The 144,179-nt window shown below is 46.7% G+C and overlaps 1 protein-coding gene across 1 annotated transcript; it reads left to right on the forward strand.

Annotated features, from left to right (window-relative positions):
* The first annotated feature begins 368 nt into the window (after window positions 1–368).
* MBD1 (methyl-CpG binding domain protein 1) lies at window positions 369–107,564 on the forward strand. The gene is made up of 22 exons (XM_060252233.1): window positions 369–393; window positions 44,739–44,889; window positions 46,748–46,862; window positions 47,814–47,855; window positions 53,118–53,422; window positions 62,093–62,178; window positions 64,863–64,903; window positions 66,614–66,757; window positions 66,914–67,048; window positions 71,992–72,042; window positions 72,459–72,527; window positions 73,355–73,438; window positions 76,071–76,136; window positions 78,147–78,203; window positions 81,254–81,337; window positions 86,409–86,573; window positions 94,499–94,696; window positions 98,946–99,110; window positions 99,198–99,248; window positions 101,713–101,823; window positions 103,324–103,443; window positions 105,936–107,564. The coding sequence occupies exons 2-22, from the start codon at window positions 44,780–44,782 to the stop codon at window positions 106,395–106,397; spliced, it is 2,661 nt and encodes an 886-aa protein (XP_060108216.1). The 5' UTR covers window positions 369–393; window positions 44,739–44,779; the 3' UTR covers window positions 106,398–107,564.
* The last annotated feature ends 36,615 nt before the right edge of the window (window positions 107,565–144,179 follow it).

Below are 144,179 nucleotides of genomic sequence, written 5' to 3' on the forward strand. Positions count from 1 at the left end.
CCACCTGGCAACCCTGTTGCCAAGCCATAGAACCGCGTGGCCAGCAGCTTCCCCTTTCCCCTCCCCCTTCTCGCCGGAAGTTCCTGCTGCAGGGCGGGGGAAGCTCTCTCTTCTCCCTCCGTCCCCTTGGCCTGCATCTCGGAGGCCCCGCCCCTTTCCCTCCGTCGCCGTTCCAATCTCCGCTCACGTGCCCGCGAGAGGCGGGCGGCCTTCCCGGACGTCGTTTCCGCTTCCGGTTTCCTGCGAGGCCAGTCGTTCGTGCTCGGGGGGTGGTTCCCCCGGACCTTCTGTGGACCCCGAGGCGGAGAAGGGGGCGCGGCGGCGGCTGCTGAGGATCGGATGGGTAGCCTCTAGGCGGCGGCCTAGATCCGAATTCCGCTCCGTTGGAGGAAGGTAAAGCGGTTCGGGGTGGGAGGGGGGCGTCTTCGGTGGGGGGGGCGGGGAGGAAGGCTGTGGCAACGGGGAATTCGCCTGGCCGGGGTTGGAGGTGGGGGGAGAGACCAGGGTAGGGATGGTGTCCCTGTCAATGGAGAGAGAACGCCGCGGGTCAGTCCTTCTGCCGACTCCCTGCAATACGAGAGAGAATCACGGACAAAGCAAACGAAGAAACCCGTGAACAATTACTAATGAATGCACTTGTTGTAATTGATATTACAAAAAGATAACCCATTTAAAAAAAATTGATATTGCACAAATGTGATTCGTAAGCAGTTTCAAACGGATTCAATAAATATGAAAGGTATTTCTTCACAATTGCGTCAAAATTGAGGAGAACAGAGACGAAGTGCTGGAAAGACTGCAAAAGCCCCTTTTCAGCGAGGACCCGAAAAAAAGGGCTTTTGCATTCTTTCTAGCACTTCGTTTCTGTTCTCATCGATTTATAGCTTTGACATAATTGTGAAGAAATACTTTTTACAAAGCTCTAGAAGGAGTGCAAAAGTCCTTTTTCAGCGAGGACCTGAAAAAGGACTTTTTGCATTCTTTCTAGATCTCTGTTTCTCTTCTAATCAATTTATAGCTTTAACGCAATTGTGAAGAAATGCTTTTCATATTTATTGAATCTGGATGAAATTGTTTATAAATTACTTGTTTATCTTTTTGTAATATCGATTATAACAAGTGCATTTATTAGTAATTGTTCACGGGTTTCTTATTTTGCTTGACTGGGGTGCCTTGGCAACTGCCCCTTTCCCCGGTGAGGTTCCCTGCTGCATCTCTGCATGAGTCCCTGTTGCGGCCCGGCCTTTTCTTTCCAGAGGGCTGCACCGTCGAGAGTGGGTGGCCATGCCCGCTCTCTGCCTGGGGTGACATGGGAGGCCGCTGGAGGGGATGCAGCGGAATGAGTGAATCCTCTAAGAAGGTGTTGCCCCGCCCCTTGCAGTCGTGTCTTTATGGCGTCAAGTCGCAGCTTCTTACCAATAGGATGCGTGTAGTGTTCCCTCTAAGCTGAGTTAGCATGAGCTATCTCACAGATTTTTAGCCTCCAGCTCACACGTTTTTGTCTTAGCTCAGGAAGGATGACCCCAGAGCACAATAATTTGCACAGAAGCTCATAACTTTAATGCCAGTAGCTCACAAAGTAGAATTTTTGCTCACAAGATTCCACAGCTTAGAGGGAACATTGGATGTGTGTGCAAGAATGGAGCGTTCCTTGGGCGTTGGAGGTGGGAATGGTGTTGGCTTTTGTGGCACATTGCTCGAGTTGGAGGGTTATCGGTTTTTATAGCAGAATAAAAAAGCCTTTCTACTTTATTGGCATGTTAGGTGTATTGAAAATTGTCCAGGCTGGGACTAAAAAATGAGCAAAATACAATGGCAAAGCTAGTGGCGATCCTTTCGTTGGGAAAGTTAGAGCTGTTGGGGGGTGCCTTCCACTTTATTTACATGGTGTTGTGTGCAGGGGTTGTTTTGTAGAAAAACAGGTGGTGGAGCTCATCCAGAGATTGTTAGTGGACAAGGAAGTGGAACTCTCAGAAAGGTTCAGTGATCTCCCACTGAATCCGAGGCCTGGTCGTGTGTATCGAAAATTGTCTAGGCTGTACTTAAAAACGAGCAAAACAATGGTAAAGCTGGTGGCAGTCCTCTGGTTAGAAAAGGAACGACTGTTGGGGGTGTTTCTTTTACAGTTGAGGCTGATCACGTGGGCACTTTGTATTATGCATGAAACAAAATAGGAGTCAATTGCACCTTTAAGACCAACGTAGTTTTATTCAGAACGGAAGCTTTCCTGTGCATGCACACGAAAGCTTACGTTCTGAATGAAACTACGTTGGTCTTAAAGGTGCATGCACACGAAAGCTTACGTTCTGAATAAAACTACGTTGGTCTTAAAGGTGAAATTGACTCCTATTTTGTTCTACTACTTCAGACCAACACGGCTGCCTGTTTGGATCTATATGCATGAAGCAATCACTTGGCATGTGTCTATCTGCCATTACATGTTTAGCTTTATTTTGTATGTTTTCAGTTTGGCCTTCCTCCAAAGAATTTCAGACTTCCGTTGTTTTTTGTTTTAGTTTGCATATTCAGCTACAACTTGCCAAGTAAACTGTATTCTAGCGTAGAGAAGGAAAAGTACTGTTTCATGCAAGTGGGAATGAAGCATTCCGTGTCTGGCATTTGCGTAACTACATTGACAAACCCTGCATTTGAAAAGGTGAAAATTCTGCCTCTGGTGTTATATTGCGGATTGCCACATTCTCATGCAGTGTGTCTTTTAGAAGTTACCAAGCAATAAACATTCATGTGTGAATTAGACATTGGTTTCTTAGAAGGGGAAAAAACATACCCCTTCTTTCTGTGACTGAAGGAGAGTGGTTTAATTCTCCAAGCTGCTGATTAAGGGATTCTCAAATAAGAGTGTTTCTGCCAGAAATAATGGTGCTGGAGCTATTTGTTACTCTTGTTTCTGAAGCCTGCCAACTATACTATCACACTTAAACACACCATTGGGATTCCTTGGAGTGCCCTGGAAGTGACATCACAGGAAAAGGTGGAGTTTTGGTTCAGTGTGCCCCGTAAGTGACATTACTTGGTCCTTGCCACCACAGGAAATGACATAATTCCTGTCTCCTGGCTCCACCCCAAATTTTAGTAGGCCACGAAGGAGAAGTGTAAAAATAACTGGACCATGGGAAAGAAAAGTTTGGGAAACCCTGCTCTAGAGACCACCGCTTCAGTCAGTTTGGTGTATTAGTTAAGTGTGCAGACTCTTAACTAATACACCAAACTGGGTTTGGGAGAACTGGGTTTGATTCCCCACTCCTCCACTTGCAGCTGCTTGGAATGGCCTTGGGTCAGCCATAGCTCTGGCAGAGGTTGTCCTTGAAAGGGCAGCTGCTGTGAGAGTCCTCTCAGCCCCACCCACCTCACAGTGTGTGGGGTAAGGAAGATAAAGGAGATTGTGAGCCACTCTGAAATTTGGAGGGCAGGATATAAATCCAATGTTGTCGTCTTCACAGGATTTTTTTTCTTGTCACACAACTTCTCACCTACTCCATTGCATTAAGTTCCCAAGCTGGAATTTAAAAAAGGGTGAAGAAGATGATTTTGGATTTACCGTATATGCTGCTTTTCACTCTGAATCTCAGAGGCTCAGAGTTGCTTACAATTCCCTTTGCTTTCCCCCACACACAACAGACACCCTGTGAGGTGGGTGAGGCTGAGAGAGCTCTTCCAGAAGCTGCCCTTTCAAGGACAGCTCTGCAAGAGCTATGGGTAACCCAAGGCCATTTCAGCAGCTGCAAGTAGAGGAGTGGGGAATCAAACATGGAGAGCCAGTTTGGTGTAATGGTTAAGTGCGTAGACTCTTATCTGGGAGAACCGGGTTTGATTCCCCACTCCTCTGCTTGCACCTGCTGGAATGGCCTTGTTAGCCGTAGCTCTGGCAGAGGTTGTCCTTGAAAGGGCAGCTGCTGTGATAGGCCTCTCAGCCCCACCCACCTCACCGGGTGTCTGTTGTGGGGGGAGAAGATGTAGGAGATTATAAGCCACTCGGAGTCTCTTATTCAGAGAGAAAAGTGGGGTATAAATATGCAATTCTTCTTCTTCTCCTCCTCCTCCCAGTTAAGAGTCTGTGCACTTAACTGCTGCACCAAACTGGGCATAGAATCCATATAAACCCACTGACGCCGGATAACTGAGCGATAATAGGGAATCTGAACAGGATCAAAGGTTATTCAGAAAGAAACGTACCACTGAGGTATCCATTAGCAATCGGTTAGGAGTTGTAGGATGTTAGGGTTTGTCGGTACTTGTATCCATTGCTGGGAATAGACTTCTTGAGGTTATGATTATTTATCTGTGCTTTGTCTATGTTGAAATTTATTCTTAGTTATTGAAGATCCATTTTGTTTAAAATTCTTTGCTTGAACTGGCTGCTGTTAGATTTCACTCATATTACCTAATATCCATACCCTCTCTGCTGTCTCTAGGAAGGGATGATAGGGGGTATCTGAGATGTACAGTACAAGTTTAAGGGAATGTAAAGCCGTCTGCTGCTTCCACTAACACTACAGTCCTAAACAAGAGAACAAAGATGGAGTCCAGTAGTACCTTTAAGACCAACAAAGTTTTATTCACAATGGAAGCTTTCATGTGCATGCACACTTCGTCAGATAGTGAAACAGGGGTACAGTGGCGGTGCTACATATACCTGGTGGGCAGTGGTTAGGCAAAATAGTGGGAAATTAGAATTCAGTGGCAAAATAGTGAAATTAACAAATTGGAAGTATAGCAGGTTTGGTTTGGAATAGCAGCAGTTGTGTGGGAAAACAACAAAGGCAGTAAATATGTCAGAATTGGAGGCTGATGGTGAGAGTCCACTGTCCTGAGGTAACAAATGTAGAGTCTGTTAATTGCTCTATTTCTTCTCAAGCATGGGTTAAGCTGAAAACATCTTTTTCTTACAGGTTAAACCTGAGTTCACTGAAGTCAGCGTGCATAGTGGGACGTAACTGTTTACGAGCAAATTGTTAGAGAGCAATTCCAAGCAAGCCTATTTCGACTCCTACTTTGGTTTATATCACGAGTGGCCAGACTTGCTTAACATAAGAGCCACGTAGAATAAACATCAGATGCTTGAGAACGGCAAGACCCGTGGGTGTGTCAGATGTTTGAGAGCCGCGAGACAGGAAGGAAGGAGGCAAGCAAATAGATGAGGGAGAGAGAGGTGTGGAAAGAAAGAAACTTTAACTTTGAATGCATCCTGCAAGCCGCTAACTGGGAGAACTGATATAAAGAAACAAATGCCTTCTCCAAGCTGATTGTTTGGGGGAGGGGGGGTGGCTTTGAGAGCCATACAATATGTGTAAAAAGAGCCACATGTGGCTCTTGAGCCACAGCTTGGCCACCCCTGGTCTATATAATAGGGCTTACTCCCAGGAAGTTGTTTTTAGGATTGCACTGTAAATTACCTAGGCCTAGTAATCCCGACTGGCATACTGTAGGACCTCAATTGTCCAGAAAAGAAAACTTCACGGAAGAAATTATATCTCTGAAGATCTTTAATTTGCACTCTTGAAGTGGGTGATCTTTCTCCAGCTTTTAACTCAAATTTTGACCAGACCCTCTCTCTTTCCCAGTGCACAACTCCTTTAGGTTAATTCAGAGCACTATTCTTATTAGCTTCTCCGTTGTTGGGCTACATTCCTGTGTTCTACCTGTCACAGGTCCCATGCCATACGATCCCTACTGGCTTTTGACCATGTTGATAAAACAGTGAAGGTTTCAAAGATTCTGATCAGCACCCTGGCATTGGGGGCGGGGTCAGTATGGGCATCACACCAACAAACTTGTGGTTGGTATTGAAGTGTTGTAAGAGGGGGAAGCAGGACGGGGCTGGATGAGATTAGGCTTTCGAGGATTAGAGAGTGAGACAGTGGGGTTTCTTGGGCATTATCTGGGTTTAAGGCTTGGATACTTTAGCGCATAACCAGTAGGCCGGTACACAGAAACGGCCCACTGCAAGATATGCCTATAAGAGATAACAGAACACCCAGAGGTTTTTTTGAGCAGGAATGCACAGGAACACAGTTCCGGTTGGCTTGTTGTCGGGGGTGTGGCCTAATATACAAATGAGTCCCTGTGTGGAACAATGGTGACATCAGGGTGTGTGACTTAATATGAAATGATTCCCTGCTGAGCTTTTTCCTCTACAAAACAAGCCCTGAGAATAACCAATAGTCACTTATTGGCATGGGGGGGGGGGGCGGTCAGTATGGGCATCACACCGACAGACTTGTTGGTGTTGGAGTGCTGCAAGAGGGGGGAGCAGGATGTGGCTTCCCCTTCAAGGGTTAGTGGAAATGGTAAGGGGGCGGTCCATCCGGCAGGTGTTACTAATTGGTCTCTTGGCCCACACTGCCCTTCTCATCTTCAAGGCCAGAGATGGTGGTAGTAATCAGGTTCTCATGGAAAAACTGCAGTCCATTTGATGGGAGGAGGAGAAACAAGGATGACGAGGTAATCTTCTAGAGGCTTCTCCTAAGAACATGTCCTGATTGGATATCACCCTCACCTGACATTGCTGCCCCCCAAAACTATAACTGAGCTAAGGCACTTAAGAAGAGATTAAGCTTTGGAGAATTAGAGAGTGAGATAGTGAGGCTTCTTGAGCATTATCTGGGTTTAAGGTTTGGATACTTAGCACATTCCCGGTAGGCTGGTACACAGAAATGGCCTACTGCAAGATACGCCTATAAGAGGTTGGGGGGGGCACAGTGGGAGGGCTTCTAGCCCCACTGGTGGACCTCCTGATGGCACTTGGTGATTTTGGCCACTATGTGACACAGAATGTTGGACTGGATGGGCCATTGGCCTGATCCAACATGGCTTCTCTTATGTTCTTAGAGATAACAGAACATCCAGGGCTTTTTTTAAAAAATAGGAACGCACAGGAACACAGTTCCAGCTGGCTTGGTGTCGAGGGTGTGGCCTCATATGCAAATGAGTCCCTGCTGGGCTTTTCCCTCTACAAAGCAAGCCCTGTGTGGAACAATGGTGACAGCAGGAGGTGTGGCCTAATATGCAAATAGGTTCCTGCTGGGCTTTTCTTACCAAAAAGAGCCCTGAGAACAACCAGTAGTTGTCACTTATCAGCTCCTGGCTCAAAATTGTGAATTATAGCACCAGTGAGCTGCAGCATATCCCAGCTAATGCTCTTTCACCTAGTCCTTTCTTTGCTTGCAGATATCTCTTCAATCTAAAACAACTTCCTGGTAACAGTGGGCTGCCTATCATTGCGGAGAGATGTGCTCTTGACTGTCCACTGTCAAGGAGTCAATGACTGAACCCCATGGTTCCCTCTAAGCTGCAGAGTCTTGTGAGCAAATATTCTACTTTGTGAGCTACTGGCATTAAAGTTGGGAGCTACTGGCAATAATGTTCTGACCTGTTGCATAAATTATTGTGCTCTGGGGTCAGCGTTCCTGAGCTAAGATAAAAATCTGAGAGCTGGAGGCTAAAAACCTGTGAGCTAGTTCACACTAACTGTCAAGCGCTGATATTTCTCAATCACCATGTCCTTTGTTTTAAATCAAAAGTAGGTTTATTGTTAGAAACTCAGGAGCTGTACCAAGGACACAAGCCTTGGGAGTAATGGGGTACAAACAGTTACACAGTTGCTATATAGGATATCATCAAAGGTTACATTACAGATGCATACTTGAGTCACGGGTTCAAAGGTTACTAAGCAACTATCTATTTTATTACTAAGGGATTTTAATGTATTGGAAACATCAAACCTTCTCACACTTCTTTGTAGAGAGATAAGGACTGTCTGTGTGAAACCGTGGGAGAGGCGACATGAAGGTACTAACGGCCAGTCTGTATCATAAACATTTCAGGATCAGATGGTTTATTACTTGCCTGCTGGCTGTAAATAAGGTGGGGGAGAGATGGAGAGCTGATGACCTGCTCTCTACCTAGAAAAATGCAGTCCGGAAATGAGCGCGCTTGACACTGACTCAGCTTAGAGGGAAGACTGGTCCCTAAAATGGTTGTACACAAGTAACCAGACTTTCGTTTAATATTTAAAAAAAAATGTACAAAGTTTATTCCAATTTCTGTCAAAATAAAGATTTATTCTGTGGACAACACATTACTCTACAATCACATTACTCTCAAAAACACTTTACTCTAAAATACAATTCATTGCTAGTTGACTTTATTCTTTTAATGGGTCGTTTTTATTAATTAATCATTGTGATATATTATTGTTATTGCTGACATGTTGTACTCCACCCCGAGCCTGTTCACGGAAAGGGCGGAATAGAAATCAGTTAAATAAAACAAACAAACAAACAAAATCATGTAGGAAGTAGAATTTTTGCTCACAAGAATCATGCAGCTTAGCTATCTGACACTTTCCAAAGCTTGCATGAGATGGCACAAGCCTTAATTTCCCAAGCAGAGGGTTATAGCTCAGGCATTCTCTATGTTACTAGCAATTGCATTTCACACATATCATAGTTCAGACCTTTAGTCCATCAGAATCCAGCGTAGTCTCTCTTCTTAAGTGCCTTAGCTCAGTTATAGTTTTGGGGGCCGGCAATGTCAGGTGAGGGTGATATCCAATCAGGACATGTTCTTAGGAGAAGCCTCTAGAAGATTACCTCGTCATCCCTGTTTCTCCCCCTCCCATCAAATGGACTGCAGTTTTTCCATGAAAACCTGATCACTACCACCATCTCTGGCCTTGAAGATGAGAAGAGCAGTGTGGGCCAAGAGACCAATTAGTAACACCTGCCGGATGGACCGCCCCCTTACCGTTACCATTAACCCTTGACGGAGAAGCCTCATACCCACCAACTAGAGTTTCTTGCCTGAGAAAGGGCTTTTTCTGCGGCAGCCCCACAATCGTAGAACAACCTGCCCAGGGAGGTGCGGCTGGCTCCCTCATTGTTGGTCTTCAGGAGGCATTGTCGATCTCCAGGAGTTTTATTTACGGCTGCATTTCGATTGATTTAGTTTTTATTATAGCCCATACTATTTGGAGTTCTTAAACTGCTGACTTTTATAGGTTTTATACATATTATTGTTTTATTTATATAGTATGCCCCTTCGAGTTCTGCAAGGGAGAAAGGTGGGAAATAAATGTTTTAAATAAGCATATAACAGACCCAAACCAGACTGCAACAAACCAAGGTGCTAGCTTTGTCCTCAATATGTGTGCTGCAGCATTGCAATTGAGGGATTTCACATTGCACCCCCAAATGCCCATTTTGCATTTTTGAATTATTTCAAAAAAAGAAATACCCTAAAATTCAGAGGATGTTTAGCCTTTCTTGGTAAGTATGCATATTTAAGAACTGAATTGAGTTTAGCATATGTAATGAGATAAGAAACCAGTATCTCTGTTATGTCCTGGGCGTGTGTGTATTGTTCCTCTGTATTTTATTTATTTATTTATCTGGGATTTATATCTCGCCCTTCCCACTGAGTGGCTCAGGGCGGCTTACAACATATATAAAACTAACATAAAAATATAAAATTACACTTTAAAATTAACATTTCATAATATATAATTAAAATCAACATTTGTTATAACTAGGGTATTTTAGGGTATTTCTTTTTTGAAATAGTAGATTGGAATAGTGAATGTAATGTAATGAATATTGTAATATGTTCCTCTGACATAGCACAGCACCCCCCCCTCAAAGGAAAGGATGCTGTCAGCTAATTCCGTGCATTAGAGGAGACGAATGGTGCATAACAGCTGAGTCTCAATTGCTCTTAACAATTAAGAAAGATACTTTTACACATTTATCTCATATTTTGGCACATTTATTGCTCCACTGTTTCCCTCCCTAATAAATTCAAACGTATTTTGATCTTTAACATTAGCTTCTCATTGCTTTTAGTCTTTGCATATGTCAAAATATCTTCATTAAGTTTCATGCTGATTTGCTGTTCACCTACGTAGAGGCACCTACCTATATATATGAGATGTTAGCTTCCATTTCTATGTGTCTGAAGAAGTGTGCCTGCACACAAAAACTCAAAACGCTGCAGCCAGGTCACTAATGGGGCTTCCCGGGCAGGAGCACATTCAGCCTGTGCTGAGAGCGCTGCACTGGCTGCGTGTTGTGTACCGAATCCATTTCAAGGTCCTGGTATTAACCTTCAATACCCTATATTGCCTAGGACGTACCTATCTGCGGGACCGCCTTGCCCCATATGTTCCCCAGAGAGCACTTCAATCAAGTTCTTAGAATCTTTTAGCTGTCCCTGGGCTAAAGAAGGCTAGGCTTAATTCCACCAGAGCAAGAGCCTTCTCAGTTGCAGCCCCAATATTTTGGAACACCCTCCCAGAAGCCATCAGGGCCCTGCAGGACTCATCAGAGTTCCGCAGGGCCTGCAAGACTGAAATGTTTCGGATGGCATACAACGTCTAGCGAGAGAGGGCTGCCACCGCATCTGGATCTATCGTGCTTCAGTACTTAACTGCCTAGGATCTGTACGCATTGAGAAAGGAAAATATTATATGATCCGCCTGAATAGATGAGGTAGCGCCATTGCAATTTTATTTGATTGTTGATTGTTTTAATATTGCTTATGGCTTATTGTGTATTGTATGTTGAGTCTGCATAGAGTGGGTGGGATGTAAATATAACTTAAATAAATAAATACCTTAAATAAACTTTGGTTGGTCTTAAAAGGTGCTACTGGACTCAAAATCTGTTCTAGCTCTCCGCTAGTTTAGTGTCATGAATGCATTTTTAATTAGGCTTGACTTTAACGTAACTGCACTTCACCAGTGTAAGGTTTTGCCCAAGGTCAATCACGAGGATCCTTAGGTTGGATCAAAAGAAGTTTTTAATGATGAGGCTTGAAGCAAACATTAATGGCATGCATAGCAAGACCAAGTCTTGCCAGACGGAAGTGAATTGGCAGACCCCTAGCAATTACACGTTACAAAATAACAGCTCCCCTCTTTCCCATGCCCGCCAAAAGTCTTTTGAATTAGTTTAAAGTCCATTCTCAGGCCTCAGTGTTATTTCCTGTCAAGGTCACATTCCAAGTATTCTCTTTTCAGTTGATCCATATCAGTGTTGCCTATGGAGACCAGATTAGAGCTGTCTCCCCATGGCCCACCTGAAGGCCTAGAACATCCCACTGCACATAAAATGCTAAATGCCTAAAAAGACAGTGGGTTTAGTACTTGTGGCTCAAGTTATAGTAGGCAGTTAGTAAATCGCGAAGGCTAAGATACAGTGAAATAGTAACAGACCATTAATGAGCAAAGATAATAACACCAGTGATGCAAGTAGCAGTGATACACCGAAGTCATAACTTTCAGTTGTTCCTGACAGCTTTCCTGTATTTAATGACCTCTTTTTTAAAATGTAAATTTTCTTTTTAATTAATTTAATTTAAAAGAAAAAATATTTAGAACTAGAAGGATGAAGAAAGCGGATGTCACTATAACTTAAACAATATAATTCAACTAATACATACATCTTTAGACTGAGTTTTCACCCCTATACTTGCTGAATTTCATAAAGATCAGATGGGTTTATTAACAAGTGTATTCGAAGTTCGAGTCTTTTGTATCCAGTCATATAAAATAGTCCATTTGTTCAATGCTTTCTGGTTAGATTCTTCTTTCAATAAGTTCATTAAGATGTCCATTTCTGCAGTAATGTGGCAGCAGGCCAAAGATAAGCAATAAAATACAATAGATTGATAAGCTATAATCAATATGTGAAGCAGAAACGCGGGATTTAACAAGGCAAGCACAGATGGCTTTATGTGTTAGGCAATTGGCTTTAGCTGTAGGAAAAGAGGAACTAACCCTAGCAGGCTACGGATAATTTGCAACATATCTAACCACATTGTTTACTGCAAAGGAAGCAGGCCCGTGAAGAGTCCGTGATCGGCCCGTGGAAAGTCCCTGCTCACGGGAAGTCCCTATATGGTCAGGGCGGGGGGAGTCTGAAATACATCTGAAGTAGCTTCTGAAATACACTTGAAGTACATCTGAAGTAACTTACTCCCCGTTGAAATGAATGGGAAAATCCGGTTCAAACCGGGTTGAACAGAATTAAACTATATTGAAGACATATCTGAACCAGTTATGTATCAGGTTGAAGACACCAGTGAAATCAGGAAATATAGCTATATATGGGCAAGTGGATGGGCAAAAGCAAGATCTCATGTCCAAATATGGGTGTGTCAAATGATATAAAAGCTGTGAATTTCTTGTATCTGGTGCTCAGTCTCTCACCTTTGTGGCAGATGCCAAGAGAGCCTGAGACCCTACATACGTTTGTAATAAAAGAAAGCTGTTTTCCTGACTACGCCTCACACTGCCTCTGTTATTGATCCGACTGAAATGGGTAACGTATGATTTTCCTGCTACAGTATCTAGTATCTTCTCTAATAATTCATCCATGGTAGGAAGTTCTCTTTTTCCCCAATATTTGGCAAAAATAATTCTTGCGGCAGTAACCATGTGTAATATCAAGTGTCTCATTTTTGCCAGTTTGGTGTAGTGGTTAAGTGTGCAGACTCTTATCTGGGAGAACCAGGTTTGATTCCTCACTCCTCCACTTGCATCTGCTGGAATGGCCTTGGGTCAGCCATAGCTATTGCGGGAGTTGTCCTTGTGTGGGGGAGAAGATCAAGGAGAATTGTAGATAGAATTGTAGAGAATTGTATATAGAAGATATAGGAGATTGTAAGCCACTCTGAGTCTCTCTGAGATTCAGAGAGAAGGGTGGGTATAAATCGGCAGGTGTCGTCGTCTTCTTTCAAGGCATCAAATTTAATAAAAACAATTCTAGTTTGAAAAGTCCAAAAGGGTCCATTTAATAAACTTTTATTAGAGGCGGATGATAAACTTATCAAAAAATGTACACCTACTTCAGTTGAAAATGGAAGATGAAGTAAAAGAAGTAATGGCAAAATGGGCTAAAAACATAGGCTACAGTATCGAGTTAGAGCATTGGTGCCAATTATGGAAAACTAACAGAATTACAAGGTCTGTAGTGTTCAAAGAAAACCTATATAAAATGTTCTATCACCGGCACATGGCACCAAACCAGACTAGCAAAGAAATATCCAGGTTTGCTTAAGGCGTGCTGGAAATGTGAAAAGCAAATAGATACTTAAGAACATAAGAGAAGCCATGTTGGATGGCAAATGGCCCACCCAGTCCAACACTCTGTGTCACATAAGAACATAAGAGAAGCCCTGTTGGATCAGGCCAATGGCCCATCCAGTCCAACACTCTGTGTCACATAAGAACATAAGAGAAGCCCTGTTGGATCAGGCAATGGCCCATCCAGTCCAACACTCTGTGTCACACAGTGGCCAAAAAAAACAAACCGAAGTGCCATCTAGAGGTCCACCAGTGGGGCTAGAAGCAAAAAAATATTAAATGAACTCTTGACCCTGGTTGCCCCACTCCCCATGCCTTCTGTGTCAAGGAAGCACCCACTCACTGCATCTGAACAGGGCTCTACCGAAGCTTATTTTGGAATAACGTTTTGTTAGTCTTTTTGCTGCACTTAAATATGGTGAAGCCATGACCGTTAAATGGTTTTGTTTGTTGCATGCCTGCTTATTCCCAGGGGTCAGCTGATAAAATTGACAGGTAACGACTGCTGACCCAGAATCTAATTTTGGTTCCCCGTGGAGGATAAAGAAGAAGAATTGCAGATTTCTACCCTGCCTTTCTCTCTGAATCAGAGACTCAGAGCGGCTTACAATCTCCTCTGTCTTCTCCCCCCACAACAGACACCCTGTGAGATGGGTGGGGCTGAGAGGGCTCTCACAGCAGCTGCCCTTTCAAGGACAACCATGCCATTTTAAAAGAGACACTCTCTCACTTCCTGCACTGTCAACATCTTCAGATATTTTGCTGCAGAGTAACTGGAAGGGCCAGTTTGGTGTAGTGGTTAAGTGCACAGACTCTTATCTGGGAGAACTGGGTTTGATTCCCCATTCCTCCACTTGCAGCTTCTGGAATGGCCTTGGGTCAGGCATAGCTCTCACAGAGCTGTCCTTGAAAGGGAAGCTGCTGTAAGAGCTCTCTCAGCCCCATCTACTTCACAGGGTGTCTGTTGCATGGTGGGCGGGAAGGGAAAATAAAGGAGATTGTTATGACCGCTCTGAGATTCAAAGTATAGGGCGGGATATAAATCCAGTTTCTTCTTCATCTTCATCTCAGGCGAAAGGTTGTGACTCAGTGGAAGATCCCTGCTTTGCATGCTGAAAGTCCCAGGTTCCATCACTGGCATTTCTAGTTCAAAGAATCTGGCAGGTGAAACAAAAGACCGGATGCGTGTGCATGATGAGTGAGCAGAGGAGGTGTTAAATCTTTTTCTCTCCTTAACGTCTTGGCCAGCTTTTGCTTCCCTCCCTCTTTAGAATCTCGGCTACTGACACTGCAGATGACTGGAACGTTTTGCCGTCTGCAGTCCAGCGAGCAGTATTTCATTCGTGGCTTAAATGGAAGGATGCCTGTGGGCAGAGGGCAAGGTTTGTGGCTGTCTGCCTTTTGGTCCCAGTTGAGGCCAACTCAGCCATGGGCAATTGAGGTGTGTGTGTGTGGGGGGGGAGGGGGGTGTTCAGTCAAGCAGGGTTGTTTTGTTGTCATCTGCCGCCTGTGTGTCAAGCGGAGGTGGTGTAATTCACACCCTGTCCTCCAATCTGTTACGGTGACTGCTCCAGGGGAACAAACGGCCCCATGTTCTCTTGCTGTCTCTCTTTGGATTCACTGTTGGAGCCATCAGCTGGGAAAGGACACAAGACGTTTGCTTCCCTTCGCCTCCTTTGGCAAACTGAGAGCCAGTTTGGTGTAGTGGTTAAGTGCATGGACTCTTATCTGGGAGAACCGGGTTTGATTCCCCACTCCTCCACTTGTACCTGCTGAAATGGCCTTGGCTTAGCCATAGCTATCTCAGTAGCTTGAAAGGGCAGCTGCTGTGAGAGCCCTCTCAGCCCCACCCACCTCACAGGGTGTCTGTTGTGGGGGGAGAAGATATGGGAGATTGCAAGCCACTTTGAATCTGATTCAGAGAGAAGGGCGGGATAGAAATCTGCAGTCTTCTTCCTCCTCCTCCTTTGTTTAGCTGGCTGTATCGTAGTCGCTTAACCACTCTTCTGGCTGTCTGCGCCCTCCTAGGCTAACTTTTCAAAAAGGCCTTCTTGCTTGGTCTGTAGCTTTCGCAGCTGCATATGCTGCTACGTAAAAACTTGACCTAGTCACATGTATTTTTTGCCTGTTTGGGTTTCTTAATGTCTGGATTGTGACGGTGACAGTCTAGCACTTTGGTAACAACTGCGAACTTGGGACAGGAAATTTCTTGGCTCGCTGACCGAAGGAGCAACTAGAATTGGGTGCCGTAGTGAAGTGGAGACTAATTTCGCACCAACCTTGCTCCGTGGCGGGCTTCCCCTTTTCTCCGGAGCAAGCTTAACGATTTCGCACAAGCTGCTCCGTGCTGCCATTTTTCTTTGCTGCAGCCCCCCCCAGTTTGACACGCGGCAGTGTAAACCTGGAAGAACAGGCGAAATTGCTAAGCTTGCCCTGGAGAAAAGTGGAAGCCTGCTGCGGAGCAAGGTTAGTGCGAAATCAGTCGAAGTGATAGTGTCAGAAGAACAGGACCTCTTTTAGACCTCTGGAGTGGCATTTTACATCAAACGAAAGTGTCTGTGGGACTGCATTTATTCGAATGGTTAACAAAAGAGGTTATATGCAAAAGCAGATGACCTGGAATTTAAAACAGCTCTTCCCTTAAAAAAAAAGGTAACAGTATAAACAAAGGTGATTTTAAAATTTTGGAGTGTGTGTCTGCACTTGGAAGTCACGACGACCTTGGATGACTAACTCATACTGGGGGTCTGGAGGATATTCAGGGAGGTGGCTGAATAAATAGCCTGCCTTTGCCTCCCAACTCCTGGTATTCCATGGAGGTCTCCCATCCAAGTACTTGCCAGAGTCAACCCTGAATGGCCTGTTCAGGTCATGACAACATTTTTTTTTAATTGCTTGGTAATAAATATACAATATAGACTAAAGGGGAAAAAATTGCTTACCCTTTTTACACCTTTGTGTTGTAACTCTTCAGAACTGGCATTGGATCAAATTGTTTGGTTTTTTTTAAAAAAGGCAAAATGATTAGCTTTGTTAGCCCCCTCCCCAAGAGGCAAAGCTACTCTTGCCAAAGCCTGGGATAATGACTGAATGCAGGCAGTACAGTCCTAAACTGAATTATGCCCTTCTAAATCCACTGAAATCAGTGAGTTTAAAATAATGTGATTCTGCTTGGCACTGGGCACTGTTAAGCTGCTCTTCCCACCCCACCATGCTGTCTGTAAGCTAAGAAATCGAACTGTCTGTCGCCCCCCTGTTCACTCAATAAACAGCGCATTTGTTGCAAAGGTTCCGTTTATTCATAGGCTTCAGGTGAGTAACATTTCTCAGACCGTGTCTGAGTTAGAACTGAAGTAATGCCAAAATAAAGGCAAAGGTAGTCCCCTGTGCAAGCACCAGTTGTTTTTGACTCTGGGGCGACGTCGCTATTGATCGGTAAAAGATTGAGCTCCAAACTGATTAGGTCAAGAGAGGCAGATAGGGTTTCTTGCAGGGCAGTGTAGAAGCTACTGCAGTAGTGTGAAGTATGGCTATTGTGTTGCGTAAGGTTGACCTTGCTTGCAAAGTCCCAAAGAGACCCAGGAAATGAGACTGTGGTTAGCTAGCTAGCAAACTGATGTTGCAGCATGCAGCTTGATGACATAGGAGTATATGTATCGCACCCTGGGAGAAGATCCCTGGAGAATCCCAAAATGCTGTTTGCTGAACCGGAAAGCTGTGGTTTAGCTTGTCTTGTGACTGCAAATAATGCTGCCATGTAATGCCATGTATGGAAGGTACCTAAAGGGACCAATTGTGTCCCACCTGTGTCTTGACGTGTTTCCAGTTTAGTTGATTCTGCTGATGTATAACTTTAAGCAGTATAAAACCTTGTGTTCCTTTAATCAGGGTCAGACTCATTTCTCCTGGCATGAGCCGTATGGGTCTGATCCATGCACATGTTATTTCAATAAAAAAGCTGTTTTCCTGATCCTGCCTCAGGCCTTATCTATCACTGAACCAACCATCAATTGCCTACTGCAGGGGTCTTTCCTGCTACACTTTCACAACGTTTTCACGGCAGATTTTTTACGGGGTGGTTTGCCATTGCCTTCCCCAGTCACCTACACTTCCCCCCCAGCAAGCTGGGTCCTCATTTTACCGACCTCGGAAGGATGGAAGGCTGAGTCAACCTGAGTCGGCTACCTGAACCAGCTTCCGCTGGGATCGAACTCAGGTCGTGAGGAGAGGACTCCGACTGCAGTACTGCAGCTTTACTACTCCTCGCCACGGGGCCAAAATACAAATAGTAATATACCTTTGCAGTGAACAGCGATGAGCAAGAAGACAACGATGACATTGGATTTATATTCCGCCCTCCACTCAGAGTACTCTGTCTCAGAGCAGCTCACAATCTTCTTTATCTTCCTCCCCCACAACAGACACCCTGTGAGGTGGGTGGAGCTGAGAGGGCTCTCAGAGCAACTGCCCTTTTCAAGGACAACCTCTGCCAGAGCTATAACTGACCCAAGGCCATTCCAGCAGGTGAAAGTGGAGGAGTGGGGAATCAAGCCCGGTTCTCCCAGATAAGAGTCTACTGACTTAACCACTACACCAAACTGGCTCTCAAAACTGGCAAGCAAGCCCCCTCCCCCCCTTTTCCCCACAGCTACTACTCTTTGGTAAATTTTCCAAGGCAGCAATCTTGATAGGGTTTGTTACAAGGAAGCCCTGAGCATTAGACATAACAACAGGTGTGCTTGGGGTGGAAGCTTGAGAGAGGGATATATTCTTAGCATTGGGTAGAAAGTACATTCACAGCATCAGAATTAGTTTCAGCATTAACCCTATAATGGCAAGGCACTTGACACAAACTTTTCCATATCACCAATCTTGGAGGGGCGTCTTTATCCTTCCCTATCTGAAATGCCCAGAAATTCATAACGGCTATGGTTAATGTTTAGCTAGATTGCTAAAAAACCTGTGGACTTCCTGGAGGTTCTCTCTACTATATAAAAGCTGTATTGCTAGGCAAGTCCTGCCTGAAGCACAAGGGAAGAAGAAAAAGTATAAAGCTTTGCTAGGTAACACTCAGACTTCCGCTATGCAAACATAGGTGAAGCTTTATTGATATGTTAAAGTTCAGACCTTTCCCTTACGGAGGCTTTGCCAGAAGTGAAAGTAAGAATACCTGATCCCCTCGTCTGATGAAGTGTGCTTAGAGAACACACGAAAGCTTATGTTCTGAATAAAACTTGGTTGGTCTTAAAGGTACAGCTTGACTCCTGCTTTGTTCAACTGCTTCAGACCAACACGGCTGTCCTCTTGGATCTGTAAGACTTACAGACATCGTTAAGCAATTTGGAGAAGAACGGACTTTCCTGCCCCCCCCCCCCAATCTTCTTCTGAGAGCGAGTTTGGTGTAGTGGTTAATTGCGCGGACTCTTATCTCGGAGAACCAGGTTTGATTCTCCACTCCTCCACTTGCAGCTGCTGGAAGGGCCTTGGGTCAGCCATAGCTTTCGCAGAGCTCTTGCAGGGTGTCTATTGTGGGGGAGGAAGGAAAAGGAGATTGTAAGCCTCTCTGAGACTCAGATTCAGAGTGAAGGGTGGGGTATAAATCCAATATCATCATCTTCCTCCTCCTCTTCCTCTATGCCCCGCCCCCCAATCCTGGTAGCTGGGGACTGCACAATCTCTGCAACTAACTGGCTTAGTTCTTTAAGTATCAGTCAAAATATGGACGCTTAACTTTTAACTAATGTAGAACGACGCTTAGTGTTCTCCCAGGCCTCGCTTGTGGTTATTTACTTGCTTGAGATGGGAGTGAGCCAGGACACTTATAGCAGAGGGGTAGGAACAGACTGAAACATAAAGGGACAACTGAATACGTACAGATGAAACTGCCCTATGCTGAGTCGGCCCATTGATCTGTGAAGGTCAGTCTTGTATGTTTTGACCAGCTACAGCTCTCCAGGGTCTTGGGAAGAGATCTTTTATGTCACTGGTTTTTGGATTCTTTTTAAACTGCAGGTGCAAGGGATGGAAACCTAAAACCTTCTGCGTGCCAAGCACATGCTCTTCTAACAGAGATCTACTGCCCTACCTCATGGATTTTTCTTTGTCACATAACTTCCTCCCCACCTGCCCCGCAAAAACTCAAAAGTAGAGAAGGGGTTAACTTCTTTGATGTTCACTCTAGTAACCTTGGGGTTCACACTTCTAGTATCCTTTTGGGCTATAAAGAAAACAATTAGAATAATGTGGGGTTTTTTTTGGGGGGGGGCGATTTCTACCGTAATAAATATCCGTCGTTGGGGTGCATCATGACTTCAATGCAAGTTAGTTGGCAGCGGGTGTTACTGTTCTACTGTAGCAGGAAGACCCCTGCCCAATTTGTTAAAGCTGGTTCAATGACAGAGGAGGCCTGAGGCGTAATCAGGAAAACAGCTTTCGTTTATTAATATACGTACGTACGGGCCCTGACTCCCATGGCTCCTGCCACAAAGGTGAGAGTCTGAGCGCCAAATACAGGAAAAGCACAAGCTTTTATATCATTCAGAAGTCATAGATCTTCTTCGTAGTCTCTGTGCATCACACTGATGGGAGAATGTGCCGGCGCCGATCACGATCGGTAACTTCAAAGCCGCGGATTTCCGCGCCCCCGCCCTGGCACGCATGCGCAGGCACTCCCCTTCCCTGCGCATGCCCACCGGGGCAGGAGCGGACATCCCGCCAGTTCTCTTCTGACCGCCGCTGAGATCAGTCGATCTTCGCTATGGTCGGTGGATTTCTTCATAGCATTCGTTTGGATTTCCAGAGAGAATTTTCTAGAGACTTTGACTTGTGCTTTCATTGTCCGTGAGTGGGGAGAAAGGGCGTTTGTTATTTTTCCTAACTTCCCAGTTTCCCTCCCTTTCCCCCCCCCCTCCTCTCCCCCTCACCCCCGCGCCTTCCGCGTATGGAAAAGCGCTGGGGATTTTTCAAGAGGTGCAGGAAGTGTGGCAGCAAAATTGCCCCTCCGGACGGCCACACCCTGTGCCTGCTGTGCTTGGGAGAGACGCACAAGCCAGACTCGTGCGCCCATTGCGCAAAGTTTTCCAGGCAAACGAGAAAAAATCGAGCGGCTCCTCTTGCTGCAGCCTTGATGGAACAAGTGCTGTCTCCCCGCAAAATGGCGGTGTCATCAGAAAGCGCGCCAAAGTCTTCGGCATCAGTGATCGATACCGACAAGGCCTCCTCCGATGCCGATCGCCCCCTAAAGAGAGCGGGCTCAGCTTCGATGTCGGATACCTCTACACCGGCAAAGAGGTCCAAGGAGGATAAAGGAGTTTCTTCGGAACCGAAGAAGAAGAAGGCGGATAAGCTGAAACATGGCAAGCCCGCCTCTCGCTCCTCACCGAAAACTCCACCGGACCCGGCAGCGCTAATTGTTCCACCACTGAAGCTGTTTGCCTCTCCGTGCCATCGCCAAAGTCCACCGATGCTGCAGTCGATGTCGACGCAAATTGCGATCTCATTGGACTCCGACCGCGACTTAGACCCAGCACAACGGTCGGCAAGGGAGGATAGTCCTTCGGACCTGATACAACTAGAGAAGCCCGAATCTCGGGATCGGTCCGACGGAGTTCGGCTGGTACGATCTCGAAGCCCTTATAGAGTCTCCCCCCTCACTCTGAGGCACGAGCCAGTGCGATGTGATCGCTCAAAGAGCTCACAGTGGGACAGATCCTGGAGTCCTCGACATCGGCGTGACTTCCGAGTGTCGAGAGAAAGATCCCCAGATGACCGCTCTCCCAGGAGATGCCGGGACGACTCCCCAAGGGAAAGGGCACCACCGCCACTGCCATGGGACCAACGCCAATGGCAATATTTACATGGTTCCTGCCCGATGCCATCGATGTTTCCTTGGTTTCCCCCACGACAGACCGAGTGGGACCAACGCTCGGAAGCGTCCTATCGATCCAGGACATCATATCGACCACAAATGCGTACCCCGTCGGCATCGATATCGAAGCTGCCGATAGAGGAGCCCCCCAAGAAAAAGAAGGCACCTCGACCTCCACCCCAGGAGATCGCAGTTCCGGACCCGGGTCGGGATAGAGCATCACAATCCTCCGAACAATCAGAATCCCCTGATGGTTCGCCGAGGTCCTCAGGAGAATCGGTACTGGAAGAGCAAGCGCCATCCTCTCCAGAAGAGCGCTCACCCCCTAGCAAACTTGGGGAAGACCAACCCATCTCCCCCTCGGAGGATTTAAAATCCTATGGGGAATTGATAAAGAGAATGGCACAGTCTCTTTCCCTCCCGACAGTTCAACCCCAGCCCGTCATCACGGACAGTGTGTTCGACATCGTACAGAGGGATACGTCGACAGCGGTCGCCCTTCCCTTAACGACGGTGCTACTGCATACGGCCAAGGCATTATGGGACAAGCCTGCCTCCACAAATACGCCTTATGGGACCAACTTTCCACGCCGTTGCCGGGACTTCCACAGCAGACCAGAAACGCTGTTAGGAAGATTCAGAATGAAGGCATGGCACTGGCCAAGCAGCAGTTAAACTTGGCAAAACATGCTGGCGACATTGGCGCAAAAACCCTCACCACGGCCGTCACACTGCGGAGTCACTCGTGGCTTAGATCCACAGCCTTACAAGCTGACACCCAGGCATATGTCGAGGATTTGCCATTCGATGGGAAAGGACTGTTTAGTGCTACTACTGATACAGTACTGCGGGAGATGGATAAAAGTATCCGCACCTCCAGAAATTTGGGAGTTCCAGCCTCGTCCAGGCAGCAAGGCAAGTGACCCTGGTCAAGACCGTGGAGCAAAAAGCCATTCACGAAGCAGTCAAGGGAGCAACAGTGGAGGCCTAAGACCTCAGCCCCCTTCACCAAAACACAGTACAGCACCAAGTCCAAATACTCCCCAACTTCGACACAGTCATCTCGCCAGAAAGGAAACAGGCAGCCCAAGCAGGGCCTTTGACTATCCTTCCCCATATTCCCCCCACCCGTCCTGTTTTTCGGACCGCACCCGACTATGGCCTTTTTACCAGGCATGGTCCACGATAACAACGGACCAGTGGGTATTATCGATAGTCCGGCTGGGCTACCTAATAGAATTTCAACAGGAACCAGAGGTTCCGAATTTCGTCTACACCGCCCCGTCACCGACGCTCCAAGAGGAGGTGAGCGCCTTTCTCCAGAAAGAGGCCATAGAACTGGTTCCGTCAGATCAACTGTGGCTGGGGTACTACTCCCGCTACTTTGCGATCCCGAAGCGGGATGGGGGACTGCGTCCCATTATGAATCTTCGGGGTCTCAATTTCTACATACCACATCAAAAGTTCCGGATGACCTCCTTGCCAAACATACTTCCGTTGTTGAACCCGGGAGAATGGATGGCCACACTAGACCTGCAGGATGCTTATTTTCATATAAGCATCCATCCATCCCACAGGAGATTCCTCCGGTTCGCCATCGGGACTATGCACTACCAGTACAGAGCTCTACCATTCGGCCTGTCAACCGCCCCCAGGGTATTTACAAAGACAATGGTAGTGGTGGCGGCTCATCTAAGACTGCAAGGTATAGCAATATACCCATACATCGACGACTGGCTACTGGTGGCCGAATCGAAGAACAAGCTCCTACAGCACATTTCCACCACCCTGACTCTATTGCAGACGCTAGGGTTGAAGGTGAACACAAAGAAATCTTGCCTCCAGCCCTCCCAGAGAGTACAATTTATCGGGGCAATTCTGGACATGCGGTCGTGCAAAGCGTTTCTGCCAGAAAAGAGGGCGAAGGACATTATGGACCTGATACGGACATTTCAGAACAGCCAGTCGGTCACAGCTCTCCAGATACAGCGGTTGCTAGGCTTGATGGCATCCACAACAGCAGTGTTGGTCTTTGCCAGGTTCCACATGAGAAGTCTCCAGTTGTGGTTCCTGAAGCGCTTCAGGTGCGGCGAAGATTCTCCTCTGCGCAGATTCTCCGTTCCAGGGAAGGTCCTGTTGACACTAAGCTGGTGGCAGCACAAGCACAACCTGCTAGCGGGAGCACCGTTCTACAGACCACGTCCAACAGTAACCTTAACCTCAGACGCGTCCCTGTGGGGATGGGGCGCACATGTAAATGGACTATGTGTGGGCGACAGATGGCCTAAGGACCACTTGCAGTATCACATCAACTTCCTGGAGCTTCTGGCGATTCACCATGCTATCCTTTCCTTCAGGCCGTTGCTGGCAAATCAGCAAGTGGCGATTCTGACGGACAACACCACGGCGTTGGCCTATATAAACAGGCAGGTGGGCAGGGTGTCTCGGAAGCTATGTATGCTGGCCGTGCGCATTTGGGAAGTCTGCAGAGAGATGAACACGGGTCTGACGGCGGCTCATCTCCCAGGCGAACAGAACGGGTGTGCGGACTTTCTCAGTCGGGGGGGAGCCTCCCTACACGAATGGGAACTCAACTGGCTTTTCCTCCAACCTGTCTTTCAGAAGTGGGGGACGCTGGAGGTAGACGTCTTCGCCACCCGCAACAACAGGAAGTGCAGAAGGTTCTGTTGCTGAGGGGGAAGGGATCCGCTGTCATTGGGAGACGGACTCCTACTCCAATGGGACAGTTACCACGTATACCTGTTTCCCCCAATTCCTCTGATCATGCGGGTAGTACAGAAACTATACAGAGAGCGCCCGAGAGGAATTCTGATCACCCCATGGTGGCCCAGACAGCACTGGTTTGCCCCAATTTTATTACTGTTGGAAGGAGTCTTTCACCACTTTCCCGCAGTGCCGGACTTATTGGTGTCCCAGCAGGGTCTTATAGTCCACCACGATGTCCCGCACCTAAAACTGACGGCGTGGAGGCTCGGGTGAACGAGTTATCGGCAAGGGCTCAGCAGGTGATCCTTAACTTTAGAAAGGAGTCTACGAGGAAGTCATACGCCTATAAGTGGACACAGTTCGTACAGTTCACCTCTAGAACCGGGGGTGACCCAGAGAAGGCAGGTCTTCCCTGCATTCTCGATTTCTTGCTTACCCTGTTGGACAAAGGGTTGGCAGTATCCTCCGTAAGGGTGTACTTGGTGGCCATCTTGGCCAATCATGAGCATATCGAAGGCCGATCAGTGTTTGCACACCCTACCACAAAGAACTTTCTGCGGGGGTTGACGCGCTTATACCCTTCTGTTAGGAACCCCACTCCTTCGTGGGATTTGCCTGGAGTACTGGAGGCCCTCATGGGGAAACCCTTCGAACCTATGGCCACGTGTTCATTGCAACTATTGTCTTGGAAGACGGCATTCCTGGTGGCCATCACCTCAGCACGGAGGGTGGGAGAACTGGCAGCCCTAAGATGTGATGACCCCTACCTTCAGTTCTGGCCGGAAGGGGTGTGGTTGCGTCTGGATGTGACGTTCTTACCTAAAGTGGTGTCCTCTTTCCACTTGAATAGGGACATTTGCCTGCCCGTCTATTTCCCAAACCCGTCCACAGATGCAGAAAGACGATGTCATGCCCTGGACGTGAAGCGTGCGCTCTCCTTTTACCTACACAGAGTGCGGCCCTCGCATAAAGACCCTAGGCTTTTCGTCTCCTATGCCTCAGCCACATTGGGGCAGAAGATCTCGTCACAGAGGCTCTCGAAGTGGCTGACAGAGATGATCAGATTGTGCTACCTACTGCAGAAGCGGCCTCTCCCGGGGCCGATCAGAGCACACTCCACTAGGGCAATTGCAACTTCGGCGGCATTCATGAAGGGAGTGCCGTTGCGAGACATCTGCAAGGCAGCTACTTGGTCCTCCCCGCATACGTTTGTCAAGCATTATGCATTGGACCTTCAGTGGAGGCGTAATTCGTCCATGGGCCGTGCAGTTCTGCAGTCGTTGACCTGTTGACGGACCGCACAACCCTCCTCCAGGTAGGCTGTTAGCTTGCTATTCTCCCATCAGTGTGATGCACAGAGACCACGAAGAAGATAAACAGGTTTCCTACCTGTAACTGATGATCTTCGAGTGGTCATCTGTGCAGTCACACTACCCGCCCACCTTCCCCACTGCTGCTGGTCCGTCACAGGGGGTCATGCAGCGGTCAGAAGGAACTGGCAGGATGTCTGCTCCTGCCCCGGTGGGCATGCGCAGGGAAGGGGAGTGCCTGCGCATGCGCGCCGGGGCGGGGGCGCGGAAATCCGCGGCTTTGAAGTTACCGATCGTGATCGGTGCCAGCGCCTTCTCCCATCAGTGTGACTGCACAGATGACCACTCGAAGATCATCAGTTACAGGTAGGAAACCTGTTTTATCAAGCATCACATGATTACAAAACATAGATCACCTGGTTACATGTCACCGCTACACTGGAAATGATTCATGATCTTAAGATTACGTTACAGAATAAAACATCTAAAATAACAATATAGGACTGCTTGGGACTTTCCTTCATGACACGGGATATGGATGCAATACAGCTTCCCGTGCACCTAACTACTGATGATTTCAGGGGATTTTTGCAAGCTTCTTTCCTATGCAGTAAACACTCTGGCCAGAAGCCTGTTTCTATTCCGGTTATAATAATGTTGCAAGCCATCCGTAGCAAGCCACTCTTAGTTCCTCTTTTTATTAACTGCAAAATGCATAGAAGTCTTTTACAATACAAAGTACACAGAAGTCTTTCGCAATACATAGAAGCATTTCTGCCTGCCTTATTGATCCTTCTCTCATCAGCCCCCCTAGCCCCTCATATTTAACATACATATAGTTTCTAAACGCATCCTATTATCTACCTTAATCCTGCTGCCACACTACCTGCATACTCAGGGGCATGTCTCTTCCCCCCCTCCTCCCCCTGACTTCTTCTGACATCAGCCTTTAGTCTAATCAAGAAATATTAAACTGAGTTGTAGATACATATACTATTGAAGACTAGGGGCTATGGAAACAGCAACCAAATGTGGCATGGAAGGCTAGGGGCGATGGAAACAGCTTTGGGAGCGGATTAGATAAACACATGAAGCAGAGGTCCATCAGTGGCTATTAGCCACAGCATATTGTTGGAACTCTCTGTCTGGGTTAGTGCTGCTCTGTATGCTTGGTGCTTGGGGGGGGGGAGTAACAGTGGGAGGACTTCTAGTGTCCTGGCCCCACTGATGCACCTCTTGATGGCACATGTTTTTTTTTTTTTTGCCTCTGTGTCACACAGAGTGTTGGACTGGATGGGCCATTGGCCGGATCCAACAGGGCTTCTCTTATGTTCTTATGGAAGGGATATTTATTGCCTTGAAAAATTGTCATTGACACGTAAGTAGTTTCACTCAGCATGTGTCTTTTAAGCAAAACTGTTCTGAAGATTTTCAGTCGAGGCCTTGCCATTCCGCACAGGCTCCTTCAGAAGTAAAGGTGTGAATAATCTGGAGTGAGAATCATCGCTTTTGAATAAGGGGATGTCTTCATTGGCCTTTGGTTGGGAAGGTTGTTACTAATGGAGTGACCCAGCAACTTCGGCTTTGGCCAGCTGATCTGCAAAGGGATGTGAGGCAGGGAAGGCTGAGGCTCTATGGTAGAGTGAAGTAGAGTAGAGCATCTGCTAGGCACGTGCTAGGTCCTAGTTCAGTTTCCGACATCTTCAGTTCAAAGGATAAGGTAGTAAGGGATGGCGAAGACCTGTACCAGAGACCCTGGAGAGTTGCTGCCAGTCTGAACAGACAGGACTGAGCAGACAAGGGTGTTAGTCCTACCCCATTCCATTTGATTTCAAAATGGTCGCATTTATTAAGACATCAGTTAGAGTATAGACCAGGGGTGTCCAAACTCACTTAACTTAAGAACCACATAGAATAAACATCAGCTGTTTGAGAGCTGCAAGGAAGGAAGGCAAATAGATGGGGAGGAGGGAGAGGTGGAAATAAAGCAACTTTTAAATGCTGGCTGGCTTGGCTTGGAGAAGTGATTTAAAGAGACAAATGCCTTCTCCAAGTAAGTAAGTAAGTAAAGTAAAGTAAAATTTTATTTATATCCCGCCCTCCCCCGCCGAAGCAGGCTCAGGGCGGCTCAAGCAGGCTCAAGTCAGCCGATGGGGCAGTGGGGACTTTGAGAGCCACACCGTATGTGTGAAAGAGCCACATGTGGCTCCCGAGCCTCAGTATAGATTCAACTGGGAAATGAGACAAATCTAAAGAATTGTAGACTTTACTGCAAGCAAAAAGCTTGCGAGAGCTAGAGCATTCTCACACCCTGGTTCCCACAGTCTAGCATGTTCTCACCATCTCTCTCCAGTTTCGAGCATCTTTGATAACAGGGAGTCATAACATTCCCCTGCTCAAGGCTTCTCACTTAAAGTATTCAAAACAGTTACAATAAGCTGGCAAGCCTTCCATATCCCCTCCAATTCCTATGGAAAGTGAAACTGTAACATGTATAGTACAATGAGCCCATTGATGGCAAGGGATCTTGACAAAGGGTTGGATTCAGTATAAGGCAGCTTCCATGTAGGGGAGTGGCACTCTCTGTGACCCCCCCCCCCCCTTTGCCGCTGTCCCTCCCAGAGACAGAGTTGCTAATGCTCCCTGTCTGATTTTTCTCGAGCTTCCCTAAAAGCGGTTCGGCAAGTTGCACATGCTTCCTGGATTCTCACGTGTTTCCTTACTCTCCCATGTCTTCAGCCATCATCTTCGTCCAGAGAGATATGGAATCTTGCAAGAGTTTGGGAAGCCCTGTAGGGCAGGGGTGTCAAACATGCTGCCCAGAGGCCAAATCAGGCCCTCTGAGGGCTCCTTTCAGGCCCACAAGCAAGTCTGCTTCCTTCTCCCTCTCTCGTTTCCTTCAGTTATCAGCAGAGCTTTTTTTTTTTGAGCAGGAACGCAGTTCCGACTGGCTTGGTGTCAGGGGGTGTGGCTTAATAGGCAAATTAGTCCCTGCTGGTGATATCAGGGGGCGTGGCCTAACATGCAAATGCATCCCCGCTGGGCTTGTTCTGCAAACAAAGCCCTGGTTATCAGAGACTGTTAAATAAAATATTGTAAAAGTGCTAATTTTTTAAGCATGGTTTATTTAAAGCTTTTTTTTCTTTTAAAAAAAATATTTAATTGTGTTTGTGTCCTTTATAAAGTTTATGTCTCCACTACCTGGCATTACATTTTATGACACACAGATCCGGCTCTCATAACAGATCCAGCTCTCATAACAAATGAAGTTGATACCCCTAGCAGGGCATGTGTGGCCTGGGGTAGCAAAACATTAGGTGTTGGAGCTACCTCTGTGGGTCCTGTGACAGCAAGCTTTAGGATCAGTAGAGGGGGCGATGGGGAGAGAAGGTGCCAACATGTTCCCTCAAGTTACAAGACCGGTAGGTCTTTCAGGTGAGCAGAATGCACCACTTCAAAAGTATCAATGCGCATTTCCCAGTGGCATAACAACACTGCCATTTTTATGTTACCAGCGGTGCTGCTATCTTCTCTGGCATATGAAAAACCCCATTTCTTGTCCTTAGGGAGGCTTGAGCTTATCACGATCCTTGAAGATCATTTGCTTTTGTTGGGTTCAGCCTTGGTTTTATGCAGCTGCTTGGCTACCTTGAAAGGTCTAGGTGGAATTTTGGGCAGTCTCACTTATCCCTCAAGCCAGGCTTTGCACAGATCCCATGGTATTTATTTATTTGTCTTCACCTGTCAGCAGCCTTCATCCCCAGTGGGGTCCAGAGCAGTTCACATCATTCTCCTATCCTCCATGTTGTCCTTTCAGAAAGCCCGCGAAGGTAGGTTAGGCTGAGAGTGTGTGACTGACTCAGGGTCACCCAGTGAGCTTCCATGGCAGGAGTGGGGATTTAAACCTGCATCTCCCAGATAGTAGTCCGACACTCTTGACCACCACACCGCAGTGCCTCTGTATTTTTGACAAATGCAAACCCCTTGTCTCCTGACTTACCCGCCACTATTCCTGACAGCACTTGTCTTTTCCAACTGGAGTCAGAATAAAAAGGTAAAGGTAGTCCCCTTGTTCCCGACTCTGGGGTGATGTCGCATCACAATGTTTTCACGGCAGACTTTTTTACGGGGTGGTTTGCCACTGCCTTCCCCAGTCATCTACACTCCCCCCCCAGCAAGCTGGGTACTCATTTTACTGAACTCGGAAGGATGGAAGGCTGAGTCAGCCTTGAGCCGGCTACCTGAACCCAGCTTTCGCCAGGATTGAACTCAGGTCGTGAGCAGAGAGCTTGAACTGCAGTATTGCAGCTTTACCATTCTGCGCCACAGGGCTCCAGAGTCAGAATAGGGGACTAGTTTTGAAAGGCTTGGTGTAAACATCCATTTACCTTGGATCGTGTACAAAACTCGATTACTATTATTGGAGGCAAGGCCAACGTGTCATAGAACTTCCCAGTTGCTTTGTTCGGCACGCCTCATAGCAGCGTGGGTTGTCTTTTTGCAAGCCTTAGACACAGCTGCAGCTTCTGAGGGGCTGACAGATGTCTTTCAAAAGCAACATGCCAAAAAAAAAAAAAAAAGCTTACGAGGCCTTGAGCACACCCTGGGCTTAAGTTCTGCTGACTCCTGCGGGCTGTGAAAACCTTGCTGCTTCTGCTAATTGTTTGGCGTATTTTTTGTTCGTTGTTTGCCTGGGTCTCCTTTTTCTGGAGCCGATAGCCTTCTCCGTGGAGCCCAGCTGGGATACGCAGCGGGGAGGCACTTTCTGCCCCAAAGAGCTGACAGCTTAAATAAACCAAAACAACGGGATGAAGCTTTCTGTCTTGCTGAGCGTATCAGGATTCCCATCCTCCCACGGTTTTGTCTACTGCAGACAGTCTTTCAAATCCTAAGGAAGAAAGGTTATACAAACGTTAAGGACATTCACTAATAGAAAAGGAGACGATTCTGTAATTGGTATATGCTCACGATGCGCCTTCCTGCTGCCCTCTTCCACAGTGCTTCCACCCTCCTGTCCTTTTCAGAGTGATGTATTGTTAGCATTCCATGTAGATGCTAAATCTGGCGACCTTAAAATGAAAATTTGTAAACCGCCATTAGCATCCAGGGCTCGCTCATGTGGGGTAATGGTTCTGTAAAGCGGCAGATCGCTTTAGCCACGGTTAGAAGATTGGACAGTGTTTGTATGAGCTGGGAGAGACATTTTGCTGCAAAACTGCGTGCTCATAATTGCATTATGCGTCAGAATATTATATCTGTGGTTATGCATGTGGGGTTGTCGTTGCAAACTGCTGTAACGAATTTTCTAATCTAATCCATTGTGAGTTATGGAAAAAAGAACTATAGAATCCCACCCACTTCCAAGCAGAAGCTGGTCCAGTAGCTCATTTCATTGTTAGTTGCTTCTAATGGCAATCAGTGTATGATTTTGCTCAGTCAGTACTGCTCAATTTACTAATGGATCTATATATCTAATAGTGGCCCCATGGCACAGAGTGGTAAAGCAGCAGTACTGCAGTACTGTGATCTGAACTCTCGACTCACGACCTGAGTTCGATTCTGGCGGAAGCTGGATTCAGGTAGCTGGCCCAAGGTTGACTCAGCCTTCCATCCTTCCGAGGTTGGTAAAATGAGTACCCAGCTTGCTGGGGGGAAAGTGTAGATGACTGGGGAAGGCAATGGCAAACCACCCTGTAAAAACTCTGCCATGAAAACGTGAAAGCAACGTCACCCCAGAGTTGGAAATGACTGGTGCTTGCACAGGGGACCTATCATTTTCCTATATATATCTAATAGCGATGTACAACCCATATCTTTGGATACCTAAATCTGTGGATTGGGGCCATACCGAAACTAAAAAGATACCCCTGCAAACTTGGGAAACCCCCCCTCCTTTTGCAGAAAAATCTGAAATCACAAATAAACTACATATTTTTTTAAAATAAAAAATTTCCCTCCAAATGCACAGAGAGTGCACTTACCGATAGAGCTGGCAGTGGTGGTGGATGCTGGGAGTTGTTTTGGGCCTGGCTGCTGTGGCCGGGCTCAAAGGGGAGTGGTTGAGCTAGCCAGATTTGGCATGGGGGGGGGAAGAAATTGAGATTTCCCTCCCCCCGAAGTTTCACATGCCCCCCCCCTTACTATCTTCAGATGTTCCGCCAAACTCCATCAGAGCCCTGTGGGATCTTGCGCAATTCCGCAGGGCCTGTAAGGCAGGTAAGTTCTGCCAGGCTTTCAACTGAGGACAGTTGACGGTTTCCATCTCAGACTGGCGCCCTGCTCGCTTCAGCTCACTTCTCGCTCTCCCACCACCCACAAAGTAGTCAGCAGTCTGCAATTCAAATAGAAATATCACTCAACATCTGTTTTCATAATGTTCTAATATGTTTTTAATTGTGTTTTTACTGTAATTGTTCTATTGTAACTTGTTTGAATATGTTGTACATTGCCCAGAGCCCTTCTATGGCAGGGATTGGGTGATCCAAAAATTTAATTAATCAATCCATCAATTGGGAGTGGCCTTTTTCCTTGAAAATATTTCCCATAAACTACTGCATGAAGAAAACAACTTGGGGCTCTTTCCTAGGCTAACATTTTTCCATTTAGCTCCATTAATCTAGAGACAGACTCCCCAAGCCAAAAATATCCAATGATTTGGATCCTACAAAGGATTACTGTCCATGCAGCCAGACTTTTTTTTTTTTTTAACTTCCCACTCTAACCTCAGATTGCCCCTGAAATATTGCTCCTGGGGGACAATCACACGACCCCCCCCCCCGAATAGCTGGAAGACTTCTGAAGGAGAGGGATATGATGGAAAATTGCCCCCTTTCACCTGTGGAAGTTTTCATGGAGTTCAACCCAGTATCCTTTAACAGGACTGAGGAAAGTATCACAGAAGGTTTCCTGAATCACCTGAAAGGAAATGTCATGATCAGCGAGGGCTTATCGATAACGAGGACTCCTCAGGAGAAGAAGAGCCCCGTGTAGCCAACCTTGAGTCAACAGAAGGAAAATGAGCTGCAGGCTTGTCAGGATTCACAGCCAATAGCTGATGCAAAGCCACTGACACCTTCCAGCCCTGGTTCTGTGGGTGAACCTCATTTGGCCATTCCCAGCCCACCATTATCACTTACGGCCTTAGAGTGCCACAGACGAAGGCTGAGAACAGAGCAAAGTGCACATCTCCTGACCTGACACCATCTGCTTGCTGGTTACAAAGATGAGTAGTTGCAGGATTGCTTCTGATCAGCTGGCTGCAAGGAGGTGTGTGATTGTAAAACCAGCCAAGGGAGGCTGTTAGGCATGGATGCAACGTGTATGCTAGATGTTAAGCCACTATGCAAGAAATACATTTTCTGGACACCATGGTGCAGATTCACGATGGATGCATAGACTCCACCTTATACCAGAAACCTACTGATTGACAAATATATTTACATGCATCCAGCTACCATCCTAAATATACCAAATAATCTATTGTCTGCAGCCAGGCTCTACAGCCGCCCTGAGACACTTCGGTGCGAAGGGCGGGGTATAAATCCCAATATAAATAAATAAATAAATACACTACAACTGCATCAGTTCCAACCTGTGCAGAGATTCTCATCTGAGGGCTCTACAACAAACCTTTTTGGAGCTAGAACCTGATGAAGTCAAGATACAGATAACAAAGCCAGAACGATACCCAGAGAAAGCCTTTCACAAGATAGGCCTAAAAGAGACAATAGCAGAATACCACTAAGTAGTCGCATACAGCTCTCAACTCAAAGCAGTTCAGCACATCAGTGACCTCCACTGAATAATGATGAGAGTTCTCTTTTACAAGCAGCTGGGGGCTGCACCTCACCTCCTCACCCATAATAATACAACATCTAACTTGAACATGGACACTGGTACTAGAGCTTGAAGGAAACCCAGCTGCCACATACACCCAAACAACGTGATCGCTGGATCTAACAGCTTCAACTATTTAGAATGGTAGAGAATGAGGTTTGCAAGATTATGCATGGGATAGAGAAGGTAGAGAAAGAAGTACTTTTCTACCTTTCTTGCAATACAAGAACTCATGGACACCATGAAATTACTGAGCAGTCAGGTTAGAACAGATAAAAGGAAGTACTTCTTCACCCAAAGGGTGATTAACACGCGGAATTCACTGTCATAGGAGGTTGTGGCAGCTACAAGCATAGACAGCTTCAAGAGGAGGTTGGATAAACATATGGAGCAGAGGTCTATCAGTGGCTATTAGCCACAGGGTATAAATGGAACTCTCTGTCTGGGGCAATGAAGCTCTGTATTCTTGGTTCTTGGTGGGAGGACCCCACTAATGGACCTCCTGATGGCACCTGATTTTTTTGGCCACTGTGTGACACAGAATATTGGACTGGATGGGCCATTGGCCTGATCCAACCTGGCTTATGTTCTTATGTTCTTGACTATGCATCTCAGACTCACTCACTTGCTCATCTTCTAATATTGTACATGTCATTAAATGCCAACAATGCCTTTCAGTTCTGTACATAGCGATGGATGAGTCAGCCCGTATGAACCTGAAGTTTGCACTATTGCCTTGGAAACGGATTAAGAGCCATACTTAGCCATGGTTTGCACAAAGAATCATACTTGGACATGGAGATATATTAAGACACGATGCATTTTATATTAAGATTTGCATTTTATATTAATATTCATATTTTATATTAAGACCTGCATTATGTATTAATATTGACCTGTATTTTATATCAGAGACCTCTAAGTTAGGGAAAAGCCAGGAGAAAGATTTTTGTTCCCAGAACATCAGAGCCGTTCTCTAAGAGGAGATTACTGAACAGACAAAAGGGAAGCTTCCTAGAAGGACTCACATTCTAGGAAGTTGGGGCTGGATCAGGGTGACAAAAGAAAAGCAAACAGTATCATTCCAGGAAAAAGCCTGGTCCATCCCAGAATGAGCTCCACGTTCCCATGATAACAAGCCCATATCAGTCCTTGAGCACTTCTAACGTTTACAAAAAAAATCATTTTTGTCCAGCCCCAGCAGGTGGTTTTGGAAAATTGCTAAGAAGAGACCTTTGCACCAGTTCATGTAACAAGGGGAGGGGGGAGGGAATAGCTCAGTGACGAGACAAGATTATGAGATCTAGATTAATGAACCGATTAAAGATAAATTGTACCACACTGAACATGCCATCAAAAATGTATATAGTCTATTGCAATGGAACTGATTATTTGAGAAATACTGATAAAACATTTTGGAACAGAGAGGTCTCTGTGTGTGTGCTTGTCCTAGCTTATTGGTAAGCTACTCCCTTGGTTCTAGATTCTAGGACTCTGCCGCCTGCACGGTTTCCTGATTGAATGGACTGGGGAAGCACAGTAGCCCACAAGTTGTGTGTGGAATGATAGGGCAAACAGATCAAAACCTACGCCAAAGGATAAATGGACACAAATCTGACATCAAGAACCACAAGACTGAGGAACCCATTGGAGAACACTTTGGCTTTCCAGGACATTCAATGGATGACCTCAAAGTAGCTGTTTTATTGCAAAGGAACTTTAGGGACAGGCTAGAAAGGGAAATTGCTGACTTACATGTTATTACAACACTCAGAACAATGGAACCCCCAGGACTTAACAGGAATAAATTAACAGGAATGTGCGTTTGCAATAAAAAAGGCCAATGCCATGCTGGGAATTATTAGGAAGGGAATTGAAAACAAATCAGCCAGTGTCATAATGCCCCTGTATAAATCGGTGGTGCGGTCTCATTTGGAGTACTGTGTGCAGTTCTGATTGCCGCACCTCAAAAAGGATATTATAGCATCGGAGAAAGTCCAGAAAAGAACAACTAGAATGATTAAAGGGCTGGAACACTTTCCCTATGAAGAAAGGTTGAAACGCTTCGGGCTCTTTAGCTTGGAGAAACGTCGCCTGCGGGGTGATATGATACAGGTTTACAAGATAATGCATAGGATGGAGAAAGCAGAGAAAGAAGTACTTTTCTCCCTTTCTCACAATACAAGAACTCATGGGCATTCGATGAAATTGCTGAGCAGACAGGTTAAAACGGATAAAAGGAAGTACTTCTTCACCCAAAGGGTGATTAACATGTGGAATTCACTGCCACAGGAGGTGGTGGCAGCCACAAGCATAGCCACCTTCAAGAGGGGGTTAGATAAAAATATGGAGCAGAGGTCCATCAGTGGCTATTAGCCACAATATGTATATGTGTGTGTGTGTGTATATATTGGCCACTGTGTGACACAGAGTGTTGGACTGGATGGGCCATTGGCCTGATCTAACATGGCTTCTCTTATGTTCTTATGTTCTTAATATTGGTTTATCTCATTACATATGCTGACCTCTTTCATTCCTTCTGTCCGAACAACAGAACCCCCAGGACTTAATAGGGATATTGGTTAAATGTTAGAAATAGCCACCTCTAAAACACAGTTCTGTGTCTAAGAACAGAAGCCATACAGTACCTTTTATTAAGACCAGTGTTCCCTCTAAGATGAGTTAGTGTGAGCTAATTCACATTTTTTTTGGCCTCCAGCTCACACAGTTTTGTCTTAGCTCAGGAAAAGTGGCTCCAGAGCAAACTAATTTATGCAGTAGCTTAAAACTTTAATGCCAGTAGCTCACAAAGTAGAATTTTGCTCACATGACTCCACAGCTTGGAGCATTGATTAAGACCAAGCAAAATAAAAGCTTTCAACTTCTCCAGAGTTTTTAATCTCCCTAAATGTTAAAAAGCAAGATAAAAGGTGGTGGTGAGGGGAGTTGTCTTGGGGAGCTTCCAGATCCTTCAGTTTCAGTAAGTACAGGGTTATGTTTAGCAGTGGCGGACTGGGTCTAAAAATATTGGTTGTCAGGAGACGAAGGGGGCCCACCCACAACTATAAGGCAGGGGTGGTCAATGGTAGCTCTTCAGATGTTTTTTGCCTACAACTCCCATCAGCCCCAGCCAGCATGGCCAATGGCTGGGGCTGATAGGAGTTGTAGGCAAAAAACATCTGGAGAGCTACCATTTGCCACCCCTGCAAAAGCTATCATTTAATTTTTATAAGAAATAAATAAAATTTTTCAAAAAATACGTAAGTGGAAAAAAGGTACAATTAAAACTTTTGTGAAATAAGTGTATATATAGATTTAGTAATTACAGTCTATATATATTGTACATTTACAGTATGCAGTAGATATTAAATGTAAATACAGACTGCGTTTTCTCCAGGGGAGCTGATCTCTGCCAGCTGAAGATCGGTTGTAAATGTGGGAGATCCCCAGGCCCCACTTGGAGGCTGGCAACCCTAAATACAATGGAAATCTTAGTTGCATTACAGTAATAATATTGGAACTTCTCTTATATTTTCAACCTACTAAAAAAACATTAACATTTTTATCATATTGTCTAATGTTTAAGGGGGCCCACTTCATGAGGGGCCCACTTGCCACCGGGCAAGCTGATGCCCTGGCCAGTCCGCCACTGATGTTTAACCTACCATTGATTTACATTTTCTGTCGGAGTCTGGAGATGGAGTAGCCTAGCACACACATTTCTGGAATTCCCCAGCCGCCTTGTGCTTTTTAAAGTGTGTTTCTGATTTATGCGTGAGAAAAGGCCAAGGCCATAGATCTAGGCAAAGTATAATTCACTTTATTCATCGTCTGAGATTCCTGAATGGGATCGGTTCTAAGTTGTCACACAGATGTATATACAAGGGGCGGTAAGCCGTCCGCAAAGGCAGTTTTGCTTAATTGCAAATTTGGATGCAACCTCCACTTACACTTCTGAGCAAGGTCTTCGGGGGCGGCGTGTGTCCTTGAGCCGAAGATTTTGTTCTGCAGTTTCTGCTGGCTGTACAGAGCCGAGTGTCTGCATACTGGGCTACTGGGATCCAGTATCTGCAGACTGGGCCAAGGGAAAAAACACATTATGCCGATGAAGCTGGGGGACGACTGAGTTGTTCACCGAATTCATCCACCGCTTGCCTACCAGGGTGCTTTGTGAAGGCAGAATAAAACGGTTTAAACTTGGGCTGTCACCCACTTAATTTCTTTCATTGGATTACACTTGAATTTTAATTGGTTAAAAAAGGTGAAGGTAGTTCCCCTGGGCAAGCACTAGTCGTTTCCGACTCTGTGGTGACGTCACATCATGACGTTTTCACGGCAGGTTTTTTTACGGGGTGGTTTGCCATTGCCTTCCCCAGTCATTTACGCTTTCCCCCCAGGAAGCTGGGTACTCATTTTACTGACCCCGGAAGTATGGAAGGCTGAGTCAACCTGGAGCCGGCTCCTGAACCCAGCTTCTGCCGGGATTGAACTCAGGTCGTGAGCAGAGAGCTCAGACTGCAGTACTGCAGCTTTACCACTCTGCACCACGGGGCTCGTTAAGGTAGGAGCCCGAATAGCACACCTTATTTTTATTTATTTATTTATTTTATTTATCTGGGATTTATATCCCGCCCTTCCCATCGAGTGGCTCAGGGCGGCTTACAACATATGTAAAACTAACATAAAAATAAATTACACTATAAAATTAACATTTCATTAAATAATTAAAATCCAACGTTTGTTATAAATGTACATGTCGTTAAAATCAGACAGCGGTCGTAAAGCTACACTCTATTCAAATTCAAATACTGATTCGGTATACCGTCTTCAACATTTCGATGTTCCATATTCGATATTCAGTAGTCGGTATACAGGTATACAAGGCCGGTTAGCCTGAGTGCATCAGTTCTCGGAAGCTAAGCGGGGTTGGCCGTAGTTAGTACTCGGATGGGAGATCACTGTGAGTGGGTCACAACTTCGCATCCCATTATTCAGTCTTTTAGGCGCCCTGAGACTTCTGTCATATTTTGCTACCCATTACTACCCTTCTTTCCCTGGGAGGGGTAGGATGCCCAGAGGGAGCCCACCCCCCCCACCCCCCCAGGGAAAGTGTATGCGCAATACATAGCCTCTCCTCTCCCGGTGTAGTGAATGCCGCGTGGTCACTGTCTGGCTATGCCTGGCAGATGGTCACTGCAATGGCCTCTCCTGCATTACTGCATCCGTAGCAACACCTTCTCGCTGGTCCCCCCCGTTTTTCACAGAGTTTGCTACGCCATGGTGCGACCGGATGGGCCCACCAACCTTGCCAGCCTAAGAGAAGGAAAACTCTAACATCAAACCCGGGCAGATAGAGCTCGTTAATGTAACACCTACCACCTGGAGGACTCGCTGCCGGTGTCCCGGCTTACTGGGCCATGGCAGATGACCCCCAGGTGAAAGGGTGGAGCCAGTACCGCGCACACTGGGCTTCACCTAAAAAATTCCTCTGCGCAGGCCTGAAGGGCATATCCACATACACAACCCACAACGCATCAAGTCCTGCAGCGATGGGCAAGGTGCGAAACGGCAGGTGGAAGGTGCCACTGGAAGCCGCAGTCCCGATCCTGCATGTAGGCGGTTCAGGGTATTGGTCGCCTGATGCTAATCTGGAGACGAAAGCATTTTTCGGCAGCACCCTGAACGACCAAGCAGCCTTATCTAGGGACAGCACTGCTTGCTCCACACGGAGAGGGGCCTCGAAAAGGTGGCCTAAACAAAGCTCGTCTCCTCCACCCCAGTTGGCTAGCCGCGGTCAACGGGCATCCTTACTTGCGGTCAAAAAATAACAACAAAGAAAAGGCATGCACCTGCCTCACAAAGTGTGCAAAGACTAAAGATTTCGTGTTGGAACATCAGAACCATGCTTGACACAGTAGACAGTGGTCGCCCTGAACGACGCTCTGCTCTAGTTGCCCACGAACTTCTCAGGTTGAATATCGACATAGCAGCTCTCAGTGAGGTCCGTTTCCCTGAGGAAGGTAGTCTTCAAGAACACGGTGCTGGCTATACCCTCTACTGGTCAGGTAAGTCAAAGGCTGAGAGCCGCCTTTCTGGCGTTGGCTTCATGGTCAGGAACTCCATTGCCTCCAAACTCGAAAACCTGCCAACAGGTCACTCAGATCGCATCATGTCCATGCGCCTCCCACTTCAAAACAAGCAGCATGCAACACTCTTCAGTGTGTATGCCCCAACCCTTCAAGCAGATCCTGCAGAAAAGAACAAGTTCTATGCTGACCTACACAACCTCGTACGGAAGACCCCTACAGAGGACAAGGTGATCATCCTTGGTGACTTCAATGCCAGAGTAGGTAAAGACTCGGAAGCCTGGAAAGGAGTACTTGGCAAACACGGCATTGGCAACTGCAATGACAACGGGCGCCTCCTGCTAGAATTCTGCATGGAGCACCAGCTCACCATCACCAACACTATCTTCCAGCAGAAGAACAGTCTGAAGACAACCTGGATGCACCCACGGTCCAAGCACTGGCACCTTATCGACTACATTCTGGTGCGCCAGAGAGACCTTCAAGATGTCTTACACACCCGAGTAATGCCCAGTGCAGAATGTCATACGGATCATCGTCTTGTACGCTGCAATCTCCGTCTTTACTTTAAACCCACACCCAGGAGAGGAGGTATCCCTCGGAGGAAGTTTCAGGTTGGCAGCCTCCAGTCAGCCGAAGTTAAAGCTGCCTTCCAGGCAAAACTCCAGTCAAGAATTGAGGACCCCAGTTGCCCCACAGACCCTTCTCCAGAAGCACTCTGGGAACACTTAAAAACTACCGTCCTGCAGATCTCTGAAGAAGTCCTCGGGTTCTCCACAAGGAAGAACAAGGACTGGTTTGATGAGAACAATCAAGAGATCCAAGATTTACTGACGAAAAAGAGATCTGCCTACCAAGCACATCTTGCTCAGCCCTCCTGTCCTGAGAAAAAAGCAACCTTTCGCGCTGTATGTAGCAACCTCCAGCGCAAGCTTCGAGACATTCAGAACGAGTGGTGGACCAAGCTTGCTGAGAGAACCCAGCTGTGTGCAGACACTGGTGATTTAAGAGGGTTTTACGAAGCCCTGAAGGCAGTATATGGTCCATCATATCAGACTCAGAGTCCCTTGCGTAGTGCAGATGGCCAAGTGCTCCTCACAGACAAGGCATCCATATTGAACCGGTGGTTGGAGTATTTTCAGGTTCTCTTCAGTGCCAACCGCGTAGTTCAAGATTCAGCAATTCACCTCACCCCACTTCAACCAGTGAAAACAGAGTTGGATGAGATCCCCACTCTAGAAGAGACTGTTAAAGCCATCAAGCAACTGAAAAGTGGCAAGGCAGCGGGAGTTGATAGAATTCCACCAGAGATCTGGAAGCATGGGGGCACAGTACTACATAGCTCACTTCACAAAGTACTTGTGACCTGCTGGGAACAAGGCAAATTACCACAGGACTTTCGCGATGCAATCATCATCACCCTATACAAGAACAAAGGGGAAAAGTCAGACTGCTCCAACTACCGGGGGATAACCCTGCTCTCCATCGCAGGCAAAATCCTTGCCAGAATACTCCTGAACAGACTGGTGCCCGCCATTGCAGAAGAACTCCTCCCAGAGAGCCAGTGCGGCTTCAGAGCTAACAGGAGCACCACCGACATGGTATTTGTTCTCAGGCAGCTCCAAGAGAAATGCAGGGAACAGAACAAGGCTCTGTATGTGACTTTTGTCGACCTTACCAAAGCTTTCGATACCGTTAGCAGGAAAAGCCTGTGGCAAATCTTGGAACGTTTAGGATGTCCCCCAAGGTTCCTCAGCATGATCATCCAGCTACACGAAGACCAGCGAGGCCAAGTCAGACACTGCAACGACCTCTCGGAGCCCTTCCCAATAGGCACAGGTGTAAAGCAAGGCTGCGTTCTCGCGCCAACTCTCTTTACGATCTTCTTTAGCATGATGCTTCAAAGAGCTGCAGTAGATCTAGATGATGACGATGGTGTCTACATCCGCTATTGCACCGATGGCAGCCTGTTCAACCTGAGGCGACTAAAGGCCCACTCCAAGACAATGGAAAAACTCATCCGAGAGCTACTGTTTGCTGATGATGCTGCACTCGTCTCCCACTCGGTATCAGCTCTGCAGCATATGAAGTCCTGCTTTGCAGAGGCTGCCAAGCTATTCGGCCTAGAAGTTAGTCTGAAGAAGACAGAAGTTCTCCACCAGCCTGCACCCCAGGAAGATTATCACCCTCCCTGCATCACTGTGGGTGAATCAATTCTGAAGACAGTCCAGCAGTTCAGCTACCTGGGGTGCATCATCTCCTCAGATGCTAAGATCGACAAGGAGATTGACAACAGGCTGGCAAAGGCAAACCGTGCCTTTGGCCGACTGCACAAAAGAGTGTGGAGCAACAAGCATCTGAAAAAAGGCACAAAGATCAATGTTTACAAAGCGGTTGTGATGACAACCCTCATCTACGGCTCCGAATCGTGGGTTTTATACCGTCATCACCTGCGACTCCTTGAGCGCTTTCATCAGCGCTGCCTTCGCACCATCCTCAACATCCACTGGAGTGACTTTGTGACCAACACTGAAGTTCTCAAGCGGGCGGAGGTTACCAGCATCGAGGCACTGCTGTTGAAGACGCAGCTGCGCTGGGCAGGGCATATTTCTAGGATGGAAAACCACCGCCTTCCCAAGATTGCCCTGTATGGCGAACTCTCCACCGGCCATCGAAATAGAGGGGCACCAAAGAAGAGGTACAAGGACTCCTTGAAGAAATCCCTTGGCACATGTCGCATCAACCATCACCAGTGGTCTGACCTAGCCTCAGATCGCAAAGCATGGAGGCACACCATCCACCAGGCTGTTTCTTCTTTTGAGAACGCACGTATAGCTGGTCTTGAGGACAAAAGGAGATTGAGGAAGAATCGCACTGCTACAGCACCAACCCTAAATCAGACTTTTCCCTGCAGCCACTGTGGCCGGACCTGCCTGTCCTGCATTGGTCTTGTCAGCCACCAGCGAGCCTGCAGCAGACGTGGACTATTGCACCCTTCTTAAATCTTCGTTGGCGAAGCCAAGCCGAGAGAGAGACTACCCTTCTGCAAGACAAAGAGAACCTCTCTCGCTGACCTGGGTGTATGGAAATGCAAGAGTGGCTGTGCTTATCTCCTTCTTGCATTCCTGCAGTGAGGGGGATGTCCTTTAAAAAGCAGGAGAGCCTCTCTTACAGTGAAAAGCTTGCCTGTCCTTGGCTTTGTTACTAGCGCGTGGGTTATCCTGCGCAGGCTATGAACGGCATGTAGACAACAGATGTTTCAGCCCTTTGTTCTGTTGCTGGAGTGGGCTGATAGTAACACTGCATATTTTGCACAGGTCTGGTCTCGGGGTTGCCTTTGCACCATGAGCCAGAGAGCTTGTAATTTTCTGTCAGAGTTCGGTTTAGTTCGTGGTTCGGCTACAACCGTGAGCCAGAGAGCTTGTAATTTTCTGTTTCGGTTCAGTTTAGTTCGTGGTTCAGCTACAGCCATGAGCCAGAGAGCTTATAATTTTCTGCAGGATGCAGGTGAAACTTTTGTTTCTGTGTATTTTTTTTCGTTTTGTGGTTCTGTCGACAGCTCCAGGACATGCAGGCTGCCGTGAGTTTCAGTTTGTCATAGGGTGTATGGTTGAACGGTTGAGGAGGCACTCCTTTCTGCTTAGCTGTTTAGGGCTGTCTTGCACAGGCCTGTTAAAACTCTTAAAGGGCGGGGGTGGAATTCTAGCGGGAAGTCCTCTGCATATTAGGTCACACACCCCAATGTAGCCAATCCTCTAAGAGCTTACAAAAAAGAGCCTTGTAAGCTCTTGGAGGATTGGCTGCATTGGGGCGTGTGGCCTAATATACAAAGGAGCTCCTGCTGGAATTCCACCCCTGCTTAAGGGAGTGCACAAGATAGCTCAGAACAACTGAGTGAGGGGGAGCAAGCTGCCCTTAGTCGCTCAGCTATTTTTTTAACTTTCTGCAAACCCCATTTAAAAGGACCGTGATCCCTTTCAACTCAGTTTGCGGGGCCGTCAACCAGTTTGGTTTGAGAATAAACGTCTCAGTTCAGTTCATGGTTCGGCTGCAAATGCATGCCTACCGGTAATGTCAGCCGTATGCAGTTCTGCTGTTTATCTAAACATCTGTTTCTGTGTGCGTGTCCTGAAAGCTTGAAAGCATAACTGAACATTCGTTATGATCTGTAAATACTAAGACTCTTGGGCCCATTTCCACCTTACGGAGGGGGAAGACAGTCCTCTTGCTTAAGTAACGGGCTCGAAATTTAGAGTTGCTTTTGCACAGTCTGTCTTCAATATGCAGGGCCACGTTCCCTGATCTAAGGAAGGCATATTACACAGAAATAAGCCGTAGTAAACAACTTACGCTGCAAGATCAAGACTTTGGAGAATCTGCAATATCTTTACACTATAGCGGGACCCCAGAGTAAATACTTTAATAATCTATAAATCATAATCAACATGTGTAAAAGCAGAAACGCAAAGCTTTGATAAAGGCAAACACAAAAGGCTTTGTTAGCAATACACAGGCAGAGCTTCAGCAAAGTAAGAAAGAGGAACTAACCCCAGCAGGATGTAAACTGATTGCTGAAATACAACCACAAACCTCAGTTGTTTACAACAAAGGAAGTAGGATCCATACCGTTTGGAAAGTCCCTACCCGTACTGATAGGAAGATACATACGGCTGTAAATACAGACCTGCTAATACCCCCCCGTACAGATCTGCTGGGTGTGATGCCTCATCCCACCCTACCCACCATCAAATATACCCAGGGATAATATCAAATGACGGGGCACAACTATTATAATGGGAAAGCCCATTGACTAGAACTGATGGGTAATAAGGGGTCAGCGCTGTGGGGACTGAACCAAGAGGTAAGGACATGTGTAATGTAAAATGTGGTGTAAAGAAGGAGAAGTAGGGAAAAGGGGAAGTGTGCCACTAGTATAAAAGGCATCAGTACTGTAAAAGTGCTATAAAAAGCGGTGAGTTTTCTATGCTCGTTGCTCAGTCTCTCCTGAGAGCCTGAGACCCTGCACGTGCTTGTAATAAACAAGAAGCTGTTTTCCTGACTTTGCCTCACGCTGCCTCTGTGATTGATCCAACTGAAATTGGTAACGTATAGCTCTCCCGCTACAACACGACGTGCGTAATGGGAGGAGGGGAATGTCGGAAGGCAGAGGAGCTGTACACTTTCTACTGGCAGCCCCAGCCTCCTCTAACTTCTTGGGCATTACTTTGCTTCACACCTTTGTGAAGAGCCAGTTTGGTGTAGTGGTTAAAGTGCGCAGACTCTTATCTGGGAGAATCGGGTTGGATTCCCCACTCCTCCACTTGCAGCTGCTGGAATGGCCTTGGGTCAGCCAGAGCTCTGGCAAAGGTTGTCCTTGAAAGGGCAGCTTCTGAGAGAGCCCTTCAGCCCCACCCACCTCACAGGGTGTTTGTTGTGGGGGGAGGAAGATAAAGGAGATTGTGAGCCGCTCTGAGACTCTTGAGTGGAGGGCAGAATATAAATCCAGTGTCGTCGTTGTCTTTCTCAAAAGGTTTTAACTTGTGGTTTTAAAGTTAGCAAATCAGTGCTAGGGGGTCCTCAAGCTGCTGAACTGTATGGCAGAGCTACCGTATTTGTTATGGAAGTGCAGGAAGTCATATAACACAAAACTCCAAAGATTTCCCGGCTTGAGAGCCCCCAAGAAGAAGCACTTCATGGCTTATTTTTGCATAATCTGTGCCACCTCGACCTCTGCGTATGCGTCTTTCCGATCGTTTGAGAATTAAATCATTATTGTTATGACTCTTCCCTTTCTCCTTTGCTTTTTTCAGCACTCGTCCTGCCGTGTTGTCATTTGTCCTGGCTGAACAATATGACCGATGGCTGGGTGGATTGCCCCTCGCTGGGGCCCGGCTGGCAGCGCCGTGAAGTCATGCGCAAAAACAGTCCGGTACCAGGGCGATCAGACACCTATTATGTAAGGTAATGCTGCTTAGATCACATTTGGAAAGGGGCGGGGTGGTGGTGGTGGTGGTTAGGAAGGGCTTATCCTTGGGGAAGGGAGTGCCCTAGAAGATGACAGACTAATCTCTTCCTGATGCGGGAAAGGTACCCTGGCTGTTCCAGATGCAAATAATACAGTTTATGGGAGAGTGCTGTGCGCAGAGAAAACCGGAGAAGAATTTCACACAGCCTAAGTATTCCAGTATGGCAGGTGGCCAGTTACCTAACTGTAATGGGTCTCTGCTGTCATTTCAGGCAGACCCGTTTCAGTAATTGGCTGTCACCGGAATATTTGTACCTGTTCTTACAGTCCCACAGCTGTCCTGGCACTGAGGCGTGCCTGAGTTGGTCCTGACAAAGAGCCACTTCCTCCAGTTTTCAACCCCGTCCTTCTGGGTTGAAATCGTTATTGCAGGCTGTCTGAAATGCTCTGTCGCACAGGGGTGGCCAAACTTGCTTAATGTCAGAGCCACATAGAATAAATGTCAGGTATCTGAGAGCTGCAAGACATAGTGTCAGATGTTTGAGAGCAGGAAGGCAGGCAGGCAAATAGATGGTGGGAGTGGGGAGGGAGAGGTGGAAAGAAAGCAACTTTAACTTTAAATGCATTCTCCAAGCCACTGGCTGGCTTTGCTTGGCGAAGTGATTTAAAGAGAGAAATGTCTTCTCCAAGCCGGTTGACAGAGCAGTGGCGGCTTCAAGAGCCACACAACATGCGTGAAAGAGCCACCGTTTGGCCACCCTTGGTCTAGCATGGGAATCGGTCTCCATAGGGAACAATGGAGTGCCCAGCAGACGTTTCCCTCCCCACCCCCGCTTTCTGATTACCCTGAAGTGGGGGAGGGGCTCCAAACCAGGGGATCCCTTGCTCCCCACTTGGGGATTGAGCACCCAAAACAGAGCAATGTGGATAGTGGAGCAGGGAATAAAGGTTACCACGAACCTCCACACAAAGCAGCCTCAAAATTAATGCACCTTAAATATCACTCATAACACTCAGTAATTATATAAATGATCAAAATTTGATTGAATCCGTCAAAAGGCGATAGAAGATATTAAGGAATAATTACTGAGTGTTATGAGTGATATTTAAGGTGCATTAATTTTGAGGCTGCTTTGTGTGGAGGTTCGTGGTAACCTTTATTCCCTGCCCCACCTGGGGATTGGCAGCCCTAGTTGATGGTCAGCCCAGATGGCAGCAGCCACATGCCAGGTAGTGCAGTCTCTTTACAGGAAAAATCGTGGTATTGCTTTTATGGACAAAAAAGAGCTCATACTTTCCTGCCCTAAACCTTCTTGTGTTAACTCAGCCATTCATTGCTCCTTTCGGACTGTCATTTTTTTTATAAAGACTTCCTCGGTGCTAACGTCTTGTTGATTTTTGGTCTGTTGCCCTTTTCTGTTCCGGCATTTGAAGTTGTTTCGGTTTCAGCTGGGTAGGTGTGGTGGCCTCTAATAGAATTTGACGAAGTGAGTTTTGACTCACGGAAGTGTGTGTACCCTGGCACATCTTGCTGGTCTCTAAAGGTGCTACTAGACTAAAAAAATTTCCTTCTTCATTCTGAGGCTCCACATTGGGAGCACTGGCATCCAGAGCAAAAATCTGGTCTCAGCCTACTCTGAGGAAGGTTGCCTTAGATGACGTTGGTATTGTGACTTTGTCAGCACTGCAAATTGCAATGCTTGGTCGGGAACTTACTGAGGCCAGGTGGGTTTTTTTTCTTTATTACGATCATCTTCAGATGAATCTGAAAGAGGAGTTGTAACCTTCACTTTAAAAAAAAAAATTCCAGATATTTTTAACCATCTCTTAACAGCTGTTTCTCTCTTTCCCTAGCCCCAGAGGAGAGAAGATTCGCAGCAGAGTGGAGCTGATGCGGTTGCTGGGATGTTCAAGGGACCTGACCGACTTTGATTTCAAGAAAGGGATTTTCATTGAGCCTGGTGCCGAGGTACTGATCCTTGATACGATTGGCTGAGGCAGCAGAGTTGGTTTCTATAAATGAACTGGCCACCTGCAGTTGCATTCATAGCAGAGGGGAGATGTCCAGCTGGCTTCTTGCAGTCACTTGGACCATATATTTAAGGGCATTGCTGGAAAGGGAGCTAAGCAGGTTCCCTTTGCTTGCTTGGGCAAGGTTTGCTCTTTATGTATCTGTGCAAACTTGTTGCACTGATGGTGCGTTCCAGCCTGCTATTCGTCAATTTTGTTCCGAAGTCTAGAATTACAGGCCAATTAGATTAAGGCAGAAGCCCCGTGGCGCAGAGTGGTAAAGCTGGAGTACTGCAGTCCGAGTTCTCTGCTCAAGCCTGAGTTCAATCCTGGCGGAAGCTGGGTTCAAATAGCCAGCTCAAAGTTGACTCAGCCTTCCATCCTTCCGTGGTCGGTAAAATGAGGACCCAGCTTGCTGGAGGGAAAGTGTAGATGACTGGGGAAGGCAATGGCAAAACCACCCTGCAAAAAGTCTGCCGTGAAAACATCATGATGTAAGAAATGACTGGTGCTTGCACAGGGGACTACCTTTACTGAGGGAGGGAAGGGATGGAGAGGTGGAAAGAAAGCAAACGCATTCTCCAAGCTGCCATCTGGCTTGGCTTGGAAGAGTGAGTGATTTAAAGAGAGAAATGCCTTCTCCAAGCCAGCTGACTTGTTGAAGCCAGGGGCTTCAAGAACCACACAGTATGTGTGAAAGAGCCACATGTGGCTCCCGAGCCACAGTTTGGCAACCCCTACATTAGTGCATAACATGGTTCCGTATCTTGTTTGGACCATGCTAGCTTCCTGAATTCAGAATTAACAGATGAGCTGCTAGGTATCAGCCTGAGCAGAATTAACTGAGGAGCAGCCAGATATCACAGCTTAAAACCTAACTGTTTGCTTTGCTTGTGTTCTCCTGATGCAGCCCGCTCCACCTGTTCCAGCCCCTGCAGAAAAACATCAGAAGGTAAATGTGTAGACTGGGGTTGAAACTGTGAATCATGGGTTAAACGACACCTGAGAAACAATACGGTGGGTGGGAGGGAAGAGAGATTGCCAGAAGTATAACCGTGTCAGAATCTAGGCTCAGTTCCCGTTGAATTCCAGGATCAGAGTCAAAGTTCAGTCCACAGGTCAGTTACCGAGAGGAGCAGTGTCCACTTCACAATGTCATGCAGGAAACCACGTCCAGCAGTCTGAGGTCAATCACAAGTGCAGAGAGGAAGATTCTGGCGCCAGAGTCAAGAGCAGTGTCCCCTCTAAGCTGAGTTAGCACGAGCTAGCTCACAGGTTTTTAGCCTCCAGCTCACACATTTTTGTCCTAGCTCAGGAAGGATGACGCTAGAGCACAATAATTTATGCAGTAGCTCACAACTTTAATGCCAGTAACTCACAACTTTAAGATCAGTAGCTCACAAAGTGACTTGCTTCCACAACACCCAGGCTCCCAGTGCTGGGTTTTATAGGCCCTAACAAACCCTTGGTAGTAATCAGCTGCTTGGGAGTACTGCCACAACTACTCCAGACTGTCATCAGCAAGCAGCTGGCAGTGGGCCAGGAAATGTGCACTCCATCACATAGTCTGCAGCTCTCTTTTAAGCTTCTGTCTCCCACACTCGAAAGGCAGAGGTGAGCCTGGTGGGACTGTTCTTAATCATCCTTGACTCACGTGCTGCATTGGACCTGGGTGGTGTCTCTGGCTCAGCTGTTGGCTGTGAGCCTTGAGTAGTCTGCAGCTCTCTGATTCTGCTGGGTTTGGGACTGGCTACCGAGGCTCCTCTTCACCTAGGGAATCCTTTTCTCCTGAGTAATCCTCAGTAGAGCTTGATCCCAGGCTGACCCACGACAGACCGCTTTTTGCGGTTGGAGTGGGCTTCTGTGTAGCTGAGTACAAAGAAATAAGGTCCCTGCGATGATATATTTTGGTAAGGAAACCCCTGGAGTACATTTTAAACTTCCACATTAGTCGTGTTTCAGAAGGCAGCTGCGTTGGTCTGCAGTAGAACAACAAGATTTTGCGGGTATAGGTTTTTGATAGCCCGTACTCCCTTTGAGTGCTCCCTTTGAGTGCTCATGCCCTCTCAAAAGCTCATGCTCCTTAAATCTTGGTCTCTGTGGTGCTGCTGGACTGTCAGTTCTACTCCTGATTCTCCAATAAACAGTCCATTTGAGTTCAAAATGTTTGCGTTTGTTAATGCATAAGGGGAGCAGGGGTCCCCAACCCCCAGGCCATGGACTGGTACCGGTCTGTGGCATGTTAGCAACCAGGCCGTGGGGCGAGGCAGAGGCGCCGCACCGCTCCTTTCGTCCGCCCAGGACCTGAGACTGCCTCGAAGCGAGACGGAGCATCCCCAATGCCTCTTTCACCCGCTTGGGACCTGGGCAGATGAGGCAACGTGGCCTCGCTCAGAAGCTGCCTCCCCTCGCAGGGGAGCAGAGATACAGAGCAACGCTTCCATGTATAAATTAGTCTCAGTTGTGCTGAAAGCTCACACAAATAAAGTTACTCCAACACAAAAAATATAACTGGCCTTATCAAAATGTATTTATAGCAAGCGAAACATCAGCAGGAGAAGAGCCAAACGCCTAATGATGTGTATATATATATTTTAAAAAGTCCACAGAGGTGGTTTCAGTTTTCTTAAGCCATTTTCATAGAAGGTGCAGGTTCAGTCTCCTGTGAAGCAAATAGAACGAAGGACCACCTTAAGAATGCCAAGGGGAATGGGCGAACATCGGCTGGTCAATGTATGAACATATGAAGCTGCCTTATACTGAATCAGACCCTCGGTCCATCAAAGTCAGTATCGTCTTCTCAGACTGGCAGCGGCTCTCCAGGGTCTCACGCTGAGGTTTTTCACACCTATTTGCCTGGCCCCCTTTTTGGAGATGCCAGGGATTGAACCTGGGACCTTCTGCTTCCCAAGCAGATGCTCTACCACTTAGCCACCGTCCCTCCCCCGGTGGGGAGACGTGCAGAAAATTTCTAGTTTTACTGCGTAAGAGCTAAACGAGGTATCCGGAGCTTCAGAACCCGTTTTCGCTTTCCAGGCTTTCTCTAAGCTCCAGTCATGGCAAGGCACTTCTCACTAAGATCCATAGCTTGGGTTTTTTACAGTTCCAGCGCAGCAATGACCTTCGCCTACCTAGCTGGGGGGGGCAGCAAAAGCAGTCCCACACCCCCCATTTAAAGACCCCTATGGAGAGACAGGGATGGGGTGCGAGCGGGGGCAAAAAACCCCTGCGCCACACACACACATCCCCGCTCCGTGGAAAAAATGTCTTCCACGAAACCAGTCCCTGGTGCCAAAAAGGTTGGGAACCACTGAGGTACAGTATAGATTCAACTAGGGGGTTTGTGTTTTAACAATTTATTAATAACACATGGTTACAATATTTAATTGTCTCTTTTCTATACTAACCCATATGATATTTCAACCCCCCCCTCCCTCCAGTATTTGACTTCCCCGAAGTTATAAATTTAAATTCAATTATAAAGGTACCGCTAACCAATCAAAGTTCAATATTTTTCTTCTCTCATTAATACTAAAAAATTGTCCAATGTCTTTTTACATTCCACTCTTTCTCCATATATCCTTAAAATTTCTTCCACTCCTTTTTGAATATGTCTAAATCATAGTCTCTTAAAGTTTTAGTTAATTTGTCCATCTCACTCCACGATAAAACTTTCACAATCCAATCCCATTTCTCTGGTATTTTTCTCTGTTTCCACAGCTGCGCATACAATGTCCTAGCAGCTGATACCAAATTAAAGTCCTGTCTTCCTTTGGAAATTTTTCTAATTGTAATCCAAGCAAAAAAGTCTCTGCAGTTTTCTTAAAGTCATAACCCAACATTTTGGAGATTTCTTGTTGTATCATCTTCCAAAATTCTTTCGCTTTTTCACAAGTCCACCACATGTGAAAAAGGAACCTTCGTGTTTTCTACATTTCCAACATCTATCCAACATCTTCTTACTCATCCTAGCCAGGTTTTTCGGAGTCATATACCACCTATACATCATCTTAAAACAGTTCTCTTTAATACTCTGACAAGTTGAGATCTTCATTGAGTTCTTCCAAAGGTGCTCCCACGTATCCATTTGTATTTCTCTATTCACATTGATTGCCCATTTGACCATTTGAGACTTTACTACTTCTTCTTCTGTAGACCATTTCAATAATAATGTATATACTTTCGATATTAATTTTTCATTATCTCCAAGCAGGACCCTTTCCAGTTCTGTTTGCTCACGTCTAATTCCATCCAATTTAATATCGTTTTCCATCAAGCTTTTGATTTGTTGCATTTGAAACCAGTCGTACTTATTGTTTAACTCTTCTGCAGATTTTAATTCAATTTTGCCTCCTTGAATCTTGAGCAGTTGATTATATGACATCGCTCTTCATCAGATTCAACTAGGGGTTTGAGTCAAATTCAGGGCTTTTTTTGTTAGCAGGAACTCCTTTGGATATTAGGCTGCACCCCCCTGATGTAGCCAATCCTCCTGGAGCTTACAGTAGGCCTTGTACTAAGAGCCCTGTAAGCTCTTGGAGGATTGGCTACATCAGGGGCGTGTGGCGCAATATGCAAAGGAGTTCCTGCTACAAAAGAAGCCCTGGCTGACCTCAGCAGAAAATGTATAGACTTTATAACAAGCTGAAGCATGTGTAAGCTAAGGCACTTTCCCACCAGTACCTTCCCAGGCCAGTACACACTTCCCCTCCAGGTGCAGGCATCTTTGATAACAGAGAGTCATAACAATAACATTCCTCTGTTCAAGGCTTCTCAGTTAAGCTAATCAAAGGGGTTAACAGCAAAGCCTCTCTCTCCCCTCTAGTTCCCATGCAAAGTGAAACCATAACATTTACATAGTACAATGAACAGAGTATTAACCCATGATGGCAAGGGATCTTGAGAACCAGTTTGGTGTAGTGGTTAAGTGTGCGGACTCTTATCTGAGAGAATCGGGTTCGATTCCCCACTCCTCCACTTGCACCTGCTGGAATGGCCTTGGGTCAGCCATGGCTCTGGCAGAGGTTGTTCTTGAAAGGGCAGCTTCTGAGAGAGCTCTCTCAGCCCCACCCACCTCACAGGGTGTCTGTTATAGGTTGGTGGGGGGAAGATAAAGGAGGTTGTGAGCTGCTCTGAGATTCGGAGTGAAGGGCGGGATAGAAATCCAATATCTTATTGACACGAACTCAAATTTAGCATATAAATTGTGTCGCTCATATGTTGCTGTGGTCGAACTTTCTGCCAAGTGAGGTTGAAGTGTAAGTTGAGCACACTTAGCATGTCTTCTGTCATAACCACACATTTGGCATAGTTAAAAGTGCCTCTAAGAAGGGGAGGATCCCCCCTCCCCATGCATAGCTAAGAACACAAGAGAAGCCATGTCGGATCAGACCAATGGCTCATCCAGTCCATCACTCTGTGTCACACAGTGGCCAAAAAACCAGGCACCATCAGGAGGCCCATCAGTGGGGCCAGGACACTAGAAGCCTTCCCATTGGTGCCCCCACCCCAAAGCACCAAGAATACAGAGCATCACTGCCCCAAACAGAGAGTTTTATCAATACCCTGTGGCTAATAGACCTCTGCTCCATATGTTTATCCAATCCCCTCTTGAAGCTTTAAATTATTGGCCAATTATTGAAGCTGTAGTTATTGGCTAAGGTAGCGTTCTAATTACAGCAATGATAATAGGTACACAGGTCATAGATTTTTCAGATTAATGCTAAGATCAAGGGTTTGTACACTTGTACACAAGAACAAGAACCTTGGGTTTGTAGGGTTGAGAGACCACAAAGGCAGCTGCCCTGTGTGTTAGTACTTCTTCTCTTAGCCTGCAGCAGAGGTAGGAAAGGAACGAGGTAGGAGAAACGCCCCATTGGCATGGCGAGCGGTTGGAAGGTCCTTGGGATTGGGACTGAAGGGAAGCCGAGAGAAAGGGGAGCGGAGCTTCTGGAAAGGAGAGTGTTCACTTATTGAATGTGTGGGCTCCGGCTTCCTCTGGCGACACATTGAGAGGTTGATGGAGGCTTCTATAAGATGGGCCTCCTGTGTGTTGGCCCCCTGCATTGCACCGGAGTCATGGAGAAGCTTGCGTCTCCTCTAGCTCCTGCCCCATTTTCTTCCTAGAGTAAGTTGACAGAAGCCTAAATGTTGCTTGGCACTGCCCTACGTGCATCGTGTGGTTGATGGCTTTGTTTGTTTCTCCTCCCCGTAGGTCAAAAAGCGTGGCAAGAAGCGGCTCCCTTCTCTGCCAAAAGCTGCCCCTCCGCTCAAGAAACCTCCTGAGCTGCAAGAATTTAAGCCGCCTCCGGATGAGAATCCTCCAAAGCTAGAGCTGCAGATGCCGATAGAGACGCCCGCCAGTATTCCAGCCCAGCAGCCGGAGCCTCTGGCTCCCACGGATCCGTTAACCCCCAAACCTCGCAAACGACGGCGTCGGAAACATCCTCCCGCCATCCTCGCCGAGGGCAAAGCGGGAGATGCGATGATGCTAGAAACCCCACTCGAGGAAACCATCGCGTGAGTCCTTTTGTCACCCTCTTCCTCCTCCTTGTTGCAATACCTAGCTTCCCTTCCTTGGTACCCTTGAATGCGAAGGCAGGAAGAGCCTTCCGCTGCTGGCAGTCTTTCACTCCTTCAGAGTAGAACTTCATTAATGCATTGTCTGTCCCACTGGCATTCTGCCAGAGCTTAAAATACGCAAAATGCTGATGTGCCATGCCTGAAAAAAGTATTGGAGAAGCGCAAAGATCGCTGGAGGGCTAAACCGCTGTCCTGTTCCCCGTAAGCTTCAAGAACCTGGTTGCTTTCCCCTACGTTCCCTCTTCAGGAGTATTCAGCGGCACATCTGAAAGGGTGTTAGCTGCTGCCGATCCACTCTGCACGGCTCTCTGCGGTTGAAAATAAAGCGAGTTGCACTGCGAATGGTTGAAATGTTATTCTTGGGCGTATGTGTGTCTATTTTAATGCTCGCTTAAATTGATTACGCAAAACCTTGACAGAAAGTGCCCCTACGCTGAGGAAGGTTGTCTTAGATGATGTTGGTATTATGACTTTGTTGGCACTGTGGATTGCAGTGTTTGGTCGGGAATGAAAAGGGTGAGCTCGAAACCTCATTCTCCACCCTCTCATATTCCATGTAATCTTTCCTTTCCTCAGTGTTTTCATTTATCCCACTGCATTCTGTACAACAAAAAGAATAAAAATAGGCTGGGATGAGTTGAGGGAGAACTCACCATTACCAGCCTTCTGCTATTGAGGTATACTGCTTGAGATCTTGAAGAGCCACTGACATGTGGAACCTTCCAACGTTTTGCGGCTCACCCCACAAGAGGTAGCATACTTTGGTGGTGGTGCTCGTATGTCTAAAGGCTGAACAACAGCGAGGACCCCTTGATCTGTAATCTGATCAGGGCTTTTTTTGTAGCAGGAACTCCTTTGCATATTAGGCCACACCCGTGATGTAGTCAATCCTCCAAGAGCTTACAGGGCTCTTAGTGCAGGGCCTATTGTAAGCTCCAGGAGGATTGGCTATATCAGGGTTGTGTGGCCTAATAAGCAAAGGAGTTTCTGAAACAAGAAATGCCCTGGGAAATCAATTGTTTCTTGCCTTGAAAACTCACGGCGTTGCCATAAGTTGACTGCCCCTTGATGGCACACTTTATACAAACTGCATACTTAAGAAACCTGTATCTTTAAGGAATATTTAAAAGCTATCACAACCAGAACACAGAAAAATCCTAAATCTAACAATAACAATGCAAGGTGTTTCCCAGGCAATTAAAAATATGGAAAAGGATGAAGCCCCAGACTTGGATGGCATAACAGCAGCGTATTGTAAATATTTTGAAGAAGTTTTAATGATACCATAATCACACCATTTAATGATTTCAGTTATGAATGAAATAAAACAAGGAAGGGCAATACCTCCAACATGGCAGGAGGCATATATAACGCTAATATACGAAGAGGGCAGTGATTCAGCATTACCATAGCCATAGTTCTCTACTGAAAGTAGATTATAAGCTTTTCACTATAATAGTGGCAGAAAGATTAAGAAAATGCAATTTAGTTACACACTGATCAAAACAGGCTTTGAACCAAAGAGGTACATGAAAAATCATAAATGATTTATAATTGATGTAACTGAATTTGTAAATAAGAAAAAAAAGTGATTTTTTTTTAATTTCTGGATGCGGAGAAAGCATTTAATAAGTTAACATGGCATTTTTTAAATTGAATGAACTCCGGAATATGGGCTGTGACCCGGAATTCCAGAACTGGATGCAAGCTGTATACTCGAGACAACACCCAAAGATTTTAATAAATGGAAAATGAACTGAAGCAATTTTGATCAAAAAAGGAACACGCCACTCATTCTCTCCGTTATTATTTATCCTAGCGATAGAGATTTTTTGACTACAAAGATTAGACAAGATACAAGGATTAAAGGAATAAAAAGTGGATGATATAGAATTTAAATGAAAAACTATTCAGATGATGTGATTCAAACAGTCTTGGATCCACTGAACTTAGCAGTGTGTAATGGAACATACTGAAGAATTTGGATCTCTTTCTGGATATAAAATTAATAGGAAGAAGACAAAATGATAAAACTTTTAATGCAACAAGAAGATGATATTATAAAGAGTCTAGAATGCACTCTAGCCACAGAGCCTATCTAGTATCTATGGATAAATGTGACTGGACAAAATTGTAATCTTTTAAAAAAACAACTGTCAGAAGATTTGGAAGTTAATATAAACAGAATTATCCAGATGGAAAAAATTAAAAAATTTCATGGCTGTGTAGAATTTCAGCAATCAAAATGAATTCATTACCAAATATATACACATAAAAAGGGAAAAAAATTACTGGCAATGACAAACAAATTTCTTTGGCATGGCAAGAAACCACAAATAAGTTTTAAAATATTACAAGATGAGAAAAAGAGAGGAGGGTTAGTAGTTCCAAATATAAAATACTACCATGCAGCAGGTCTGGTCTGGATCACAAATTGGATGGAAAAATCAAAAATAAAGAATGGTAAAACTTGAATCAGCAGAACTAGATGAGAGTTTACACAATTATCTGTGGTGTAAAAAAAAAAAATCAACTAAAACAATTATGGTCTAGGAAAAACACCATATAATTAGAGATGTGCTTTTGAGAATATCTTTACGTGTAGGCGAGTTTGGCAAACGTGGAAGTTCAACAGCAGGGCGAGGAAACCAGGGATATGGGCTGTCTCTCCACGTCCCTTATCAGGTTAGCAGATTTTCCACAAACAAATCCACATAAACAGGAATTTTAGATGTGTCCCACTCTGAGAATGGCAGCTGCTTGCTATCAGGGAGTGTGATTGTCAAGGGGAAATGACACCATGCTGTTAAAAGGGGTAGGGGAGAGTGCTCCCTCAGAAAGGACTTCTGCACTTGGTGAACGGGTGTTCTTTCGCTCCGAGGAACTATTCCTGACCAAGGAGGGCGGGGGGCGGCTTTTGGTAGTTGGTGATCCAATCATTAGGCATGTACATAAATAAACGGCAAGCGCTGATTAAATTAATTAAAGTATTAAAATCAGGGTGGATAAAAATAAATGATTTTTAATTTAAATCGGATTTTTAAAATAAAATGCTTTTTGAGGAAAATATATTATCATCCAAAAGTTATTCCATCATGAAATAAGGATTAGTTTTTAATTCTGAAGCATAAGGCTAAACATCCATGCAGTGTTTAAATTTTTTGGTAATAAATTCTATTAATCCATTCACAATGTCGTGCTCTGTAAGGTTTCTGTAAGATTACAGGGCAGTTTCTGTCTACAAGATATTATCACAGAACACAGATGCTTGGTTTTGCAGTTCTCAAAACTGTAATTTGTATCTGCAGAGATCACATGCCTCTTCTACACAGCAAAAATGTTATAAAATGAACAGAGTTGAGAAAAAGACCTTAATCTCATTGTTCTACAAATCTATGTACACAGAATCAACCCCTTAAATGCTAAGTTTCAAAAAGTTCAATGAATAGAAAAAGATTGCTTGGAGTGGAACAGATCTGCACAAGAAGAAACTTAAGTGTGAGGAGGGAGGGGCAAGCAGTAAAAATGAAAGTGAAACTTTTTGAGCAGAATACTCCACAAGACTTTGGCTCTTTTGTGTGTATAACCCGAGGTTTATCACATTATTCTTTCCCTGGAGGAGAAAACCTATAATGGCAGCAGGCCGTAAAAGAGAGTCTTTATGTAGAAAACTATGATTTAAATCAAGTCTTATTGACTAGTGATTTAAATCAAATCCACCCTGATTAAAATTAAATGTATTTTATTTATTTAATCAGATTTATATCCCGCCCTCCCCATATGGGCTCAGGGCGGCTAACAACAAATAAAAGCACCATAAAATATTTTAAAAAGCCATACAATAAAATAATTTCCATACATTTTAGAATCATTAAAAGTCCAAGATGCACACTGATGTTCTGGTTTTCTGATGTTTCTGGTTTCAATTATGTTAGTTCAGGGAGATGGTTGGTGCTGTGGAATATGAGGCGGTGCTAGTTGTTCTCGGCCCCAGACAGATGTCGGCTGCTGAAGCAAGAGCCAGGTTGAGTCACGCAGCCTCAGTGCTCAATGCCTCCCCTTCCTGCAGCCTTGTCCAGAAGCGCAGAACGGACCCAGCCCAACCCTTGCCATCCATGCCTCTCCAGATGTGAAAGGGCCAGCACTTTCCCCCTGCTAGATGCATTCCTAACTGCACGGTGACTTGCCTCCCCGGTGCGAAGGTAGTGGACATTATGTGTAGGGTTGCCAAGTCCAATTCAAGAAATATCTGGGGACTTTGGGGGTGGAGCCAGGAGACTTTGGGGGTGGAGCCAGGAGACATTAAGGGTGGAGCCAAGATCAAGGCTGTGACAAGCATAATTGAACTCCAAAGGGAGTTCTGGCCCTCACATTTAAAGGGACGGCACACCTTTTCAATGCCTTCCTTCCATAGGAAATAATGAAGGATACGGGCACCTTCTTTTGGGGCTCATAGAATTGGGCCCCCTGGTCCAGTCTTTTTGAAACTTTGGGGGTATTTTGGGGAGAGACACTAGATGCTATACTGAAAATTTGGTGCCTCTACCCCAAAAAACAGCCCCCCCAGAGCCCCAGATACCCGCAGATCAATTCTCCATGATTTTCTATGGGAATAAATCTCCATAGGGAATAATAGAGTTCCCAGCAGACATTTCCCTCCCCTCCCCCCGCTTTCTGACGACCCTGAAGCGGGGGGAGGGTCCCCAAACTGGGGGATCCCCTGCCCCCACCTGGGGATTGGCAACCCTAATTATGTGTAGGTGGGATAAGCTGGTAGACAGTGTGCTGGGGAGGAGCCAGCCGTTATGATACGTGTTGGCACCAACAATGTGAGGAAATGTAGCTGTGTCTTCCTGGAGGAGAAATTTAGGCTGCTAGAGAGCCAGTTTGGTGTAGTAGTTAAGTACGCGGACTCTTATCTGGGAGAACCAGATTTGATTCCACATTCCTCCACTTGCAGCTGCTGGAATGGCCTTGGGTCAGCTATAGCTCTCGTAGGAGTGGTCCTTGAAAGGGCAGCTGCTGTAAGAGCTCTCTCAGCCCTACCCACCTCATAGGGTGTCTGTTGTGTGTGTGTGGGAGGGAAGGTAAAGGAGATAGTGATCGCTCTGAGATTCAGGGTATAGGGTGGGATATAAATCCAATATCATTTTCTTAATATCTTCTTATAGGCAGGAGACCCAAGGTCAGGACCTACAAGGTAGCCTTCTCAGAAGTGCTGCCTGATCCAAGTGCAGGATCCAAGCTAGACAGGCACAAATTAGGAGTCTCAGTGTATGTAGGGAAGAAGGGTTTAAGTTTGTTAAGCACTGGGATGCTTTTGGAGCAAGCTAGGACCTATACAAAAGAGACAGCTTCCCGCTGTCCTGAGAAGGAGTCGGGGTGCTGACGCTTGGAATCAGAAAGCTGTCAGGACAGTTTTTAAAACTAAATCTTGGGGGAAAGCCAATAGGAGATGAAATGTCTCTGACTCGGAATGGCTCATCTCAAAGAGATGAAGGGGTAGGTGTTACCATTCTACAGGAAAATGGATTAGGGCTGGCTACTTAGAGGGTGACAAACAATATTGACTGCCTGGCAAGGTCTAGAGACCTGGGAAATTATAGATAATTGTATACAAATGCTAGAAGTATCTGAGTGTCGTAATGCCCTATATAAATCTATGGTGCACTCTCAGAAGGAATACCATGTACAATTCTGGCCACCGCACCTCAAAAAAGATACAGCGTTGTGAAAAGGGCAACTAAAGTGATTAAGGGGATGGAACGCTTTCCCTATAAAGAAAGGCTGAAGAGGTTGGGGCTCTTTAGCTTGGAGAAGCGAAGGCTGAGGGGTGACATGACTACAAAATAATGCATGAGATAGAGAAGGTAGAGAATGAAGCACTTCTCCCTTTTTCACAATCCAAGAATCTATGGGCACTCAATGAAATTAATGAGCAGTAGGTTTACAACAGATAAAGCGAAGTACTTTTTCACCCAAAGAGTTGATAACAGCTGGAATTCATTGCCACAGGAAGTGATGGTGGCTACAAGCATAAACAGCTTCAAGAGGGGACTGGATAGCCATTGATGGACCTCTGCTCCATATGTTTATTAGCCACACAGTATAAATGGAACAATATGTCTGGGGCAGTGATGCTGTGCGTTCTTGGTGCTTGGGGGCAACAATGGGAGGGCTTCTGGAGTTCTGGCTCCACTAATGGACCTCTTGACAGCACCTGGACTTTTGCCACTGTGTGACGCAGTGTTGGACTGGATGGGCCATTGGCCTGATCCAGCATGGCTTCTCTTGTGTTTTTATGAGTCCTTCAAATTCTCTCTTTATGTCTCCAGTAGAAGTTTATCATGATAATAATACGAGAAGCAAAAGTGACTTCTTGACATATGGCAACATGATAAATGCCTTAGGCAAACTTAAGTCATGGCAAGATATTAAAGAGGAAGGAATTTGTATTCATTGATTCCTATATTATACCAATCAGTTTCAAGATTAAAGAAGATTATTAAGATGGAAGGTGGAGTGCTAAGAGAGATGATTGAATTGGAACAACTGGTTATAAAACAGAAAGATCATCTATTATGTTGGATGTATAAGTTACTACTTCAGCTAGAAACAGAAAAAGAACAAGTGAAAAAAAGTATGATAAATTGGATGCAGAATTTTAGAGAGCAGATACCTCTGCCTCAATGGGAACAGTTATGAGAAAAGGAGACTTAAGTTATGAGAAAATGAACTTGTTCACAGCCAGTCAGGCACTAAGAGGAAATTGGTATAAAATGTTTTCCAGAAGTTCATCAAGAAAATAGACAAAAATTAAAAAGGAAAATGCTGGAAATGTCAAGACATAGAACTTTTTTACTGTATGCAGTAGACTTTTAAAAAAGCAAGAAAATACATGGGAAAATGCAGAATATATTAACATATACATTTCCTATGGAAGCTTAAGAATATGTTATTAGGAATATTGGCCAACAAGTTTACCAAAAGCTTTGGAAGAGATATTTAAATATATGGTGACAGTGGCTAGAATTGTTTACGCAGCAAAATAGAAATTAGAGGTCTGTCCAAGCTTAAAGAATGGGAAAGCAAACTGACTGACTATGCAGTAATGGTGAAATGAACAATTTATTTGAGAATCAGATCCATCTTGGAAATTTGAGGAGAGATGGAGCGTTTATTTTGCAAGCAGGAGCCAAGCTTAGAATGAGACAGAGTTTAAAAATGTTCTATAAATGTATTGCAAGGGATACGAATATAATGCAGAAAAAGATGGAGAACAAGTTTTGAATCTAAATGACACAGGGAAGTGGATTTTGAACAAAATATTTCTTAGTTTTTATTTTTTATTGTAAGACATAATAGATTTTCCTTCAAACTTTGGTATATTGTAGTTAGGATGTAGTGTGTAGTGCTGATGAAACACGTAAAACAGAATATGTATTAATGATGAAACTTTTGTAGAAAATGTTTGAGATGGAGTATCAATTATGCAAGCAGGAGATAAACTTAGAATGAGAAACAGTTCAAAAATGGTCTGTAAATGTATTTGTAAGGCTTATAAATGTAGATTAATGTAGAAAAAACGAGAACAAGTTTTGAATATCAGTTCTTGCAAATTTTGGTATATTAATAGCAAGTACATAGTATCGATGAAATATGCAATGTAGAATATGTACTAATGATGCAATTACTGTAGAAAATGTCTTGAAAACTCTAATGAAGGGGATGCTGGGGGAGAAGTAATTCTTTACCTGTATAAACACAATTGTTTCATAATCCCCATGTAACCCCCCTTTTTCCCCTTCTGTACCCTTTTTGTTTCTAAAATAAAAAAAAAAGTTACAATAAAAAGAAATCCGTCTCTTGCCTTGAAAACCCCACGAAGGGTCACCAAATGCCAGCTGTGACCAGCGTTCCCTCTAAGCTGAATTAGTGTGAGCTAGCTCACAGATTTTTAAGCCTCCAGCTCACACTTTTTTGTCTTCGCTCAGGAAGGACGATCCCAGAGCACACTGATTTGTGCAGTAGCTCCCAACTTTAATGCCAGTAGTTCACCAAGTAGAATTTTCGCTCACAAGGCTCTGCAGCTTAGACGGGACATTGGTTGCGACTCGGCAGCCATTTCCGGCAGCACCAAGCAAAATACAACTTAAGTAAGGGGGTGGGGGTGGGAAATGATACATGAAAGTGCTTCCTGGTCTGATCCTAGATTCACTGGGTAGGCTGCTGTCCCGAGAGCCAGGACCGCCAAAAGACTCGCACCTCTGGCCCCATCTGGGCTTTAATACCTGCAACAGGAAGAGAAGCAGAAGTTCAGGTCAGCTCAGGTTCCCCAGATTTCCCCTCCCTTGCTGGGCACCTGAACATCACACAAGTGTTTTGTTAGCCATCCCATTTGTCAGGCACTCTTCCTTTTTTTGCAGATAGCCACGCACTGGCTCCTCACCCACTCGCAGTCCGCCGTGGAGGCTTTTCACCTGGGCCGCTCTGCATTACAGCCGAGCTTCCTTCCGGCACGGCCAACCTCACAGGGCTAAAGGTGCCCTGCCGGCGAGCGATGGAGTGGCCTCTGTTTTTAACCCTTAACATCTTTCCTCCTTCCAGGTGCTGTGCCAGCTGTCAAGGCCAGTTCCCAGGAGTGATGCTTCCATCCCAGAGGCGCTGCCGTTGGCTCTGCCCCGACTGCAGAGGTTGGTGCCCGGGGCGGCGGGGAGTCGGGCACAGGGGGGTGGTGTTTTCCAGCTTCGTAAGCCGTCTTGGCCTCCCTCGAAGAAGGGGTAGGAGACAGCTCCGCTTTGTAAAGTGAAAGATCGTAGAGCAAGATGGCGGGACTTTTTGTTGTCATGAGATCCGGGCCCTGTCTTCGGTTACAAATGCCGGAATTCCATTAGCGATGGCTATTGGCCGTCTCAGCGCTGCAGTGGTTATAGAACCAGGTGGGCAGCTGTGTCAGTCTGAAGCAGTAGAACAGACTTTGAGTCCAGGGGCACCATTAAGACCGATGAAAGTTTTATTCAGGGTATGAATTTTTGTGTGCGTGCATGCTTCTTCAGATACATAGAAACGTCTTAACGTTTCATAGGTAGGTAGGTAGATGGTAGGTAGATAGATGGTAGGTGGATGGATGGATGGATGGATGGAGGGTAGGTAGATAGGTAGGCAGGCAGATGGCTCTACATAGATGAGCAGCAAATTAGCATACAATTTAGTGAAGATGTTTTGACATATGCAAAGGCTAGATAGCAATAAGAAGCTAAGGTTATAGGTCACAACATGTTTTAATTACAAGGAAAAACCAGTGGAGCAGTAACTATGTCAAAGTCGGAGACTAATGTGTGAAGCTATCTTTCTTAATTGCTAAAACTAATTGCGACTCTTCTGTTATGCACCATTCATCAACTCTCATGCATGCAGTTAGCTGACAGCAACCTTTCCTTTGAGGTGGGGTGCAAAGGAAGTACCGGAAGGAATTCATATGTAAAGGAGCCCCGTGTTGTAGAGTGGCAAAGCTGCAGTATTGCAATCCAAACTGCTCATGACCTGAGTTTGATCCCGGTAGAAGCTGGGTTCAGGTAGCCGGCTCAAGGTTGACTCAGCCTTCCATCCTTCCGAGGTCGGTCAAATGAGTACCCAGCTTGCTGGGGGTGGGGGGTGGGGAGTGTAGATGACTGGGAAAGGCAATGGCAAACCACCCCGTAAAAATTCTGCTGTGAAAACGTGATGTGTCATCACCCCCGAGCTGGAAATGACTGGTGCTTGCACTTTTACTTTTACCTTTATACATATGTAACGACTGAATGAATTTATCATAAGTAATGAGATAAGAAACCAATATCCCTGTTCGGTCTTGGGGGGGGGCAGGTGTTATCAAGAAGGGCTAAACATCCTTTGTATTTCAATGTATTTCTTTTTTGGAATAGTGTACTGGAATAGTGAATGTAATGCAATGAATATTGGAATATGTTCCTCTGACTGGAGAGCCAGTTTGGGGTAGTGATCGAGTGTGCAGATTCTTATCTGGGAGAACCGGGTTTGATTCCCCACTCCTCTACTTGCAGCTGCTGGAATGGCCTTGGGTCAGCTGTAGCTCTCACAAGAGTTGTCCTTGAAAGGGCAGCTTCTGGAAGAGCTCTCTCAGCCCCACCTACCTCACAGGGTGTCCGTTGGGAGCTGGCGGGGAGATAAAGGAGATCGTAAGCCGCTCTGAGACTCTGATTCAGAGAGAAGGGCAGGGTATGGGCTTCTTCATCTTCTGCATAGCACAGCACCCCACCTCAAAGGAAAGGATGCTGTCAGCTAACTCAATGCACAAGAGGAGATGAATGGTGTGAATGAACAGCAGAGTCTCAATTACTCTTTTAACAGTTAAGAAAGATACCTTTACACATTAGTGTCCCACTTTATTATAATCTATAACTTTAGCTCGTTATTGTTATTTAGTCTTTGCATATATCAAAACATCTCTGTTGAACTGCATGCTGATTTCCCATTCACCTTTGTAGAGGCATCTTGCCTCTCTCTCTCTCTCTATATATATATGAGAAACGTTAGCTTCCATTTCTATTTATCTGCAGAAGCTTGTCCGCACACAAAAGCTCATACCTTGAATAAACTTTTGTTGGTCTTAATGGTGCCACTGGACTCAAAATCAGTAGTTACATTCACTGCACATTACGTGCCTCCTGTGTCTCAGACAGTAGAGAGTGGGGCAAGACGCTGGGTGCGGCAGGGCTTTTTTTGTAGCAAGAACTTCTTTGCATATTAGGCCACGCCCCGCTGATGTAGCCAATCCTCCAAGAGCTTACAGGGCTCTTAATATAGGGCCTACTGTAAGCTCCAGGAGGATTGGCTACATCAGGGGTGTGTGGCCCAATATGCAAAGGAGTTCTTGCTACAAAAAAAGCCCTGGGGTGTGGTGACAATGGAGTCGATTGCTACACGCTTTTGCTCTCTTAGCCTTGGATTCTTCCCTGCATAACCTCAGTTCAGTTTATTTTTACACTCATTGACCAGAACATGCAAGTCATTTAGAATAACCTTAAAAGTACCTTATAAAAAGTCCTACAAAGAGTCTACATATTAAGATTTGATGACTTGAGGGTTATAACAGTAAAAAAGAATATAAAAGATTATTATTTAACCCTTTAAACCTTTTAAAAAGTCATTTTAAAATTTGTTAAAAGATTTACAGTTTGGCCTATTTGTCTCGCTTTTTGTGTTCTTTATAAACCTGGGAACAGAACCTAGCCTCCTGTCTTGTTGTCGGGTGGTTCCTATCTCCTCCAATTGCATAAGACAAGTCTCTCATTAGGGCTAGTCTTGTTCTCTCTCAAATCTTAATTTTCTCCCCACCCCCTCTCCCAACCCCATTCAGCTCAGAGAAGAGACTTCAACCGGGAGCAGAGATATTACAAGGTGAGATATGGGGGCTTATCCATAATCATTCGTGGGAAGGGCGGGATATAAATCCCAAATAAATAAATAAATAAATAAAATCCATAATCTTGTCCCATAAGTTTTGGTCTCGAATAACGGCACCCTGATAAATTCTCGGTCAGAAAAAGTACCAGTGGGTCTGATCCGGTTTCAGCATGCTGTCAGCAGAATGAAATTTTCCTGCCTCCCATTGCCATCCAGGGCTTTTTTTGTAGCAGGAGCTCCTTTGCATATTAAGCCACACACCCCTGATGTAGCCAATCCTCCAAGAGCTTACAGGGCTCTTCTTCCAGGGCCTACTGTAAGCTCCACGAGGATTGACTACATTAGGGGCGTGTGGCCTAATATGCAAAGGAGCTCCTGCTACAAAAAAAAAAGCCTTGCTGCCACCCCATTGTTTTCCATGAAATGGGGCTCCCGGGCGGGGCAGAGGATCCCAAGGAATGACACGAGAGGAGGAAATCGGTGGAGATGGCCAATTTAGCCTGGGTTTCACCCTTGATGTGCAAGAATGGGATTTCTTTAATGATATACACACACAAACACACCAGTGTATCTCTCATTGAGCTGGCACGCAGGGATTTGAAAGGTACGGATGCATCAGCTTACCAGAGGAGTTGATTGAAACCCACACATCATTGTTGGTACTTTGAAGATAGATCCAAGTGGGCAGCCGTGTTGGTCTATTGAATGTTGGTGCTATTGAATATCTACTTTGTTCTTATTGCTTCTTTGAAATCCTTCTTTGTGTGCATGCACCAAAGGTGTTGAAGAGGACGGTTAGTTAGCTGAAGCAGTGTTGACTTTTAATGGCCACTGTCCTCTGCAGTCCAATTGCATGATATTAACCCCTCCCACAAGCTGGAAACAGCCACTCTGTGATTTATTTTTTAATAAATCATACTTGTAATCAAAATGCCTGAGAAATACGCAGCAGGTTGGTGGTGGGGCAGTGGGACCGAGGTGGGGTCTCTGGGATTTGTATCGGGGTGGAAAGTCTGTGGCCTAGAGACTGGTCCGGAAGCACCTGATGCTGCAGCAGAAAGCAGAGTAAATGCGGATACAACCTGGGCTACCGGGAGCTGCATGTAAAAGCTGAATACTGCGATGACGATGTTTCAGGGAGGGGCCACAACAGTCCGACAGAGGGTGTGTTTTACATGGCAGCAGAGCTTTTTTTGTAGCAGGAACTCCTTTGCATATTAGGCCACACCCCCTGACGTAGCCAATCCTCCAAAAGCTTACAGGACTCTTCGTACAGGGCCTTCCGTAAGCTCCAGGAGGATTGACTTCATCAGGGGTGTGTGGTTTAATATGCAAAGGAGTTCCTGCTACTAAAAAAGCCCCACGTGGCAGGCATCCCTGCATTAGCCCCAGGGACCCTTAAATTAAAGAACCTTCAGCTACCAGGCCAAATCTTTTCTTGGGGTCTGAAACTCCAGAGCGCTGCTGCTAGCCACTGGCCCTGCCGGACCAGTTTCCAACTCTGCAGAAGACACCTTTCGTACTCGGCTTCGGGGCAGTTAGGTTGCGGGATGGTCTGAGCAAAGCTGTCCTTTTCGCTCAGCGGAAGCAGCCCGGGCTGGTTGGGTTCTCGAGATGCGTGCCGGTTTTCGGAAGCGGCAGCGGGTTCACGAAGTCGCCTTCCCTGGATTCCCTGCTCACCCCAACCCCCCTCTGCCCTTGCAGCAAATTGGCTGTGGGGTGTGCCAAGCCTGCCAGATGTCTCAGGACTGCGGCATCTGCACAGTGTGTGTCGTGCGAGCCAAGAGCCCCGAGCTCCGCATTGGCATCAAATGCCTGCTGCGACGATGCCTGAAGATTGTCAAAAAGGTACCGGCTACTCCCCTGCTTTATCCCCTTCCTCGCATCTCTTTCCGGTTCTCCCGCTGTTCCTTATTCTCAGCCTGTACTCCCCCCTCCCACCCAGGTGTTGGAAGCTTGACACTCTCTCCCCTTTCCCCATTCATCCCCCCCCCCCCTTTGCAGGGTCTCGAATGTGGGATGTGCCAGGCCTGCAAAATAACCGAAGACTGCGGTACCTGTCAAATCTGCGTGCGGAGGCAGAAGCCGGGCATGAAGCGCCAGTGGAAATGTATGAAGCGCCGCTGTCTCAAGCGCAAGGTGTGTTCTTGACCTGGTTTTGTGCCTTGGGGAGAGTCCAGTGTGGTGGCAATGGGAAGGGAGGGGATAGTTGAAACCAGGGGTGGAATTCTAGCAGGAGCTCCTTTGCATATTAGGCCACACCTCCCTGATGTAACCAGTCCTCCAAGAGCTTACAAAAAAGAGCCTTGTAAGCTCTTGGAGGATTGGCTATATCAGGGGTGTGTGGCCTAATACGCAAAGTTGCTCCTGCTAGAATTCCACCCCTGGTTGAAGCCAGTACTCCCTCTAAGCTGTAGTCTTGTGAGCAAAAATTCTGCTTTGTGAGCTACTGGCGTTAAAGTGGTGAACGAGCGATTTGGCTTCTGCATAAATTAGTTTTTTCTGGGGCAATTTTTCCTGAGCTAAGAAAAAAATGCATGAGCCGAAGGCTTAAAAAACCATGAGCTAATTCACACTAACTCAGCTTAGAGGGATCCAGGTGGGCAGCTGTGTTGGTTTGAAGGAGCAGAACAAAGCAGGAGCCAAGTTGCATCTTTAAGACCCTCAAAGTTTTATTCAGAATGGAAGCGTTTGTGTGCTAGAAGCACACTTCATCAGACAGTAGGATGGAATGGCAAGCCGTCCTAAATATAAAGAAAGTGGGCAGTGAATTAGTATGCAAAATCATGGAAATGTTCTTTAGCAGATTAAAAGAATCACAAGTTGGGGATCTCATGATAACTAGTTTGTTCTTGAATAAACAATTTTATTAGTAACATATGGTAGTAGAACTATAACTACAACTTATAAAAAGCTTAATATATATTAAGAAAAAGACCATCATTCTACCCCACATCTTACTTTCTCCCACCCCTCCCCCAATTACTTGACCCCCGCCAGTGTTATTTTCTTTAAAAAAACAGATATTAAAGGTACCCTTAACTATCAAGAAAAAAAAGAAACAAAAAAGAAACATAGGGAAGAAGAACCCCCTTCAAGAGTTATATTGTTATCTTAAAAATCTTAATCCTCAAAAATTGTCCAATGTCCTTTTATTCTCCACTCTTTCTCTACATATCTTCTGAATTTCTTCCACTCTTGGTTAAAAAGTTCTAAATCACAGTCTCTTAATTTTCTTGTTAATTTGTCCATTTCACTCCATGACATAACTTTCATAATCCAGTCCCATTTTTCTGGTATTTTTTCTTGCTTCCACAACTGCGCATACAATGTCCTAGCAGCTGAGAGCAAGTACCATATTAATGTTCTATCTTCTTTTGGAAATTTTTCCATTTGTAATCCCAGCAGAAAAGTCTCTGCCTCTTTATTGAATTCATATCCCAGGATCTTAGATATCTCTTGTTGAATCATTTGCCAAAACATTTTAGCTCTTTCACAAGTCCACCACATATGGTAGAAAGAACCTTCATGCTTTTTACATTTCCAGCACCTATCTGGCATCTTATTGTTCATCTTTGCTAATTTTTTTGGAGTCATATACCATCTATACATCATCTTAAAACAGTTCTCTTTAATACTATGACATGTTGCGAGTTTCATGGAATTTTTCCACAGATATTCCCAAGATTCCATCTTTATTTCTTTATTTACATTAATTGCCCATTTTATCATTTGAGATTTCACTACTTCATCTTCTGTAGCCCATTGTAAAAGTAATTTGTACACTTTTGAAATTAATTTCTCATTATCTCCAAGCAGAACTCTTTCCATTTCTGTTTGTTCTTTCCTTATTCCTTCAGCTTTGATATCATTCTCCATCAAACTTTTTATTTGTTGCATTTGAAACCAATCATATTTATAGTTTAGTTCTTCTGCAGTTTTCAATTCTATTTTCCCGCTTTGTATTTTTAGTAACTGGTTGTATGATAGTTGTTTTTCCTTGACTGTTTTGGCCGTTAACTTTATCACTTCAGCCGGCACTATCCATAAAGGTCTCCTCTCATCACCATATTTCTTGTACTTTATCCACACATTTAATAAGCTACTCCTTATATAATGGTGAGAGAAAAGACCGTCCATCTTCTTTTTTCCATAGTACAAATATGCATGCCAGCCGAATTTTTTTCCATGGCCTTCTAACATTAGAAGTTTTTTATTTAATAACGTTATCCATTCTTTTAACCATACTAAACAAATTGCTTCATGATACAGTTTCAAATCTGGTAATTGGAATCCACCTCTCTCTTTCGCATCTATCAGGACTTTCATTTTAATTCTAGGTTTCCTCCCGGCCCACACAAATTCCGAAATTTTTCTTCGCCATTTATCAAATTGCTTAGCATCTTTCACAATGGGGATGGTTTGAAACAGATACATAATCCTTGGTAAAATATTCATTTTTACTGCAGCTATTCTACCCAACAGTGACAAATTGAGCTTGTTCCACTTTAGCATATCTTCTTCTATTTTACGCCATAGCTTTTCATAATTGTTCTTAAACAAATCAATATTTTTCATTGTTATCTCTACCCCTAGGTATTTTACCTTAGAGGTAACTTCACAACCCGTTAGTCTTTGTAGTTCTTGTTGTCTATTTTTCTGCATATTCTTACATAAGATTTTTGATTTTTCTTTGTTTATATAAAGTCCCGCCAACTCCCCAAACTCTTGTATTCTCATTAACAACAAAGGTGTAACTTGTAAAGGATTTTCATTTATAAACATTATATCATCTGCAAATGCTCTGTATTTATAGGTAAATCCTTTTATTTGTAGTCCTTCTAAATCTTTTTCTTCTTGAATCTGCATTAGTAAAATTTCAAGAGTCATTATAAACAGCAATGGCGAAAGCGGGCAGCCTTGTCTGGTACCTTTACTAATTTTCATTTCATCTGTAAGATCTGCGTTGATGCACAGCCTTGCACTTTGTTCAGAATATATTGCCTTTATCATTCTTATAAAACTTTCTCCAAGCTCCATTTTTTCCATCACTGCAAACATAAAGTCCCAATTTAAATTGTCAAATGCTTTTTCTGCATCCGCAAAGAATAGCGCTACTTCCTTTTCTGGATGTCTTTCATAATATTCTACAATATTTACAACAGTTCTAATATTGTCTCTTATTTGTCTTTTGGGAAGAAAACCGGCTTGGTCCTCTTTTATAAAATTTATCAAATATTGCTTAAGACGTTCTGCCAGAATTCTTGTAAATATTTTATAATCATTGTTCAAAAGTGAAATTGGTCTGTAATTTTTCACATTTGTAACATCTCTTTCTTCTTTAGGTATCAAAGAAATAACAGCTTCTTTCCATGTATTTGGTACCTTCCCTTTGACTCTTATTGCATTCATCAGCTTCTGTAATTTTGGTATTAATTCATCTTTAAACATTTTAAAATACTTGGCTGTATAACCGTCTGGCCCGGGAGCTTTATCATTTTTCATCACGTTGATTGCTGCCTCAATTTCTATTTTTTCAATTGGGTCATTCAAAATTTTTCTCATATTCTCAGTTAATGGCTCAATTTTTATTTTCTGTAGATATTCATCTATCTTTTTTCTCTTTACTTCAGCACCTTTAAACAGCTTGGCATAATACTTAAAAAATTCTCTTTTTATTCCCTCTTGAGTAACTACGTCTCTTTCATCTATCACAATTCTATTAATTATTTTATTTTCCCTCTTTTTTTTCAGCTGCCACGCCAAGTATTTCCCCGTCTTATTTGCTCCTTCAAACGATTTTTGCTGGAGCCTTTTCAAATTCCATTCTACTTCTTTGTTTAATAAATGTCTTAGTTGAGTTTGCAATATTGAAATTTCCCTTAGAATTTTCTTTTTCCCTGGTCTTTTCCTCAGCTCTCTTTCTTTTTTCTTTATTTCATTTTGAATATCCAGTAGTTGTTTTTCTTTTTCCCTTTTATCTTTATTGTTCAAAGTAATCAGCAACCCTCTCATTACTGCTTTATAAGCATCCCAGACCGTCTGAAAATCGATATCTTCTTTATCATTCACTTGGAAAAATTCTTTAGTTTCTTTTCCTAGGAAAGTCACTGTTTCTTTGTTCTGTAGCAAGTCTTCATTCAATCTCCATCTTCTCAATCTTTTGGACAGTTTTGTAATCCACATTATTGGGTTATGGTCAGTGCCAATTTTAGGCAAAATCTCTATCTTTCTTGTTATGAGGCCTAAATCTCTGGTTCCCCATAGCATGTCAATTCTAGAAAATGTCTTATGTCTTGCAGAAAAAAAAGTATAGTCCCGCACTTCAGGGTTAAACTTTCTCCATATGTCCTCCAAATTTTCCTGTTTTACTAATTCAAAAAAAGACTTTGGCAATTTTCCTTCTTTTCCACTATTTTTTTTCCCTCCGGATCTATCCAATGAGTTCTCAACTGTTCCATTAAAATCTCCCATTAAGAGTATTTGATCGTAGGTCAACTCATCTAGTTGTTGTGTAATGTCTTTAAAAAAAACATCTTTTGCACCATTAGGTGCATATAGTCCCAATAACAGCGTTTTTTCCCCAATGATAACTAGTTTGTTCTGACTGGGCTGAAACAACAGCAAAGGCAATATATGCCAGAATAGCAGATTGATGTCTGTGCCATTAGATATCCTGAGTGTGAAGTGCAGTAAATAAGAGTTCGTTGTAACGTTAGCTCTGGGTTAAAATGAGGGCATCAGCTTCGATATATATATATATATATTGGTATATCTGTGTGGGCTGGGGTCACATGCTTTAGTTTCAGCAAGAACCATCTTGCACTGTAACTGTTCAGCTTCTTCAATAAACTACGTTTAATCAACCACAAGGGAGTATTGATTGGTGAAGACTGTACAGTACTTAACACTCAGCCATGATCCTGGTGCCCCACCTTCTCCATCCTAGACCAGGAGTCCAAGTCTCAAGTTCTGCTTAGGAAACTTGCCGCTCTCCACCTCTGTGTGTGCTGTCGTCCCGGGATGCGTTTTGAGGCGTGTCCTCTGATTCAGCCAGTAAACCAGCTCTTGTTCCTTTCCAGAAAAAAATCCCACCCAAGAAAGACGGCTACAGCTCCAAGAAGGCTGTGGTGGTGAGTAAAATGCACGGTGTCTCCTTGCTTAACTCTGTACCATTCCCTTTGCCTGTTCCGCTCCCCGTTTCTGTGGCTTTGAAGCGTCGTACGCACATGCCTTCTTTGTTTCTTGGAACCAGTCTCTGGCCTCCTGCACGTTCCTTCACCCTTAGGTTGTTTAGCACGTGGGGAGGAATGAGCTTTTCCCGTTGCACAATATAGAATGCCTTCTTCCTTCATGCAGTTGGGTGCTGGCTGTTGGCTCAGTGTCTGATATGTGTGAGTGATAGTGAGGCGGAAGGCAGCCTCGTGCACGACCTGGTCTTGTTCTGTGTGTGGTGTTCAGTGAACACTTTGTGGTATTGCATCTCTCCCCCCCTGGAACGAGGGCTGTGCCTAACAGCCTCTCCTGGCTCTTTCCCGGTTAACACCAGGAAGCCTCCCCGCCAAAGGACACCTTCACCCCAGCACGACAGCGGCAGAAGAGGCCAGCGTCAGCAACAGTGAGTGGCTCCAGTTGTTTGGAGTGGGGACAAGTGTGTGTGTGCGTGGACTCTCGTGCAATGTAATCTAGGGCTTGGATTTTTCTTCTCTATCTCTCCACCCCCATGCCATCATGTTGCAGGGCACAGGGTGCTAGTGGGTATTGTATTGCCCTGTTCCTAAGAGGGAAATTAGCAAGACTGCCAGGGAAAGCCTGGTAATGAGTGAGAGGGTTATGGGTGGGGCAGCATCCCAGGAGAAATTTTTTTTTAAAAAAGCCACATTTGCTTACAGGAAGTTATGACCATAGAATTCCTGGCAATTCCTAGAGCAACAAGTAAGAGGGTTATGGGCAGGGTTCCCTCTAAGCCATGGAGTCTTCCTTTGAACGGACAAGGCTGTATTTTTCTTTCTAATTTTTGTCCCCTGACCCTTGTTTCTGCCTGCTAATCGGGTGACCATCAGTGGGCAAGTGCTGCAGTTACCTTGGAGGCCTTCCCGCCATAAGTGGGCATATGGGAACCTTAGACCCTGGAACGGTAACTATCAAGGCTATTGTGGATGTGAAGGGTCATTGTGAGAGAGTGAACCACAGAAACCTGACTAGCTTTTAACCCAACTGGGCGACTTTGATCTTGCCTTGTTGACGTCAAACCTACCTCACAGGATTAACATGAACGTGACACAGGATAATCCCTGCGTATGCTGCTTCTGAGAGATAGGGATACAAACGCAAGAGATTAATAAATAACCTGTTGGGGTTGTGTGCCTGGGTGTTGAAAAGCCTGGCTGCTTAGTTGCTTCCGTTCCTCTCGCTTTTCTTTTCCTCTTTCCTTCTGCTTGCCAGGATGGGCCTCCTCCCAAGGTCCAAAGGGCCCCCAGGCGCCGCCGCAAGAAGCTGTCAGCAGCACCACCACCACCGGTGCCCGCAGTGGGTGTGGGCGTGCCCGCAGTGAGTGTGAGTGTGAGATAACTGACTTAGAGGCCCCTTAGAATCTGGTTGAACCAAACCGTGGGGAGTGGTAACCAATGGTCCCTCTAAACTGTGGAGTCTTGTGAGGAAAAATTCTGCTTCATGAGCTGTTGGCATTCAAGTTGTGAGCTGCTGCATAAATTAGTTTGCTCTGGGGCCATTTTTCCTGAGCTAAGACAAAAAAATGCATGAACTGGAGGCTAAAAGACTGTGAGCTAGCTCGCACTAATTCAGCTTAGAGTGGTAACTGGTGGTAACACAGTGCGCCATCACACATCCTCCCTGGAGAGTAACAATGCCGTTCGCCCTCTCGCCAGTCACGTCGCTTGTGTTATTTAGTGAGACTGCAGTGATGTATGGTTTCAGGGAATGCAGACTCGGTTGCTCTCACAGGCTGGAAGCTGTCTGTGCTGCAGGGATTCTGGGTAGACATTTATGCAGGAATTGTGGCAGTCATGGCCAAGTCTCTTTTGGTGGAGTGGGCAAGAAGTCTAAAGTGTTGGGCTAACGCACACTATAGTCGATGTGCATTTCTGGCTGGTTTGGGGGCGGCTTTCTCTCTAGTTAGCTGAGCTGAGGAGCAGAGGTCAGCACAGCCCCAAGGATAATAATACCTGGCTTATTAGCTTTCCGTAGGGCCTGTAAAACGGAGCTGTTCCGCCAGGCTTTTAGTTGAGGCTGCGGGCATCTATGTCTTGATCTGGTTGGCCTCCCCTGCCGGCACTGTCACCTGTGCTATAAAATGGAATGATATCTGCCATCTTTATGGGATAACGTCTTGTCACGATGTGAGATGGCGGCCAGGTTGGCAATATGTGATGATATCAAAAATTTCCTGAGGGCTGCTGAGTTGTCTGTTCATAAAACGTTTTTATTGTATTTTATTATATATTGTGCTCCGCCCTACGGGGAATAGGCAGGATAGAAATACACTAAAATAAAGAAATAACTAAATAAGGAGGCAAGCCGGAGCATAAACCCTTGCCATAGGCTCATGGGAGCTTCCGGCTCTGGCCCAGGCGGGCTGCAATCTCCAGGTGTCTGTGTGCAAAGTGGCCACTCATGAGTAGGGGACATATCCTGATAAAAGTTTGTGCATCGCTAACTTAGTGTGCCTTTTCAAATCGGTTTAGAACAGGGAAGGGTGGCGCTTTCATGGGATTGCCATTACTCGTGGCATCAGCGATTGATTGACTGATCGTTACAGTCAACAACCAGCAGCAATAAACGTTAAGATCAAATGTGCAATACTACCAATCCGTTTACTAAGATCCCGGAGATCTGGCTTGAATTCTAATAAAGTCGTTCTATGCTAGACCACGGTTTACCAAGCATGGGCCACGATCACACGCACTAAGCAATGCACTTTCGACCCACTTTCCAATTGGATTTTGCCAGGTCACACTGTAAAATCCGGTTGGAAAGTGCATTGAAAGTGCATTGTTCAGCGTGTGTGATCATAGCCACGGATCTTACGAGAGTTCTTGCTCTGAGCCTTCTATATTGTTGTTGTAATAATTCCGTACAGGAATCTCGCATTGTCTATTACTTACAACGATGCAAGTTGGATTTATTTTTGGATTTATTTTTCTAGAAGCCCTGACCTGGATAGCCCAGGCTGGCCTGATCTCATCAGATCTTGGCTAGTACTTGGATGGGCGACCTTCAGTGAATGTGAGGCTCATGACGTAGAGGTGGGCAATGGCAAACCACCTCTGAAATGTCTCTTGTTTTGTTTTGTTTTTTTTTTAGAAAAAAAGCAAGTCTAGCTCGCCACCTACTGGTGCATAATATTAAAGGAGCTAGAACTTTTGACTGCCAGACAATCTTAGGATCTCCTTGCGATATTACACACGGTGGAACAAAAAACAGTGATGAGATCACAGTTGAGAAACATTCCAAGAAATACAAAATGGAACTGTAATATAAGGGCTACCATACTTCTTATTTTTTTTGCAATAACAGACAAAACAATTTCCACAGAGCTCATTGTTGACTAATCATACAGCATGCAGTAAACTTGTAATAATAATAGACGCGTTTCGTGTTGCCACTTCTTCAGTATTAATTTCTTCTTCCTGTCGGGCTGTATGTAGTGAAGGGGGTAAGCCAGTTGCTTTTTTAAACCTTATGCAAAGGTTTAAAAAAACCCTTTCATTTCCTTGCTGGCCAAACCATGAAAGAATGACCTTAAAAATAAAGATAACAATGCTTTGATTAAAAAAAAAATTACTACACTAATATGGTGCATTTAGAAGACCTTGGGAAGAGATCAAAACTTTACCTCCAAGTTACACACACTGCTGGATGATGATGATGCTAGAAACTCCTCTCCACTGCATGAAACTAACGTGATGAAATGTCTAGATTAGATATCAAGCATCTGAAGTCCTCTTGCTAACGGGGAAGTTGTTTTGCCTTCCTGCTTAAGCACACAAGAGATTTGTGTCAGTGATGCTTTCTGGTATTTCCGTACCAAGCTTTCAGATTCGATCCCCTTCTGGCCCCTGCACTGCCTTTGAATGTATGGACTTATCAGCCCTTTTCTCTCTTTACTCTCATTCTCTCTCTCTCTCTCTCTGGCTGTCAGGATGGGCCCCCTCCCAAGGCTCAGCTGACCCCAGACTGCCCCCGTCAGAAGCACTCGGCTACCACAGTGAGTGGTTTGGATGCTGTGCCCCGCAAGGTATGCTTGTGTAGGCTTTCGGGAGCTGGAGGATAGGTGGGGCTCTGCATAAAAATGGATGCCAGTTTGTACCAATAAGCAGGGATTTTTTTTGTAGCAGGAACTTCTTTGCATATTAGGCCACACCCCCTTGATTTAGACAATCCTGCAAGAGCTTACAGTATTAAGAGCCCTATAAGCTCTGGAGGAGTGGCTACTTCAGGGGGGTGCGGCCTAACGTGCAAAGGAGATCCTGCTACAAAAAAAGCCCTGCCGCTAAGGACAAAGCTCTTGTGCTCAGGTGTGTTTCATCCATGCCTGTATGGTCTCTTCCTCGGTTCTGCCTCTGCTGAGTATCTTTGGGTATCTGAGCTATCGTTGGGTAACCCGCTCGTTAAGAAAGTTACCTGTGCTGTGCTCTCCCCTGTGTCGATCTCTCCCCATTCTCTGCTAACATAACTTTGTGGCAGCAGGTGGATAGTAGGGGGGGCGCTTAATAAACTATATCTATATCAATATGAGGGGCTAGGGGGGTTGAAGGGAGATAGGGTTAATAAAGGCAGCCAGAAATGATTCCATGTGTTTGGAAATGCTTCTGTGTGCTTCACCATTAAGAAAAAGAGGAACTAAGAATGGCTTGCTAAGGATGGCTTGCAACATAATTGTAACCAAGATGAAAACAGGCTTCTGGCCAGGGGGAGGGGGTAGCAGCATAGATATATTGCATCATCATCAGTGGTTGGCTGCAGAGATGTCATGAAGGAAAGTCCCAAACTGTCCTGCATAGCCATTTTGGATGATTTTATTCTGTGATTTAGTCTTAATTAGCCTTAATATCATGAATCAATTGCGCAAGTGATCTGTGCATTGTAATCATGTGATGTTTACTGAAATATGGCTTTTGAATGATATAAAAGCTTGTGCCTTTCCTGTATCTGGTGTTCAGACTCTCACCTTTGTGGCAGAAGCCATGGGAGTCTGTGCCCGTACGTACGTATATTAATAAACGAAAGCTGTTTTCCTGATTACGCCTCAGGCCTCCTCTGTCATTGAACCAGCTTTAATTGATTACGCAGGGCTCTTCCTGCTACAACTTCATAATTGAAGTATTTATTAATTGGTTTGTCAGCTTTTTAGATATACTGGTTGCCGGTTGAATTTGTTTTAGAAGAAGAAGAATTGCAGATTTATTCCCCGCCCTTCTCCTTGTATCAGAGACTCAGAGAGGCTCACAATCTCCTCTACCTTCCTCCCCCACAACAGACACCCTGCGAGGTGGGTGTGGCTGAGAGAGCTCTCTCAGAAGCTGCCCTTTTAAAGATAGCTCTGAGATAGCTATGGCTAACCCGAGGCCATTCCAGCAACTGCAAGTGGAGGAGTGGGGAATCAAACCCAGTTCTCTCCAAGATAAGAGTCCGTGACTTCACCAGTGCACCAAACTGGCTCTCCTACACCAAACTGGTGCTGGGGTTTATGTGGAGATGCTCGCTGACAACGTTTCTATGACAATTCCCACCCCTGATCTGCCTACTATAAATGGGCACAACCCTCCCCCCCCCCACACCATCAGCCTCCCAATAAGACCAAAAAGCTGAGATGGAAATTTTCCAAAAAGCTGAGATAGAAGTTTCCTTAAATTTGCAGGTGGAACAACTTACAGGAAGCAGGCTTTGAGCGCACAATTAATTCCATATCCTCGTTAATGCACGAGGGCATATTCTGTGGGGTGCTTGGTTGTAGGGGGCTTGTTTCATTCGCTGCCTTCCCATTTGGCAGCGCAGAAGGGTATTCTCCAAGTAGGAGCTCCTTGGAAAGGATTGCGCTTGGCTTCTCTTGTTATGGAGGAACTGGGGCCGAGGAAGAAGCTCAGCTGCATGTCAGTCCAATCTTTCTCCTGAACCGCCTTGCTGTTGCTGTTGCATCGCGGTTTCTTTATGTGTCCAAACCCAGATGCTTGGATTTCTGTTTGCTGACTCCCTTGTGTCTCTTTCTCAATTCTAGAAATGGAAGCCTACCATGGAACGGGATCCTGAGGGCATCCCCATAGTACGGCGTAGGGTAAGTACACAGTGGAGAGAGAAGTCTCCTGCACTGCAGAGGTCTGCCTTGGTTTCTTTAAGAGTGGCCTAAAATACCAGACCCACTCGGTAGAATGCACTTGTAGAGAATTTGGAAGAAGGGTGGACAGTTGCACGGGGATAGGAGGTTGTGCTCAGTGCACAGATGGTGGGGTAGTTTGTGTGGGGATAGGAGGGTTTGCTCGATGCACAGATGGTGGGGTAGTTTGTGTGGGGATAGGAGGTTGTGCTCATTGCACAGATGGTGGGGTAGTTTGTGTGGGGATAGGAGGTTGTGCTCAATGCACAGATGGTGGGCTAGTTTGTGCGGGGATAGGAGGTTGTGCTCGATGCACAGATGGTGGGGTAGTTTGTGCAGGGATAGGAGGTTGTGCTCGATGCACAGATGGTGGGGTAGTTTGTGTGGGGATAGGAGGTTGTGTTCGATGCACAGATGGTGGGGTAGTTTGTGTGGGGATAGGAGGTTGTGCTCGATGCACAAATGGTGGGGTAGTTTGTGTGGGGATAGGAGGTTGTGCTCAATGCACAGATGGTGGGGTAGTTTGTGTGGGGATAGGAAGTTGTGCTCAATGCACAGATGGTGGGGCAGTTTGTGGGGATAGGAGGTTGTGCTCAATGCACAGATGGTGGGGTAGTTTGTGTGGGGATAGGAGGTTGTGCTCGATGCACAGATGGTGGGGTAGTTTGTGTAGGGATAGGAGGTTGTGCTCGATGCACAAATGGTGGGGTAGTTTGTGCGGGGCTAGGAGGTTTGCTCAATGCACAGATGGTGGGATGGTTTGTGTGGGGATAGGAGGGCTTGCTCGATGCACAGATGGTGGGGTAGTTTGTGCAGGGATAGGAGGTTGTGCTCGATGCACAGATGGTGGGGTAGTTTGTGTGGGGATAGGAGGTTGTGCTCGATGCACAGATGGTGGGGTAGTTTGTGCGGGGCTAGGAGGTTTGCTCAATGCACAGATGGTGGGATGGTTTGTGTGGGGATAGGAGGGCTTGCTCGATGCACAGATGGTGGGGTAGTTTGTGCAGGGATAGGAGGTTGTGCTCGATGCACAGATGGTGGGGTAGTTTGTGTGGGGATAGGAGGTTGTGTTCGATGCACAGATGGTGGGGTAGTTTGTGTGGGGACTGGAGGTTGTGCTTGATGCACGGATGGTGGGGTAGTTTGTGCGGGGACAGGAGGTTGTGCTCGATGCACTGATGGTGGGGTAGTTTGTGCTCAATGCACAGATGGTGGGGTAGGGATTGAACCGCACCTAATACGTTAACTTATATCCCCTGGAAATTCTGCTTGGTATCTCTCTGGCTTCCCATTTAGATAGATCCAGGTGGACAGCTGTGTTGGTCTGAAGCAGTAGAACAAAGTAGGAGTCAAGGTGCACGTTTAAGACCAACCAAGTTTTATTCAGAACGTAAGTGTCAGCCCAGAGTTGAAAAAGACTGGTGGTTGCTCAAGGGACTACCTTTACCTGTACTTTAAGCTTTCATGTACTCCAAGCACACTTCATCAGACGAGGAATCAGGGACAGTGAGCAGAGCTACATATATCTTGAATTTGTACCATTTTGCATTCTAAACCACTGCCTACCAGCTATATGTAGCGATTCTCACTGTACCTGATTCTTCGCCTGATGAAGTGTGCTTGGAGCGCACAAAAGCTTACTTTTCTGAATAAAACTTGGTTGGTCTTAAAGGTGAAACTTGACCCCTACTTTGTTCTTTCCCATTTAGGTGTCCTCTTCAGATTCCTCCCTGTAGCTAAGAGCCACATATTATCTTTCTCCCCTCATATTATCAGGATTTTGTGGCATTTAGCCAGTCCTTCGTTGCAAATTTTGTTTTCCGATTTAACAAAGAGGCCTGTCGAGATGTTTCACTTGAGTGGGAAATGGCCCTTCTACCATCCGAGCCAGCGCTGGGCCTAAAGAACTGGAACGGGTCTTGCCTTTTGCTCATGCCATGGCCCTGCCAACCTGGCTGATGGGCAGCGGGACGAGCACTTCCGTACATCTGCCGCTCCTCCCCTGCAGTCTGTTACACAGAGTGCCATCACTAGGCAGGGGGTTAGGTCCAGATCTGGAGAACTCAGCCCACCCTGCCATTTTATCATTCAGTTTTTATTAGCTTATCTGTTTCACCCACCTCACCCACCAGTTTGGTGTAGTGGTTTAAGTGCGCGGACTCTTATCTGGGAGAACCGGGTTTGATTCCCCACTCCTCCACTTGCACCTGCTGGGATGGCCTCGGGTCAGCCGCAGCTCTCGCAGGAGTTGTCCTTGAAGGGGCAGCTGCTGTGAGAGCCCTCTCAGCCCCACCCATCTCACAGGGTGTCTGTTGTGGGGGAAGAAGATCTAGGAGATTGTAAGCTGCTCTGAGTCTCTGATTCAGAGAGAAGGGCAGGGTATAAATCTGCTGTCGTCGTCTTCAAAAACAGCAGACAAAAAAGAACAGCTTTTACTTCCTGCCTCTTTATTTCCATGTGTATCATCCCGCGTCTCTCACACTAGAAAAGAACAAGAGTCCAGGAGCCCCTGAAAGACTAACAAAATTTGTGGCCGGGGAGGAGCTTTTGTGAGCCACTGCTTCCTTCCTCAAATACCAAGATGGGTAGCCGTGCTAGTCTGTCTGTAGCAGAAGAACAGAGCAAGAGCCCAGTAGCGACTTAAAGACTAATAAGATTTATTTTATTTATTTATTTGTGGCAGGGGAGGAGCTTTTGTGAGCCACTGCTCACTCCTTGTGACTCTGGCCAGGCCCAGGTGAAATATCTGTAACGGAGAAGGAACAGAAGACCATCTCAGATTTCATTCAGCTGGCAACGTCCTTAACCAGGGGTATCAAACATGCGGCCCGGGGGCCAAATCAGGCCCCCGGAGGGCTCCTTTCAGGCCCTCGAGCAACTGGCTGTCATCTGCTTCCTTCTCCCTCTCTCTTGTGCCCCTAACCGCTACTATACCAAACTGGCTGGGAAAGTTGTGACTCTTCCAAGTGCCTCCTTCATAGTCCCTAACTCATCTCTTTCCCTTCCAGCAGAAGAAGCAGATGGGCGCTGTGAAGGAGCGGAAGAAGCCCGGCCGCCCGGCCAAGCATCCCACGACCAAGCTCAAAAACAGTGTGGTAAGTACTCCCTCCGCTTTCTCACACTTGCTCATTACTAAAACCTTGAACCTGATCCGGTACTCAACCGGGAGCTGGTGCAGCTGGCGCAACACAGATTGAATATGAACAGTCTGCGTTGACCCAGCCAGGACGTTTCTGGATCCATCTCAAGGGCAGGCTGGCATAGAGTCAGTTGCAGCAATCCAGTCTAGAGATGACCATTGCCTGGATTACTGTGGCTAGGTCAGGGCGAGACAGGAAAGAGGCCAGCTGCCTAACCTGGCACAGCTGGTAAAATGTCAGCTTGGCAGCATTCATGATCTTGGGCCTCCATGGATAAGGAAGGTATTAAACTGCATGAAGCATTTATTTAAAAGACAAAGCCCTTCCCAGGCCTCATTTTAGGCAGGAGCTCACAGGAGCAGAGCTCCGGAACCTCTTAAATTTTATTGTGCTTTCTTTTGTATCCCCTCCCCCTAAAAATACTTGCTTCTGGGCTCCATTGTTCAAGCTCCCTGTGAGAATTTTGCTGAACTCTTCAGATCTGACAAACCTGATATTCCCCCCCCCCCCCAAAAAAATGGGAAAAGACAAATGGAAATCTTCCTCATGCCACTGTGGCCATATAGGAGAAAGTAATTTTAAAAGTATGATGGGAGTAAGGTTTTATTATGACCGTTCTAATTCAAGAAGCATTCTAAGGGAGATGCTGAACTGATATCATTCAGTACGCCTTCCAGTGATGTCAGGGGGTGTGTGGCATATGCAAATGAGTTGTGCTAATGAGCTCCGGCACCTCTTTTTCTACAAAATGACCCCTGCCCCTTCCACATACTCTCAGCACAGCAACAGACCGAGTAAGGGATCTGAAAGAAAAGTGTAAAACACTATTCCTCCATCCCTCTCTCTGTACGGGCCCTAGAAGAGGTTAACCCGTGGCAGGCACTTCCGCTTTAGAAGTTACTGTGACGCTGGAAGGGTTCCTGTTCTTATGGAGCCTCTGCTCAGTTCTGCTGTCCTGCACAGGGCAGCGGCCACCTCCAGCAGATCCCATCCGAGAGCTCTGTCTGCCTCGATGAATCCAGCCCCAAAGAGATCTTCCTCTTCCTCATGCCCAGGACTTTCTCATCTCTCTTTCTCCTCCCGCCGATCAGGTCAGGTCAGACTGTTTCCTGAAGTCTTTCTAGCATCTTAAGACTTCCAAACCTCTGTCCCTGCATGGTGTCCCTCCACCGTTCATCCAAATGGCTTGTTTGTCTTCTCCCTCTCATTTCCTGTGGGATCTTGGTGGTCCACATGCACTGCTCGCCGCACGCAATCCAGTCCAGCAGTGGCTTTAGCGACAATGTCCCAAGCAGGGAGGGTGAAAGAAAACCTCATGCTTGAGCGAGCCGTAGCGATGCTGGTGGATAGGAAGGGAAGGCAGGAGCCCTACGGCATGGAGTGGTAAGCTGCAGTACTGCCGTCCAAGTTCTGCTCACAACCTGGGTTCGATCCCGGCAGAAGGTGGGTTCGGGTAGCTGGCTCAAGGATGACTCAGCCTTCCATCCTTCCGAGGTTGGTAAAGGTAACCTTGCTGGGGGTCAAGTGTAGATCAGGGGGTCCTCAACCACTGGGCCGTGGACCTGCTGGTAATCAGGCCGCAGAGCAAGGCCAAGGCGCCACACCACCCCCACCTGGGAGCCGGGTGGACAAAAGTGGCAGCGCAGCCTTGGGTGGAGAGTCTTTAAATGGGAGGCTGAGGCAGATTGGCCTTCTACTGCCTGGCGACCTAGCAGGGAGGTGGCGGAAAGAACCCCAGTCTCCCCATGGGGGGCAGGGATGGGGCATGGTGAGGGGCAGCCTGGGGTGGCAAAAACTCCAGCATCATCCCCCCCCCCACCAGTCCGTGGAAAAATTGTCTTCCGCAAAACTGGTCCCTGGCCAAAAAGCTTAGGAGCCACTGGTGTAGGTGACTGGGGAAGGCAATGGCAGACCACCCCGTCACATATGAACATATGAAGCTGCCTTATACTGAATCAGACCCTCGGTCTATCAAAGTCAGTATTGTCTTCTCAGACTGGCAGCGGCTCTCCAGGGTCTCAAGCGGAGGTTTTTCACACCTATTTGCCTGGACCCTTTTTTGTTGGAGATGCCGGGGATTGAACCTGGGACCTTCTGCTTCCCAAGCAGATGCTCTACCACTGAGCCACCGTCCCTCCGTCAAAAGTCTACCAAGAAAATGTCACGATGTGACGTCACCCCATGGGTCGGCAACGACTCGGTGCTTGCCCAGGGGACTCCCTTTACTTTTATCTTTAGGAAGGGAAGGGAAGGGAAGTGCTTAGGCAGTGGATGCGGAACTTCTTGTCTGGGGTTCTGTGGAAGTAGGAAAAGAAACTCATCTCTTTTGGGGGCTATTTTTTGTATTTTTTTATGTGTGCATGTGGAAGTCCTGGCAACCTCTGCCGACTGACCCCTACTGGGGGCATGGAGGATATTCAGAGAAGTGGCTGAATAAAGCCTGCCTCTGCCTCCAGTTTCAGTATTTCAGGGAGCGTTAAAGCTGCAGTACTGCAGTCCTAAGCTCTGCTCATGACCTGAGTTCGATCCCTGGGTTTTCAGGTAGCCGGCTCGAGGTTGACTCAGCCTTCCATCCTTCCGAGGGCGGTCAAATGAGGACGCAGCTTGCTGAGTGGGGAAGTGTAGATGACTGGGGAAGGCAATGGCAAACCACCCCGTAAAAAATCTGCCGTGAAAACGTTGTGAAAGCAACGTCATCCCAGAGTCGGGAACGACTAGTCCTTGCACAGGGGACCTTTCCTTTTCCTGCCTCCAGTTTCAGTATTTCAGAGAGGTCTCCCGTCTAATTACTTGCCAGAGTTGATCCCGCTTAGCTTTTGGGATCTGGTGAGATTGGGCTAGCCTGGGCCATCCAGATCAGGGCTTAGGAGAAGAAACTCTTGCGTTGCGGTTCTTGGCCATACGTAGGCTTTAGTAACTCGGAAGCCATCTGAGTCAGAGAAATGCACTGGGCGGTTGTGGGAACAAACCTCTTCTCCGCAGTGAGCAGCCTGGCCTCGAGATCAGATACAAAGCTGACTCTTTTTGGAGGTCGTTGGTCTTTTTCTCAGAGCGTAGCCCCCAGCAGCAGTCTGCGAGGCCTTACCAAGCGGGTCAGAGTCAGCGCGCGCACGAAGCCTCCGCAGATTCCGGGAGACGATGGAGGAACCTTGTCTGTACCCAGCCACCTCCCTGCCGTAACCAGATGACGTGGTGTGGAGTGGGAAAATGCAGCCCCACCCACTTTGCAGTGTTGGGGGTGAAGATTTGGAGTGAATCCTCCAGCCCTGGGTATTCAGCACCCCCAAAACCAAATCCGAACAAACCCTGGAGCTGCCTGGCATCCTAGGAGCAGTTTTGTACTGTCTCTAGCAACTCCCTTGCCAGGCAAAAGGTCCTACGATCATTAACAGCCACTATGTCGGGTGGCCAGCGGTAGTTCTCCAGATGTTTTTGCCTACAACTCCCATCAGCCCCTGCCATTGGCCATGCTGGCTGCGGCTGATGGGAGTTGTAGGCAAAAAACATCTGGAGAGCTACCATTGGCCACCCCTGCACTTTGTGCTTGTTTTGGCAACATTCTCCGTCTCTGTCTCTCTCTTTCTGTCTCTCTGTCCCTCCCTGTCTCTCTCTCTTTACTCTCTTTCTCTCTCCCTCCCCTTCCCCCACTTACCTGCCTCTCCCTCTCTCTCCTTTATAGTTCACCTTTTTTACTGACCCTCAAGTTGGATTATACAGCATGAGTCAGTACAATTAGCAGCCTGGGACATCCAGAAAACAACATAAAAAGATTGGGGTTCTCTCTCTCTCTCAACGTATAGACCACCTTTCTCACTGAGAGTCAAGGCAGATCACACAGCGTGAGTCAATGCAGTCGACAGGACGGGACGTCCAATAAGCAATGTAAAAGGACTGGGATTATAGGCAATCTGAAACAAAACGTATTGACACGACACATTAAACGTTGTAGAGATCATATAGCAGGATAATACATATAGCAACAGATAGCACATGTTATACACAGCAGTATAGTCCAGAGACCCTTCTCCTTCATTAAAGCCTCTTCCTGAGCCATTCCATGCTACTATAGCTCTATTACGTGTGCAAAAACGGCCCCATGAATATTGGGTAGTTTGCAGAGCGTCGGGAACGGAAGCCTTCCTAACGGTGTTGCCGCTAACCTATGTATGTGAGCGGCTGCTCCTTGAAACAGGGAACCACCCCACCCCCCAGCAGCAGTCTGGAGTCCCCTTGGATCTTGCACTGCCCGTTGCCCAGTTATGTTCTGCTCAAGATGTGAACTGCTCTGCTTAGTAGGGGGATTGGAATTAGAGGGAATGTTGCTTCCTAACCTCATTAGACAGGCTAGAGGTGGGAGCCATAATTGGGGGTGGAATTCTAGCAGGAGCTCCTTTGTAGCCAATCCTCCACGAGTTTACAGGGCTCTTAGTACAGGGCCTACTGTAAGCTCCAGGAGGATTGGCTACATCAGGGGGGCATGGCCTAATATGCAAAGGAGCTCCTGCTAGAATTCCACCACTGGCCATAATAGAGAAGGCACGCATATGGGCGTTTTATTTATTTAGATATTTAATTCATTTATACCAGGGGTGGCCAAACTTGCTTAACACAAGATCCACATAGAATAAATGTCAAATGTTTGAGAGCTGGAAGGAAGGAAAACAGATGGGAGAGGGAAAGGTGAAAAGAAAGCAACTTTAACTTTAAATGCATTCTTCAAGCTGCTGGTTGGCTTGACTTGGAAAAGAGATTTAAAGAGACAAATGCCTTCTCCAGACTGGGCAGTGGGGGCTTCTTGAGCCACACAAAATGTGTGAAAGAGCCACATGTGGCTCCCGAGCCAGTTTGGCCACCCTTGATTTATACCCTGCTTTTCTCCCCATGCATTCACCACCAGCGCCTTAATGGTACAAAGGTTCCTACTGCGTGTTTCACTATCCAGATGTGCTCCCGAGCGTTAACAGTAGGCTCTTTGCAGCTCTTCTGGTTTTGACTGCTTTCCTCCCCCCCCCCCCCACCCACGCAGCACACCTCCAAAAGCCGGCGGAACCGGAAGTGTGGTGAGTGTGAAGCCTGTCAGCTGAAAACCGACTGCGGCCGCTGTGACTTCTGCCAGGACAAGCCCAAGTTCGGCGGGGGGAACCTCAAGCGCCAGAAGTGCCGCTGGAGACAGTGCCTCCATTTTGCAATGGTTGGTCCCCTCTCCTCGTTCACCCCTGTTGGCGCTTCTCCCATCTCCTTGACCCGCCTTCTCTCCCTTTTCCCCGCTTCAACACAAGATGGCTTGCTTCGCATCTCAACCGCACTGAACCGCGCTTGCAACCCCTGACGTTAGCCACAGATGCTAGGAGCTAGACTAGCTTCCCTATCAGCCCCGAGAATCCCTGCGCATCTCAGATCTCACCCCCAGCATGTGCCGGTGTGGTAGTCCATGTGGACGGTGTGCTCGCCTCTCCCATTGTCTTGTCCTGTCTTATGCATGTTGTGTGACCTCACGTCTAATCTGGCCGTGTGATAGAACGCTTTGCTTTGCTGGTTCAGATCAATGTCCGTGTAGTCCAGAAGCCAGGAAGGGGGATACTTTGGGGAATCTGCCAAGCTGAGCATGCATGAGGAGTCGTTCCCCTGGTTTGTTCTCAGAAATCTGGAAGCATGCTGCCTCCATACATGTTAAGGTAGAAGTAGTCGCGATAGATCTGGTCAGGGCTTTTATTTTCTTTTAGCAGGAAGGCAGTTCTGGCTGGCTTGGTGCCAGGGGGTGTGGCCGAATATGCAAATGAATTGCTGCTGGGCTTTTCCTACAAAAAAAGCCCTTGGCAAAGCAAGGGCGATGTCAGGGGGTGTGGCCTAATATACAAATGAGTTCCTGCTGGGCTCTTCCTACAAAAAAAAAGCCTTGGGGTGTGGCCTAATATGCAAATGAGTTTCTGCAGGGATTTTCTTACAAAGAAGCCCTTGACAAAGCAAGGGTGATGCCAGGGGGTGTGGCCTAATATGCAAATGAGTCCCTGCTGGGCTTTTCCCACCAAACCCTCGGCAAAACAAGGGTGATGTCAGGGGGTGTGTGGCCTAATATGCAAACGAGTTCCTGCTGGGCTCTTTTTACCAAAAAAGCCCTGGATCTGGTCCATAGCAGGCAGTAGCTAATCGTAGTGTAAGCTCAATATTCTTTAGCGAAAGAGCTCCCCCTCCCCCCCCCCCACCCCAGTGTTTCCTAAAGCTTTTGTCAGCCAGTTTTATTTATTTATTACGGCGTCAGGTCACAGCCGACCCGCGGCGACCCCGTGGGGTTTTCAAGGCAAGAGACGGTCAGAGACAGTTTGCCATGATCTGCCTCCACGTCACGATGCTAGTTTCCTTGGTGGCCTCCCATCCAAATACTAGCCAGGGCCAACCCCGCTTAGCTCCCGAGATACGCTGAGATCGGGCTAACCTGGGCTATCCAGGTCAGGGCTCCAGCTTTTATTGGGTGGCTTCAGTATTCCCTCTGCTTCCATTGAGCATTCCATCGAGAGGCTGTGATAACACGGACTAAATAATGAACTTTCAATCCACTTTCAACCCACTTTCCAACTGGATTTTACTGCGTGAACTGGCAAAGTGCATGGAAAGTGGATCGAAAGTGCATTATTTTGTGTGTGCCATCACCAACAGAGATTGGTTAAATAGTTCTTTCTCTCCACGTGTCTTGTAACTTGATTAAATTGGAACTTGATCAAGGCTTTATCGTGGCTTCTCCATTAAAGCCTCCTTGTATCTGCCATTATCTTTCTCCCCTGTCCTAGGTGCACGATGATTCTCTGCTGTTGGCTCTTAGTACAGGGAAGAATGGGATTTGGTTTTGAAGCACCCGGGATATTTCATTTCAGACGTTTGCATCCGGCCGTCGTGCTTGAGAAGAGGGCTGCATGAAGCGAAAAATGAAATTAAGTTGCGCAAATGAAGTAAGAGCCAGCAGCAGGTAGCTGGCCGATCAGATTAAACGTCAGTGAAAGCAGATGCGATCGCTGATAGGAGCCAGGGAGCGCACTCCAAGGGGCAACCACAGATAAGGCCCTGTTCTTCATGGCTATGTATGTTGCTTCTGGGGGCAGGGGAAGAACATGGAACGAGGGCCTCCGAAAATTGTAATACCATTTTTCCCCCTTGCTGTCTAGCTGCTACAGATGTAATATCTCAATAGAACTAGCCAAGGAGTTTGCCATTAGGAAGCTTGATAAGGGCCAAGCGTGCCAGAGGTCAGTCTCGAGCCCTTCCGGATTTGCAGGGGTCTTCCTTCCCAAGATGCAGAAATCAGTTCAGAGTTTGATTTCCCTTCGTTTTGGGCAGGATCGCCGTCAGCTTAGGAACAGGTAGGAATGGCAGCAGAGTGAGGGGGGGGGAGGGTACACGTTTGGCCTCTTTGTCCTGTTCCGACTTTGTCCTGCTCCCACAGCAAGTTTCTGCCCTCTTTTGAGCAAACCGTAGAAAGGGAAGAGTCGAAAAGGCGTGGTGATGCTAGCATTCAGCACAGACACCCTCCTCCAATGTTCTCATGTCGTTGGATGGTTATGGCTTATTGTGCCAGCCTAGCTGATCACCGTAGTTCACTTGGCATGGAATCTTCCCCCAGCTCGAGCTGGCCGGTGATTCCAGGGGCCGTTTGCATTGCGGGCGGCCTCGCTCTCTCGCTCGTATTCTCCCGAGAGCCAGTTTGGTGTAGCGGTTAAGTGCACGGACTCTTATCTGGGAGAACCGGGTTTGATTCCCCACTCCTCCACTTGCAGCTGCTGGAATGGCCTTGGGTCAGCCATAGCTCTCGCAGGAGTTGTCCTTGAAAGGGCAGCTTCTGGAAGAGGTCTCTCAGCCCCACCCACCACACAAGGTGTCTGTTGTGGGGGGAGAAGATACAGGAGATTGTGAGCCGCTCTGAGTCTGATTCAGAGAGAAGGGCAGGGTATAAATCTGCAGTCATCGTCTTCTAGTTCCTCTGGTGCAGAACCACTTTTGTTCCTCCTGCTAGCCCATTGGGGAATCCCTCCACCTGCGGTGGGTTAGATGTGAGTCCCATAGAGCGCTTGGTGGCCTCGGTCTGTGAGAAAGGATCTTGGATCCAAAGTGGATCGGTCGAGGGACACAAGGGATCTGCTCACCCTTCCTGGATCACTTCCCTTACTCAGTCTTGTAAATAGCCTCTTGGCTGGTCTCTCGTGGTAAGTGACCATCTGTCCTCCCACGTGTGGACCCTTTTGGGAAAGCCCTGGCTAATTTAGACCGTTCTGGTGTGTGTCAAATGACCCCTTGCAGGCTAGCAATTGGGGTGTGCGCATGGGCTCGTCATTCTTGTCACTTGCGAGATTTGTCATTGTGATTTCCTCTCGTACGAAGGTGCCCACTGAAAGTTGGGACACGCGTCTGTTTCTGAACAGTTCAGACACCTTAGAGAAGGGAGGGAATAGAAGGTTTGACCTTTTTTTTAAAAAAAGAAAGCAGCTCACATGCTAAAAAGGAGAGCTGGACTTCTGCGCATAGGCCGTCCATAGCGTGCCCTAAATTATGCTAATCAAGCACATCTGCATGGTATCTTTCTTGCATGGTTTTTGCCCTTTTTGCATCGTTCTTGCTTTCTTAGCAGTGAGGTGCCTGGAAGCCTGCTCGCAACACTTAAAATGTTTCTTCTCTGGCTTCTGGGGTTTCCGCAAGCGTTACCCACGCTTTTTCCAGGTGTATTTTTAGTCATAAAGACTCCGAAGCATTCCGGCTGAACAAACAGCTCATTCATAACGAAAGCTGAGGTCCTCATGAGACAGAATTCTGTGCCTGATGCCACATTCTATGTTCTCCTCCCCCACTTCCCACATCATGCCACCGTAGAATCATGACATATGTACCACCTTCTATATGATTTGTGACTGAAGAGAGAACTCTGAAGCGTGAAACGTTCCAGGAACCAGAATTTTATTCTTTGTAGACTGTGTCTGAAGGTATTTCACAATGAGAGTGCTTTTGGGGGATTTGTGGGAGATGGTGGGGAACCGTCTCCTCTAGTGAGTTTGGGCTACAGATGCGTTTGTAGCTATGTCCCCTCTTAAACTGTGCGTGTGAGAAGCCGCTTATGAGCGCAGAACCTGCTCACGCAGCAGTCTGGGGCCGTGCGAGGTCTCGCAGTGACCTTCCCAATTTTAAGATCACAGCAGTTGTTTTGTGCTCCAGATGTGATCTGCTCTGCTCAGTAGGAAAAATTGAGACGGTGGGCAGCTAGGTAGTTGAGACAACCTGATCGTACCACAGATAGAGCTGGCTTGTTGTGAGGGGAGGCAGTTAGTTACCTGAAACGGTGGATTTGGGGGAGGGGATGACACCCTCCCTCCTTGCTGACCTCACTGCTGCCTCCACACCTGCCCAGGATGTGGATGAGTCGAATTCATTTCTTATGAGGGCCGGATCTGACATAAATATGACCTTGTTGGGCCAGGCCATTTGTGTCATAAAATGTAATGCCAGGTAGGGGAGATGTAAACTTTTTAAAAGGACATAGACAAGCACACACTCAGCCTAATCCACCTCACTGGCTTGTTGAGCCTCAGCTGACAGAAGGAAGAGAGGCTTGGCTCAGTAACTCTGCTGCGCGATTGAGAGAGCCCACATATGGCGACTCCATATGGTTTTCAAGGCAGTGGGCATTCAGAGATGGTTTTCTACTTCCCACCTCTGCGTAGCTACCCTGGACTTCCTTTGCAGTCCCCCGTTCTAATATTAAACAGGGCCAACCCAGCTTAGCTTCTGAGAACTGATGAGATCGAACTAGCCTGGGCCCTCCAGGTCAAGGAGAGATGAGCAGAGATGGCCTATGCATCATGACCCTGGATTTCCTTGATGGTCTTCATCCCAAGACATAACCGGGCCTGACCCTGCTTAGCTTCTGAGATCTGAGAAGAGGGGTTACCTGGACCATCCAGGTCAGGGTGTGTTCCTCATAGGGCTTCCTGAATTCTCACGTAACGAACGAATGTCATGAGAATTTGGGAGGAGCAGTGCTGGGTGTAGAGGGAAGATGGGGGATCAGTCGCCTCTCTGGGTGGGGGCAGCTGCAACGAATTGGGGAGGGGGTGCCTGGGGGGCAGCACCAGTGACATGGTGGAGCAGAGGCAGTTGCTTCAGGCAGTAAAATGCTTTTGAGTCACAATGAAGAATAGAGCTCTCTGTGTGTTTGTCTGCAGGAATGAAGGCTGACAGGTCCAAAAAGGGTAACGTAGGCTGAAGATATCTCCCACTAAGACTCAGCCTCAATGTATTGCTGGTGTTTTTGACCAGGCGCCAAGTTTCTTACTTGTCTCCCTCTTCCCATCCCGATCTTGGGGTGTGTGTGGTGACCCTTGGCTTTGACCTGACGTGTTACACTTTCTGTCTCCATTGTTTAAATCTGGCCCTGCTCTCCCTTCCTTGCCCACTCATGCGATGTTCTCTGTGGGCGCACGCAGTCCAAAGCATGGGAGCAAGCACAGCAAAACCAAAGAGGAAAACAATGGGAAGGTGCTATAGAAGACGGGTGACAAAGTGGGTGGGGAAGATATAAGATGTTAAAAGAGCCCTGCTGGATCAGACCAGTGGTCCATTTAGTCCAGCATCCTCTCTCACACAGCAGGTGACCAGTTATTCCGGAGGGCCAACAACAGGGCATAGAGACCTTCATGAGAAGACCCTGCTTGATCAAACCCATCTAGTCCAACATCACATCTCATAGAGAGGCCAAGCAGTTCCTCTGGATGGACAAAAATAGGGCATAGAGTCCAAGTCCTTTATAAGAGATCTCTGCTGGATCAGTCCAGTGGTCCATCTTGTTCTGCATCCTGCCTCACACAGCGGTCAGCTGGTTCCTCTGGAGGGGCAACAACAGGGCATAGAGGCCTTCATGAGAAGACCATGCTGGATCAGACCAATGGTCCACCTAGTCCAGCATCCCATCTCACAGAGTGGCCAAGCAGTTCCTCTGGATGACCAAAAACAGGGCATAGAGTCCAAGGCCTTTATAAGAGAGCCCTGCTGGATCAGTCCAATGGTCTATCTAGTCCAGCATCCTCTCTCACACAGTGGTCAACTAGTTCCTCTGAAGGGCCAACAACAGGGCAGACAGGCTGAGGCCTTTGTAAGAACATCAGAAGAGCCCTGCTGGATCAGAGCAGCGGTCCATCTAGTCAAGCATCTTGTCTCACCCAGTGGCCAACCAGTTCCTCTGGAGGGCCAACAACAGGGCAGAGAGGCTGAGGCTTTCCCCTGATGTTGCCTCCTGGCTCTGAGATTCAGAGGCTTGGTGCCTCTGAATGTAGAGGTTCTCCCCAGTCACAACACGCCAGCTTTTTGTCTGGAGAGAGCTGCAGCAGCGCACTGAAGCTGGAATGCACAAGACCAGTTTTCTATTAACAAAACCAGCCTCCTGCAGCATTTCTGGGCACTTCTGTAATCTCTTAATCCACAGGGAGCCTGAGGTCTGGGTGCTAAACCCCCTCATAAACTTCAGGTGGGGTAAATCCACAGAGTTTAGAAAATTCATACATGTCCACTTAACATAATGTGCATGTTAATGGAAATTCGGGCTTGGGAAGTGTTCCCCTCTCTCCTAACTTCTCCAGCTGGGAAACATGAAGCTGCCTTATACTAATCAAGCCCTTGGCCTCTCAACGTCAGTATTGTCTACTTAGGCAGCAGCTCGCCAGAAGTCTCAGTCAGAGGTTTTTCCCACACACCCTGCTGCCAGATGATTTTCAATTGGAGGTGCCAGCGGATCGAACCTTCTGCATTCCAAGCAGATGCCTAGCCTAGTGCCCTGGCCCCACGGGTGGACCTCCTGATGGCACCTGGGTTTTTTGGCCACTGTGTGACACAGAGTGTTGGACTGGATGGGCCATTGGCCTGATTCCAAGATGGCTTCTCTTATGTTCCTATCACCAAATCAGTTTCCTTACTGAGAGAGGAAGAGCTGATGATGAGAGCAGAGTGGGGGGAAATGGTTTGCAGGCTTTGCTTGAATGGCTGGCGTTCAAGTTTCTGACTAGTCCTGACCACTCAGTTCCCCTCCCCTCCCCTCCCCTCCCTTCTCCATTACGAAAGCAGTTCTGTGCCGGGGAGCAGATTTGTGCGCTACGAAGTTCTTCTGCTGACCCAGTTCTGTGCCCAGGGAGCAGGTTCGTGCAACACGAGGCGCTTCAGCTGAGGCAAGGCCAGGTTTTCAGTAAGCCGGAACCTCCCTGGTGCTAGAGGGGCATGCTGCACAGTGCGCAACGAGGGGCGCGAGCAGGAAGAGCTCTTAGATGTCGGGCTGCTGAAAAGTGCCGTCAAGCCGTGGCTGGCTCCGTGGCGACTCCTCGTGGTGCGTTCAAGGGCAGAGATGTTCAGAGGGCGGTTTGCCCTTGCCTGCCTCTGCATCGCAACCCTCGGCCTTCCTCGGAGGCCTCCTACGTTAACGCTAAGCAGGCCTGAACCTCGCTTAGCTTCTGAGATCTGACGAGCTCAGGCCGGCCGAGGCCATCTAGATCAGGGCAGGGACAAGCAGAGGTAGTTCGGCATTGCCTACCTCTGCACAGCAACCCTGTTCCCCCATTGGTGGTCTCCCATCCAGTGACTAGCCCCGCACAGTTTCTGAGATCTGACGTGATCCATGGCCGGGTTGACTTATTTCTTTACTATTTTAAAGGATTTTTGAGGCCTCATGTCCACACCTCCCTCGCTTAGTCCGGTTGTTCTCGTGACTTGGTTTTGCTCTGCGATCTCATTCTTCTCCACTGACTTGCCTTGTTCCTTGTGGGGAGCGGGTTCCCTCTCTCTGCTTGCATTCATACTTCGCACCTTCTTACGCGAGGGTCTGCTGCTTCATGCCTTGAGCTGCACTGGGGTGCCTTGGATGCGCTTGGGAAGCCAGGAGATGCCAGGGCGCTCAGCTTTTTGCGGGGTACAGGAAGCGGGTTTCGGGGAAGGTGGAATCGCACGGGTGCCGTCGCGGTCGTAGGGTGGAGTGGGCCAAGCCGCGGTGCTGCTTGCTTTGGGGGTGGGTCCGGGGGAGCTCCTTCTCCCGCGCTCGGCCGCTTGCCTCCTCCACAGCCGACTCCTCTTCGTCTCTCCCTCTTCTCTTCCCTTCCCTAGAAGCGGCTGCTTCCCGAGGAGTGGAGCAGCCCAGAGGCGGAGGGGGCGGCGGCAGCGGGCCGGAAGGTCAGGAGGAGGAGGAGGAGGAGGAGGAACGCCTTCGGCAGCCGCAAGCCGGCCAGGATCAAGCAGGTGGGGCGGCAGGGAGCCAAGGGGCGTGGCCAGAAGCGCCGGGCCAAAGCCAGCTTCCAGCCGGAGGTAACTGCCCCCCTCCCCACACATTTCCAGGTGCAACCACTACGCTCTGCCCCCCCCCCCAATCATCCGGTGGTTTTCTCGGCCAGCCCCACCACTGTCACGCCTTTCATTGGATGTCAGGGATGCGTCACCGTTGCCTTCCCGGTTCAATCTGTCCTGTCCTCTTTCGTCACATTTCCACGACCTGCCCTGCAGGTCACAGACCACGGGTGGTGGTGTCACGGATGAAACCTGCCGGTTTCCACGTACTTCGCACGCATCCCCCGCCCCCCCTTGCTCCTGGGTTTCCTCCTCAAATCTCCTTACGTTTCCTTCTGGCCCAATCAGCCGCCTCCTTCCCGGCCAGGACCGCCTCTGTCTACTAGTGTCTTCTTCCTCCCTGCTGTGCGTCTCTGCTGTGGACTCCTGTGTGCTTTGCTGGCTGGTTGTGGGCAAAGGAAAGGTAGGAACAGCAGGCTTGAAAGGACGCTGTCCCGAAACAATTCCAGCCGTGCGGGGGCTAGTTCAGAATTGTACGGCCGCGGGCCCATGACTTGCTGTGGGAGCTCATGGTTATTACGAATGGTTTTTGCCCATGTTAGTCTTAAGAGGAACCCTGTTTTAGAACGGCTAGACGTTTCTTGAGTCTGGAGATTTAAGATATATCAGCAGCAGCTGCTGGTCTGTCCCAAAGGTATATAACAAACATGTTCTGCTTAGAGGTGAAGGAACATAATTGTAGGATGAAATGGTACTTTTTTAAAAAAAGCTAGTGTTAACTGTATATTTGGAGCAAGCAGAGGATCCCTAAGCGAGGGGATGCCACCGAGAAGGCTCTGCTGTCTTCTGACCTTCTGACCTCCCATCTCAGCAGCATCCAGAAGAGAGCTGCCTCCTGAAAATGTCAGAATCCTTTAAGTCCCTAGCAGGTGTGGTGTGGTACATCTAAACGTAATGGACGGATCACAAGTATCTTAGGACCAGTTCTTGCTAAATCTGTTAAGATCACCGTTGGGGTAGGGATGGGAAATATGAGAGTTCAAAACACATGGCTAGAGCAGGTTGCAAAGAGCCAGACAAAACACAAGGTTGGGCACCATAGCCTGCAAATAGGCACGGTTGTGCACACCTGTAGTAGCAGGTTCCGACCAATCAGTGGAGAGTTGGCATTCAAATTGAGCCTTTGTCCGCTGACACGGAAGAAGACGACTGCAGATTTATACCCTGCCCTTCTCTCTGAATCAGAGACTCAGAGCAGCTTACAATTTCCTATATCTTCCTCCCCCACAACAGACACCCCGTGAGGTGGGTGGGGCTGAGAGGGCTCTCACAGCAGCTGCCCTTTCAAGGACGATTCCTGCGACAGCGATGGCTGACCTAAGGCCATTCCAGCAGGTGCAAGTGGAGCAGTGGGGAATCAAACCCGGTTCTCCCAGATAAGAGTCCGCACACTTCACCACTACTCCAAACTGGTGGGTGAGGTGAGCGGTACTGACACAGGTCAGTGCCTGGCTCAGGCCATCCTCTCATTTTGCCCCAGTCCATTGGCATCCTCTGTAAAGCATGAGTCAGTGGACTCCGTGTGAGTCTTGAGAGGCAGTGTTGAAGAAGGGAAGCAAGCTTTTGCACCCATGCACCCATAACGTGCAGGTTGGTGAACACTGGCGCTGTCTGGTCAGCAGAAATAAGGATACACGCACACACCACCCCAGTTATGCCTTCAGATCATCGCTTCCAGTTCATTGCTTCATCCAGAACAGTATAAATGGACACCAAGAGAAAAATGCAGCGTTCTCACAGCTTTCCCCCTTACCACCTGTGTCGGACAGGCGCCGAGAGCTCTCAGCTTGTTGTACTTTTTTTTTTTGTAGGAGGAACTCCTTTGCATATTAGGCCGCACACCCCTGCTGTAGCCAATCCGCCTGCAGCTTACAGTAAGCCCGGTATTAAGAGCCCTGTAAGCTCCAGGAGGATTGGCTACATCAGGGGTGTGTGGCCTGATATGCAAAGGAGTTCCTGCTATAAAAAAAAAAGCCCCGGGAATCGGTACCAGCAATTAATGAGTAATCTGCCTTGAGTCCAATTGAGAAAGGTGGACTATAAGTGATGGAAATAAATAAAAAAGAGTGCTATGTGGTTTGCGAGAACCAGGTAACATTGAATCAGTGCTGTGCAGAGAGCCTTCTCTCCCTCGCCCCATAACCTTATTTATTTATTTGATTTGATTTTTAGCCCACCCTTCCCGTAGAACAGGCTCAGGGCGGGTTACATCATAAAAACAGTCAACAATAAAAAACAATTTAAAATATATAAAATCTAAATTTACAAAGGCTAAGATGGCAGGTTCTGCCTCACAGATGTGACCTATTGTCCAGCAGATCTTGTAGCGCTGGGATGGAATGTGCGATGGAATGAGGGGGGGAGGCCAGTAACGAGTGGCGTCCATTGCCTCAGTTGAAAGCCTGGCAAAAGAGCTCTGTTTTACAGGCCCTGCAGAATTGAAGCAGATCCCACAGGGCCCGGATCTCCAGGGGGAGCTCATTCCACCAAGCAGGGGCCAGGGCTGAAAAGACCCTGGCCCTTGCCAAGGCTAGATGGACGTCTCTGGGGCCAGGTATTACCAAAAGTTGTTGGTTGGCTGATTGTAGGGACTTAAGGTTATGCATGGACTAACCCCGGGCAACCCAAAGAAAAACTCTTTAAGAAGCCCTTAGGATCCTGGTCGTCCTGAGAATGCCCAGTCAGATTGCAAGTTTCTAGTCCTCGGGGTTGCAGCGACACTTGGAAGGAAATGCGGAGAGGGAAATCGGAAGGCTTAGTAGCAAGGTTCCAACTGGGAAGCTATCGTCGCTTCTGTTTCTCAGTCAAAACGGAAGCGCTTCAAAGCATTTAGCCTTCCATGGCAACGATTTTTCTGTAAGGTTCCTCTGAAATAGGAGCAGCGTATGCTTCATCTGTCAAAATGTCAGTCGTGTTAAACAGCACAAAGCTAAAACATTTGTGCTGGGACTTCGTGCTGGTTTGCTTGTTTTTGTTGTTTTTATGTAGCCTGTGAAAAATCCCTGGGCTCAGACCAGGGGTCCAAGGGAGAAGAAGAGAACCCTGATTTTATTTCCATAATCTACTGTCATGATCCTGGGCCCAGTGAGGCCTGTGGGCTCCAGAGAAGCCTGCCTAGGAGTTATTACAGAAAGCCTACTTTTCCCAGGATCCCCTCTGTCCCTTTGATTGGGTGGCTAAGTTTTGGAGGGAAAACTGGCCCAGAGAGGGAGGGGTGGGAACCCGGGAGGCGCGTATAAAAGGCCAAGGCACAGACAGGGTGTGTTCTCTCTGGAAAAGGCTGCAGGAGAGAAGGTAGCAGGAGAGATCCCTTATCCAAAGAGGTGAGTTTTGGTATTAGAGGAAGGGAATGTCTGGCTAAGCACGTCACCCCAGAGTCGGAAACAACTGGTGCTTGCACAGGGGACCTTTCCTTTTTCCTTACTGTATATATTACAGAGGCCCGTGGCGCAGAGTGGTAAAGCTGCAGTACTGCAGTCGGAGCTCTCTGCTCACGACCTGAGTTCGATCCTGGCGGAAACTGGGCTCAGGTAGCCGGCTTAAGGTTGACTCAGCCTTCCATCCTTCCGAGATCGATAAAATGGGTACCCAGCTTGCTGGGAGGAAAGGGTAGATGACTGGGGAAGGCAATGGCAAACCACCCCGTAAAAAGTCTTCCATGAAAATGTCATGACGCGACGTCACCCCAGAGCCAGAAACGACTGGTGCTTGCACAGGGGACTACCTTACGGTATATATATTTCACTGTTTTTACCCACTTATTATTTGATCGCTGTAAATAAACTGCTGTTGTTAAACTGCCTGGGTCCTCACGTCTCCTTAGTCACAGTTAAGAGGTATTTACTAATAAGGAAGATAACAAGGGTGGTTGGGTGCTCTGGGCCCTCCCATGCAGACCCTAACCAGAGCGGTGGCAGCCAGTAGAAGGCCCTCCTAGGCCCCTGCTGTGTGACATTTACTGAAAAGCATTTTGGTCCACATGAACTTTGCCATTTCTCCAGGGCAGTTCAGAGATCTCAGAGAAACCCCGCCCTTTCCTGGAAGCTCTGATTATATCTCGGAGATTTTGCGAAGGACATCTGACGTTCCGAGCCTCAAGGCAGTCGTAGGGGTTACGCTGGATGCTGTGTACCACATCTGGGGAGCATGCCTGGGAACACAGAGAGGTCTAATCACACTCCTGTTCCCCTCCCTCCCAATCTCACTGCAGGCTGAGGAGCTGCCCTGCGCCAGCAAACCGATCGATCTGTCCAAGCCGCAGAACCGAGAGACGCCGGGCCAACAGCTGCTGAAGCTGCAGGAGCAAGCAAAGGAGGAGTTGCCTCAAGTCTGCGCGAAGGACCTCCCTCTGGTACCGCAGCAAGTCAAGGAGAAGGTGCTGGTGCCGCAGCAAGTCAAGGAGAAGGTGCCGGTGCCGCAGCAAGTCAAGGAGAAGGTGCCGGTGCCGCAGCAAGTCAGAGAGGGGCCGGCAGTCCTCTGCCCCCCTACCCAGCCCACCCAGGTCTTGGTGAAGGTGAGAATTCTCACTTCCTGCCCCGTTTGCAGGTGTCTTTACTCAGCCACTTGAGTCATTCTCAGTTGGTCAAAGTGTCTAGCGTTGGAACTTCAGCCAGATGTCTCCTTCTTTTAAAGAAGGTGGGTTTTTTCGTCCTCCATACTTTACCAGACGGTTTGGAAAATGAAAGAAGCATGTAAGTGTAATAAAAACACAAACCTGTCTTTCATGTATCCCTCTGCGCCAACTGCTGTGGTCACCAGGAAGCCATCTGTTGGTTGTCTCACCTCTTAGGGGGGCCTGTCTGCCACTGGCCAGGCTTTTTCCATAGTGGCTTTGTGGAATGCGATTTCTGTGTGTGTGTGTGTGTTTCTCTCTCTCTCTCTCTCCATACCTCTCTCTCTGTCTTCGTGGAATGGGATTTCTCTGTGTGTGTGTGTGTCTGTCTCTCTCCATACCTCCCTCTCTCTCTGTCTTTGTGGAATGGGATTTCTCTCTGTGTGTCTCTCTGTGTGTCTCTGTCTTTCTCTCTCTGTGTCTCTCTCTCTGTCTTTGTGGAATAGGATTTCTCTCTCTCTGTGTCTCTCTCTCTGTCTTTGTGGAATAGGATTTCTCTCTCTCTGTCTCTCTCTGTGTCTCTGTCTTTTTCTCTCTGTCTTTGTGGAATGGGATTTCTCTGTGTGTGTGTGTGTGTCTCTCTCTCTCTCTCTCTCTCTGTCCCTCTTTTTCTGGTATTTTGGTATCTCTCTCTCTTTCTGGTATTTTGGTATTTTTTAAAATGTGTGTGTGTGTCTGTCTGCACCTGGAAGTCATAGCAACTTTTGGTGACTGACTCCTGCTAGGGGCCTGGAGGATATTCAGGGATGTGACTGAATAAAGCCTGCCCCGCCCTTCTGACTGATGATGTTCCAAGGAGGTCTCTCCCATCCAAATACTTGCCAGAGTCGACCCTGCTTATCTTCCAAGAACTGACAAGATTGGGCTTGCCTGGGCTATCCAGAGCAGGGCCTGTGGAATGGTCTCTTGAAGCCGTGAGCGGGGCTCCAGTTTTGATGTAGTGGTTAAGTGCACAGGCTCTAACCTGGGAGAATCGGGTTTGATTCCCTGCTCCTCCACATGCATCTGCTGAGTGACTTTGCGTTCTTTCAGAGCTGTTCCTCTCAAGAGCAGTTTCTGTCAGAGCTCTCTCAACCCCACCTAGCTCACAAGGTGTCTGTTACGGGGAGACAAAGGGAAAGGAGATTGTAAACTGCTCTGAGATTCCCAAGTGAAGGGCAGGGTATAAATCCAATCTATCCTCCCCTCCCCTCCCCTCCTCGCCTCTCCCCCTCTCCTCTCATCTTCAGGAGGTACTGCAAGGCCTGTGTGTTTGCCAGGGCTTTTGACGGGGTTGGAGCGGCAGGCATCTTTAAAGTTGGGAGGGAGATTTGAGGTTTGCCATTTGCTTTTAACAAATAAATAAACTAGACAGCTAAAATGTAAGAGACTGGTCCCTAAGCACCCTAAGTGTGAAGTTTTTGCTCTTATTACAGCTTGTTCTGTCTGAAATATGGCCTCTTGGGGCCCATGGGCCCTTCGGCACAGCATGGAGCACAGTGTGGGGGCCTGCAGTGGGAGGGGGGAATCAGCAGAAATCTCTGTAATTCTTCAGCAAATAAGAATTTAACTTGCATGAACGGAGGAGGAGGAGGAGGAGAAGATGATGTTGGATTTATATCCCGCCCTCCACTCCGAATCTCAGAGAGGCTCACAATCTCCTTTATCTTCCTCCCCCACAACAGACACCCTGTGAGGTAGGTGGGGCTGAAAGGGCCGTCATAGCAGCTGCCCTTTCAAGGACAACCTCTGCCAGAGCTATGGCTGACCCAAGGCCATTCCAGCAGGTGCAAGTGGAGGAGTGGGGAATCAAGCCCGGTTCTCCCAGATAAGAGTCCACACACTTAACCACTACACCAAACTGAGGTCAGTGATGTAGACTAATGTAGACTAACGATTATAGAAACCAGCTTGAAATCTCAGCTGTTTTTGAGTGACTTTCTAATGGTGAACTTCCAAAGGAGGAGTGTTGCTGTGGATAGGTGCCACCGCTGAGAAGGCCCTTTGTTTTAGAGCTCTTGGCTTGGCTTCAGAAGGCTGCGGTATGGAGAGCAACATTCTCAGGCATTCTGCATGAAACATACCTCAATCTGGTTTTTGTTGCCAAGGCAGTTTCTCTACAGGTTGCCATCTGTCCGAGAAGCCGGGAGTTGCAGCATCTGGTCTCAGCTTATATCGCTCTCCCTTCTGGCAACCTCTCTTGCTGTTGAAATTGCTCTGTGCACATGGTTTCTGTACAGATGTTGCCTGTGACATCACTGTTCAGTAGTCTTAAAGCACTGTCCATGTTGAACGCTTCCCATTGTTTGCAAAACAACAACTACAACACACAGCTGCAGCATCTATGTTGTGTTGCTTATGGGCTCTGCCTCATTTGTTTTCCCAGGAACCAGATCCTAGATTACCTGCTGTCAACCTCCTCCTTGCTACATCTCCCAAGATTAAGCAAGACCGTGCAGAACCGTGTGTAGACCGTCGCCCGTTGAGTGATTCTCCGGTAAGCCTTAGTTTGGGGCCATGGCAGGGAAGGAAGAGAGAGAAACTAATTCAGCATGTCCCTTTGTTATTTTATTGCACAGCTGCATTGTGTTCCTGTCTCTGGCCTTCTGGGCTTCGTCTGTCTTCTTTGTGACGTCCTGTTTAAGGGGTTCAGGTGCCCAACTGCTTGGAGAGCACAGGGGAGGGGATATGGCTCAGCGGAAGAGCCTTTGCTTGGCATGCGCAAGTCCCAGGTTCTGGCATCTCCAGTTAAAAGATCTGTCAAGAGGTGATGTGAAAAATCTCTACCCTGGAGATCCGCTGTCAGCCTGAGTACACAATATTGACCTTGATAGACCAAGGGTCTGATTCTGTGTAAGGCAGCTTCAAGTGTGACCATGTGAGAAGTTTTCAAGGTACTAAACTTAGTACAGCTTTGAAATATGCAGCCCACTCATTTGGATCCATTAATGCAATTTCATAAGAAGATGACTGATGCTCACACTCTCCTCTAAAGTAAATAAGCTTGCTGATCTCCCATGTGGGACTGCACAGAAGCCACCAAGACAAAACATAGTTGCACTCACCTGTAACTGACATTCATCGAGTGATCCTCTATGCAGACCCACATCCTTCCCTCCTTTCTGTGCCACGGACTGCTCTGCATTCAGGGCCACACCCTCATGGTTCTGATAGGAAGACTGAGGAAGGATTAGGGTTTGTAGAATCTTTCGGGATCAAGTGCCGTGTTCTACTGGAGAAAGTTTTCCTTCCAGACGTTTCGTTCTCAGCTGCGGAGAACATCCTCAGTGGCGTTGCAATGAGAGCGAAACGTCTGGAAGGAAAACTTTCTCCAGTAGAACACGGCACTTGATCCCGAAAGATTCTACAAACCCTAATGATGTTACCAGCCGTGAAAACCTGAATTCTGAGGAAGGATTGTTTTCCATCTTCCAATCACGTGACCATTTGGGCAGGAAACCTCCAACCTAGATGGGAGAGGGTGTGCTCTTTACTACTAGAAGTCCCTTGAAGCCTGTAAGATACTCTCCATGGCAGGGCTGCACATGCACATTCCCATGTATGCCTGCACAGAAGACTACTCAGTTACAGTTAAGTGCAACATTGTTTTCTTAGTAAATAGAATAGTCCAACAATATTTTCTCAGTAAATAGAATAGGCCATATTGTAACCTGGGTCAACCCCCCTCTGGGCCTGGTCCAGTGTACCTATTTCTTCCTCTCCCCCCTCAGTGCTTAGTTCCTGGGGCACCTGGTGGAAAGATTGGCTGCCTCTGCCTGAGCCAGAGGGTGGAATCTAGAAAGCTGAGTCCTGTAATTAATTTCTGCTTTCAGCATATGTCCTTCTCCTCTTTAGTTGCAGGATTGCTTCCTAGAACAAGAGTGTTAGTGTGTGTGTGTGTGTGTGTTTGTGTATGGAAAATAGTGGGTCATGGTTTTCCCAAGGCTTGTGTAACACCTGTAACGCTGGACCTCCTGATGATTGTTTGTTGCTGCAGGTGTTGGCGGGGCTGCCTCAATCTAAGAGCACCAGGGAGACACAATGCAGAGAGGTGGTGGTGCTGGATGACGAAGAGGATGATGAAGTGGAACAGCTGCAGCCAATACGCCCCCCAGTGGTGAGTGACAAAATAGTCTGGAGCAAGCTTTGGAAACCCTTGGTTATTGTCTGTTGTCTCGGGGGGGGGGGGGGGGATGGAGGACGAGGGTGTGGGGTGTCAGTATGCTCGCATGCTGTGGGGTGGCAACAGGAATAGTAGAAGAAGAGGAGGCTGGATTTATGCCACTCCCTTCACTTGCAGTCTCAGAGCGGTTTAAAGTCTCCTTCCCTTCCTCTCCCCACAACAGACAACCTGTGAGGCAAGTGGGGCTCTCTGAGAGAACTGCTCTTGAGAGAACAGCTCTGCAAGAACTGTGACTGATCTAAGGTCATCCAACTGCCTTCATGTTGAAGAGAAATGGGGAATCAAACCCGGTTCTCCCAGATTAGAGTCCGCCATTCTTAACTGCTATTCCAAACTGACTCTCTAGAAGTACTAGAGCAGGTGCTAGAGTAGACAATGGAGGGGATGTTGAGTAGACAGTGGAGGGGATGTTGAGCAGACAGTGGAGGGGATGGTGAGCAGACAGTGGAGTGGATGTTAAGTATTTATTTATTTTCTGTTAATTTGTACCCCGTTCCTCCCATGGACGGCTCAGTATGGAGGGGATGTTAAGTAGCTTTGTGTGGCCAGAGTGAGGCTCTTTTATAAAAACCAGAAGGCTGTACATGCTCTGACCTAAGAGAATCTTTTGTGGGATCACTTGCCCACAAAAATATTATCTAATTATAGCCCCCCCCCTTCAGTTTGCTTTTTCTTTAACTCAGAAATGCATGGTCTTCTCAAAAACTCTTTCTGTTCTTGATCCTGACACTAAGCTCACACATGGTGGTTACAAAGAGGCTTGGAATGAAGGGGCAGGGAGTAGGAATTGTGGCATTTTATAAGTGCTTTAATGTGTGATTTTTGGAACAATGGCTGCCTCACTATTTGGGGGACGTAATACATTCACGGGAAGTTGTGCAGTGCTGCTGCTCTCCTTGAAATTCCAGTTTTCGAGCTAGAAGGTGAAGCTCGGCAAATTTTTGCTGCCGCCTCAATTAACGCCACCCCCTATTGCATGGGAGCTTAGCGGCTCGCAGGGGAAAATGGAAGAAGGTGTTGAGAACGTCAGAAAAACTGTGCTGGATCACTCCATGCTTACCAGCAACTGGCACAAAGAGGCATACTGCCTCTGGTACTGGAGGTAGCAGATGTCCCATCATGAATAGGAGCCATTGATAGGCCTGTCCTCCATGAAATTTGTGTGTGTTCAAGCCAGCTTAGCCAGTTTGGTGTGGTGGTTAGGAGCGCAGACTCTAATCTGGGAGATCCTGGTTCAATTTCCCGCTCCTCCACTTGCCGCTGCTAGCGTGACATAGGGTCAGTCACAGTTCTCTCAACTGTTCTCTCAAGAGCAGTTCTCTCAGAGAGCTCTCTCAGCCTCACCTTCCTCACAAGGGTGTCTGTTGTGGGGAATGGAAGGGAAAGGAGATAGTAAGCTGCTCTGAGACTCCAAATGAAGGGCGGGATATAAATCCAATCTCCTACTCCTCTTCCTTCTGCCATCCAATTGGGTGGCCATTTCCAAGTTCTGTTGTAGCGAGTCCCGCAATTTAACCAGTCACCAGTGTTCCCTCTAAGCTGAGTTAGCGTGTTAGCTCCCAAATTTTTAGCCTCCAGCTCACGCATTTTTGTCTTAGCTTAGGAATAATGTCCCCAGAACACAATAATTTATCCAGTAGCTCACAGCTTTCATGCTATTAGCTCACAACTTTAACAACAGTAGCTCACAAAGTAGAATTTTTGCTCAGAAGACTCTGCAGCTTAGAGGGAACATTGCTAGGCACTGAAGAAGTCTATTCTGAATCTCCCACCCTGTTACGTTCTCAGGGCGCAGGCAGGAGGGAGTCTAAAGCCGGTCTGAAGTCAAAGTTCAGGGAGTCTGTCAGGAGCCAAGTCACCACAGCAAAATCGCAAACCAGAAGCAGAAGTCAGTGTCCAAAGCCAAAGGGTCAGGGTGCCAAGGAATTCAAACCGGTCAGGAACTGGAATCAGGAAGGAGCGTGGATGCAAGCCAGGGAGTTGACTTGTTGCTTCCACGAGGTTGCCAAGTCCCGGGCATGAGTTATATGGGCGCCTCAATCAGCCTGCTTCCTGGGTGGCCGTAGTTCTCCTAGTAATCAGGGCTAAGAGATCAGAAGCATTGGCATGCAGCGCGCCTGTGTTCTGCCAGTGTTTGTCAAAGACGGCTGTGCATTCTTGAGATGGGAGGGGGAGAGCTTGCAGGAGACTGATTGTCAACAGCTGGAGCAGGTGCCTGGAATGTGGGGAGAGTGATTGATGGGCCAGCTGTTGGTTCTTCCTGGTCTGTTAACCCTTCCAGCTCCCCCTCCTCAGGGTTAATGACACACCCTACAGCTTCAGAGGATGACCCCAGGTTCCAGTGACTATGAGAGAGGGAGAAAAGCTTCTTCTTTCCCAGTCTCTCCGCCCCATGCGTTAATCCGGTTTCTTTCCTCGTTCCTTAGATAATGGAGATCTACAGCCTGGAAGGCGTGCAGCCTCTGAGCCAGCTGGACAGCGTCCTGCGAGAGTTCCTGGCCGAGCTGAATGAGATCCCTCTCCCCGCTCACTGGGAGGTGCTGCCCCTGCTGGGTGGTCCGGATCTGCGCCTGGTTCAACGTTCGAAACATTCCACCATGTCGGCGACAGTCATCCACATCCGCCCAGGCCTCTTCTTCCAGGTGGTGGTGCGGAACCTCCCCGTGCCTCCCGAACATGAACTCTACGCCAGCCACCCCGCCCGTCTCACCACGGTTGACGAAGTGGTGGAACTGATCTGCGACCTGGAGGCCTATCGGCTTTGTCCTGGCTGGCCGGCAGGCTGGCACGCCGGCGAACGGTCCCAGGCCTGCGACGTTCTGGTGTACTCGGGCTGCTGCCCGCAGTGCCGGCTTAACCCTTGGCCGTCAGGGAGCGGGACCCGCTAAGAACCGAGCCAGAGGGGTAGGGGAAGGGGAAATCCGGGCACAGAACTCGGCCCTGTGGCGCAGCGAACAGGCAGAAGTTTTATTTTGACACTGGAAAATGGCTTGGATATCTGAAAGGATCATTCCTTGCTGCAAATGGCTTTATATTCCCCCCCCCCCTTCTTGTTCAGTAGCTTGGCACATAAAGGTCCGTTTTGTTTCCCCTCTTGTCTCCACCCCCCTGCCCCATAAACTGCTTCTAAATTCCTCACAGGCGTGAAAAGTTTCTAGCGGAGACTAGGCTCCCGTCTGGCTTTGAATCATTTGCTCATCTCCCTGCCGGCGAGTTGCATCGTGAATCACAGCACATCCCCGTCAGCTGTCTGGGATCACCACCGTCTCGCATTTTTAAACTTCAGACGTTCGGCGTAGTACCACTAGACGGTCTGACGGGAACGTGCAGAACCTCTTTAACGCATCTGGCTCGGACTTCTCTCGGTCGCTTTCGGCATTGTTTCCTGCTTGCCTATTCCCCCGTGCTGTTGAACTTAGCACAGTTCCAGAAGACATCAAGATCTTGCAGTATGACCTTCTCCGGACATGGGGAAGGATAGGATTCTCGAAAAGGATCTCCTTCTTTGACTTGAATGCCTCTTGGCAAAGACCTAGCCCTTCTTTCCTCCCCTAGTATGCACCTAAAACTTGAAGTGTTGCCTCCGGCATGTTTTTCTGTTTCTGAGTTTGGATGATTAGTTCAATTGGAGGACCAGGGGCGTTCCGTTCGGGGGACACAGAAGGTGAAACAGACCCAGCTGGAAGGCAGCGAAGCGGCGGGCCGGCTGCCCCTCCTGTTTGCAGAGAGGTTCCGGCACACGTCCTGTTCAGGGAAGTTCTACAGAAGCCATAGCTGTGCATCCCTCGCTGACTCTGCGGTTTTGTTTCGTGTCTTCCTTCTGTGCGGTCGGCGGCAACAGCAGCAAACACCCCCAAACACACACCCCGGCCTTCTCCCCTCATGGCACTCTTTGTTTTTGTAATTTTTGTTCTGTGCTTCTTCCCCTCCCCCCCCCCCCCCCCCCCCCCCCCGCTCAGAAGAAAATCAGATCTACCCTTGAAGAAATTATCAAAAATCAGAACTGGTCTCTCTATTTTTTTTAATGTATTAAAAACTTTAACGAGCAAGTGCAATCTCAGTGTCCCATTTTTCTCTCTCTGGGTGTGTAGGCTTTTCAGCCAGTTAGTAGAAATAACTAAACACGGAGTTAGATCCAGGGGTTTGTCAGGAGCAAGGGTCGTTTTGTAGAAAAATAGGTGGCGGAGCTCATTAGCATATGCTGCCCCTCCTCCCCAGCCAAAAGCAACCTAATGCAAGAAAGGAGAGCCTCGGGCGAGTGAGGCCTGCTTAGACTGGCTCGCCTGGGGCTCTCCTGGGCCACCCCCCACCCCAGTCAAAAGGCCAGCAAGTCACCCACTGCCCTAAATCACATAAGAAGTGGAGAAAGGGTGGCGTGGACTTCTCCAGAGGTTAATGAGGGCTGCTGGGGGTGTGGCAAAGCCCCTGGTGGCTGGCTGCTCTCCTAATCCAAGAATTGTTATGCAGCTGCACCTACCATTCAACGGATGAAGTAGGTGGAGAGGAAGAGGGGGAACCCTCAGAAAGGTTCAGGAGCTGCGCTCCTGTGAACTTCTGCTGAATCTGAATCCTGGTCAGGAGATTGTGAATCTTCTTTACATTATCCTCCTTTGCCTAGTAGATTCTCTGTCCGGGTTCTCTGTGGACTAATAACTGTGCAAGCTGGCGGAGAAGCTGTAATATGAAGGCAGAAGGGTACCAAACCACCCTTCCTGCCGCTTGTGTGTCAGCACGGTTGACACTGAGGGAAAGGGATAAGAGGGGTAACTTCTGTCCCTAACCATCTACTCAGTGCAGCTTGCTATCCTTTCTGGGAAGGGACTACAGGATAGAGGGGAACGTGGGAAAGGTCAGGGGTGTCGAATTCATTTGTTATGAGGGCAGGATCTGACATAAATGAGACCTTGTCGGGCCAGGCCATGTGTGTACCTATTTAAGATTAGGTAGCAGAGATGTAAACTTTATAAAGGACACAGACAAACACAAAGATTTTTTTAAAAAAACGTAAAACATTAGCACTCGATCTTAAAGGCGCTTTCTTTGTATTTCTCCCATGGGATACAGAGAACTGGGCAAAGGAAGCTCTGGCTCTTTCCTTCCTTCCCCAGGGGATGATTGGGAGGAGCCTCAGCCGATAGACGGTAGAGAGGCTTGGCTCAGTAGCTCAGCCAATAGAAGAGAGACTTGGCTCAGTAGCTCTCCCCCTTCTTCAAGGGAGGAGCCTCAGCTAATTGAGAAAACAGGTTTTGCTCTGTAGCTCCTGTTCGATTGAGCAAGCCTTGCAAAGCAAGCTGTAACGCAGAAGGAAGCAAGAGGGAAGAAGGAAGCAGATGACGGCCAGTTGGGGGCCTAATAGCCTTCTGGAGGCCCAATTTGGCCCCCAGGCCACAAGTTTGGCAGTCCTCGCTCCCAGCAGATCGCTAGATCCAAACTGTATAGTTTGCCAATTAATATATGAAGTAGGTCGGCCCCTCTTCCTCGTAAGCGGCCGTTCCATCTCCTGACTTCTGTATCTCTCTGCTTGCTGTGGCTATCTGAGACCTAGGTGCATACCTTCTTGTATTCTTTTACTGACTGCCTGTGGCTGACTGATGTGACAGAAAATGGAGTATGGATAAGGGGGGGAAGGCACCAAGCACAGCATTGGCTGTTTGCTAAGGAACTTTAGTGGTAGGGCCTAAATTGTTGTCAAACACAAGAATTCACTGCCACAGGAGGTGATGGCGGCTACAAGAATAGACAGCTTCAAGAGTTGACTGGATAAACATATGGAGCAGAGGACCATCAGTGGCTATTAGCCATAATGTATAGATGGATCTGGGGCAGTGATGCTCTGTATTCTTAGTGCTTGTGGGGGGGGGGGGTCACAGTGGGAGGGCTTCTAGTGTCCTGGCCCCACTGGTGGACCTCCTGATGCCACTTGGTTTTTTGGCCATTGTGTGACAGAGTGTTGGACTGAATGGGCCACTGGCCTGATCCAACATGGCTTCTCTTATGTTCTTAACCCCAGGCTTCCTTGCACATTGTCTCATCCCCCCTCTTCCCAACTTACAATCCTGCCCTATTGAAAGGGTTTGTTTGTTTCACTGATTTGCTGTCAATTCTCTCTTGAAGAGCTCAAAGCAGCTTCTTGACTGCTTCCAGAAGCCTCTGACCATGGTCCCTAACCAGGCAGCTTGTGGAGCAGTCCCGTCTACATTGCCCTCATGGAAAGGAAAGTCTTCAGCTACGGTAGTAGTTCTCTCCCAGCACAATCATTCATCTTGTTACATAAGAGCCCTACTGGATGAGGCCAGTGGTCCATCTAGTCCAGCATCCTGTCCTACACAGCGACAAGCCAGTTCCTCTGGAGGGACAACAACAGGACAGAGAGGCCAAGGCCTTCATAACAACATCAGAAGAGCCCTGCTGGATCAGACCAGTGGTCCATCTAGTCCAGCATCCTGTCTCACACAGTGGCCAGCCAGTTCCTCTGGAGGGACAATAACAGGGCAGAATGGCTGAGACCTTCATAAGAACATCAGACCAGTGGTCCATCTAATCCAGCATCTTGTCTTACATAGTGGCCAACCATTTCCTCTAGAGTTTCAGCAACAGGGCAGAGAGGCTGAGACTAGTGGTCCATCTAGTCCTGGATGGATGAGACCAGTGGTCCATCTAGTCCAGCATCGTGTCTCACACAGTAGCCCACCAGTTCCTCTGAACAGCCAACAGCAGGGCATAAAGGCCTTCTCATGTTGCCTCCTGGCTTTGTGATTCAAAGGTTGATTGTCTCTGAACATGGAGGTTCCTTTTAGTCACTGTGACTAGGAGCCACTGTTAGACCTTTCTTCCGTGAACCTATCTACTCCCCCTTTAAAGCTGTCTATACCTGTGGCCATCACCTCATCCTCTGGCAGCAAATTCCACATTTTAATCGCTTGCTGTGTAAAGAAGTATTTCCATTTTGTCCATCCTGAATTTATTACCCATTAGCTTCATTGGATGCCCTTGAGTTGTAGTATTTGGGGAGAGAGAAAAAGTTGTTTGTCAACTCTCTCCACCCCATGCATAATTTTATAAACTTCTCTCATATTCTCCCTTAGTTGTCTCTTTTCTAAATTGCCATGTCCCAGCCTCTTCAGTCTTTCCTCATAGGGAAGGTTCGCCAGCCCCTTCATCATCTTCGTTGTTTTCTTCTGTACCTTTCCAAGCTTTGCAATGTTGTTTTTGAGATACAGTGACCAGAACTGCACGCAGTATTCCAAAGGAGGCCGCACCACTGATCTGTAAAGGTAAAGGTAGTCCCCTGTGCAAGCACCAGTCATTTTCGACTCTGGGGTGATGTTGCTTTCACAACGTTTTCACGGCAGACTTTTTACGGGGTGGTTTGCCATTGCCTTCCCCAGTCATCGACACTTTCCCCCCAGCAAGCTGGGTACACATTTTATCGACCTCGGAAGGATGGAAGGCTGAGTCAACCTGCAGCCAGCTACCTGAACCAGCTTCCGCTGGGATTGAACTCAGGTCATGAACAGAGGGCTCCGACTGCGGTACTGCAGCTTTACCACTCTGCACCGCAGGCTGATCTATAGCTGTTTTGTTTTCAATAACTTTCCTAGTAATCCCTAATAATAAAATCTTGTTGGTCTTAAAGGTGCCACCTTCAATCTTTCAGACCAACGCAGCTACCCACCTGGATCTATCCCTAACATCAGGGCTGGCTCTGCCACTAGGGGCAAACTAGGTGATTGCCTAGGGCGCTGTGGCCTTCTGAAGGCACTGAATTGGGTGCTCCCCATATGATGCAGGGGGAGGGCACCAGAAGTTAGCTTTGCGTAGGGTGCCAGACAGTCTAGGGCCAGCCCTGCCTAACATAGAGTTTGCCTTTTTTCACCACGACAGCACACTGGGGTGACACTTTGATTGAGCTATCTACTATGGCCCAAATAAAATGTTCCCTCTGAATCTCAGCAAGTTTAGACTCCTTAGCCTTCATTTTGATGTATCTGGATCCTGTTGACATTTGTTCGGCCTCTAATCATTTCTTAATTCCTCCTTTTCTCTGACCTAGGAGAGGCTGAAAGGGGAATCCATAATTCCTTTTCAGCCTAGGATTTGGCTCCGTAGGAAAACTGCCACGAGGTGGCACCAAAGCGTGCTTGACCACACATTTTGAGCATTTGCAGGACAATATGAGAAATGGTATTCATGCTGTTAACTTGATTTTGCAATGCTAAGCCAAAAAAGAAGCCATTAAGTGCGATAGCTTGGTCCCTTTAAGCAAAGAAGACACACACTTTGTGAGAGCCAGCGTGGTGTAGTGGTTAAGAGTGGTGGACTCTAATCTGGAGAACTGGGGGTGATTTCCCTGTCCTCCACATGCAACCAGCAGTTCTCTCAGAGCTCTCTCAGCCTCAGCTGGATCTCTCTGGAGCGCCTCACAGTCTTCCATGGTTCTCCCCACCCTGAACGATTTAGTGTCATCTGCAAACTTAGCCACTTTACTGCTTTCTCCCAACTCCAGATAATTAATGAACAAGTGTCACAACTCAAATGGAGTGTCAACTGACGCTGCCACCACTCTGGACTTAAAAGTTCCTTGAGAAGGCCCAGAGTACCTTCCCAAATCTTTCAGATCTCCCTGTGGAAAAGGTCACTGAGAGGGAAAATGCTGTTCATTCTTCCTGGGAAGCCGAGCCTGCAGGAAGGCCGCTGCGGGGAAGAAGGCCCTCACTCTGAGGAAGGAGTGAGCAGGCCGGAGCCTGGTTGACCAAACAGACTAGGGACTGTGAGTCTAGTCGTGTTAGGACATTTTGTATATTTTCCTTCACCCACTTTACTGTATTATTATACATGCACCTTATCTGTTATCCTGCACCTGACTGACCTGTTAAATAAATCTTTCTTTTGCTTGTTACTCTGCCTGGTCCTCACGTCTGCTTCTCTTAGGCTTCCCAACCCCCCCCCCGCCCTGCCGGGGGACCCCTGGATTAGCAGCCTCATCCCCCGCTCTCCAAAAATGTGGAAGCGGGGTGGGGGGTGGGGGGGAAACGGTGCGGTGTCTCTTTCCTTGCCTGCCTCCCTCCCTCGCAGGCTTTAGGCTTCTCCCTTCCTCGGGGTCACAAAGACCCGCCCACCGCCAGCCTGCTATTCGCTCCAGTCCGGCCTCCCTTTGCAAGGTGCATGCTGGGACTCGTAGTCCTTGCATCCTCTCCGGCTGCCACAGGCGTCTCCTTGGGGAGTCTGGCCGGCGGAGGGGGGGGAGCTCCGCCCCCAGAGGACCATGTGCGTTTCTACCTCCGGAGGCTTCAGACACTGATTGAAAGGCTTCCTCTTGGGATGGGGTGTCTGTGTTACTTTGAAGAAGTTGGCAGCAACTCGTGAGTAGAGAGGCCAGTCCCCCTTCAGTGTTGCCAGAAATGGGGGGGGGGAGTTTGCTGAGTACTTCATTATTCTCTATGTAGAGATCGATATAATCTCTACATAGAGAATCGATATAATCTCTACATAGAGAATATACCCCTACATAGAGGGTATAATGGGGAATTGATCTGGAGGTTTCGGGGGCTCTGGGGGCGCTGCTTTTTGAGGTAGAGGCACCAAATTTTTAGTATAGTATCTAGTGACTCTCCCCAAAGTATCCCCCAAGTTTCAAAACGATTGGACCATGGGGTCCAATTCTATGAGCCCCAAAAGAGGGTGCCCCTATCCTTCATTATTTCCTATGGAAGGAAGACATTTAAAAAGGTGTGCGGTCCCTTTAAATGTGATGGCCAGAACTCCCTTGGAGTTCAATTATGCTTGTCACTCCCTTGTTCCTGGCTCCACCCCTAAAGTCTCCTGGCTCCACCCCCAAAGTCCCCAGATATTTCTTGAATTGGACTTGGCAACCCTAGCTTCTCTATCAAGGCAAACAAGATTGGAAAGGTTTGGGAGGGTACTCTGGGCCTTCTCAAGGATGTCTTGAGTGGTGGCAGCGTCAGGTGGTCTCCCCTTTTGAGTCGTGACAGCAAGTAAAAAGCAGCAGACCCAATACCGAGTCCTGTGGTACCCCACTGCTTTACCACCTCCCATTGTGAAAGCTGCCCATTTATATTCACACTCTGTTTCTTGTTAATGAACACATTTTTAATGCACAAGAGGACTTATCCTCTTATCCCATGACTGCTGAGTTTACTTAGGAGCCTTTGATGAGGAACTTTATTGGGGGGGATTTTTTTTACTGAATTCAGATCTGACCCTTCCCATATGTTCCTCACTTCCTTTGAAAAGGGACTGTGCGACCATGTCATGCATATGGTCCGCGGCAGAACCTTTACCTTCCCGCCCCCCCCCCCCCACAACAGACAACCTGTTGTGAGGTAAGTTGGGCTAAGAGAGCTCTTACAGCAGCTGTCCTTTCAAGGACAACTACGAAAGTGATGATTGACCCAAGGCCATTCCAGCAGCTGCAAATGGAGGAGTGGGGAATCAAACCCGGTTCTCCCAAATAAGAGTCGGTTCACTTAACTACTGCACCAAATTGGCTGTCACCAACTACTTGTTGGGTTCAGTATATGCTACAGTTTACAGCTGCTGCTGCTGATACCGGGGCTTGACACCTAAATCATTCAGTTTTCACTTAGAAATCAAACGTTCATTTCATTTCATGTATTCAACATATCCTGCCCTACCCACAAAATGGGCTCAGGATGGCTCACATCATAAAACCAACAGCAGCAAAACAATAAATAAGATCAATGATTAATAGCCGAAAAAAGGGCTCATGTCAGATAAAATAAGTGTGTGCGCAATCTAAGTGAAACAGTGTACATGCACACAAAAGCTGATGCCCAGAATAAAATTTGGTTGGTTCTTAAAGGTGCCACTGGCCTCAAATTTTGTTCTGCTGTTTCAGACCAACATAGCTACTCCACCTGAATCTAGTAGGAAAATTTTAAAGGCCTCTGATCTTCATGTCCACCCACACTCAATCTCGCCTTCCCCCCCAAATGTAAATTGGAACCAAGCAAGTATTTTGAATCCACCAAAGAGAGCCTGCAGTCTGACTGTTGGTACATTAAAAGTGGGTGTGGCCAGCCAGGTTTTATTTTACAACAGACACCAAACTTATAAGGATTGATATGTGCTGGATATCAGTACTTTAGTAATTAATCAAGAGAATCCAAAGATACAAGTGAAAACTTTTGCAGATCTCAATTACCTTACAATATCAAGAGTCAGTCAACACTCTAGATAGGCTGGGTGGATGAAAAAAATGGTCACTTTTCTAGATCTCAGAGAGGTCTGTATCTCATGCATGCTGTGAGAGCTATGCCAGGAAAGAAAGTTACCAGATCTCCTCTCCTCACCCCCTTGACTCAGGTCTGCCAATGTATTGATTTACCCAATTAGAACTTACCAACACTGGTTAATATGCATATTGACACCCTCCCTCTAATTCATTTGTGTCTGTTTTAGCTCAATTAGCATTTCTAAGAAGCTGAAGTTGTAAAGTCATTACACTGACTTTGCAGCTCAGAAGGAAAATCACACATAGCCTTTATCACCCCATTCATGCCTTTGAAGTCCCAAGTCCTGTGTTGGTTGCCCGGTGGGGGCTTAGCCCCCGCCGGGAAAATCCGGGGAGGGGGCTCCAGCCCCTGAGCCCCTGTGTAGTTTACGCCTATGCTCTATAGCCCTTTTAAAGGAAGGCAAACTGGCAAACACCAACAATGCTGCTTCTCAGTGCATTGATACGTAGTGTTCATAGAAGTTTTTAACGTGTCTCTTTCTTCTCTCTGTTCTAGATGATTGGGATGGTCACCCTTTTGTTTATTGCCATTGCTTTTTTCTTCGCAGTGTACTGCTCTGCAAGAAACTCAAAAGAGCAGCCCCAGAAGTCCAAGAAGGAAAATTCAAAAGAGCAGCCCCAGCAGCCTGAAAAGAAAAATTCAAAAGAGCAGCCCAAGAAGAAAAATTCAAAAAGAGTGGCCCCACATGGCTGCTATCACACGGGCGGACTCTAGTTCTGAGGGGGATGAGTCAGGGAGCGCATTGGGAGGATTATTTCTTGGGAAACGTTTGTTAGTTGACAAGTCCAAAAGAACTTATAGAGACCAATACTTTCCCAGTCATTACTCTCCCAGGTGGGGCAGATAGTAAGTCTAGCTGCCAATTTGTCTACTAGGGAACTGACCCATGCAGCACTTAGAGTCCTGGAGCCGGGTCTTAGTTTTGTCCCCATTCCTTAGTATGACAAGAATTGTCAAGCTACACTTTTGGACTAGCTTGCCATCTATTTGTTAAGAACAACCTGCAATAGGGTTGCCAAGTCGCTCGCAGGCTCCAGCGGGGGACTCTCTTCGCGCACAATGACATCACCCGGAAGTGACATCATTGTACCATTAGGAGTACTGTGTGCAGTTCTGGTCACCGCACCTCAAAAAGGATATTATAGCACTGGAGAAAGTCCAGAAAAGGGCAACTAGAATGATTAAAGGGCTGGAACACTTTCCCTATGAAGAAAGGTTGAAACGCTTGGGACTCTTTAGCTTGGAGAAACGTCGACTGCGGGGTGACATGATAGCGGTTTACAAGATAATGCATGGGATGGAGAAAGTAGAGAATGAAGTACTTTTCTCCCTTTCTCACAATACAAGAACTCGTGGGCATTCGATGAACTTGCTGAGCAGACAGGTTAAAACGGAAAAAAGGAAGTACTTCTTCACCCAAAGGGTGATTTAACATGTGGAATTCACTGCCACAGGAGGTGGTGGCGGCCACAAGCATAGCCACCTTCAAGAGGGGTTTAGATAAAAATATGGATCCGAGGTCCATCAGTGGCTATTAGCCACAGTGTGTGTGTGTGTGTGTATAAATTTTTTGGGGCCACTGTGTGACACAGAGTGTTGGACTGGATGGGCCATTGGCCTGATCTAACATGGCTTCTCTTATGTTCTTATAGAGTTTCCCCCTCCCAAATGGCTATAGTATCTGGGGAAACGCCTAGAGTGGCTGCTGCGTGACGTCGCTGGCACGATGACACCACTTACGGGTGACGCCATCATGCCGGCGACGTCGGGGGAGGTTCCCCCCACTGGCCCAATGTAGGCCAGCGGGTTGGGAACCCCCCCGATGGGGGAGCCCCTGCCCGGAATGGGAGCTTAGCAGCCCTAACCTGCAAACGCATTGAGTTACTGCACTGTGACATACTGCATATTGTATTACTTTGCTGTTTGTAAATGTTCCTTTGTAACTTTACACATTGTTGTTAATGATAGATGTTAAATACTTTAGAGTTTTGTTAAGTACCTAAGTCTTTTGCCACCCTGGGGCTCTTCTTTTCTTCTGCAGTTCATATAAACTCAATTTACTTTTAGGAAAGGAGGCTAGCTTATAACAGCATTCATAAGTGGAGATGCATGCAACCTTATAACCTTTCATTATAAGGTTAGTATGTAGTAAGTTTGCACGCAGTTCACAAGACTATAAGCCCACACAGTTTTTTGTTATCCAAATTAAGGGAAGCTTTTTAATCGAGACAATGCAGTAATAACTGCATAAGTTTTTACTGCCCCTATAATTTGACTTTTTTCAGAGGATCAGGAACACTGTTCACAGCGCCCTTGAGAATTTAATGAGACTACAGTTTGAGACACATTAGATAGAACATATTTTTCTTAGTTGGAAGGAGCAGATGCCCAGAGATTGAAGTTTCTTCACTTTCTGAAATATGAATGAGGCTTGCATAAATCACACATGGGGATTGCAACTTGTTTGAGAGCCAGTTTGGTGTAGTGGTTAAGTGTGTGGGCTCTTATCTGGGAGAACTGGGTTTGATTCTCCACTCCTCCACTTGCAGCTGCTGGAATGGCCATGGGTGAGCCATAGCTCTCGCAAGAGTTGTTTGGTGTACTGGTTAAGTGCGCAGACTCTTATCTGGGAGAACTGGGTTTGATTCTCCACTTCTCCACTTGCAGCTGCTGGAATGGCCTTGGGTTAGCCATAGCTATCTCAGAAGTTGCCCTTGAAAGGGCAGCTTCTGTCAGAGCTCTCTCAGCCCCACCCACCTCGCAGGGTGTCTGTTGTAGGAGGAGAAAATACAGGAGATTGTAAGCCACTCTGAATCTCTGATTCAGAGAGAAGGGCAGGGTATAAATCTGCAGTCATCTTCTTCGTATCAGGGCTTTTTTTGTAGCAGGAACTCTTTTGCATATTAGGCTACACACCCCTGATGTAGCCAATCCTCCTGGAGCTTGCAGTAGGCCCTATACAAAGCCCTGTAAGCTCTTGGAGGATTGGCTACATCAGGGGTGTGTGGCCTAATATGCAAAGGAGTTCCTGCTACAAAAAAGCTGTGGTTTATATTAAGTCCTTATCCAGTGGCTGGTGAGTGCATTGTCCTTAAATTGCTGGGACCGATTCCACATTTAGCACTTTAGCCAGTTTGGTGTAGTGGTTAAGGGTGCAGACTCTTATCTGGGAGAACCGGGTTTGATTCCCCACTCCTCCACTTGCAGCTGCTGGAATAGCCTTGGGTCAGCCATAGCTCTGGCAGAGCTGTCCTTGAAAGGGCAGCTGCTGTGAGAGCCCTCTCCAGCCCCATCCACCTCACAGGGTTTCTGTTGTGGGGGAAGAAGGTAAAAGAGATTGTGAGCCGCTCTGAGACTCTTCGGAGTGGAGGGCGGGATATAAATCCAATATCATCATCATCATCATCTTCTGTGTGGGGCTCCTCACAGCGGCTCTTTTTCCTGGATTCTGCATTAGCATCTTGAGTGGGGCTGTGTGTTCCCTGCTTGTTCCCCATCCCATTCAAACTTGAGGCCTGAGAACAAGACCGGGACAAAGGCTAATGCAGAATTGGTTTAAGTTTCATTATTTAGCATTGTAAGTTTGTACCAAATATTATGCTGTCTGCATTATGATTTTGTTTAAGGATTGAACTATACGGCTTTATAAGAGGCTCACTCACAGTGAATGGTTCTTGAGAAAGGAATACCGAAACGGATGGAGAACTGACCTAATGTTGGGTCATTCAAATGGAGTGAACTATACAACTTTCTTGTTGGACAAGTTGGACTTTGATGTGTATTGGATTGCTGAAGTTTTTCTACACGGGGGAATGAATTGTTTTAAGTATTTATGTATAGGATGCATTGGGGTTTTTTTTGTCTATTTCTCTATAAAGTATTTGTCTATTTGATATAACATTGACAAGTTTGCACTTTATGGTGAGAATTATAGTTTGTCTCCTGACATTTCTGATGTTAGATAAAAATTTGTTTCATACAGCATAGCAGCTTTTGCATTTTTGTTGGGTTAATTCACCATTGCAACAGAGATTCCAGATGGCATGGGACAATCTGTTCTTTCACCATTATTAGCCATGGTTTCTCCTTCACACCAAATGCACACGACATCACTCCCCACCCCCCAGCTTTCATCAAGTTGCTCTCTTGATTCTTTACCCACCCCACTTATTTTTTGCATGTGCATAGCAATGATTGAAATTAGTACAATTCTAACACACACACCCTTTAAAGTAAAGTGCATGCAGTCAGTTCCAGCACTGAACATTATTAGGGCTGCCGAACTCCCGGTCCGGGTGGGGGTTGCCCCACCAGGGAGGTTCCCAACCCGCTGGCCCACATTGAGTTGACAGGGGGAACCTCCCCCAATGTTGTCAGCGTGATGACATCACCCAGAAGTGATGTCCTTGCGCCGATGACATCGTGTGGCAACCAAATCTAGGCATTTCCAGGAAAACTCTATGGTTCTCCCGGACACTCTAGCCATTTGGGAGGGAAAAACTCTATGGTACAATAGGTACCATAGAGTTTTCCCCTCCGAAATGGCTAGAGCATCTGGGAAAACCATAGAGTTTTCCCGGAAATGCCTAAAGAGGCCGCAAGTGGCGGTGCAGCGTGATGGCATCACCACAATGGGTGATGTCATTGCATCGAGCACATGCTTTGCACGTGTGCAAAAGTCCCCCACCAGGGAGCAGAGGGGACTTGGCAACCCTAAACATTATACTGGGGCAGATCCCTTCCCCATCCAATTTATGTAAATTCTTAACTCCTCCCCAACCAAATGTGTAATGACCTTTGGCTACGCGCAGTAAATATTGACGATAAGGCTGCGATCCACCCTTGGGGCATTTTTACTTTATTACATTTTGGTTTACTTTTTCATTCTATCTGTTTTGCCATTGGTTGTTTTCATTTAATTTAGCCCTATCACATTCAATTCATGGTTTTTGCTCCTTTCCCCCAATCCTTCCCTCTCCCCTTGGCTTCAGACTTAGCGTTAAACATCTCTAGGGTTGCCAGGTCCCTTTGCTGCAACAAGGGGATTTGTGGCAAGGGGATTTGTGAGCCATTCAGAGTCATCCTCAACACAATGGCATAACCTGGAAGTGACATCATCACATGGGGGATCTCATGGCAACACTGGTTTGTGGACAAAAATCTATGGTGAAACCAGCTTCAGACTATTACATTTAAATGGGGTGGGTGAGTGAATTATTAGAAAGGACTAGTTAGTGTCAAGATGCATAAGTAACTGGTTGGTTATAGCTATTTGGGACAGCTTTTCAATGTACCATTAGTCTAATACAATACAGTAAGGGAGAGATCAATATTAGAGGGAGATTAATATAATACTCCCAAAAAACCAATTAAGACACAGGGGTCTTTGTAATCTAGCTGTGGCTGGATTAATTAGGTAGGACTACTACGACTAACTCCCCACCCCTACCCCATATACTTTAAAATCACGTTACATTTATGGACAAGCGTGGGAAGAGACTTTCATAGAGATAATTTATCTAATTATACCATTGGCTTTGTTGCATATGAAAAATGCTTTTTTTCACTTTTGCAAAGTTGCATTTGATAAAGTTTGAACAATTTCACGTTAACAGTCAGAACACTTTTATCTCTGGCTTTCATGGCCTCTAATGCCACATCTAATGAAGGATGGGAAACGTCCTAAAATTTTTGAAAGAGCACAAGCTACAAAACTAGTGCCTACAACTGCTTTGATTGCGATCGAGAAACGGCTGGTGCTTGGATATATAACTGCTGTCCCTCTAAAACTTTGCAGATTGTCTACAGTTCTTTGTATGTCCTTGTTCTGGTAAGCCTTGTTCCAGCTTGGTATTCTGAAGTCCATATTTTCAATTTGTCAACTGGTACGTGGAGCTGTAGCTGTCAAATTTTCTGGCAGGCCTGTTTGTCATCAGCAATTTGGGTTGTGATCCTTCCTTCCTTCCTTCCTTCCTTCCTTCCTTCCTTCCTTCCTTCCTTCCTTCCTTCCTTCCTTCCTTCCTTCCTTCCTTCCTTCCTTCCTTTCTTCCTTCCTTCCTTCCTTTCTGGAAATATTTTCCTTGTGCCTACAGAGCTGTGGCAGGAAACAGCACCGGAAGATATACGCAGGAAGACAATTATATGCTTTCTCAGATAAGATTTTCTTTGGACACAGGAAGGTTGTCTTTAAAACCCCAGTGAAACTAGTTCTCGTTTGCTTTAAGACTCAAGGAAGTTTAACAAACATAGCTCTTGGGTGGACTCTGGAGATCTCCTAGAATTACAGCTGATCTCCAGACTACAGAGATCAGTTCCCCTGGGGGAAACGACGGCTTTGGAAATCGGCCTCTGTGGTATCGTCTGGCTGTTGAGTTTTCCCCAAACTCTACATCCAGGAATTTCACAATCTGAAGCTGGTGGCCCTACTCTTGAAAAGGAGCTGAGAGAATAAGAATAGTGAAATAGCTCCGCATATGTTTACATTGTGACAAATAAGCACCAGTCAGTGGTTGGGATCAGATAGGCATTTTGGTCTGCCGTAGCCACCCCTACCTCCAGATTAAAATGGCATGATCTCACACACACACCTCTGTCTCCTGTAGCCCTCTTGTGTCTACCTTGGAAATTGGTTAAACAGCCACTGGAAACTTCCCCATGATCACAATGCCAGTTTGGTGTAGTGGTTAAGTGTGCGGACTCTTATCTGGGAGAACTGGGTTTGATTCCCCACTCCTCCACTTGCAGCTGCTGGAATGGCCTTGGGTCAGCCATAGTTCTCGCAGAGGTTGTCTTTGAAAGGGCAGCTGCTGGGAGAGCCCTCTCAGCCCCACCTCACAGGGTATCTGTTTTGGGGGGAGAAAATATAGGAGATTGTGAGCCGCTCTGAGTCTCTGATGCAGAGAGACGGGCGGGTTATAAATCTGCAATTCTTCTTCATCATCAGACACAAGTAGGAATGGAAATCTCAGAGTTCTTTTATCCTAGTCAAGGCTGTTCCAGCAGCTGCAAGTGGAGGAGTGGGGAATCAAACCCAGTTCTCCCAGATAAGAGCCTGCACACTTAACTACTACATCAAACTCTCTCTGGTAATGGTACATATAAGATTGGGCCAGCAGCTGTCTTTGAGACCATGTAGGTCAGATAACATACAACTGTGAAGCTTCTATCCCCAGAGTCAGTTTGATGACAGGATACTTAAGTTGGAGAAAGACTCCTTAGGTTAGTAGTTCCTTGCCTCTTTGATTATAAGTTAAACCCTGACTGATTCACCATCTCTCAAATATGGTAATGCTTATATATATGGGAGTGCTTTCTTTTAAAAGAAAGACAAATTGGCAAATACCAGCAGTGCTGATTCTTAATTTATTAGTATTTAGAGGAGTTAGAATCATAGAGTTGGAAGGGTCATCTAATCCAACCCCCTGCACAATGCAGGAAACTCACAAACACCTCCCCTAAATTCACAGGATCTTCATTGCTGTCAGATGGCCATCTAGCCTCTGCTGAAAAACCTCCAAGGAAGGAGAGCCCACCACCTCCCGAGGAAGCCTGTTTCACTGAGGAATCGCTCTAATGGTCAGGAAGTTTTTCCTAATGTTGAGCCAGAAACTCTTTTGTTTTAATTTCAACCCATTGGTTCTAGTCCTACCTTCTGGGGTCACAGAAAACAATTCCACACCATCCTCTATATGACAGCCCTTCAAGTCCTTGAAGATGGTGATCCTAACACCTCTCAGTCGCCTCCTCTCCAGGCTAAACATCCCCAGCTCCTTCAACCTTTCTTCATAGGACTTGGTCTCCAGACCCCTCACCATCTTCGTCGCCCTCCTCTGGATCTGTTCCAGCTTGTCTATATCCATCTTAAAATATGGTGCCCAACACTGAACACAATACTCCAGGTGAGGTCTTACCAGAGCAGAGTAAAGCAATACCATCACATCAGGTTATCTGGACACTATACTTCTGTTGATACAACCCAAAATTGCAGGTTTGTTAAAATTGTGTATGCCTTTGTCTGTGTGCATGGCTGGAAGTCATAGCTGACTTCTAGTGACCACTAGTGGGGCTTGGACATTCAGAGAGGTGGCTTGGATATTGCCTGCCCCTCCACCCCATCCTGGTATTCCTTTGGAGGTCACCATTCCAAGTCCTTGCCAGTTTGCCTTCAGTAACTTGGCTTGTGGTCCTTTTTCTGGATGGAGACTACTTTCCCTGTTTCTACCGAGCGGCTAAGGGAAACAGCACCAGAGGCTATATGCTGGAAGACGATCGTGTAATGTCTCAGGTAAGAGTTTGTGTTTACATATGAAGTTTGTGACTGTGGTATATTTATTGTGTCTCTGCAATGGAGCAGTCTGCTCTCCCCTCCCCCCAAAAATCTGTACGATTTAGTTTGGTCCTATTGGGAGGAACTCTTGCTTTAGTTTCCAGTTTTGTATGTTAGCTGTAGTTGTTGGTCATTGGAGTTGTCCCCCCTTGCAAATAAATGGTTCGTATTTTGAGTCAGCTTGTCTCTGCTGAATGGGCTTGAGAACAGATGCCTGAGTGAGTACTCTGATCTGGGAACCCAGAGGCAAAGAGGGACATGGCAGTGATAAAAGCCCCAGGGAACATAAGCGAAGCCATGTTGGATCAGGCCAATAACCCATCCAGTCCAACACTGTGTCACACACTGGCCAAAAAACCCCCAAGTGCCGTCAAGAGGTTCACCAGTGGGACTAGAAGCCCCTCCACTGCCCCCCCCCCCCCCGCCAAGCACAAGAATACAGAGCATCACTGCCCCAGACTGAGAGTTCCAACAATAAGCTGTGGCTAATAGCCACTGGTGGGGAAACTGGTGCTCCTTTGCCTGAAGGTGTTCCAGAGTAAAGGAAGTATTAGATTCAATGTGGTTTTTAAAACTGAGCCAAGAGAACAAGAAAAAGTGCAATAGCCCTGCATATTCATATACTGTAACAAACATGGAAATGAGCCCTGCTAGATAAATGGCTACAACCGCAACACCCTCCCCTGCCTCAAAGCAACAGGAAGAGGAAACCAAGCAAAAACTACTCACCTCTTTGTTTATACCTTAAGCCCTGGGATTTACCCCCTCTCAAGACTGCCTATATAGCCCTTTTAAAGGGAAGACAAACTGTTCAAACACCAGTGGTGCTGCCCCTCAGTTTATTGATATGTGCAGGGCTTTTTTTGAGCAGGAATGCAGTTCCGGCTGGCTTGGCATCAGGGGTGTGTGGCCTAATATGCAAATGAGGCACTGGGCTTTTCTACCAAAAAAGCCCTGGATATGTAGCATTCCTAGCAGAAAGGGTTATTTTTAATGCATCTCTTTCTTCCCTCTGTTCTAGATTATTGGGATGGTCATCGTTCTGGTAGCTGCCGTTGCTTTCTTCTTCACGGTGTTCTGCTCTACAAAAAGACAAAGAGAGGCCCAGCAGCCCTCAGAGGCCACAGAAATGAGTCAAAGGACTGCAGATGATCAAGATGATGATGAAAACAGAAATTAGGGCTTTCCTCTTTCATTGATGAATAGAGTTCCACTGGCCATTGAGAAATCTAGTTTGTAGCCCTATTATGACATTAATTTAGCAGTACGTATAGAACGTAAGCACATAAGACAAGAAAAGGGTTGTGTTTTTGCAGTCTTTGAGTCAATGCAGCTTAAAGGCTATTGAGATAGTTACGTGAAAAACAAGTTATGGTATTGTTGCTTATGTGTTATTGATGAATATTTTTCTGGGCTTTTTTTGTAGCAGGAACTTTGCTTATTAGGCCATACACCCTGTTCCTTCTAAGCTGCAGAATCTTGTGAGGAAAAATTCTACTTTGTGAGCCACTGGCATTAAAGTTGTGAGCTACTGCATAAATTAATATGCTTTGGAGCCATTTTTCCTGAGCTAAGAGCAGCGCCAGCCCGTGGGTGTGTGGTGCCCTAGGCAGGCACCCCCCATCCCCGCCCCCTCGCAGTGCTGCAATGCAGCGCCAGGCTCCGTCCGCGCTGTGCCACACAGAGATGCCTACCTGCCCCCCCTCCTCCCTTCCCTTTGTCGCCCGAAGCACGCTCCATTCCGCCACCCCTCCCTTGGTGCTGCCCCGAGATGCTCAGCCGCCCCCTCCTCCTCCCTTCCCTTCCTGTCACTGCCCGCGTAATCACAGCGCTGTGCCAGGACCCTGCCAGTCTCGATGCAGCGTGCATTGAGTGGGCGGCAACGGGAAGGGAAGGGAGGAGGTGGAGGGGGTAGGTGGGTGTCTCAGTGTGGCGCCGGGGGAGGGGTGGGTGGGATGGAGCATGCATCAGGCAGGCAGCAAAGAGAAGGGAGGAGGAGGGGTGGGTGGGCATTTCGGCGCAGCGCTGGAGAAGGGGTGGGTGGGACGGAGCATGCATTTGGAGGGCGGTGTAGGGAAGGGAGGAGGAGGGGGTGGGTGGGCATCTTGGTGCGGCACCGGAGGTGGGTGGGGCAGAGCGTGCATCAGGTGGGCAGCAACGGGAAGGGGGATGGAGAGCCTCAGTGTGGCACGGGGGGTGAGATGGGGGGCAGAAATGGATGGGCAGCTGTGGTGGCGGGTGCACAGGTGGCTGCGGCAAGCAAACTAGGTGCTTGCCTGGGGCACCAGGAGGGAGCCCAATTTGGCGCCCCCACCCTCCCAGCACCCTAGACAACCGCCTAGTCTGCCTAGTGGGCGAGCCGGCCCTGGCTAAGCCAGCCCTGGCTCTTAGTATAGGGCCTACTGTAAGCTCTTGGAGGATTGGCTTCATCAGGGGTGTGTGGCCTAATATGCAAAGAAGTTCCTGCTACAAAAAATGTCCTGATTTTTTTGAGAGTTAAATACTTTTATTGAAAAGTATGCACTGTCATAAGAACATAAGAGAAGCCATGTTGGATCAGGCCAATGGCCCATCCAGTCCAACACTCTGTGTCATACAGTGGCCAAAAATATATATATATATATTTATATAACCCCCTCTTGAAGCTGTCTATGCTTGTAGCTGCCACCACCTCCTGTGGCAGTGAATTCCACATGTTAATCACCCTTTGGGTGAAGAAGTACTTTTTTTTATCCTTTTTAACCTGACCGCTCAGCAATTTCATCAAATGCCCATGAGTTCTTATATTGTGAGAAAGGGAGAAAAGTACTTCTTTCTCTTTCTCCATCCCATGCATTATCTTGTAAACCTCTATCATGTCACCCCGCAGTCGACGTTTCTCCAAAACCCCAAGCATTGTAACCTTTCTTCATAGGAAAAATGTTCCAACCCTTTAATCATTCTAGTTGCCCTTTTCTGGCCTTTTTTCAATTCTATAATATTCTTTTTGAGGTGCGGTGACCAGAATTGCACACAGTATTCCAAATGAGACCGCACCATCGATTTATACAGGGGCATTATGATACTGGCTGATTTATTTTCAATTCCCTTCCTAATAATTCCCAGCATGGCATTGGCCTTTTTTATTGCAATCGCACAGTGTCTTGACATTTTCAGTGAGTTATCTACCACGACCCCAAGATCTCTCTCTTGGTCAGTCTCTGCCAGTTCACACCCCATCAAGTTGTATTTGTAGCTGGGATTCTTGGCCCCAATGTGCATTACTTTGCACTTGGCCACATTAAACCTCATCTGCCACGTTGACGCCCACTCACCCAGCCTCAACAGATCCCTTTGGAGTGCCTCACAATCCTCTCTGGTTCTCACCACCCTGAACAATTTAGTGTCATCCGCAAACTTGGCCACTTCACTGCTCACTCCCAACTCCAAATCATTTATGAACAAGTTAAAGAGCATGGGACCCAGTACTGAGCCCTGCGGCACCCCACTGCTTACCATCCTCCACTGTGAAGACTGCCCATTTATACTCACTCTCTGCTTCCTATTAATTAGCCAGTTTTTGATCCACAAGAGGACCTGTCCTTTTACTCCATGACTCTTGAGCTTTCTAAGGAGCCTTTAATGAGGAACTTTATCAAAAGCTTTCTGGAAGTCAAGGTAAACAACATCTTTTGGGTCTCCTTTGTCCACATGTTTGTTCACCCCATCAAAGAAATGTAACAGGTTAGTGAGGCAAGATCTTCCCTTACAGAACCCATGCTGAGTCTTCCTCAATAACCCGTGTTCATCAATGTGCCTACTCATTCTGTCCTTGATAATGGTTTCTACCAACTTTCCCGGTATTGAAGTCAGACTGACTGGCCTGTAATTTCCTGGATCTCCTCTGGAACCCTTTTTAAAGATGGGGGTGACATTTGCTACCTTCCAGTCCTCAGGAATGGAGGCAGATATCAATGAAAGATTACATATTTTTGTCAGAAGATCCACAAGTTCAACTTTGAGTTCTTTCAGAACTCTTGGATGTATGCCATCCGGACCTGGTGACTTATTAGTTTTTAATTCATCTATCAGTTGTAGGACCTCCTCTCTTGTCACCTCAATCTGACTCCTTCCAAAATAAGTGGTTCTGGAGCAGGCTGGTTTTCTGCTTCTAATATGCTTACATTGACAGACTAGAATAGGGGAAGCACTGTAAAAGGAATAATTATAGGACAGAGAGAACAGCAAAGAGGAAACCCTCGACATACACATGTTCATCAACCGCACATACATGTAGAAAAGAGACGTGAGAGTGTTCCTGGAGCAGATGACAAAACAAACCCTCCAAGAAAACTTCAGAGTGTCGGACTTTGGTTTTTATATGGTCACTTTGCCTTGTCTTCCAGTATCGCTCAGCCAAACAGATCAGTTTGGCAGGTGGGACTGAACCTATCCTTCAAGAATTGGACTTGTCCCAATCCCTAGTTTCTGAAAAGCACCTGATAAAGGAAGTGAAGGGAATAGTTCGGACAACCAATAACAGTGACTGAACTTATAGGGTGGAATTGTTTGCTTCCCTGGGCTTGCACCAAAAGTTGTTAGCAGTGGTATGGAACAGTGACAGAAAAGAAAAGAAAGAGATTAGAAAAGCAAAGAGTGACCTTGCTTTAGTGAGAGTGGAATGTTTGCAGTGACAGACGGAGCTATTTTTGTAGCAGGAACTCCTTTGCATTTTAGGCCACACCCCATGATGTAGCCAATCCACCAAGAATTTACAGGGCTCTTATTACAGGGCCTACTGTAAGCTCCAGGAGGATTGGCTACATCAATCAATCAACCAATCATTTTATTTATATCCCGCCCTCCCCGCCGAAGCAGGCTCAGGGCGGTTAACAACATTAAATCAATACAGTAAATTATACAGTAATATTTAAAAACAATAACTAGTTTAACAATTTAATTAAAATTCTAAAATTAATAAAATTTCAACAGATGGTAAAATCACTTAAGCAGTCTCTCTATCTTTCAATCGGTGAAGGCCATCCTGAAGAGGATGGTCTTGCAGGCCCTGCGGAACTGTTCAAATTTCCACAGGGCCCGCACTTCTTCCGGGAGCTGGTTCCATAGGTGTGGAGCTACAACAGAGAAAGCCCGCATGCGAGTACTCTGTAGTTTTGCTTCCTTCGGCCCGGGGATAGCCAGCAGGTTCTTCCCTGCTGACCTCAGTGCTCTCTGGGGTTCATATGGGGAGAGATGGTCCCTCAGGTAGGCAGGTCCTCGGCCATATAGGGCTTTAAAGGTAATAACCAGCACTTTGTAACGAATCCGGTATGTAACTGGCAACCAGTGCAGTCTGCGCAGACCCGGCTGTATGTGCTCCCATTTTGGGAGCCCCAGTAACAGCCTAGCCGCCGCGTTCTGCACCAGCTGCAGCTTCTGGGTTCGGCACAGAGGCAGCCCCATGTAGAGGGCATTACAGTAATCCAGTCTCAAGGTGACCGTTGCATGAATCACTGTTGCTAGGTCCTGGCGCTCTAGGAAGGGGGCCAACTGCCTTGCCCGCCTTAAATGAAAAAGGCTGACTTAGCAGTGACTGCTATCTGGGCCTCCATTGATAATGAAGGCTCCAGTAGAACTCCCAAACTCCTGACCCGGTGCGCCACTTTCAGCGGCGCCCCGTCAAAACCCAGGAGAGGTATTTCCCTCCCCAGAGCGCCCCGACCCACACAAAGGACTTCTGTCTTCGCTGGATTCAGCTTCAGCCCACTCAGCCTTAGCCAAGTTGCCACAGCCTGCAGTGCCAGGTCCAAATTCCCTGGGACGCAGCCAGGCCGGCCATCCATTAGCAGATAGAGCTGGGTGTCATCTGCATATTGGTGACACCCAAGCCCATACCTACGGGCAATCTGGGCAAGGGGGCGCATATAGATATCCCTGAGGCACCCCACAATCTAGTGTGTGCCTCTGGGACAGCTCACCCCCGATTGCTACCCTTTGTCCCTGATCATCGAGGAAGGAGGAGAGCCATTGTAAAGCCAACCCCCTAGCCCCTATGTCGGCGAGGCAGCGGGTCAGTAGCCGATGGTCAACCGTGTTGAACGCGGCCGACAGATCTAACAGCATCAGCACTGCCACACCACCTTGATCCAGATGCCGCTGGAGGTCATCTGCCAAGGCGACCAGCACTGTCTCCGTCCCGTGACCTGGACGAAAGCCGGACTGGCAAGGGTCTAGGATGGAAGCGTCATCCAGAAAACCCTGCAACTGCAACGCCACTGCCCTCTCAATAATTTTACCTAGAAACGGTAAATTAGAGGTCGGTCGGTAGTTTGCCAATTCGGCTGGATCTGCTGTACTTTTTTTCAGGAGGGGGCGGACCATAGCCTCTTTCAAGGGTGTTGGAAAACGCCCCTCTAGGAGGGATCTATTTATGATGTCCCGTAAAGGACATCTGAGCTCCCTCTGGCAAGATTTAATTACAAAGGAAACCAGAGCTGTGCCTTATCTACTACTTTCTTTAGTCTTATTCTGGCTTGCCAGTTTGATTATTCTTATTCTGGCTTGCCAGTTTGATTATTCTTATTCTGGCTTGCCAGTTTGATAAATGAGAGGCTGCTCCAATTTATCCATGTGGTTTTAATAAGATATCACTTTCCCCACAACTGAATTCCATTTTCCAAATTCACATCTTGCTTCTTTGGCTTTTAAGTGCTGGCAAAGTGATGCATTCAATTGCAATTACACATCTGCAAGTTGTCCACAAAGACTGTGTGTGTGTGTGTTTGTAAAGTGTTGTCAAGTTTCAAGCAGATTTTGGCAACCCCAGCAAGGAGCTTTCAAGGCAAGTGAGAAGAAGAGGTGGTGGTTTGCCATTGCTTTCCTCTGCAAAGACTTCCTTGATAGTCCCTTCCAAGTACCAGCCCTGCTAATCTTCTGAGATCTAATGGGATTGAGCTCTACATGGCCTGGGACCTGTCTACTGTCAGGGCTGCCTCGCCCCATATGTGCCCCAGAGAGCACTGCATTCAGGATCCCAAAATCTTAAGATCCCTGGACTGAAAGAAGTTTGATTGTCCACCACTAGACTCAGAGCATTTTCGACAATAGCTCATGCTCTGTGGAATGCCCTCCCTGAAAACATCAGGACCCTGGCGGGACCTGCCACAATTCTGCCGGGCCTGTAAGACCAAACTGTTTAAACTCACTTTCAACGGTTAAGGGGAGGTAGCAAATGCCCCACAGCACTGACAATCTGGTTGGACAAATATAGATAATCAGAAACATCAATGCGCATCTTGGATTTTTATGGCTGAAAAATGTATGGAATTGATTTTATTGTAAATTCTGGGTTTTTTTTAATATTTAATGCGGTTTTTAACTGTTGTTAGCTGCCCTGAGCCCATTAGGGGAGGGTGGGATATAAATTTGATTAAACAAACAAACAAATAAATAAAATATCATGCTACCTTCCCTTCCAGAAAGACAGTAGTGAATGACAATCTTTTGTGTTTTCGTTTGGATTGACAATAGGGATATATTTGAATGCAGTTGCCTTTTGGATGGGAGATGCTTCTTAATATTTCATGAGAAATTAAGAACCAAAGAAGAGCCCTGCTGGATCAGACCAGAGGTTCATCTAGTCCAGCATTTGGTCTCACACAGCAGCCAACCAGATGCCCCACAATAGCCATGAGCAGAGATACGGAAACCAAATCCTCCCTCTGTAATTACCTTCTAGTAAGTAGTATTCAAAGGTACACTATCTTTGAACATGAGCTTCACATCATAGGTCAGCCTCTAGGCCAGGGGTGTCAAACATGCAGCCTGGGGGCCAAATCACTGTCATTTGCTTCCTTCTTCCTCTCTTGCTTCCTTTTGCTTCACAGCTTGTTTTGTCAGTCTTGCTGAATCACACAGGAGCTACAGAGCAAAGCTCCTTCCTTGGGGAGGAATTGGGGGAGGGATAGCTTGTTTTGCCAGGCTCTCTCAATCACACAGCAGAGCTACTGAGTCAAGCCTCTCTTCCTTCTGTTGGCTGAGGCTCAACAAGCCAGTGAGGTGGTTTAGGGTGAGTGTGTGTTTGTCTGTGTCCTTTAAAAAGTTTATATCTTCCCTGCCTGGCATTACATTTTATGACATACATGGCCCCTCCCAACAAGGTCTGATCCGGCCCTCATAATAAATTAGTTTTGACACCCCTGCTCTAGGCTCTCCTGTAATCTTCCCCAGTAAAGCAGAAAGACTGGCAAAAAGCTGGAGAAATCCCATGAGGTCAATGAATATACCATGATGCTGGGGGTAAGAGGGAGGAAGCCCACCATCCAACAGCATTGAACCAGGGACAGATAACCCATGTGAAAATAGCCATAGCTGGGGAGCAGTCACAGACGCTGATTGAAGAGCCCATCAATACACACCCAACCCACCAATATGTGTAAGTTTCCGTACTGGGGCAAAGAGTTGTTCCCTGCCCTGCTCTAGCATCTAAATTTCGACAGGGTAAACATCACCTGGACAGTAGGTAGGTGAAGTAGCCCAATCAGTCTGTGGTAGAAGAGCAGGATATATCTGCTTGACAATATTCAGGGTGGAGCTGTAAACAGTGTAACATGTAGAGTCATCGAATTGGAAGGGACCTCTAGGGTCATCTAGTCCAACCCCCTGCACAATGCAGGAAACTCACAAACACCTCCCCCTAAATTCACAGGATCTTCATTGCTGTCAGATGGCCATCTAGCCTCTTTTTTAAAACCTCCAAGGAAGGAGAGCCCACCATCTTCCGAGGAAGGCTGTTCCACTGAGGAATCGCTCTAATGGTTAGAAAGTTCTTCCTAATGTTGAGCCGGAAACTCTTTTGATTTAATTTCAACCTACTGGTTCTGGTCCTACTTTCCAGGGCCACAGAAAACAATTCCACACCATCCTCTATATGACAGCCCTTCAAATACTTGATGGTGATCTTATCACCTCTCAGCCACCTCATCTCCAGGCTAAACATCCCCAGCTCTTTCAACCTTTTCTCATAGGACTTGGTCTCCAGTCCCCTCACCATCTTCGTCACCCTCCTCTGGACCTGTTCCAGCTTGTCTATATCCTTCTTAAAATGTGGTGCCCAAAACTGAACACAATACTCCAGGTGAGGTCTTACCAGAGCAGAATAAAGCGATACCATCACATAATGTGATCTGGACACTATACTTCTGTTGATACAGCCCAGAATTGCATTTGCCTTTTTAGCCACCGCATCACACAGTTGACTCATGTTCAGCGTATGATCCACTAAGACCCTTAGATCCTTTTCGCACATACTACTGCTAGGACAAGTCTTTCCCATCCTATAACCATGCATTGGATTTTTCCTACCTAAATGCAGAACTTTACATTTATCCCTGTTAAAATTCATTTTAGTTATGCTTAGAATTCAAACATTACTTATTGTGTGTTTGTGAAATCTGGAATCTTTCGAGCAGGCAACTAGCTTGAGGCCATTATCACAGGCAGGGCCAGACCACCAACTTTGTGAATTAGGTGATTGTCTAGGCCGCCAACAGTTCAGGGGTGAAGAATTGGATGTGGCGCTCCCTCCCACATACTTCTCGAAGTCTCCTATGGTGCAAAAGCAGCCAAAATATCTCCCCCCCCCCCCCAATCTCTTGGAGTCTCTGGGAGGTGCAGGCTGGCAGGGCAATCCCTTCTCTAGGGTCAGGACTGTGGCCAGATCTCTCCATTCTATCCTATGGGTCCATAAGGTTTAAAACCTGTTCTTTGGTGTTGTGCTGCAGTGGCAGCCCGATCTTTCCTTTCTATCCTATGTGTGTGTATATTTGTGTGTTTGTGTCTGTGTGTTTGTGCAGGGCACAAGTAGTTAGCCTTGGTCCGGCTTAGGTCCAGCCCTGATTGCAGGTGACATTATTGAGTTGGGTTGTCAACTTCTAGGAAGGACCTTGAGCTCTCCCAGAATTGGAACTGAGGAGACTGAGATGAGTTCCATTGGAGAAAATGGCTGCTTTGGAGTTAGTGTGGAGGAAGGTTGGGCCAAGGAAAGATTCTGAATGTACTTTATTTCTCTGAGGTAAAAGGCTGCTCTTCCATGATCCTTATTCAATAGATGTATGCATATGGTACGCACTTTGGGAATCCCAGGATTTTCCATAGGAATTTTGATTGGACACCTTCAATGTTGTTTTCCAAGGCTGTGATCCACACTGGGACCCCATATAAAAGCTGCGGTATCACTTTAGCCTTAAAGATTTTTATATATTTTCACTATAGCAACTAACTCTCCACCCAACTCTTTACTTTAAATTTTCTTCCATTTCTGCACAGACGTGGGAACAAGCATTCATATAGATCAGGGTGGCCAACGGTAGCTCTCCAGATGTTTTTTGCCTACAACTCCCAGCAGCCACAGCCATTGACCATGATGGCTGGGGCTGATGCGAGTTGTAGGCAAAAAACATTTGGAGAGATTCCGTTGGCCACCCCTGATATAGATAACTTATCTAATTCCCTTGTTGGCTTTGTTGCATGTGAACAAACGCTTTCGTTTTTCACTTTTGCAAAGGTTCAAATGTTTTTACATTAACATAACATTTTTATCTCAAGCTTCCACCGTCTCAAACACCCTGCACAATGAAGGCTGGGAAACATGTCCTAAGATTTTTGAAAGAATACAAGGAAATAACTACAAAACTGGTGGCTACAACTTCTTTGATTGGGATTGAAGAATTAATAGAGCTCGGATATAATTGCCCTCCTGATAAAGATTTGCGAATTGCCTATATTTCATTGTATTTCTTCATCCCAGCAGTTATTTTGCTCATCCTGGCTTGGTATGCTGAAGTCCACATCTTTAATATGTCAACCAGTTCGCCAATCTGTAGCTGTGGAATTTTCTGGAAAGCCAGTTTGCCTTCAGTAACTTGGGTTGTGGTCCTTTTTTTGGATGGAAAATACTTTCACTGTGCCTACCGAGCGGCTAAGGAAAACAGCACCAGAGGCTATGCACCGGAAGACGATTATGTACTATCTCAGGTAAGAGTTTGTGTGACGCTTGTGATTAAAGCCCTAGGGAAATTGGTGCTCATCCAGACTAAAGGAAATTTTAGATTCAATGTGTCATTTGAAACTGGACCCTCCACCCCCAAAGGTAGAGGAACACGCAACTAAGCCAATTCCAATTCCAATATCACAGTCATTTGACCAGCAATAACAATATACAAAATCTCATAGTCACAGACCATAATTTCTGATTACATAAAAGTATTCTCATATTCCACCAATGTTAAACCTTAAAAATGACATTATTAACCATCTCTATTAAAAACTTCCTCTTATTTATGGCTAAAAAACAATATTATGCTGCTGCCTGAGTTATAGACTTCTCAGTATCTTCCAATAAGTTTTTCAGTAGCACGACATCTGCAAATTTCAGATAATTATCCTGAGGTTTAAATTTAGAGAGCAATGGAAATATTAACTGATGTCTCTCTCTGGAATAGAGCTCACAATGTAAAAGAATGTGAGTGACCGTTTCAACTTCCTTTTCTGAGCATATACAGGATCTTTGGTGGATAGGCCAGCGAAGAAACCTTCCTTGCAACACATAAGAAGGGAGGGCATCAAAATGTGCCCTGGAAAAGGTCCATCTATACTTTTCATATGTGATGTAAGATAAATATGGGGCTGCAGGAAATCCAGACCAAGATTTTAACTTGCTATACGTGCTGGGCAAAAAAGACAACTTGAAAAAGTCCAAAGACTCCTTAGGCTAGAAGCTACTTGTCTCTTTGTTTATACGTTAAACCCTGGGATTCACCATCTCTCAGGAGTGCCTAGATGACCCTTTTAAAGTGAAGACAAATGGTTCAAGCACCAGCAATGCTGCCCTTAAGTTTATTGATATGTAGCATATCATTCATAGGAGAAAGGATTATTTTTAATGCATCTCTTTCTTCTCTCTGTTCTAGATTGTTGGGATGGTCATCCTTTTGGCTGTCGCCGTTGCTTTCTTCTTCACGGTGTTCTGCTCTACAAAAAAACAAAGAGAGGCCCAGCAGCCCTCAGAGGCCACAGAAATGAGTCAAAGGACTGGTGCTTCATTAACAACTGCAGGAGATTAAGATGATGATGGAAATGGAAATTCGGGTTTTCCTCTTTCATTAATGATCAGAGTTTGTAGCCCTGTTATCATAAAATTAATTTTACAGTACAAATAGAACAGAAAAGTGTTGTGTGTTGCAGTCTTGTAGTCAAGGCAGCTTAAGGTTAATGAGATTGTTATGTAAACTATATATGTTACAAGCAATTACCTTCTATTATCCTGTTGAGCTCATTCTTGAAGATTGTCTCTTAGCATATCTTGTTGTCTATTATTGCTTATGTGTTATGGATGAAATTTTTGGAGAGTTAAATAGTTTGATTGGAAAGTACGCAAGGATACAAAATACAACTCAATAGTATCATTCAAATAAAAAAAATTAAATAGTCATTGAATAACCATAATATATAATCGGTATACAGAGGTGGGAGAAATGATATCCCATAACAATTACAGTCACTGCGATATTCTGACATGAAATACAGAAAGAAACAGAAGAGGAGAGAACACAAGCAATCATACTGTTTAGTGTAATAAAACATCTAGGGAGGAATTACTACTAACCCAGCGGAAGCTGGGTTCAGGTAGCTGGCTCAAGGTTGACACAGCCTTCCATCCTTCCAAGTTTGCTGGGGGGAAAGTGTAGATGACTGGGGAAGGCAATGGCAAACCACCCCGTAAAAAAAGTCTGCCATGAAAACGTTATGAAAGCAATGTCACCCCAGAGTCGGAAACAACTGGTGCTTGCACAGGGGACTACCTTACCTTCAACAGATGTAACAAAATGAGGAGTGATGTTTAGTTGTATGACTGGTGAAGGTAACTGGGGAAGGCAATGGCAAACCACCCTGTAAAAAGTCTGCCAAGAAAACGTCATGCTGTGACATCACCCCATGGATGCTTGCACAAGGGACTACTTTTACCTTTTTAACTTTGGATTACTAGCAATAAAGGAAACAACAGGGAACCAAATGCTGAGATAAGTGGAATAGGGAGTGCTCGTATCTGTTTTGTGAAGTCTGCTCCCAATTTTTTTTTCCTTGACCAGAAAGTCTCAAATAGTTTTAAACCACAATTTGAGTGAAGGAGAGAAGGTTGTCTTTCAAGAGGAAGTTATGACAGTATTGATGGAAAATTAATTAAAAAATATACTGGAATGACCAAACTGCTTTTGGTGTTGTAATTTCTGCTAATTGATTCCCCACTGATTCCACACTGAGGGGTTTCCACCAATGCAGTCATGATGCTGATGCAACTCGGGTTAATTTACCCTTGTAGTGGTGATTCCAGATGGCCATGGTTTCCTTTCACACCAAATGCACATCGCATCACACACACACCCTTCCAGATTTCATCATGTTGTCATGATTCTTCACCCACCTTTTATTTTTTGGCATGTGCATAACAATGATTGAAATTAGCACAACTCTGCCCCCCCTCCCAAAGTAAAGCATGTTCCATCCATTGCAACACTGAACGCAATACTGGGACAGACCCCATTTGCAATTCAGTTCACATGAATTCTTAAGATTTTTTGTTGTTTTTTATTGTTTTAATATTGCTTATTTAATATTGTTTATTGTGTATTTTATGCTGTTAGCTGCCTTGAGTCTGCAGAGAATGGGCGGGATATAAATATAACGTAAATAAATAAATAAAATAAATTAACAACTAAACCCAGACCAATTTGTAATGTCTTTTGGTCTCATGCAATAAATATTTAGTACAAGGCTGTGCTCCATCCTTTGGAGATTTTAACTTTTTTATATTTTTGTTTTATCTGTTCTGTCTTTGGTTTTCTTTGTTTAATTTAGCTCTATCACAGTCAGCTCTTGGTTTTTGCTCCTTTCCCCAATCTTTCCCTCTCCCTTTTCCTTTAGACTCAGCATTAAAAATATCTGTGGTTGCCAGATCCTCTCACTGTGCTGTTTGAGGGCAAAAATCCCTGGTCTAACTGGCTTCGAACCATAGTGTTTTGCACTCAAACCAGTGTCACTATGGAATGTCTTTGACATGATGACATCACTTCCAGGTGATGTCATTGCTTCAGGGATGTTGCACAGAGAAGTCACTGTTTGGGAGTGGGGTTTCCCCAGCTGGCCAATGGCAGACAGAAACCCTGAAAACCAGGGGGACCCCCAACTGGACCTGGACACGGGCAACCCTAAGAATCTCCCCCTCTTATTTGCATGTCAATGCACGGCTAGAAGGGTGATTGGATTCTTCTTTTTTTAACTTCTACCTAAGTGTGGAATTTTTGTATAGTTTTTAAGGTTCTTAGTTTTAATCCCCCCTTGTTGTTTTAGAAACTTGTTGTCCGAATCTCCCTCTCTAAGGTACTTCTACCTAAGTGTGGAATTTTGTATAGTTTTTACATTGAAACTGTCACGACTCAGAGGGGTATTACCAATTGCTGCCACCACTCTGGGTTAAGGGTTCCTCTTGAGAAGGCCCAGAGTTCCCTCCCAAGCCTTTCAGGGTTCCTGTAGCTTAGGCCAAATAATAGGCATGAGGACCAGATGGAGTGAACAACAACAAAAAGGTTTATTTTAGTGCAATATAAATTAACAAGGTGCAGTAACCAGTAAAAGGGTGAAGGGAAAATAAACAAATGCCCTAACGTGTATATCTATACAGTCCCTATTCTAATGCCAACACTTACCTCTATGGGTAAGGGAACATTCCCTTGCTGCAAGTTCTCTAGGCTACAGCCTGCCTCCAGCTCAGCCTTCCAGGGAAAGAACACCCCTTCCTGGGCTTAGCCCTTTTATCTTCTCCTCCAAGGCCCCACCCCTCTCTGGGCCAGTTTCCCTCCACCCAATCAGGGGGACAGAGGGGATCCTGGGAGATGAAGGCTTTTCCCAGTAATTCCTAAGCAGGCTTCCCTGGAGCCTGCAGACCTCACTAGGCCCAGGATCATGACAGTAACAAAGAAGCACTAGTTAGTGGGTTCTTTGTTGCCTGCCATAGTCACCCCCATCTCCAGATTTAAAGGCACCTCTGTCCCCTGCAGGCCACTCGTGCCTAACTTGCACTGTGACAGCTTGGAAATGGATTAAAGAGCCATTAGGAACTTCTGGTTCAAAATCCTTGCAGCACTTCCATGACACATTTCCAACTGTGTGATCGGCCCGGATGCACCATGCATGAGCAAGAGCAGTGTGATCACTTCACAGTGCACATGTGTCCCATGCCTGTGTTGCCATCTGGGCACCTTCTGATCCATGGTATGATGCCATAGAGTCCACCCTTCCAAGCAGCCATTTTCTCGAGGGGAGCTGATCTCTGCCAGCTGGAGATCAGTTGTAAAAGTGGGAGATCTCCAAGCCCCACCTGGAGGCTGGCAACCCTAGCTGAGCTCTTCCAGAATTAGAACTGAGGAGACAGAGATTAGTTCCCTTGGAGTAAATATCTGCTTTGGAAGTGGAATTTTATCCCAACAAAGGCCCTCCCATCACTTCCCCAAAATTCGCTCCCAAAATCTCAAGGTATTGCTATGTGCCATGAATATTTACTACAACTACTAACTCCCTCCTCGCATTACTTTAAAATTGCTTTACATTTGTGCACAAGTTTGGGAATAAACGTTTGTGCAGAAACTTATCTAATTACCCTGTTCGCTTCATTGCACATGAACAAATGCTTTCAATTTTCACTTTTGGAAGGGCGTTTTTCACCTTTGCAAATGCTTTCGTTTTTGACTTTTGCAAAGGCATTTTTCACTTTTGCATAGACAGGTTCAAACGCTTTTATCTTAATAGAACCTTTTTATCTCAGGCTTTCAATGTCTCAAACATCGCATGCCACAAAGGTTGGGAAACATGTCCTAAGGTTTTTGAAACAATACAAGGAAATCGCTGCAAAACTGGTGGCAACAATTGCTTTGATTGGGATCGAAGAACTAATGGAGCTTGGATATCATTGCCCTCCTGCTAAAGATTTGCGAATTGTCTATATTTTATTGTTTTTCTTCATTCCAGCATTTATTCTGTGGATCCTGGCTTTGTATGCTGAAGTCCATGTCTTTAATTTGGAGACAATGGGAAAGGAGACTGCAAGACCTGCAAGTGAAGAGCAGGGTGCTTCTTCTTCTTCTAAAATGTCAATTTGTTTGACGATCTGTAGCTTTCGAATTATCTGGAAGGCCTCTCTGCCTTCAGTAATTTGGGTTATGATCCTTTTTCTGGATGGAGACTACTTTCCCTGTTTCTACCGAGCAGCTAAGGGAAACAGCACCAGAGGCTATACGCTGGAAGACGATCGTGTAGTGTCTCAAGTAAGAAATTGTGTTTGCATATTAAGTTTGTGATTGTGGTGCATTTATTGTATGTAATGGAACCGGCTGCTCCCCCAGCATCTATGTGATTTAGTTTAGTCCTATTGGGTGGAGTTCTTATTTCAGTTTCCAATTTTGTATGTCAGCTGTAGTTGTTGGTTAGGGGAGTTGTCCCCTTGCAAATAAACAGTTCATATTTTGAGTCAGCTTGTCCCTGCTGGGAATCCACAGCCAAAGAGGAATATAGTGACAAAAGCCCTGGGGAAACTGGTGCTCATTGGCCTGAAGCTGTTCCAGGCTTAGGGTTACCAATCCCCAGGTGGGGGCAGAGGATCCCCTGGTTTGGAGACCCTCCCCCCGCTTCAGGGTCGTCAGAAAGCGAGGGGAGGGAAATGTCTGCTGGGAACTCTATTATTCCCTATGGAGATTTATTCCCATAGAAAATCATGGAGAATTGATCCATAGGTATCTGGGGCTCTGGGGAGTAGAGGCACCAAATTTTCTAGCATCTAGTGCCTCTCCCCAAAAGACCCACCAAGTTTCAAAAAGATTGGACCAGGGGGTCCAATTCTATGAGCCCCAAAAGAAGGTGCCCCTATCCTTCATTATTTCCTATGGAAGGAAGGCATTGAAAAGGTGTGCTGTCCCTTTAAATGTGATGGCCAGAACTCCCTTTGGAGTTCAATTATGCTTGTCACAGCCTTGATCTTGGCTCCACGCCTAATGTCTCCTGGCTCCACCCCCAAAGTCTCCTGGCTCCACCCCCAAAGTCCCCAGATATTTCTTGAATTGGACTTGGCAACCCTATCCAGGCTAAAGGAAGTATTAGATTCAATGTGGCTTTTGAAACAAGGCCAACAGATCAAGAAAAATGAAATAGCCCTGAATATGCATTCAGAGGTCTAGTGGATTAATCCGTCATGAACAGATACTGGTGTGCTAACTGCTTCTACCCCTCTACCTCCACTTTTAAAAGCATTGTTAAAGCAAAGTAAACTGGAGGACTAAAATTGTATTACGGCTCCATGTAGATTCAGGGTATTTTTAGAATTATACTTTAGATTATTTATTAATTTATTTTATTATTTATTATTTTATTACTTTATATGTGTTGCATAGAACTTTGTTGTACACTGCTCTGAGCCTGCTTGTGGGGAAGACAGGGCTTCTTTTTGTATCCTGAGCGCCCCCTCCCCAAGCAACAGGAACACATAGCCCTTTTAAGTGCCCTGCAGTCAATATCAAACCAGTTATCTTGCCTGCTCTGGCCATAAAGGTAAAGATAGTCCCCTGTGCATGCACCAGTCGTTTCTGACTCGGGTGATGTCACATCACAACGTTTTCATGACAGGCTTTGGTTTGCCATTGCCTTCCCCAGTCATCTACACTTTACCTCCAGCAAGTTCTGGCCAGTGGCCATGCCCATCTCTAATTGAGCCATAGAATGTATATAGGCTTGCCAACCCCCAGGTCCCAGCGGGGGTTCTCCCGCTTTCCCAGTCTCCTTCCCGCCCCCTGTCAGCTGGCAGGTGAGGGGAAGCCCCGCCTCCAAAGCCACCATGTGATTTTTCCCCCTCTGGAGGCTCCAGTCTCTGATTGGAAAGGCTTCCTCTTGGGACGGGGTGTCTGTGTTACTTGAAAGAAGTTGGCTGCAACTCGTGAGTAGAGAAGCCAAGCCCTCACTTCAGAGTCGCCAGAAAACGGGAGGGGGGGGGAGGAATGTCTTCTGAGCACTTCATTATTCCCTATGTGGAGATCGATTCTCAGAGGGTATGATGGGGAATTGATCCGGAGGTTTTGGGGGCTCTGGGGAACTGTTTTTTGAGGTAGAGGCACCAAATATTCACTATAGTATCTAGTGCCTCTCTCCAAAGTACCCCCCAAGTTTCAAAACGATTGGACCAGGGGGTCCAATTCTATGAGCCCCAAAAGAAGGTGCCCCTATCCTTCATTATTTCCTATGGAAGGAAGACATTTAAAAAGGTGTGCTGTCCCTTTATGGCCAGAACTCCCTTGGAGTTCAATTATGCTTGTCACACCCTTGTTCCTGGCTCCGCCCCCAAAGTCCCCAGATATTTCTTGAATTGAACTTGGCAACCCTAGATGTATTTAGTGGCTGAAGTGACACCTAGGCAAGCAAAAATGACAATGTGGAAAAGGCCAAAGATTCCTTTAGCTAGAAGCTTCTTGGCTCTTTGATTATACAGCAAGTTTTAATTCAGGGGTGGCCAAACTTGCTTAGTATTAGAGCCTGTCATGATCTTGGGACTAGTGAGGCCTACAGGCTCTAGAGAAGCCTGCCTAGGAGTTACTAAAGAAAACCTACATTTCCCAGGATCCCTTCTGTCCCTCTGATTGGGTGGCAAGGTTTTGGAGGGAAACTAGCTCAGAAAGGAGTGGGACCTGGGAAAAGGTCTTTCCTGGAGAGGCTGCAAGCAGAGAAGTTCTCTGTCTAGAGAGGGTGCAGACAGAGGAGGAGTGTTCTCTAGGCTTCCCAATCCTCCCACCCTGGCGGGGGACCCCAGGATTTACAGCCTCTTCCCCCGCTCTCCAAAAAAAAGGAATCGGGGGGAGGGGGGAAACGGCACCAAGGAGTGTGGCGAGCCGCCCCATCTCGAAAGAGCAGCTAAGGTGAACCGGAGAAGAGGTGGCAGCAGCGCAGCGGCATCGCCTGCTCCGCTCCGCCTCTGAGGTAAAATCAGAGAAGGGGCAGGTGGAGGCAGGCCAGGAGCATGGCAAACCGCGAATCTGGGTCCTTCTAGGACCCGGACTCGCGGCTCGCCATGCTCCTGGCCTGCCTCCACCCTCCCCTTTTCTGATTTCACCTCAGAGGCGGAGCAGAGCGGGCGACGCCGTTGCGCTGCCGCCTCTTCTCCGCTTCACCGAAGCTGCTCCTCCGAGATGGGCTCAGCCTGAGCCCATCTCGGAAGAGCAGTTATGGTGAAGCAGAGAAGAGGCGGCAGCTGGGCAGCGGTGTTGCCCGCTCCGCCTCTGAGGTGAAATCAGAGAAGGGGAGGGTGGAGGGAAGGAAGACGTTTAAAAAGGATGCCGTCCCTTGAAATGCGATGGCCAAAACTCCCGTTGGGGTTCAGTGATGCTTGTCACACCCTTGCTCCTAGCTCCATCCCAGTGTCTCCTGGCTCCACCCCCAAAGTCTCCTGGCTGCACCCCCAAAGTCCCCAGAGATTTCTTGAATTGGACTTGGCAACCCTAGTGATCCCTCACCCAAGGGAGGTGGTGAGTTTTGGTATTAGAGTAGGGACTGTATAGCTAATCATGTCAGGGCTTTTGTTTATTTGCACCAACCTTTACTGTTTCATATTCACTATAGCCAGGGCTTTTTTTGTAGAAAACACCCAGCAGGAACTCATTTGCATACTAAGCCACACACCCTGACATAACTTGTTTCACACAGGACTTGTTTTGTAGGAAAAGCCCAGCAGGAACTCATTTGCATATTAGGCCACACCCCCTGATGCCGATGCCAGCCGGAACTGCGTTCCTATGCATTCCTGCTAAACCCCTCCCTCCCCAACTATAGCACTAAAACTTTATCACTAAATCTTTATTGTTTTAATTTAGAGCACTAATAAACTTCTTTTTGTTGTTATGCTGCCTGGCTTCTCGCATCTCCTTGGTCACAGTTAAGAGGTATTTACTAATAGGAAAGATACAGGGGTGGCTGGGTGCTCTGGGCCATCCCATGCAGACCCTTACCAGAGTGCTTGCAGCCAGTAGAAGGCCCTCCTAGGCCCCTGCTATGTGACCGAGCCACATAGAATAAATGTCAGATGTTTGAGAGCTGCCAGCTGGCTTGGTTTGGAGAAGTGATTTAAAGAGACAAATGCCTTCTCCAAGCCAGCTGATGGGGCAGTTGGAGCTTCAAGAGACACACAGTGTGCGTGGAAGAGACACATGTGAACCCCGAGTCACAGTTTGGCCACCCCTGCCCTACCTGAGTCACAATCCCTCAAATATAGGAGTGCCTTTTTAATATAGTCTTTTTAAAGGGAAGGCAAATTGGCAAACACCAGCAATGCTGCTCCTCAGTTTCCTGATACGTAGTATTCATAAGAGAAAGGATTGTTTTTAATGCATCTCTTTCTTCTCTCTGTTCTAGATTATTGGGATGGTCATCCTTTTGGTTGTCGCTGTTGCTATTTTCTGCACAATGTTCTGGCCTCCAAGAGAGACCCAGAAGCCCCCAAAGACCACAGAAAGTCAAAGTTCAGTGACTGCAGGAAAACATGATGATGGAACCGGAAATTAGGATTTTCCTCTGTCATTCATGATCAGAGTTCCACTGGCCACTGAGAAATCTAGTTTGTAATCCTATTCATCAAAAAATTAAATCCTGGAATAACCAAACTGCTTTTGTTGTTTTAATTGCTGCTGATTGTAACCATGGCTGATTCTACACTAAAGGTTTTACCACCCAGAGGTCATCTCATAGAAGAAAAGGTGCCAGAGCTCATTAGCACATTTGCTTATGCCACACACCCCTGACATTCACCAGAAGTTGGACTAAACTATATCGGCTCAGCATCTACTTTAAAACGCTTCTAGAATTATAATTGCCACAATAAAAGCTTCCTCCCATCATACTTTTGTAGAGTAAGCCCAAGGCCTAAATGAGTGTTGTTTCATAGATCTTTGGGGAAATCTCCTGGCTAAGGCTTTGGGCCTCCGGAAAGCAATTGACTACAAGATAGA

This window comes from Heteronotia binoei, chromosome 13, assembly GCF_032191835.1.
Source record: "Heteronotia binoei isolate CCM8104 ecotype False Entrance Well chromosome 13, APGP_CSIRO_Hbin_v1, whole genome shotgun sequence".
Lineage (NCBI taxonomy): Eukaryota > Metazoa > Chordata > Lepidosauria > Squamata > Gekkonidae > Heteronotia > Heteronotia binoei.

Excerpts from the sequence above, each read along its gene's own strand:
- MBD1 (XM_060252233.1), top strand. The coding sequence starts at position 44,780 with ATGACCGATGGCTGGGTGGATTGCCCCTCGCTGGGGCCCGGCTGGCAG. Across the intron at positions 64,904-66,613 it reads GGGAGCAGAGATATTACAAG|CAAATTGGCTGTGGGGTGTG; the intron begins GTGAGATATGGG and ends CTGCCCTTGCAG. Across the intron at positions 76,137-78,146 it reads AGAAGCACTCGGCTACCACA|AAATGGAAGCCTACCATGGA; the intron begins GTGAGTGGTTTG and ends TCTCAATTCTAG.